General features: G+C 42.5%; 5 protein-coding genes across 11 annotated transcripts; 1 reads left to right on the top strand and 4 right to left on the bottom strand.

Annotated features, from left to right (window-relative positions):
• Window positions 1–11,614: 11,614 nt before the first annotated feature.
• LOC120020684 (desmocollin-3-like) lies at window positions 11,615–15,151 on the bottom strand. The gene is made up of 2 exons (XM_038964387.1): window positions 14,792–15,151; window positions 11,615–14,463 (listed from the first exon to the last, which is right to left on the bottom strand). Exons 1-2 carry the CDS (start codon window positions 15,149–15,151, stop codon window positions 14,266–14,268), a joined length of 558 nt encoding a protein of 185 aa, XP_038820315.1. The 3' UTR covers window positions 11,615–14,265.
• A 2,475-nt stretch (window positions 15,152–17,626) lies between these two features.
• Window positions 17,627–21,926, bottom strand: LOC120020683 (desmocollin-2-like). The gene is made up of 11 exons (XM_038964386.1): window positions 21,854–21,926; window positions 21,458–21,657; window positions 21,229–21,333; window positions 20,190–20,345; window positions 19,892–20,036; window positions 19,538–19,692; window positions 19,277–19,411; window positions 18,944–19,129; window positions 18,475–18,722; window positions 18,014–18,156; window positions 17,627–17,664 (listed from the first exon to the last, which is right to left on the bottom strand). The coding sequence occupies exons 2-11, from the start codon at window positions 21,554–21,556 to the stop codon at window positions 17,627–17,629; spliced, it is 1,410 nt and encodes a 469-aa protein (XP_038820314.1). The 5' UTR covers window positions 21,557–21,657; window positions 21,854–21,926.
• A 40,036-nt stretch (window positions 21,927–61,962) lies between these two features.
• LOC120020304 (desmoglein-1-alpha-like) lies at window positions 61,963–70,825 on the top strand. Its single transcript, XM_038963873.1, has 14 exons — window positions 61,963–62,122; window positions 63,117–63,242; window positions 63,996–64,151; window positions 64,252–64,393; window positions 64,666–64,829; window positions 64,982–65,116; window positions 65,332–65,517; window positions 65,943–66,253; window positions 66,394–66,536; window positions 66,719–66,940; window positions 67,176–67,409; window positions 67,766–67,893; window positions 68,062–68,409; window positions 68,544–70,825. The coding sequence occupies exons 1-14, from the start codon at window positions 62,075–62,077 to the stop codon at window positions 69,735–69,737; spliced, it is 3,537 nt and encodes a 1,178-aa protein (XP_038819801.1). The 5' UTR covers window positions 61,963–62,074; the 3' UTR covers window positions 69,738–70,825.
• Window positions 70,826–74,264: 3,439 nt separating this feature from the next.
• Window positions 74,265–80,254, bottom strand: LOC120020051 (tubulin beta-2A chain-like). 5 transcript variants are annotated; one of them, XM_038963484.1, is made up of 5 exons: window positions 80,198–80,254; window positions 79,622–79,730; window positions 77,957–78,067; window positions 75,251–75,599; window positions 74,265–74,776 (listed from the first exon to the last, which is right to left on the bottom strand). In XM_038963484.1, the coding sequence occupies exons 1-5, from the start codon at window positions 80,252–80,254 to the stop codon at window positions 74,506–74,508; spliced, it is 897 nt and encodes a 298-aa protein (XP_038819412.1). In that variant the 3' UTR covers window positions 74,265–74,505. The 5 variants fall into 5 exon arrangements, with proteins under 5 accessions (XP_038819412.1, XP_038819413.1, XP_038819414.1 ...); XM_038963485.1 differs by having other exon boundaries at window positions 74,265–74,781; window positions 75,283–75,599; XM_038963486.1 differs by having other exon boundaries at window positions 74,265–74,750; window positions 75,477–75,599.
• Window positions 80,255–81,332: 1,078 nt separating this feature from the next.
• LOC120020303 (solute carrier family 22 member 23-like) lies at window positions 81,333–138,763 on the bottom strand. Of its 3 annotated transcripts, none has more exons than XM_038963871.1 (11): window positions 137,711–138,157; window positions 119,113–119,216; window positions 118,740–118,894; window positions 102,518–102,686; window positions 100,106–100,233; window positions 91,720–91,822; window positions 90,482–90,720; window positions 89,743–89,775; window positions 87,724–87,847; window positions 85,693–86,432; window positions 81,333–85,644 (listed from the first exon to the last, which is right to left on the bottom strand). In XM_038963871.1, the coding sequence occupies exons 1-11, from the start codon at window positions 138,155–138,157 to the stop codon at window positions 84,575–84,577; spliced, it is 3,312 nt and encodes a 1,103-aa protein (XP_038819799.1). In that variant the 3' UTR covers window positions 81,333–84,574. The 3 variants fall into 3 exon arrangements, with proteins under 3 accessions (XP_038819799.1, XP_038819800.1, XP_038819798.1); XM_038963872.1 differs by having other exon boundaries at window positions 81,333–85,548; XM_038963870.1 differs by having other exon boundaries at window positions 81,333–86,432; window positions 137,711–138,763.
• Between the last annotated feature and the right edge of the window lie 5,416 nt (window positions 138,764–144,179).

Below are 144,179 nucleotides of genomic sequence, written 5' to 3'. Positions count from 1 at the left end.
CAAAAGCACAAAAAAAGGTGTGAGGGTGATGGGAATTAGGGAACTCCCAGTCTGACTCACCAAAGTACTTGTACCCACCAGAGACAAGGGTTTCCTAACAGGGCAGGTAGGTATGTAATGTCCTGCCCCGCCACAGTAAAGACACAGTAAAGACAGTAAAGTTAGAATTCAGCCTAAGTGAGCGTTCCGCAAACGATAACCTAGCTCTTCTGAATAGCATAGACTCAGGAGAATCCAACTCACTCGTCATTGATAATTCACGAGGGCGCTCGGGTGGCTTCGGATCCTCTTGGGAAAACTGCCTTCGGTAACTTCCTGATTTCTTCGAAGATGAGCGAGCCATAGCGGGTGAACGAGTGTGCCTGAGGCCAGACCTACTCTCACTCCTGCGTTCCCTTAAGCGTCCATCAATTTTAATGGTTAGGGCAATGAGGGAGTCAAGATCCACTGGCAATTCCCGAGCAGCTAGCTCACCTTTTATCCACCTCAGATAATCCGTGAAGAAAGGTATCGAAGAGAGACTACGGATTCCAACCAATCTCGGCAGCCAATGTGCGAAAATCAAGAGGTTTACTGGCTGCCTCTCTCCCGGATACCGGAGACTCTAATAGATTCCTCACCTTCGCCATGAATTCCTCCAGATTACAACAAAGGGTGGCTTATTTCACCCAAACAGCCGTGGCCCAGGAGAGCGCCCTTCCCGACATTAGCGTAAATAATATATGCTATCTTCGATCGGTCCGAAGGGAACGAAGATGGCTGTAGCTCAAAAATAAGCGAGCACTGAGAAAGAAATCCCCGACAGGTACCCAAATCTCTAGAATATCGCGCCGGAGTAGGTAAGCAGGGCTCTCGGGGAACCGGGGTAGGCTGTACCAACTCACCACTAAAAGGAAAAAATGTACCGGGAGGTTAGGGTCTCTCAGGGATGGCAAACAGCCTATGAGTTAACTCCTTAATTTGCTCCATAGTAGCCTTAAACCCTTGGATGTGGCGTTCTGTCAGAGAACGGAGCGCTTCCAGAAGGTCCTGTAACAGCTCCTTATGTCTCCCAATTGTGGCTCCCTGCAGGGAGACAGCGTGACGAAGCTGGTCCAAGTCTGCTGGGTCTGTCAAAGCCAGTTTGTACTATCAAAACTCAATGCAAGACCCAGATGCAGACACAGGAGGCAGATGGTTGGAGTCTTAGATGTTTAATAATCCAAAAAAGGAGTAGGAAAGAGAATGGTCTTGGACAGGCAAAAGGTCAAAACAAGATCAGAGTCCAGGAGGTACAGAGTGGCAGGCAGACTCAAGGTCAAGGCAGGCAGGATGGGCAGGCAGGATGGTCAGGCAGGCAGGTACAGAGTCCAGAAACAGGCATGGGTAAAAACCGGGAGGACTAGAAAAATGAGAAATAGCAAAAGCAGGAGAACGGGGAAAAAAAATCAAACTGAGAGCACCAGCAAGACTGATGACTGGAATTGTAAAGGAAGGGTATAAAACTTATACCAGAAAAACTACCACAATTACCAGAAACTACCGGAATTGTATCACATCACATCTAGTGACATTTCTGTGTACTTCATATTATCACAGTTACAGTTGAAGTCGGAAGGTTACATACACTTAGGTTGGAGTCATTAAAATCCGTTTTTCAACCAATCCACAAATGTTTTGTTAACAAACTATAGTTTTGGAAAGTCGGTTAGGACATCTACTTTGTGCATGACACAAGTAATTTTTCCAACAATTGTTTACAGACAGATTATGTCACTTATAATTCCCTGTATCACAATTCCAGTGTGTCAGATATTTACATACCCTAAGTTGACTGTGCCTTTAAACAGATTGTAAAATTCCAGAAAATTATGTCATAGCTTCAGAAGCTTCTGATAGGCTAATTGACATCATTTGAGTCAATTGGAGGTGTACCTGTGGATGTATTTCAAGGCCTACTTTCAAACGATGTGCCTCTTTGCTTGACATCATGGGAAAATCAAAAGAAATCAGCCAAGACCTCAGAAAAAAAATTGTAGACCTCCACAAGTCTGGTTCATCCTTGGGAGCAATTTCCAAATGCCTGAAGGTACCACGTTAATCTGTATTAACAATAGTACGCAAGTATAAACACCATAGGACTACGCAGCCATCATACCGCTCAAGAAGGAGACGCGTTCTGTCTTCTAGAGATGAACGTACTTTGGTGTGAAAAGTGCAAATCAATCCCAGAACAACAGCAAAGGACCTTGTGAAGATGCTGGAGGAAACCGGTACAAAAGTATCTATATTCACAGAAAAACTAATCCTATATCGACATAACCTGAAAGGCCGCTCAGAAAGGAGAAGCCACTGCTCCAGTACCGCCATAAAAACCAGACTACGGTTTGCAACTGCACATGGGGACAAAGATCTTACTTTTTGGAGAAATGTCTTCTGGTCTGATGAAACAAAAATAGAACTGTTTGGCCATAATGACCATCGTTATGTTTGGAGGAAAAAGAGGGAGGCTTGCAAGCCGAAGAACACCATCCCAACCGTGAAGCACGGGGGTGGCAGCATCATGTTGTGGGGGTGCTTTGCTGCAGGAGGGACTGGTGCACTTCACAAAATAGATGGCATCATGAGAAAGGACAATTATGTGGATATATTGAAGCAACATCTAAGACATCAGTCAGGAAGGTAAAGCTTGGTCGCAAATGGGTCTTCCAATTGGACAATGACCCCAAGCATACATCCAAAGTTGTGGCAAAATGGCTTAAGGACAACAAAGTCAAGGTATTGGAGTGGCCATCACAAAGCCCTGACCTCAATCGCATAGAACATTTGTGGGCAGAACTGAAAAAGCGTGTGCTAGCAAAGAGGCCTACAAACATGACTCAGTTTCACCAGCTCTGTCAGGAGGAATGGGCCAAAACTCACCCAATTTATTGTGGGAAGCTTGTGGAAGGCTACCTGAAATGTTTGACTTGGATTAAATGTCAGGAATTGTTAAAAACTGAGTTTAAATGTATTTGGCTAAGGTGTATGCAAACTTCCGACTTCAACTGTATCTGAAATTATCTATGGCCCTTTGTGTGGTCTTATGGCTTCGTTTACACAGGCAGCCCAATTCTGATATTTTGCCCAGTTATTGACTGAAGCTGATCTGATCTGATTGGTCAACAGACCAATTAGTGGGGGAAAAACATCAGATTTGGGCTGCCTGTTAAACGCAGCCTATCACATATCAAATATTTAAAATAATCAAATAAGATCATTTTAAAATATGAAATAGAATGACAAAGTTGTAAAACATTATCAATGTCAACTTAGTGAACGCCATTTGTGTATAATATGAGGGTTTAAGCATGAAATATCCTTTATATTTTTTTACTCACTTATTAATTTTACTATGTCAGTATGTTGTAAATGTTTTGGCGCCAAACCGGTGGCAGTTGTGAAAAAAGTCAATAGTTGGAAGAGTTTTAGAGTTAATTGAAAATATTGCTATTGTTGATTAGATGCTTTTTTCATTAATTAGGCTATGTTCTCTTTAACCATATGGTCTATCCACTAGAAACTTGTGTACAACATGGTCTATATATTAATATTTTGGGGTTGTTGTATTTGTTCTTCAGGTATAAATTACCAAAGTGTTTATAGATTGCCATAGTTTACTGGTAACTTTGGTAAATTACTGGTAGTTTTGCAACCCTAACTGAACTCATCAGCCACCAGCCACCAGACTACAGCCCACAGAAGGGGTAAGAGTGACACCTAGCGGTTGTAAGAAATTCCAATTTGCATTATAATAAGACATTTCCAATGGCCAGGTCCTTCATATTGTAAATGTAAATGTCCTTACAGTGAACTAAACATCATTTTGAAGTCCATCAATGGTTAGGTCACTGTGGTAAGGGACAATTTTATTTAAAATCCACTAATATCAGAGTATACTGTTTATGGAAATTATACTGACTTGAATTATTTTCATAGAAGCAAAAATGTAAAGTCAACAATCAAATTTCAATAGTCTATTGACTTTGATATAGATTTGGAAACATCTTTCACAGTGACAAGAAAAAAAACAATTTTGGAGCGTACAGTAGGCCTTTATGTTTAAATAATAGGACTGTAGGGTAACAGCCACCAGAGGTTTAAGAGGCCACAGAGAGAGCCCCTGCAGTGCATTGTGTCTCCCTGTCAGCCAGTCCATGGTGGACTGAGATGCAGCAGCCAAGTGCCCTCAGAGTGTCCCGTGGAGGACGAAAACGAACATCTAGAGAGACTGGTTTCAGAGTATGCAGAAAACTAATTACAAGCAATAAATTAATTTCACGCTGTCGCTTTAGAATTAATTGCATCTTTAAAGAACTGACTGGAAGAGATGGCTTGAGTGGTGATAACAGTGGACAAAGTGTTGTATTCATTTATGTACCAATGGCTGAAGGTTGCACTTCATGCTTCTTAAAGGAATGCGCTAAACCTCATTTAATTGCTGCTTCAGTATTTTCGTCATACATCTTATGTGGTCTATCTACAGGCTATAAATGGCCATAAGTGCTTAGATTGCCTCAGCCTGTCTCCACTTTTTTCGACTGTTTGGTGTGGAATAAAACCAGGGAAAGAATGAAACAACTGACATCTCCCAGTCATCTTGACTGGCAGTCTGCTAGCCTCGCTTCAACTTCTCACCTATGAGACAGCCATTTTGAGGTGAGGTGATACATTTTACACCATGCAGCTGAGGCTAATAATAACAACTGTTACCAGGTAACCCTGACTACCAGGCTTCCAACAGGTCTACGTGACACGGGTGCACGTCACAAGTCCTCAACTGGCAGCTTCATTAAATAGTACCCGCAAAACACCAGTCTCAACGTCAACAGTGAAGAGGCGACTCCGGGATGCTGGCCTTCTAGGGATGCTGGCCTTCTAGCATCCCGGAGTCGCCTTTTCACTGTTGATGTTGAGATTGGTGTTTTGCTGGTACTATTTAATGAACCTGCCAGTTGAGGACTTGTGAGGCGTCTGTTTCTCAAACTAGACACTCTAATGTACTTGTCCTCTTGCTCAGTTGTGCACCGGGTCCTCCCACTCCTCTTCATATTCTGGTTAGAGCCAGTTTGCGCTGTTCTGTGAAGGGAGTAGTACACAGCGTTGTACGAGATCTTCAGTTTCTTGGCAAATTCACGCATGGAATAGCCATCATTTCTCAGAATAAGAATAGACTGACGAGTTTCAGAAGAAAGTTATTTGTTTCTGGCCATTTTGAGCCAGTAATCGAACCCACAAATGCTGATGCTCCAGATACTCAACTAGTCTAAAGAAGGCCAGTTGTATTGCTTCTTTAATCAACACAACAGTTTTCAGCTGTGCTAACCTAATTGCAAAAGGATTTTCTAATGATCAATTTGCCTTTTAAAATTATGAACTAGGGTTAGCTGACACAACGTGTCATTTGAACACAGGAGTGATGGTTGCTGATAATGGGCCTCTGTACGCCTATGTAGATATTCCATAAAAATCTGCAGTTTCCAGCTACAATAGTCATTTACAACATTAACAATGTCTAAACTGTATTTCTGATCAATTTGATGTTATTTTAATGGACAAAAAATTTGCTTTTCTTTCAAAAACAAGGACATTTCTAAGTGACCCCAAACTTTTGAACAGTAGTGTATATGTGTTTATATATATATACTGTATATATATATATATACTGTATATATATATATATATATATATATATTATCAGGGGTGCTGCAGCACCCTCAACATCCCTGCATCCCGCAGCTATGTTTAGGTGCCAAGGATTCAGACATGATGAAGCAGTGTGTAGAAGGGATATCCCACAATGTGAGAAATGTGCAGGAGGGTATAGTCAGAGGGAGTGTAAAGTTGGGATAGAGAAAGCATTGTGTGTCAACTGTGGGGGCGCCCACAGCTGGGGATCTGAAGTGCCCTGTGAGACAGAGACAGGTTGAGATTGCCAGAGTTGGAGTATCCACTTTGTTAGATTTGTTGAATATACTCCAATCCGGCATCCTTCTTCTAACTAGGTTCAAAATATATCCTCTTCAACCTCGTCTTCTATCCCGCACGGTCTGCGTTCCAGTAACCTCTTTACAGCATGAGCAATAAGCATGACGCATTTTGAATATTAAGTAGCTCTGTGTACAAAGGGGAATGCTTATTTGGACCATGCCGGCCAGGCTTTGGCTTCTGTAAAATACTAGTAATTCTAAGAAAAAGAAGAATAAAAAAAATATATTATTTAATAATAAAAAGTATTAGGTCATTCATTGCCTTATCCGAGCACAGTATTAATGTCACAGGGGAACATTTTGAAAAGTACATATATCTGGTTTGAGGTTATTTGTAAGTCTGTTCTTAGAATGCCTTCTTATTAAATTTGGGTCAACTGGTCTTTTCTGTTATTTTTAAATACAGAAGAACTGCTGAAGTCATTTTTGTGGATTAAAAAAGAAAAATAGAGAGTCTTTTAAGATAAAACTAATTGGCTCCTGTGGGAATTTGTGCAGAAATCTTTGATGTGGCTGCTCTGCTCCCAACTCTCTAGCAATGCTCCTTTACATGAAATAAAAACTATATGTTATTGTGTAATCCTCTCATAATTATGACAGTAATTGTAATCTTACCAGATAACATTGTATTTTTTAAAGCACTTCACTGTTTGATCATTGTAAGGTATTTCAGACTTTGAACATTAATTTCCATTCCCATTTTACTGTCCACTGTCATCTTTGATATTCATCACCCACAATTGATTGACAGATGTTCCAATCTGGACATTCTGTGTTATATGTTTCTAAGACATCTTCAGAGTTATTTTAATTAAATTGAGAAATGATAACTTCAAATCTCCTATGCTGAAACACTGTACACTTCCAACATTGGAATGTAGCACTATTTTCTTTCAATATGCCTATAGGCCTACTCTGTATAACAATTTTAATCACTGTTAGATTGAAACCACCCTCTGTCAAAACAGTTTTGGTAAGATAACCACTTTTTTATTTGTAGGGTTTAGACTATTTTTATTCAGCTGTGTTTAGACAGTCAACACAATTCAGTTCCTTTTTTGACCAATCAGATTAGCTCTGAAAAAGATCTGATGTGAAAAGATCTGATGCAACTGGTCAATAGTCCAATTAAGGGGGGGGGGTATCAGAATTGGGCTGCCTGTGTGAACGCAGCCTAACACAGATCAGCATATGTATCTGGTTTGGGTGTGCTCCCTGTGTTATTAAAACTTCTTACGGCTGAGATCCCGTTAACGGGATCGACTTGACAACAGCCAGTGAAAGTGCAGGGCGCCAAATTCAAACAACAGAAATCTCATAATTAAAATTCCTCAAACATACAAGTATTTTACACAATTCTAAAGATAAACTTGTTGTTAATCCCACCACAGTGTCCGATTTCAAAAAAGGCTTTACGACGAAAGCACACCATCTGATTATGTTAGGTCAGTACCTAGTCACAGAAAAACACAGCCATTTTTCCAGCCAAAGAGAGGAGTCACAAAAAGCAGAAATAGAGATAAAATGAATCACTAACCTTTGATGATCTTCATCAAATGACACTCATAGGACTTCATACAAAATACATGTATGTTTTGTTCGATAAAGTTCATATTTATATCCAAAAATCTTAGTTTACATTGGCGCGTTATGTTCAGAAATGTTTTGCCTCCAAAACATCCGGTGATTTTGCAGACAGCCACATCAATTTACAGAAATACTCATAATAAACATTGATAAAAGATACAAGTATTACACATGGAACTTTAGATAAACTTCTCCTTAATGCAACCGCTGTGTCAGATTTCCAAAAAACTTTACGGAAAAAGCACACAATGCAATAATCTGAGTACGGCACTCAGACACAAAAACAAGCCATACAGGTACCCGCCATGTTGTGGAGTCAACAGAAGTCAGAAATAGCATTATAAATATTAACTTACCTTTGATGATCTTCATCAGAATGCACCCCCAGGAATTCCATTACAGTTCGTAGAAACATGTCAAACGATGTACAGAATCAATCTTTAGAATGTTTTTAACATAAATCTTCAATAATGTTTCAACCGGAGAATTCCTTTGTCTTTAGAAAGGAGAAGGAACGCGGGGGCGTGCCTGAGTGAGCTTGTGGCACTGCCAGACCCCTGACTCAATCAGCTCTTATTCCCCCCTCCTTCACAGTAGTAGCATCAAACAAGGTTCTGAAGACTGTTGACTTCTAGTGGAAGCCTTAGGAAGTGCAATATGACCCCATAGACACTGTATATTGGATAGGCAAACCTACAAACCTCAGATTTCCCACTTCCGGGTTGGATTTTTTTCTCAGGTTTTTGCCTGCCATATGAGTTCTGTTATACTCACAGACATCAAACAGTTTTAGAAACTTCAGAGTGTGTTCTATCCAAATCTACTAATAATATGCATATCTTAGCTTCTGGGTCTGAGTAGCAGGCAGTTTACTCTGGGCACCTTATTCATCCAAGCTACTCAATACTGCCCCCAGCCATAGTCTGGCTTTTTATGGTGGTTTTGGAGCAGTGACTTCCTCCTTTCTGAGCGGCCTTTCAGGTTATGTTGATGTAGGACTCGTTTTACTGTGGATATAGATACTTTTGTACCGGTTTCCTCCAGCATCTTCACAAGGTTCTTTGCTGTTGTTTTGGGATTGATTTGCACTTTTCGCACAAGTATGTTCATCTCTAGGAGACAGAACGTATCTCCTTCCTGAGCGGTATGACGGCTGCATGGTCCCATGGTGTTTATACTTGCGTACTATTGTTTGTACAGATGAACGTGGTACCTTCAGGCGTTTGGAAATTGAGGGATTGTGCGTTCCTGGTGTAACTCGGGCAGTTGTTGTTGTCATCCTGTATCTGTCCCGCAGGTGTGATGTTCGGATGTACCGATCCTGTGCAGGTGTTGTTACACGTGGTCTGTCACTGCGAGGACGATCAGCTGTTTGTCCTGTCTCCCTGTAGCACTGTATAGGCGTCTCACAAACGGACATTGCAATTTATTGCCCTGGCCACATCTACAGTCCTCATGCCTCCTTGCAGCATGCCTAAGGCACGTTCACGTACATGAGCAGGGACCCTGGGCATCTTTCTTTTGGTGTTTTTCAGAGTCAGTAGAAAGGCCTCTTTAGTGTCCTAAGTTTTCATAACTGTAACCTTAATTGCCTACCGTCTGTAAGCTGTTAGTGTCTTAACGACCGTTCCACAGGTGCATGTTCATATGCATGTTCATTTACATGAGTTTTCACACCCCTGAGTCAATACTTAGTAGAAGCACCTTTTGCAACAATTACAGCTGTGTGTCTTTCTGGGTACGCCTCCAAGAGCTTTCCACACCTGGATTGAGCAACATTTGTTTGTTTTATTTTCAAAATTCTTCAAGCTCTGTCAAATTGGTTATCATTGCTAGACCATTTTCAGGTCTTGTCATAGATTTTTAAGCAGATTTAAATCAAAACTGTAACTTGGCCACTCAGGAATATTCACTGTCTTCTTGGTAAGCAACTCCAGTGTAGATTTGGCATTATGTTTTAGGTTATTGTCCTGCTGAAAGGTGAATTCATATCCCAGTTTCTGGTGGAAAGCAGACTGAACCAGTTTTTCCTCTATGATTTTGCCTGTGCTTAGCTCCATTCCATACCCATAACATGATGCAGCCACCACTATGCATGGAGAGTGATACTCAGTAATGTGTTGGATTGGATTTGCCACAAACATAACACTTAGTTTTCAGGAAAAAATGTAATTGCTTTGCCAATTTATTTGCAGTATTAATTTAGTGCCTTGTTGCGAACATGATGCATGTTTTGGAATATTTCTATTCTGTACAGGCTTTCTTCTTTTCACTCTATTAATTAGGTTAGGGTTGTGGAGTAACTACAATGTTGTTCATCCATGTTTAGATCTCTTATCACAGCCATTAAACTATACCTGTTTTAAAGTCACAATTGGCCTCATGGTGAAATCACTGAGTGGTTTCTGTAAGGGGTGCGTACTGGCGGCAGAGAAGTCAGACGCAGGAGAGCAAAAACTGTTTCCAACGGCGCAATTTAAAAACAAAAACCCACCGGAAAACAGAACAATCAATAAATGGGTACATAACCCGACGCACACCAGGACAGACGTGCACAAGCACTTACAATAAACAATCCCCGACAAGGACATGAGAGGGAACAGAGGGTTAAATACACAACATGTAATGAATGGGATTGAAACCAGGTGTGATACAAGACAAGACAAAACCAAAGGAAAATGAAAAGAGGATCAGCGATGGCTAGAAGGTCGGCGACTTCGAACGCCGCCCGAACAAGGAGAGGGACCAACTTCGGTGGAAGTCGTGACAGTTTCCTTACTTTCCGGCAACTGAGTCAGGAAGGAAGCCTGTGTCTTTGTAGTAAATGGGTGTATTGATAAACCATCCAAAGTTTAATTAATAACTTCCCCATGCTCAAAAGAAATATTCACTGTCTGTTTTTTGTATTCATTTTTACCCATGTAACACTAGGTGCCCTTCTTTGCGAGACATTGGAAAATCTCCCTGGTCTTTGTGGTTAAAGCTGTGTTTGAAATTCACTGCTCGTCTGAGGGACCTTACAGATAATTGTATGTGTGAGGTACAGAGATGAGTTAGTCATTCAAAAATCTAGTTAAACACTATTATTGCACAGAGTGAGTCCATACAATTTATTATGTTAAGCACATTTTTACACCAGAACTTATTTAAGCTTGCCATAACAAAGGTGTTGAATAATTATTGACTCAAGACATTTTAGCTTTTCATTTTTAACTAATTAGTAAACATTTTGAAAACATAATTCCACTTTGAAATTATGAGGTATTGTGTGTAGGTTAGTGACCAAAAAATCTAAATGTAATCCATTCTAAATCAAGCTGTAACACAACAAAGTCAAGGGGTGTGAATACTTTCTGAAGGCACTGTACAGATTACTACTTGGAAATAATATGTTTTTGCATGGACATTCCATTGAGGACCACCATTTTAAAGTAGTCAACTGGGTGGGACTTCCTATAGATTAAGGAAGGATCAGATCCTGATAATAATCCAGATCCAGATTATACTAGTGAGCAAACATTTCATAACTGCAGGTGTTCAAACCTGTTCAAACACACTCCAGTTGGAAGTATGCAACCATTCAGTTTGTTTACCAAGTCATAGTAGTAGAAGAAAATTCATTACTTCAAAATGTAGATGGCCTCAATGGCGCTGCCCATTCCCTCACAGACGCCATAATAGGACAGATACAATTATTTGTTGTCTACGTCTATGGTTCAAGGGTGAATAAAGTGTCCTTAGTTACAGTACCTTGTGATGTTACAGTTATTTTGCAAGGCTATATGTACTGTACTGAACAATGAACCACACCCTCTTAACCATTCACCAGGCTTATCTAGGCATGAGTAACAATATTTCAACGCTAATCCACTCTCTCTCTCTCTCACTCACATCCTCACTCTCTCTCTCTACTTAAAATGAAGTATTTACACTAAAACAGCATGACCAAAGTGAATAACACAACAAGTGTATTTTATATTATTTACTTTAAAAAAACATATTAGCAAAATTTGACACTTACGAAATAGGCAATACGATTAATTTACAAAATGGGTCAGTTTGGTAATTGAATTCCAAATGAATAATATGAACATAGAACAATGCTGTTGAATCCATAGAATTAGGAATTAGAATACTAGAATGGAAATGAACCTTCTAATAAATGGCCAAAGGTCAGCCATGTTGGTCAGGGAGTTTGCCAGAGTTGTGATAAGATACTGTGTAAAACAATGAATGTGAAGAATTTATCTGCACTGTATGTGTGTCAGCTAGCTAGCCAAACAGTTTTAGATGAATGATTCCAAATTAACTCCCAATATGCCAACAATCCATTCAAACAATGCAGTCAATTCACAGCCACTACACTGGTTCAAATCAGTTGATGATAGGACATAGACAAGTTGTAAATGCAACAAGTACTGAAATTGTATCATATAATAGCACGCACTGCTTTCCAATAAAACTAAATCTGAGACATTTAGGGGCTATTTACATATAACATTTGTATAAAACCCATATACATTGTATTTATATAACAATATTTGAGGTTGACTATAATTTCATTACACAATTTCTGATACATCACATGCCTTACTTTTATTTTTCTGCATAAGTAAAATCAGGAAATGCATCACCTATGCCTCTACTGCCATTCATTCCAACTAGACTAGTTTTGGATTTCTCCCTGACCAAAATGGCTGCCATTTTCGCCCCATTATGGAACGAACTTTGAGGGTTTATGACATAGCCCCTCTAGTAATGTCATAGGGGGCAGCAGGTAGCCTAGTGGTTAGAATGTTGGGCCAGTAACCGAAAGGTTTCTGGATTGAATCCCCGAGCTGACAAGGTAAAAATATGTCATTCTGCCCCTGAGAAAGTTAACCTACTGTTCCCTGTGCGCTGTGGATGTTGATAAAGGCAGCCTCCCGCACCTCTCTGACACGTTTCAGTTAGACACATTTCAGTTGAAAGCATTCAGTTGTACAACTGACTAGGTATCTCCCTTTCTATGGATCAATCAATCACATGTCGCTATGAATACTCACAGGCTGTCTGTCTGGTTCAAACCCCTCCCTGTTCACACACTCAGCCTCATGCTGAGTGTGTGAACTGACTCACTGTCAGACACTGTCTCATCAACCCCATGGGCCGTATCAGCACCTGTCTCTTCAGAACCTTCTATTCTAAAAATAATCACCCAGAACCTTCTATTCTAAACAGAAGCAGGCAGAACATTATATTCTAAAAAGAAGCACCCAGAACCTTTTATTTTAAACAGAAGCACCTATAACATTCTGTTCTAGTCTAAACACAAGACTCTCTGCAGCCAATCAATCATAGGAATCGAATGGATTAGAGGGACGATCGTAGTGTGACCAATTAAACATAGAAGCCCCAATGTAGTCTAATCAACACCCATATAGAATAGTGTGTAATGTTTGTACCCCATCCACCTAAATTCATAGGTTATTTAAAAAATCTAATAATCTAGTCAAATATTCATGTATTCTTCAAGGCACCTGTTTTTAGCGTCACATGAATAAACATTTGATTCTATGATACTAAACTTCATGGGGCTTTACCATAATATACAAATAAAATAACATGACCAATGCCAACAAACAAAAAAAAATCACATAATGTACACAATTTACACACAGGAAATTGGTCAGTGTTACCTAGTGTTGATTTTTCTGTGGAACATTTCTAGTGTTGATTCAGGATTTAAACGAACACTCAGTGGTGCAAAATAACTCCATTGTTGGTGTTAATAACCAGATTTGAGTGTGATTAAAACACTTAAAACCACGGCCATCATTATCATATTTCCCAGCATGCTCTATTACAGTTTTTTATTTTTATTATTGTTTGTTTCAATATCTGTGTTTTTGCATGTACATTGACTGATCAATGAATATTATGCTACACAAAGATAAATAACATAATTCTTTCTAAACTAATTCTATCTGTTAGTTAGATTTATTGCAATGGTTGTTTCAGTTTAGATGGTTTAGGTAGTCTCATCTATCAATTTTCCAAACTCTGACAGTCATTCTGAATGCAGGCTACGGGAGATCAAAAATGTAAACTCTTGGATATCCACACTCTGGCTAGATTCCAATAGGAATGACATCACCTTGCAAGCCAGCATAATGTGAATGCAAGCCTGATGTGGCCTGTAAACTAGGAGTTTCAGGCCACTGTTTATCATTTTATTTGATGAAAGCCACAGGACTGAAAATGAACGAATGCAATGACCATGTCTTTGTCACTAACAATTCTACAATTCACTCGAAAAGGTAAGGCACACTGGGAAATATGCAAATAAGGCTTTACACCATACCCCAAATACAAGTTACCTTAACACTACAGGTGTTCATTAAAATGTTAATATCACTGAAAAAAGTGTGGACCCGTATAGACTCTGAAAAAGTGTTACATTTAACAAATCGCAGAGTTGATTCAACACTGGAGAATTTGCTGTACAAGTAAATACATGGTACTTTCCAGTGCAAAATGTCTCTAACCAACAAACAGTTAGAGTAATTCAGTGTGATTACTCTGAATGATAGCATTGCAACCCTCTTAACAGATTCCTAAAATTCATGGTATTATCAGAAAAAGAGTACACTTACAGTAATAAAAACATAATGCATTACATTCTCTTTGTTCATTTCTTGTTACAGACCTCAGCTAATATCTTGAACTTTGGCCCCAATGTGTTTAGGAAGTCCAGGTCTTCCTGGTTGCCTTGGTCACTGCAGCAGCCCACTGAGCCGGCTGGAGACCCCACCCCCTCGAAGCCGTACGCGTGGATGATGTCATCGGCATATCGCCCCTCCTCCCTCGTCCCTAGGTAAGCCAACTTCTGCAAAGACCAGGTAGACAATGTAAGAAATGAGGTGAAGAAAGGAGAATGCATTTTGTTATTAGTCCATAGAGAGCAGCCAAGGACTAGTCCGATGTTAGGGAAAATATTACAGTAGGTGATATTGCATCCTTGCATAGGATATTACTGGCAGGTATTACACTGAAAACAGACCAACATTTTACCAACCAGACAAGATATATGAAAGCTAACACAGGATTTAGCAAGTAAGCAAGCATTTCAGATGGGAATTGTCTAGGCTTTTACCAATAGGAAGAACGATTTACATTGTTTGAGTTGTTTCTCGAGTCCTTTACAACTACTTTACCTGTTGTAAAAACAGCCCGTTGGTTTGCCAGGTGTGCCAAGCTGCAGAGTTGTTGAATTTCATGAAACGTGTGTTGTCAAAAGTCATGTTTCCACTGCCATATTGACCTCCACCACATTGTCCACTGGCATATTGTCCACTGCCATATTGTCCAACGTATTGGCTGCCTTCGTATTGGCCAGAGAAGCCGGTCTCCATATCGGTCACTATGACGCCGCCGGACTGCTGAGCGCCCAGGCCTCCTCCAATCATACCAGAGTTCTTAGCTCCCACCCACCCCACGTCAATCATGGATCCCTTCACTGATGAGTCGATCCCAGATGCAGGAACGATGATGAGATTTGAATCCTGAGGAGCCATATTTCATAGAGGAAAAAAATATATATATCCAAAAACAAATTAGGATATAACAGTGAAATTTGCTAAGATTCCATGAACATGAGAAATCATTTAGAATGTCATTGTATGCTGTAGCCTTAAGATTTCCCTTCACTGGAACTAAGGGGCCTAGCCTGAACTAGAGGTCGACCGATTAATCTGAATGGCCGATTAATTAGGGCTGAATTCAAGTTTTCATAACAATCGGTGATCGGCATTTTTGGACATCGATCATGGCCGATTACATTGCACTCCACGAGGAGACTGCGTGGCAGGCTGACTACCTGTTATGCGAGTGCAGCAAGGAGCCAAGGTAAGGTGCTAGCTAGCATTAAACTTATTTTATAAAAAACAATCAAACTTAACATAATCACTAGTTAACTACACATGGTTGATGATATTACTAGTTTATCTAGCTTGTCCTGCGTTGCATATAATCGATGCGGTACCTGTTAATTTATCATTGAATCAATGCTTACTACGCCAAACGGGTGATTTAACATGCGCAATCGCGAAAAAAGCGCCGTTCTTAAAATCAATACACAAGTATATATTTTTAAACCTGCATATTTAGTTAATATTGCCTGCTAACATGAATTTATTTTAACTAGGGAAATTGTGTCACTTCTCTTGCGTTCTGTGCAACAGAGTCAGGGTATATGCAGCAGTTTGGGCCGCCTGGCTCGTTGCGAACTGTGAAGACTATTTCTTCCTAACAAAGACAGCCAACTTCGCCAAACGAGGGATGATTCAACAAAAGCGTATTTGCGAAAAAAGTACAATCGTTGCACGAATGTACCTAACCATAAACATCAATGCCTTTCTTAAAATCAATACACAGAAGTATATTTTTTTAAACCTGCATATTTAGTTAAAGAAATTCATGTTAGCAGGCAATATTAAACTAGAGAAATTGTGTCACTTCTCTTGCGTTCATTGTACGCAGAGTCAGGGTATATGCAACAGTTTGGGCCGCCTGGCTCGTTGCAAACTAATTTGCCAGAATTTTACGTAATTATGACATAACATTGAAGGTTGTGCAATGTAACAGGAATATTTAGATTTATGGATGCCACCCGTTATACGGAACAGTTCCGTATTTCACTGAAAGAATAAACGTTTTGTTTTCGAAATGATAGTTTCCGGATTTGACCGTATTAATGACCTAAGGCTCGTATTTCTGTGTGTTATTATGTTATAATTAAGTCTATGATTTGATATTTGATAGAGCAGTCTGACTGAGCAATGGTAGGCAGCAGCAGGCTCGTAATCATTCATTCAAACAGCACTTTAGTGCGTTTGCCAGCAGCTGTTTATGACTTCAAGCCTATCAACTCCCGAGATTAGGCTGGTGTAACCGATGTGAAATGGCTAGCTAGTTAGCGGGGTGCGCGCTAATAGCGTTTCAAATGTCACTCGCTCTGAGACTTGGGAGTAGTTGTTCCCCTTGCTCTGCAAGGGCCGCGGCTTTTGTGGCGCGATGGGTAACGCTGCTTCGAGGGTGGCTATTGTCGATGTGTTCCTGGTTCGAGCCCAGGTAGGGGCGAGGAGAGGGACGGAAGCTATACTGTTACACTGGCAATACTATAGTGCCTATAAGAACATCCAATAGTCAAAGGTATATGAAATACAAATGGTATAGAGAGAAATAGTCCTATAATTCCTATAATAACCTCAACCTAAAACTTCTTACCTGGGAATATTGAAGATTCATGTTAAAAGGAACCACCAGCTTTCATATGTTCTGAGCAAGGAACTTAAACGTTAGCTTTTTTACATGGCACATATTGCACTTTTACTTTCTTCTCCAACCCTTTGTTTTTGCATTATTTAAACCAAATTAAACATGTTTCATTATTTATTTGAGGCTAAATTGATTTGATTGATGTATTATATTAAGTTAAAATAAAAGTGTTAATTCAGTATTGTTGTAATTGTCATTATTACAAATAAAAAAAAATAAAAAATGTTTTATATAAATCGTCCGATTAATCGGTATCGCCTTTTTTGGCCCTCCAATAATCGGTATCGGCATTGAAAAATCATAATCGGTCGACCTCTAGCCTGAACCATGGAAAACAGCCCCAGACCATTATTCCTCCTCCACCGTACTTTAAAAGTTGGCAATATGCATTGGGGCAGGTAGCGTTCTCCTGGCATCCGCCAAACCCAGATTCATCAGTCGGACTGCCAGATGGGGAAGCGTGATTCATCAAGCCAGAAAAACTTGTTTCCACTGCTCCAGAGTCCAATGGCGGCGAGCTTTACACCACTCCAGCCAACTCTTGGCATTGTGCCTGGTGATCTTAGGTTTGTGTGCAGCTGCTCGGCCATGGAGACCCATTTCCTGAAGCTCCCGACAAACAGTTATTGTACTGACGTTGCTTCCAAAGGCAGTTTGGAACACAGTAGTGAGTGTTGCAACCGAGGACAGACCATTTTTAAGTGCTAGGCTCTTTAGCACTCGGTGGTCCCGTTCTGTGAGCTTGCGTGGCCTACCACATCGCGGCCGAGCCATTGTTGCTCCTAGATATTTCCACTTCAAAATAACAGCACTTACAGTTGACCGAAGAAGCTCTAGCAGGGCAGAAATTTGATGAACTGACTTGTTGCAAAGGTGGCATCCTATGACAATACCACGTTTAAAGTCACTGAGTTCTTCAGTAAGGCCACTACACTGCCAATGTTTGTCTATGGAGATGGCATGGCTGTGTGCTCGATGTTATACACCTGTCAGCAACAAGTGTGGCTGAAATAGCCAAATCCACTAATTTGAAGGAGTTTCCACATAGTTAAATACACAATATATACAAAAGTAAGACACTGTAAACAATATATACTTACTGGCATCAACAGCTTTCATAGTGACGTTGTACACGCCATTCGTTACAAAGTGGGACTCCCTGTCGATATTATTGGCGATCTTCAGCTGTCCGGTGCTTTCATCTACCTTGATCCATGAAGCAGGGTCTGAGACCTTGTAATACCTGAGAGGGAACAGAGAGAGAGAAGGAACTTTTACAGCATTCTCATCTATAACGGTACAATTCTGCTGGAGTGAGAAAAAACATGGCATTTCTCTATCTTCTATTGAAACACAATCTGACCTTACTTGTTATAACATCATATTATTATTATTATGATTATTATCAACATGGTCACACAATGGGCCAATACTACCCTGGTTTCAGATCTGTTTGTGCAGTCTTGCCATCTCCTGTAATTATGGCAAGACAGTACAAATAGATCTGGGACCTGGCTAGGTCAATTATTGGTGAGATCAATAAGGTAAACTAGGGTCTTACTTGATGCCGGCGCTGCTCTTGGTCTCTGGGTCTACGGCTATGTAGGTCCCAATCAGGGTGTCGTTAGGAGTGTTCTCCTTGACTGTGAAGAGTACGGTGGGGGCGGTGAACTCTGGTCCCTCGTCCTCGTCCACTACAGAGACGTCTACAGGGATGGACATCCACTGGGCCGTGGTCCCACTCAGTTCAGCCTGGTTACGGGCCAACACCTCCAGCTTTAGGTTCTTGGTCTTCTCGTAGTCTAGAGGCTGGAGACACAGCAAGGACATAGAGTGTTATTTTACTGTATTATCATCCGTCAATGACAATGCCCAAAGAAGCCTTTTGGCTCAATATTTTGACTGTCTTTATGTTATGGGATAGTTCACCAAATGTATAGATTAGCCTAATTTTATAAATAACTAGCAAGACATCTATGGAAAGTCATGATCAGATCAAAAATAGACGTTCGTTGTGAGTACCAGCTCACCTTTATTAGGTAAATTAGTCCTTCATTCGTTTTGGGGTCTCTTTCGATCCTGAAGTTCCCGTTTTCATTCCCCTTTTGGATGACAAACTCAGTGTTCCAGTTTGGTGTCTTCACCAAGTCCTTATCTTCAATGGGGATTCTGAGGATGAGTCCCTCTCCTTGGTTCTCTTTAACTTTTACATCGTACTGCAAAAGGAAGTAACATATAGATATTTGGCCAAAGCAAACAGAGTATTCAAACAAACTGGGACATCCATGCCTTTTTTGTTACATTGCGGGAAAAACTGCAATACACAAACTCCACCACTGTCAAAGTTGTCAAAGAAAACGTACAGATGTCTTTGTGAATGTGGGAGGGTTGTCGTTGATATCACCCAACACAATGGTGGCTGTGGCTGTGTTGAATAGACCATTCAGAGCTCCATTCATGTCTCTGATTTCCACTGTCACCAAATACTTATCATTCACCTGAAAAACAAATACAAACATACATTTAGATCAATCATTTAAGCAATGATAGCCATGATCAACAACGTGGAACCCTGGAAAACTGTAAGTGAGATATTTTTTAAAAGGTACAACGATGGGACTGACCTCTCTGTCGAGGGTGTCTGTTTTGGTGCTGATGACTCCTGTCTCTGGGTTAATGTAGAACAGGTTAGTCCCAGAGAGGAGAGAGTACCTGATCTTAGTGTGGTCTGTACCACGCTCGTCTATGTCTGTGGCATTCACCATCCCCACCATCGTCCCTGCAATAGAACGTATCACAACACACCGGCTATTAGTTCACATCCACAAGTTCCTGTTACAAAGGTCAATGTCTGGATGTGTGCACAAATTGCTCAGAAAATTGACTAACTTGTGAAACGTATGTCAATTTTTCCATGTACTGTATTGCAGAGGCTAGGGGCACTCTGGTATTTCTTATTTCAGCTGTGTGTTTCTCACCTGCTTTGCTTTGCTCCAGCACAGTAAACTGCAGTAGGCCAGTGAAAGTTGGTGCATTGTCGTTCACATCGTCTACATTCACTGTGATGGGTAATGGTAGATCTGTCTCCTGGTTGGTGTATCTGTCAAACACTCTGGCTTGAAACTGGAGGAAGATGGACTCAGTTTAGAAATGGCTTACACTGTTTGTGTTGTCTGTGCTACGCATCAAGAGTACAATTGTCATGTTTTAACATCACAGATAAAGAATCAATCAATTATTCAAGCAAGCAATCAATAATTGTTGTTTACTACTCACTACAAACTGAGGGGTTCTCTCGCGGTCGACAGCTTTGTTGACCTTCAACATCCCAGTCTTCATCTCCACACTGAACACACCCACAGGCTCCTCTGTCACTCCGGGCCCACTGATGGTGTAGTACACACTGCGAGTGGCTGACGAATCAGACGCAATCTGGACCAGGAAACAATCAAGTATTATCTGCGGTCAAGCTTCAACAAGCGGTGGGATAATAACATCACCCTGGTTCAAGGCCGTGCACAGACCTTTCAGGGGGCAGGTGCTCAAAATGACAATTTTAACATATTTGAGCATAAGCCTATTTATTTCTGCAGCAACACTCTCACTCATTATCACAAATTGTGAACTTGACGACGACTTGCGGGCAGTGGGTTACGAACCACAATGACAAAAAAATGAATACAAAATTATACCACCACCCAAAAGGGCACTTTAGAGACTAGAAGGACAAAGGGGCATGTGCTCTACACAGGTAAAGCCCTATCTGTGCGCGTGCCTGCTCTGGTTAAGAAATTGCACAATTAAGAATGTGAAGCATTGAGCTATGCAAAACAGAAATGCTCATATGCCTTACAGGTAATAGGCCTAAAGCACTATACTTGTCGACTACTATTAAAAAAAGTTATTTTGTATGAATATGTATTCCTTAGACAGGTTACAACAGATTCAATTACAGTGCACATCCAGCCTTGTAGTTAGAAAGGAAGGGGAAGGGTTAAAAAGAAGGAGAAAAAACAACTAAGTAAATGTTCCAACTGATCCCTCTGTGTGTGTGTGGTTCGGTGTGTCTGGGTAATGTGAACCCCCAGGTGAGGGCGTGGACCATACAGATACAGAATGTGCATTAGCTGCAGGTGAGAAAGAATGAGAAATAGAGTGGAACATGGGGGTGGGAGAAAGGCAAGGACATGTAGAGGATAAATTGGGGTTTGTTACATGACACAAAATATGTACATGGCTTAGGTTTAATATCAATATTCAAACACAAAATGTGCTGAAATGTGATGCAAGTTGTAACTTATTTTAAGGACATTACCAGCTCAACGTCCTTTGGAAATGGCTGAACGTCATTTTCTATGATGTTGAAGGGCAGAGGACTCCAACGTCTTTTGGAGCGCTTCAGTAGGCCGTCTTTCAATACCTGAAAAAGCAGAAAAAAGACCACACAAAGTCACAAGTCAACAATGTGATATAGATAATTTCACAAAAACAATACTTTGAAAAATGGGACTTTGTACTATAAGCCCATGCAGAATCCACCTTACCTTTCTAGAGTCCTGGACAAGGTAAACATTAATTTCTCTCTTCTGAGCATTGGGGTCCTGAAACTGCACTGAGAATGTTCTGCCATTGGCTGGTACCATGGTGATGGCGTCTGTTACTATAGTGCCATCAGGTCGTACTGTGAAGACGGGGTCACTAGTTGTAAAGTGCAATGTGATGGTGTCACATTGGTCCACATCAACTGAACGACGAGAGAAAGAAACGTTATCAACTATACAATGACTAAAAAACAACATGGATCATCCACAACACAATAACTTGATTATGATTAAGGATGTCAACTGGTTATAAACAGTTCATGACTATATTGATTGTTTCATTCAGTATTAAGTACATTCAAAGTTAGACAGGATGGAAACATTTGTGAATGGCAGGACCTTTTGCAATAACATGTCCAACTTGTACTGTCCGAGGTACTGTTGCTTGTATGGAGACAGGGATAAAGCAGGAATCCACACATGAGAGGATCTGGAATTGCATGCAAGAGAGATATTGTTCATACATTCTAACAGGTGGCATATCATACAAAAGCTGTGTTACAAATATGGTACTGCATTCATGGACATTCTGTCTCGTCAGTTCTTTGTACTAGATGAACCAAAAGAATATACATTTAAATGTGTGCATGGACGTTTTCAAGGAGTGCATAGGCTGCACAGGTACAGTGCCTTCAAAAAGTGTTGACACCCTTTAACTTGTTCAACATTTGGTTGTGTTACAGCATGGATTTAATATTGATTACATTGAGATGTTGTGTCACTGGCCTACACACAATACTCCATAATGTCAAAGTGGAACTATGTTTTTCAAAATGTTTACAAATTAATTAATTCAATTAAAAGCTAAAATATCTTGAGTCAATAAGTATTCAACCTCTGTTATGGCAAGCCTAAATTAGTTCAGGAGTAAAAATGTGCTTAACAAGTCACATAATAAGTTGCATGGACTCACTCTGTGTGCAATAATAGTGTTTAACATAATTTTGGAATGACTACCTAATCTCTATACCCCATACATACAATTATCTGTAAGGTCTCTCAGTCGAGCAGTGAATTTCAAACACAGATTCAACCACAGAGACTTGGGTGGTTTTCCAATGCCTCGCAATGAAGGGCACCTATTGGTAGATGGGTAAAAGCAGATATTGAATATCCCGTAGAGCATGGTAAAGTTATTAATTACACTTCGGATGGTGTATCAATACACCCAGTCACTACAAAGATACCGGCGTCCTGCCGAACTTAGTTGCCGGAGAGGAAGGAAACCGCTCAGGGATTTCACCATGAGGCCAATTGTGTCTTTAAAACAGTTACAGAGTTTAATGGATGTAATAGGAGAAAACTGAGGACGGACCAACAACATTGTACTGTAGTTGCTCAACAATACTAACCTAATCGACACAGTCAAAAGAAGGAAGCCTGTACAGAAAAAAAATATTCAAAGAGATGCATCCTGTTTGCAATAAGGCACTAAAGTAAAACTGCAAGAAAATGTGGCAAAGAAATTAACTTTGCCTTGAATACAAAGCATTATGTTTGGGGCAAATCCAACACAACATCACTGAGTACCACTTAATATTTTTCAAACATGGTGGTGGCTTCATCATGTTATGAGTATGCTTGTCATCGGCAAGGACTAGGGAGTTTTTGGGATAAAAATGAACTGAATAGAGCTAAGCACAGGCAAAATCTTAGAGGATAAGCTGGTTCAGTCTGCTTTCCAACAGACACTAGTAGACAAATTCACCTTCAGCAGGACAATAACCTAAAACACAAGGCCAAATATACACTGGAATTGCTTATCAAGACGACACTGAACGTTCCTAAGTGGCCTAGCTACAGATTTGAGTGAAATCGGCTTGAAAATCTATGGCAAGACTTGAAAATGTCTGTCTAGTCTAAGGGACATTTTTGTTAAACCTTGCTGATGCTTGTGTACTAGAAGATCTTTCCTGAAGCTTAGTTGCTTAGGCATTAAGGTTGAGATTGTTAAAGTAACGAGATCATATAAGATAGAAGAATTGTACGTGCATTAGTATAGGCCTGTTTTAACTTGTCTTGTGAGTGTGTAGCATATAAACCTAACTAGGAAATGAGGTCCCCATGATGTTCTGGGCACACAGTCAGGAGCTGACTGGGACAACCTATGGTTTCCTGTTAGTCAGAAGGGAATGAACTGGTTCCTTTTAATATACTGAAAACAGAGCAAAGTGTTGTATCCTGCGCACCAGTCATAGAGCCTGTTGCTGGGCGACAGGTTCATGCTTGTGAATGTGTGTAAGTGAAACCATACATCATCCGGGCAGACAGTAAAAGGCTCTTGCTGGCTACTTTATGAGGAACTATGTCTGGAGTGATTTCCTGTTGCTTTGACACCTATTGTCCTCACTAGAAGATTAGAATAACCAGCAGTTGCTCCAGAACGAGACGACCAAATTCACAGTTTGTCTGTAACTTTCACTTCAGTTTCGTCCTGTTCTCCACACATGTACACATAACAAGATCATGTGTTTTGTACACGCTTGCATAAGACGGTGGGACTATATAAGGTTTCTGCACTCCTTGTTTCATTTGAGCTCTCGGCCTTCCACCTCAGAGTGTAGGGCTGACCAGCTACATTATTGCAAATCTTATCAAATAAAGGTTGATGTTTGAAGAAATGACAAGTATCTCCTTATTGGTTAGAGTTTCGACGACACTAGCAATGAGCAACAACCAACTTGACAGTGCTTGAATATTTTTTTTTAAAGAATAATGGGCAGAAATCGTACAATCCAGGTGTGCAAAGCTCTTAGAGACTTACCCAGAAAGACTCACAGCTGTAATCACTACCAAAGGTGATTCTAATATGTATTGACTCAGGGATGTGAATACTTGTGTAAATTAGATATTTCCGTATTCAATTTTGAATAAACGTGACTACATTTCTAAAAACATGTTTTCACGTTGACATTATGGGCTATTGTGTGTAAATGGGTGAGAAAAATAAATATATTTAATAAATTTTGAATTCAGGCTGTAACACAACAAAATGTGGAATAAGTCATGGGGTATGAATACTTCCTGAAGGCACTGTCGATGTATCAACAAGCTGCACCTTGCCAGTGATCTTTTTAGCTGAATGTTAGACCACTGCATAGCCGTGGAAAGTAGGGGTGCTGAGAGTTCTGCAGCACCCCCTGAAAATTCTGAATAAAAAAACTAGAAGCAGAAATAGGCCTATATACACTATATATACAAACGCATGTGGACCAAACCCATATTAATGCCCATTATTTTGGAATGAAATGTTCAACGAGTAGGTGTCCACATACTTTTGGTCATGTAGTGTATATATACAGTACCAGTAAAAAGTTTGGACACACTGATTCATTCAAGGGTTTTTCTTTATTTTTTACTATTTTCTACATTGTGGAATAATAGTGAAGACATCAAAACTATGAAATAACACATATGGAATCATGTAGTAACCAAAAAAGTGTTAAACAAATCAAAATATATTTTAAATTTGATATTCTTCAAAGTGGCCACCCTTTGCCTTGATGACAGCTTTGCACACACGTGGCATTCTCTCAACCAGCTTCACCTGGAATGCTTTTCCAACCGTCTTGAAGGAGTTCCCACATATGCTGAGCACTTGTTGGCTGATTTTCCTTCACTCTGCTGTCCAACTCATCCCAAACCATCTCAATTGGGATGAGGTTGTGTGATTGTGGAGGCCAGGTCAACTGATGCAGCACTCCATCACTCTCCTTCTTGTTCAAATAGCCCTTACACAGCCTGAAGGTGTGTCGGGTCATTGTCCTGTTGAAAAACAAATGATAGTCCCACTAAGCTAAAACCAGATGAGATGACGTATCGCTGCAGAATGCTGTAGTAGCCATGCTGGTTAAGTGTGGTTTGAATTCTAAATAAATCACTGATAGCGTCACCAGCAAAGCACCCCCACACCATCACCTCCTCCTTCATGCTTCACGGTGGGAACCACACATGCAAAGATAATCCGTTCACCTACTCTGCGTCTCACAAAGACACGGTGGTTGGGACCAAAAATCTCAAATTTGGACTCATCAGACCAAAGGACAGATTTCCAACGGTCTAATGTCCATTGCTCATGTTTCTTGGCCCAAGCAAGTCTCTTCTTCTCATTGGTGTCCTTTAGTAGAGGTTTCTTTGTAGCAATTTGACCATGAAGGCCTGATTAACGCAGTCTCCTCTGAACAGTTGATGTTGAGATGTGTCTGTAACTTGAACTCTGTGAAGCATTTATTTGGGTTGCAATTTCTGAGGCTGGTAACTCTAATGAACTTATCCTCTGCAGCAGAGGTAACTCTGGGTCTTCCTTTCCTGTGGCGGTCCTCATGAGAGCCAGTTTCATCATAGTGCTTGATGGACTACACTTGAAGAAACTTTCAAAGTTCTTGAAATGTTCCGTATTGACTGACCATGTCTTAAGGTAATGATGGACTGTCGTTTCTCTTTGCTTATTTTAGCTGTTCTGTCCAAAATATGGACTTGGTCTTTTACCAAATAGGGCTATCTTCTGTATAAAAAACCCTAGTTTGTCACAACACATCTGATTGGCTCAAATGCACTAAAAGCATTAAGGAAAGAAATTCCACAAATTAACAAGGCACACCTGTTAATTGAAATGCATTCCAGGTGAATACCTCATTAAGCTGGTTGAGAGAATGCCAAGAGTGTGTAAAGCTGTCATCAAGGCAAAGGGTGGCCACTTTGAAGAATCTCAAATCTAATATATTTAGATTTGTTTAACACTTTTTTGGTTACTACATGTTTCCATATCCGTTATTTCATAGTTTTGATGTCTTCACTATTATTCTACAATGTAGGAAATAGTAAAAATAAAGAAAACCCCTTGAATGAGTAGGTGTGTCCAAACTTTTGACTGGTACTGTATATATATTTATTTTTTCCTCACAGAAGTAGAGCACTGGGGCTTTACTAGTCCTGTATAAGTGGACCAATGCCATCTGTAACACGGGAAAAAGTATACATTTTTTGAAAGTGTTATTTTTTCACAAACGTACTGCACTGGGCCTTTAGTAGTCCTGTATTAACTGACCTATGAAAACCCCCCAAAACCCCCCCAAACATCTTCCCCCGGCTATGCAACACTGTGAAGTCAAAGTTTGGCTACACATTTGCAAAGTCAATTACATTAATAGAAACTTGAGCAGGTGATATGTCAAAATCAAATGTGAAAAATACAGAAACACTTTAATTTAATAGAATCGACTTACTTACCAAAAATATGCATAAATGTACAGGTAAATTCGGTGCCATTTTTGTTGCCGCAATTCGAAACACTGTATCCGACTAGACACGATTACACACGCAAGAACAATAAGTAAACTTTGTTCTGTCAAGGGCGGGATTGAAATGATGGATATTCTTTACATCAATCAATTACAGTACCCTCATTTTGTCCATATGGCGACTGGCATTGCCGGTAGCGGAATAACGATTTCGTTTTTGTTCTAATATGACCCTAGAAATGTAGGCATGCTACCACGCCCGCGATTACTCACTAACCTGCATGTCCGTGACGCATTCGTAGTCTAGGGGTGAGATACTCCCCCCTAACAATAGTCAGTAGGAATTAGATCGAAGTCATGCCCAGCCTTCCTGTGGGGAAAACAACCTGTGGTTACCTAGGTTATTCCATTGGCTCACAGCAAAAACTTCACCCTTTTCAAACGCAATTTTGTTGTTGTCTGCTTGTTTTAGTCAATTACACAACTACATTTAAGAAAATCACAACATGTCTAATGATTACTTTTCAACATTGCCTGCTCCAGCGTTCTCACTACTTAGAAAAACCATCATGCCCCTTTTCATGATGGTGCAAGCAGGCAGGTGAGTGAGTTCGTGCTAGCTGACGACCGGAACATTAAACTAGCCAAGACCAACAACACAAACAAAGAGCTACAAAGTAGTGACTGGAGTTATAAACTGACTATACTAAACAAGTTAAATGTCTTACCTGTGATGAAATGTTTTCAACACACATAGCTACATGTAGTCTACTTGGACACCGGGTGAAATAAAATATTATTTGTCACATGCGCCGAATACAACAAGTGTAGAGACCTTACCGTGAAACGCTTTCAAGCCCTTAACCAACAATGCGGTTCAAGACTATCCCACTCCCCTTACTAAAACAGATTGCAGTCAGAGTGCAGTTGAATTCAGCAATTACTGCGTCTAAAATACCACAGTCGACTGCAGTTATTGCACTTTTACTGCAGTTTCAAAACTGCAATCTTTTTTTTGCAGGGGCCAAACAGGCTCTAGAGAAGTTAGTTATACTTATCAACGAATAAGTAATATACTATGCATTATTAAGGTGTCTAGTATGATTCAGAGAAGTTTCATGTGATTCTTCAAAATGGTCACAAGACCACAAGCATACATATCTAAGGTGTACTTTTACAGACGAATTTGACACCAATAGTCTGTATTTAAAAGTTTAAAAAACAAATACATTGTTGCATTTTTTAAATATTTTTTTGTAGTTTACATATGTACCTTCATTTTCAATACATTGAATCCATGATGCACGTGGTATATGAACATATCTTAGCGGTCACATTTGTGACCAATGGGAAAATATACGGGCACTAATTTATTATATACTGTATATTTGATCATAGGAGATTATACTTTTTTCAGTAGATTGAAGTTGAGTTGGGTTCAAATGAAATAAAATCCCAATTTATTTGTCACATGCTTCGTAGACAACAGGTGTAGACCAACACTGAAGTACTTACCTACGTGTCCTTTTCCAACAATGCAGAGTTAAGGATATGATTTTTTTAAATAACAAAAACATTGAAATGGTGACACAGTGAATAACATAAAAAAATAAAGAGTAAAAATAACATGGCTACATATAGGGAGTAGAAAATGACCTCTCTATGTACAGGAAGTACAAGTACCGAGTCGATGTGCAGGGGTATGAGACTACGTCTTGACAAAATGTATAAATAAATAAACATTTATAAAAAAGTATGCTATTCGAATGGTTGTTACAGTGACCATGGTCATTTGGCTGGCCAATTACCATCATACCAAAATTCCATGACTGTCACAGCCCTACTCCCCATGGGGCATGGGGCAAGATGCCTCATGAAGATTAGTGTTTTAAAATCCATTTTAAACATTTTATTTAAAAATGTAATGTAATTGACTCTTAAAAACTAAATTCTACGTATCTTATTTTTATTTATTAAATCAAATATCGAAAGAAAATGGCATTGCACCTCTCACTAAAAATATCGTCACTATGATGAAGTTTTTCATTTTCAAGCTTCATGTCCAAATCAAATTGTATCTACAAATTGATTGTGAAACGAAATGAAGTTGCTTATACATGATTTGGACATGATCGGACATGATTTGGACATGATTTGGACATGATCGGACATGATTTGGACATGATCGGACATGATTTGGACATGATCGGACATGATTTGGACATGATTTGAACATGATCGGACATGATTTGAACATGATCGGACATGATTTGGACATGATCGGACATGATTTGGACATGATTTGGACATGATCGGACATGATTTGGACATGATCGGACATGATTTAGACATGATTTGGACATGATCGGACATGATTTGGACATGATCGGACATGATTTGGACATGATCGGACATGATTTGGACATGATTTGGACATGATTTGGACATGATTTGGACATGATTTGGACATGATCGGACATGATTTGGACATGATCGGACATGATTTGGACATGATTTGGACATGATCGGACATGATTTGGACATGATCGGACATGATTTGGACATGATCGGACATGATCGGACATGATTTGGAAAATGATAATATACAGTAGGTACCGTTGACCCGCTGGAGGGGGGGTGCCCAAACATCACTTAAAATATTACTACTTTATTAAAAACTGATTAAAATTTTTCTTTCTTAACAAGTGAATTACGTATCTTTAGTCTGCCCTACTGGTATATATAAAACGTTTATAGATGTAACTTTTTGTACATTTTTTTTTTTTTTGATCAATTGATCTCAAAATCGTTTTGTTGGTTTAACTTAGATGAGATAATACAGATTACATTTTTAGTTAAGCAAGAGTAGTGGCAGCCAGGGAAGGTGTTGGGAAATAAAATGGATGACATAAAGTGGTTTTTGTGAGAATTACAGGCAGGAGGCGCCTTACACCGGGGTTCGCTTTACCCCAAGTTACCCTACTGTAGTCCACCCTTTGGTCTGTAAAAAATAATATATACAAGTGTGATTGATGCTCTATTCACATGTGATCATAAGCTGCTCAAAACATGCTAAGTAAATTGTGTTACATTGTAACATGAGAAAGCACTGTGAAGAAATGTTACCGACAGGGGGAAACGTATCGGCAAAGGGTCATTTTCTGAAATGGAATGCCCCTTAGCGCTTCAACTGTCCCACTATGTAATGGATTTACAGTGCCTTGCAAAAGTATTCAAGCCTCTTGGATTTCTTCACATTTATTGTGTTACAAAGTGGGATTGAAATGGATTTAATTGTCAGCAATCTAAACAAAAAAAATATAACAGTTTTAATATAAATGCAATAACAAAAAAATATAGTTGTTGCATAATTATTCAGCTTATTCGGTAAGTCCCTAAGAGCTTTGCACACCAGGATTGTGCAATATTTGCCCATTATTCTTTTCAAAAGTCTTCAAGCTCTGTCAAGATGTTAGGGATCATGGCTATACTGTTACTCAGTGAGGTGTTATGTTGGATTTGCACCAAACATAAGGCTTTGCATTTAGGGCAAAAAGTGTATTCCTTTGCTGTGTTTTTTTTGCAGTATTACCTTAGTGCCTTGTTGCATACAACATGCATCTATTGGAATATTTGTATTCTGTATATTTGTATTCTTATTTTCACTCTGTCATTTAGGTCATTATTGTGAGTAACTACAGTGTTGTTGATCCATCCTCAGTTTTCTACCATTACAGTCATTGAACTTTGTAGCTGTTTTAAAATCACCAATGGCCTCATAATAACATCCCTGAGCAGTTTCATTCCTGTCTTGCGGTTCAGTTCAGAAGGATGACTGTATCTTTGATGTGTCTGGGTGGTTTAATACATAATCCACAGCATAATTATTAACTTGACTATGCTTTAAAAGATGTTCAATGTCTGATTTGTTATTGTTACCCATCTACCAATCACTGCCCTTCTTTAATGAGGCTTTCGAAAAGTTCCCATGTCTTTTTAGTTGAATTTGTTCTTGAAATTCAATACTTGATTAAGGGACCTTACAGATACAGTATATGTATGGGGGACAGAGGAATGGTTAGTCATTCAAAAATCATGTAAACCCCTATTATTTCACACAGTTAGCCCATGTAAATTATTGTTAAGCCAAATTTTACTACTGAACTAGTTATTATATTTGATAGATTGTACATTTGGTTTTATATTATTGTTTTATGTCTTTACTCTTTTATATAATTATATCCTCCTAGTATTAATATCTCATTTTTATGTATCCTTAGAGATTGAACATAGTGTTAGGTTTAAGCTCTTTGTGTATAGAAGTGTAATTATACTGAACAAAAATATAAACGCCACATGCAACAATTTCAAAGATTTTACTGAGTTACAGTTCATACAGTTTAAGGAAATCAGTCAATTGAAATAAATTCAGTGGGCCCTAATCTATGGATTTCACATGACTGAGCAAGGGCACAGCCATGGATGGGCCTGGGAGGTTATAGGCCCACCCATTGGCGAGTGAGGCCCAGCCAATCAGAATGAGTTTTTCCTCACCAAAAGGGCTTTATTATAGACAGAAATACTCCTCAGCACCCCTCATGCTTTTAATCAGCTTCTTGATATGCCTCACCTGCCAGGTGGATGGATTATATTGGCAAACCAGGGATGTAAACACATTTGTGAACAAAATTTGATAGAAATAAGCTTTTTGTGCTTATGGAAAATGTTGGTGATCTTTTATTTCAGCTCATGAAACATGGGACCAACACTTTACATGTTGCGTTTTATATTTTTGATCAGTGTATTTAGTGGACTGAAGTGAACTGTAGGAATGTGTACTCCCAATAACTCAAGGCTTCTCGTGACTGATGAGAAGTCCTGTGATATGCACAGAAGAGCATGGAGAAATCCTGGGTGATGGAAAATTACACATTTGTAGTAGGGAGGGTTTGAGTGCTAAGGGTATGGATCAAATGTATGCATTCAGCTGGTACATCTTCCCTGAGTAAACATTTGAAATGTCACTCAGAGTTTGGCCTCTTTTGTATGATAAATATGTTTATTGTATATTGAGATAGTGGTCTTCTTATCACTAGAGCTTTTGTAACTCTTTTGTAATTCCGTGGAAATAGGGTCAGATACATTTAATCACATCCACATCTAAGCCCCTACCATTTTGATTTGTTCTGAAGAGAAGGGGAGAGATTAAAATATTTTGAATTGTTAATGTAATCCTTAATGCAGTTATCGTGTAAAGTATCTTTCCATTCAACAAACCTATGATGAGCATTTTCTACAGCTGCTGTGACTGTTCCAGGGAAGTGAAGATGACATACATGACATGTTCCTATTTTTTTCTCTCATAATACCGGGCTGCCAACGTTTGAATATAGCTTGGAGTGAGATTTCCTAACGTGAATGGCATTGGCTCAACTAGTCTTAAAGCTCATTTCCTGCTATTCAACATAACTTCACATGGCTCAGGCCCATGAACAGGGTGGAATAAAAAATAAACATGTATTCATGATTCTTTTAAAGTTGAATACACACAAACCATTTGACCACTTGTTTTGAAGGTACTTTGAAATAATTTGGGCCTGAAAATTGGAGTATGCTAACTGGGGGACATTGAATTACATTGGATTTTGGTTAGAAATTGCTAATATTAACAGTTGGTAGCAGTGGCTAACCATAGGATGGATTGCAGTTTCTCCTTGTCCATAAGAAACAAACGTAAATATGTAATTCATTTTGGTGAACTATCGCTTTAAAATAGGACCATAGAAAATCCTGCCTAGAGGTGCATGTATAGCTCTCCAAGAGCGTTGGCCACCGCTGATCTGTTTCCCAAGTCCTGTGGGTTTGAATATGTTCATGTTACATTAGATTTATACAAATTACCTGACAGGTGGTTGAGGCTGATTTGCAGAACCTTGACATCATCTTTCTCTATATAGGCAAGATTTGTTGCATTTCTGCCTGCCAGTTCTGCCTAGCAGCTTGTGCACAATACTAAAATGACAAAACAGGATATTTGAGGCAAGGGGCATTTCAATATATACAATGTCCATAAATGCTAACAAAAATGCCTAGGCCTCATTGCATTTCTGTATATATTTTTCTTAAGACATGAGTTGGAATATTATATTTCCAATAGCCTAATTACACCAACAAAATTGGTAAAAGGTGAAATGATAAAATGATGGGAATAACGGTAGTGTTCTTGCTGAGATAAGTACACTAATTAGTCTATATTTTAGCCCATTGTAGGGGATGCGGATGACTTTCGTCAGCTATTGTGAAAGACAAAATAAATTAACACCCAACCCAAATTGTCTTTCAATGTCTTGTCTCCCCACAAGATTGTAACGTTCGTCGTCTGAAGAAGATGAGGAATCATCGGACCAAAGCGCAGCGTTGTAAGTGTTCATGTTAATTTATTAAAAACAGAACACTAAACAAAATAACAAAGAGAATGAAACGAAACAGTCCTGTCTGGTACAGACACAAAGACAGAAAACAAATACCCACAAAACACAGGTGGGAAAAGGCTACCTAAGTATGGTTCTCAATCAGAGACAACGATAGAAAGGAACTAAGGTCAGGGTGTGACAGTACCCCCCCCCCCCCCCCCCAAAGGTGCGGACTCCGGCCGCAAAACCTAAACCCATAGGGGAGGGTCTGGGTGGGCATCTATCCGCTGTGGCGGCTCTGGTGTGGGACGTGGATCCCGCTCCACCTTAGGGTTGGCCCACTTGGACCCTCGCCGCTGACCCCGGACTGGGGACCCTCGCAGCGGGCTCCGGACAGGAAGGAGACTCTGGCAGCTCCGGACAGGAGGGAGACTCTGGCAGCTCCGGACAGGAGGGAGACTCTGGCAGCTCCGGACAGGAGGGAGACTCTGGCAGGGCGGAGCGCAGGCATAGGACGAACAGCACCCTCCCAGCGCCCCGGAGACACAGTACGCAGAGCCGGCGCAGGATACCCTGGGCCGAAACGGCGCACCGGAGACCAAACACGCTGAGCTGGCACAATCCGCCCTGGCTGGATGCCCACTCTCGCATGGCACTTCCGGGGGGCTGGCCTATAGCGCTCCGGGCTATGAGTGCGCACTGGCGACACCGTGCGCTTCACCGCATAACATGGTGCCTGACCAGTACCGCGCTGCTTCCGGGAAAGCACGGGGAGTTGGCTCAGGTCTATCGCCTGACTCCGCCAATCTCCCCGTGTGCCCCCCCAAAAAACATTTTTGGGGCTGCCTCTCGTGCCTGCTGTGCTGCCTTGCCTCATATTGGACGGTAAGGGACCCTGGAGACAGGCTGGGGAATATCGCCGCCCGAAAAAAAAGCTGGAGGCAGCTATAGCTGAGAGGCGGCGATATTCCCCAGCCTGTCTCCAGGGTCCCTTACCGTCCAATATCTCTTCCCAAGTCCAGGAGTCCTGAACCCTCTGCTCCTCGTTACCACGCTGCTTGGTCCGTTGGTGGTGGGTAGTTCTGTAACGTTCGTTGTCTGAAGAAGATGAGGAATCATCGGACCAAAACGCAGCGTGGTAAGTGTTCATGTTAATTTATTAAAAACAGAACACTAAACAAAATAACAAAGAGAATGAAACGAAACGAAACAGTCCTGTCTGGTACAGACACAAAGACAGAAAACAAATACCCACAAAACACAGGTGGGAAAAGGCTACCTAAGTATGGTTCTCAATCAGAGACAATGATAGACAGCTGCCTCGGATTGAGAACCACACCCGGCCAAACACACAGAAATAGAAAACATAGAACACAAAACATAGAATGCCCACCCCAACTCACGCCCTGACCAAACCAAAATAGAGACATAAAAAAGGAACTAAGGTCAGGGCGTGACAAAGATTCAGTTACACATTTGGGTTTACACTCTGTTTGACAAAATAATGTTCACAATACAGTAAGACAAATCATGTCACCCTAACAAAATTCCTGCTGAATTCTGCTGTTACAGCCTAATGAACCTAGTGCTAAATTGCCAATGACAAACTGTAGAAATAGAATGAATAGAAAGGGCATCTCATTTCAAGTCAATGATGGCATAATGTGTGGACTGACAGCCATTTTGAGTGTACCCATTCCTAGGTTGAAGATATTTTCAACCTAGACCCATGCAGGAAGTAAATAGCCTATGGATCTGGGGTCATGCAAGTGGTCGATTAAATCACAAGGACTGTCAAAAAGCATTCTGCGACAGAAACAGGCAGGGCCATAGCTACATATGAGGATACTGAGGTCCGGAATAGTAGAATACACAAGGTGCAATTTCGAAACTTGGTTGTGCATCAGCAGTTTTCCTCTTATTATATGTCACTCACTGACAGTCACTCAATTAGCCCATGTCACATAAAATGTTTAGTTTGTTAAATTAGTCTAGTTAGTCTAATACGTTTTTTCTCTGTACATATTAAATTATAGTTTTTAATCCCAGTTCTGATGAAATAACACATACGGAATCATGTAGCATCCCAAAAAGTGTTAAACAAATCAGAATATATTTTAGATTTTAGATTCTTCAGAGCAGCCACCCTTTGCCTTGATGACAGCTTTGGTCACTCTTTGCATTCTCTCATCCAGCTTCACCTGGAATGCTTTTCCAACAGTCTTGAAGGAGTTCCCACATATGCTGAGCACTTGTTAGCTGCTTTTCCTTAACTCTGCCGTCCGACCCATCCCAAACCATCTCAATTGGGTTGAGGTTGGGTGATTGTGCAGGCCAGGTCATCTGATGCAGCACTCCATCACTCTCCTTCTTGGTCAAATAGCCTTTACACAGCCTGGAGGTGTGTTGGGTTATTGTCCTGTTGAAAAACAAATGATATTCCCACTAAGCGCAAACCAGATGGGATGGCTTATCACTGCAGATAGCTGCGGTAGCCATGCCGGTTAAGTGTGCCTTGGATTCTAAATAAATCACTGACACTGTCACCAGCAAAGCACCCCCACACCAACACCTCCTCCTTCATGCTTCACGGTGGGAACCACACATGCAGAGATCATCCATTCACCTACTCTGCTTCTCACAAAGACACTGCGGGTGGAACCAAAAATCTAAAATTTGGACTCATCAGACCAAAGGACAGATTTACATCGGTCTAATGTCCATTGCTCATGTTTCTTGGCCCAAGCATGTCTCTTCTTATTATTGGTGTCCTTTAGTAGTGGTCTCTTTGCAGCAATTCGACCATGAAGGCCTGATTCACGCAGTCTCCTCTGAACAGTTGATGTTGAGATGTGTCTGTTACTTGAACTCTGTGAAGCATTTATTTGGGCTGCAATCTGAGGTGCAGTTAACTCTAAGGAACTTATCCTCTGCAACAGTGGTTACTCTGGGTCTTCCGTTCCTGTGGCGGTCCTCATGAGAGCCAGTTTCATCATAGTGCTTGATGGTTTTTGCGACTGCGCTTGAAGAAACTTTCAAAGTTCTTGAAATATTCCGTATTGACTGACCTTCATGTAATGATGGACTGTCATTTCTCTTTGCTTATTTGAGCTGTTCTTGCCATAATATGGACTTGGTATTTTACCAAATAGGACTATCTTCTGTATACCACCCCTATCTTGTTACAACACAACTGATTGACTCAAATGCATTAAGAAGGAAAGAAATTCCAGAAATTTACAAGGCACACCTGTTAATTGAAATGCATTTCAGGTGACTACCTCATGAAGCTGGTTGAGAGAATACCAAGAGTGTGCAAAGCTGTCATCAAGGAACACTTTTTTGGTTACTACATGATACCATATGTGTTGTTTCATAGTTTTGATGTCTTTACTATTATTCTACAATGTAGAAAATAGTAACAAATAATCATGTCCAAATCAAATTGTATCTACAAATTGATTGTGAAACGAAATGAAGTTGCTTATACATGATTTGGACATGATCGGACATGATTTGGACATGATCGGACATGATTTGGACATGATCGGACATGATTTGGACATGATCGGACATGATTTGGACATGATTTGGACATGATCGGACATGATTTGGACATGATCGGGCATGATTTGGACATGATCGGACATGATTTAGACATGATTTGGACATGATCGGACATGATTTGGACATGATCGGACATGATTTGGACATGATCGGACATGATTTGGACATGATTTGGACATGATCGGACATGATTTGGACATGATTTGGACATGATTTGGACATGATCGGACATGATTTGGACATGATCGGACATGATTTGGACATGATCGGACATGATCGGACATGATTTGGAAAATGATAATATACAGTAGGTACCGTTGACCCGCTGGAGGGGGGGTGCCCAAACATCACTTAAAATATTACTACTTTATTAAAAACTGATTACAATTTTTCTTTCTTAACAAGTGAATTACGTATCTTTAGTCTGCCCTACTGGTATATATAAAACGTTTATAGATGTAACTTTTTGTACATTTTTTTTTTTTTTGATCAATTGATCTCAAAATCGTTTTGTTGGTTTAACTTAGATGAGATAATACAGATTACATTTTTAGTTAAGCAAGAGTAGTGGCAGCCAGGGAAGGTGTTGGGAAATAAAATGGATGACATAAAGTGGTTTTTGTGAGAATTACAGGCAGGAGGCGCCTTACACCGGGGTTCGCTTTACCCCAAGTTACCCTACTGTAGTCCACCCTTTGGTCTGTAAAAAATAATATATACAAGTGTGATTGATGCTCTATTCACATGTGATCATAAGCTGCTCAAAACATGCTAAGTAAATTGTGTTACATTGTAACATGAGAAAGCACTGTGAAGAAATGTTACCGACAGGGGGAAACGTATCGGCAAAGGGTCATTGTCTGAAATGGAATGCCCCTTAGCGCTTCAACTGTCCCACTATGTAATGGATTTACAGTGCCTTGCAAAAGTATTCAAGCCTCTTGGATTTCTTCACATTTATTGTGTTACAAAGTGGGATTGAAATGGATTTAATTGTCAGCAATCTAAACAAAAAAAATATAACAGTTTTAATATAAATGTAATAACAAAAAAATATAGTTGTTGCATAATTATTCAGCTTATTCGGTAAGTCCCTAAGAGCTTTGCACACCTGGATTGTGCAATATTTGCCCATTATTCTTTTCAAAAGTCTTCAAGCTCTGTCAAGATGTTAGGGATCATGGCTATACTGTTACTCAGTGAGGTGTTATGTTGGATTTGCACCAAACATAAGGCTTTGCATTTAGGGCAAAAAGTGTATTCCTTTGCTGTGTTTTTTTTGCAGTATTACCTTAGTGCCTTGTTGCATACAACATGCATCTATTGGAATATTTGTATTCTGTATATTTGTATTCTTATTTTCACTCTGTCATTTAGGTCATTATTGTGAGTAACTACAGTGTTGTTGATCCATCCTCAGTTTTCTACCATTACAGTCATTGAACTTTGTAGCTGTTTTAAAATCACCAAAGGCCTCATAATAACATCCCTGAGCAGTTTCATTCCTGTCTTGCGGTTCAGTTCAGAAGGATGACTGTATCTTTGATGTGTCTGGGTGGTTTAATACATAATCCACAGCATAATTATTAACTTGACTATGCTTTAAAAGATGTTCAATGTCTGATTTGTTATTGTTACCCATCTACCAATCACTGCCCTTCTTTAATGAGGCTTTCGAAAAGTTCCCATGTCTTTTTAGTTGAATTTGTTCTTGAAATTCAATACTTGATTAAGGGACCTTACAGATACAGTATATGTATGGGGGACAGAGGAATGGTTAGTCATTCAAAAATCATGTAAACCCCTATTATTTCACACAGTTAGCCCATGTAAATTATTGTTAAGCCAAATTTTACTACTGAACTAGTTATTATATTTGATAGATTGTACATTTGGTTTTATATTATTGTTTTATGTCTTTACTCTTTTATATAATTATATCCTCCTAGTATTAATATCTCATTTTTATGTATCCTTAGAGATTGAACATAGTGTTAGGTTTAAGCTCTTTGTGTATAGAAGTGTAATTATACTGAACAAAAATATAAACGCCACATGCAACAATTTCAAAGATTTTACTGAGTTACAGTTCATACAGTTTAAGGAAATCAGTCAATTGAAATAAATTCAGTGGGCCCTAATCTATGGATTTCACATGACTGAGCAAGGGCACAGCCATGGATGGGCCTGGGAGGTTATAGGCCCACCCATTGGCGAGTGAGGCCCAGCCAATCAGAATGAGTTTTTCCTCACCAAAAGGGCTTTATTATAGACAGAAATACTCCTCAGCACCCCTCATGCTTTTAATCAGCTTCTTGATATGCCTCACCTGCCAGGTGGATGGATTATATTGGCAAACCAGGGATGTAAACACATTTGTGAACAAAATTTGATAGAAATAAGCTTTTTGTGCTTATGGAAAATGTTGGTGATCTTTTATTTCAGCTCATGAAACATGGGACCAACACTTTACATGTTGCGTTTTATATTTTTGATCAGTGTATTTAGTGGACTGAAGTGAACTGTAGGAATGTGTACTCCCAATAACTCAAGGCTTCTCGTGACTGATGAGAAGTCCTGTGATATGCACAGAAGAGCATGGAGAAATCCTGGGTGATGGAAAATTACACATTCGTAGTAGGGAGGGTTTGAGTGCTAAGGGTATGGATCAAATGTATGCATTTAGCTGGTACATCTTCCCTGAGTAAACATTTGAAATGTCACTCAGAGTTTGGCCTCTTTTGTATGATAAATATGTTTATTGTATATTGAGATAGTGGTCTTCTTATCACTAGAGCTTTTGTAACTCTTTTGTAATTCCGTGGAAATAGGGTCAGATACATTTAATCACATCCACATCTAAGCCCCTACCATTTTGATTTGTTCTGAAGAGAAGGGGAGAGATTAAAATATTTTGAATTGTTAATGTAATCTTTAATGCAGTTATCGTGTAAAGTATCTTTCCATTCAACAAACCTATGATGAGCATTTTCTACAGCTGCTGTGACTGTTCCAGGGAAGTGAAGATGACATACATGACATGTTCCTATTTTTTTCTCTCATAATACCGGGCTGCCAACGTTTGAATATAGCTTGGAGTGAGATTTCCTAACGTGAATGGCATTGGCTCAACTAGTCTTAAAGCTCATTTCCTGCTATTCAACATAACTTCACATGGCTCAGGCCCATGAACAGGGTGGAATAAAAAATAAACATGTATTCATGATTCTTTTAAAGTTGAATACACACAAACCATTTGACCACTTGTTTTGAAGGTACTTTGAAATAATTTGGGCCTGAAAATTGGAGTATGCTAACTGGGGGACATTGAATTACATTGGATTTTGGTTAGAAATTGCTAATATTAACAGTTGGTAGCAGTGGCTAACCATAGGATGGATTGCAGTTTCTCCTTGTCCATAAGAAACAAACGTAAATATGTAATTCATTTTGGTGAACTATCGCTTTAAAATAGGACCATAGAAAATCCTGCCTAGAGGTGCATGTATAGCTCTCCAAGAGCGTTGGCCACCGCTGATCTGTTTCCCAAGTCCTGTGGGTTTGAATATGTTCATGTTACATTAGATTTATACAAATTACCTGACAGGTGGTTGAGGCTGATTTGCAGAACCTTGACATCATCTTTCTCTATATAGGCAAGATTTGTTGCATTTCTGCCTGCCAGTTCTGCCTAGCAGCTTGTGCACAATACTAAAATGACAAAACAGGATATTTGAGGCAAGGGGCATTTCAATATATACAATGTCCATAAATGCTAACAAAAATGCCTAGGCCTCATTGCATTTCTGTATATATTTTTCTTAAGACATGAGTTGGAATATTATATTTCCAATAGCCTAATTACACCAACAAAATTGGTAAAAGGTGAAATGATAAAATGATGGGAATAACGGTAGTGTTCTTGCTGAGATAAGTACACTAATTAGTCTATATTTTAGCCCATTGTAGGGGATGTGGATGACTTTCGTCAGCTAATGTGAAAGACCAAATAAATTAACACCCAACCCAAATTGTCTTTCAATGTCTTGTCTCCCCACAAGATTGTAACGTTCGTCGTCTGAAGAAGATGAGGAATCATCGGACCAAAGCGCAGCGTTGTAAGTGTTCATGTTAATTTATTAAAAACAGAACACTAAACAAAATAACAAAGAGAATGAAACGAAACAGTCCTGTCTGGTACAGACACAAAGACAGAAAACAAATACCCACAAAACACAGGTGGGAAAAGGCTACCTAAGTATGGTTCTCAATCAGAGACAACGATAGAAAGGAACTAAGGTCAGGGCGTGACAGTACCCCCCCCCCCCCCCCCCCCCCCCCCAAAGGTGCGGACTCCGGCCGCAAAACCTAAACCCATAGGGGAGGGTCTGGGTGGGCATCTATCCGCTGTGGCGGCTGTGGTGTGGGACGTGGACCCCGCTCCACCTTAGGGTTGGCCCACTTGGACCCTCGCCGCTGACCCCGGACTGGGGACCCTCGCAGCGGGCTCCGGACAGGAAGGAGACTCTGGCAGCTCCGGACAGGAGGGAGACTCTGGCAGCTCCGGACAGGAGGGAGACTCTGGCAGGGCGGAGCGCAGGCATAGGACGAACAGCACCCTCCCAGCGCCCCGGAGACACAGTACGCAGAGCCGGCGCAGGATACCCTGGGCCGAAACGGCGCACCGGAGACCAAACACGCTGAGCTGGCACAATCCGCCCTGGCTGGATGCCCACTCTCGCATGGCACTTCCGGGGAGCTGGCCTATAGCGCTCCGGGCTATGAGTGCGCACTGGCGACACCGTGCGCTTCACCGCATAACATGGTGCCTGACCAGTACCGCGCTGCTTCCGGGAAAGCACGGGGAGTTGGCTCAGGTCTATCGCCTGACTCCGCCAATCTCCCCGTGTGCCCCCTCAAAAAACATTTTTGGGGCTGCCTCTCGTGCCTGCTGCGCTGCCTTGCCTCATATTGGACGGTAAGGGACCCTGGAGACAGGCTGGGGAATATCGCCGCCCGAAAAAAGAGCTGGAGGCAGCTATAGCTGAGAGGCGGCGATATTCCCCAGCCTGTCTCCAGGGTCCCTTACCGTCCAATATCTCCTCCCAAGTCCAGGAGTCCTGAACCCTCTGCTCCTCGTTACCACACTGCTTGGTCCGTTGGTGGTGGGTAGTTCTGTAACGTTCGTTGTCTGAAGAAGATGAGGAATCATCGGACCAAAACGCAGCGTGGTAAGTGTTCATGTTAATTTATTAAAAACAGAACACTAAACAAAATAACAAAGAGAATGAAACGAAACGAAACGAAACAGTCCTGTCTGGTACAGACACAAAGACAGAAAACAAATACCCACAAAACACAGGTGGGAAAAGGCTACCTAAGTATGGTTCTCAATCAGAGACAATGATAGACAGCTGCCTCTGATTGAGAACCACACCCGGCCAAACACACAGAAATAGAAAACATAGAACACAAAACATAGAATGCCCACCCCAACTCACGCCCTGACCAAACCAAAATAGAGACATAAAAAAGGAACTAAGGTCAGGGCGTGACAAAGATTCAGTTACACATTTGGGTTTACACTCTGTTTGACAAAATAATGTTCACAATACAGTAAGACAAATCATGTCACCCTAACAAAATTCCTGCTGAATTCTGCTGTTACAGCCTAATGAACCTAGTGCTAAATTGCCAATGACAAACTGTAGAAATAGAATGAATAGAAAGGGCATCTCATTTCAAGTCAATGATGGCATAATGTGTGGACTGACAGCCATTTTGAGTGTACCCATTCCTAGGTTGAAGATATTTTCAACCTAGACCCATGCAGGAAGTAAATAGCCTATGGATCTGGGGTCATGCAAGTGGTCGATTAAATCACAAGGACTGTCAAAAAGCATTCTGCGACAGAAACAGGCAGGGCCATAGCTACATATGAGGATACTGAGGTCCGGAATAGTAGAATACACAAGGTGCAATTTCGAAACTTGGTTGTGCATCAGCAGTTTTCCTCTTATTATATGTCACTCACTGACAGTCACTCAATTAGCCCATGTCACATAAAATGTTTAGTTTGTTAAATTAGTCTAGTTAGTCTAATACGTTTTTTCTCTGTACATATTAAATTATAGTTTTTAATCCCAGTTCTGATGAAATAACACATACGGAATCATGTAGCATCCCAAAAAAGTGTTAAACAAATCAGAATATATTTTAGATTTTAGATTCTTCAGAGCAGCCACCCTTTGCCTTGATGACAGCTTTGGTCACTCTTTGCATTCTCTCATCCAGCTTCACCTGGAATGCTTTTCCAACAGTCTTGAAGGAGTTCCCACATATGCTGAGCACTTGTTAGCTGCTTTTCCTTAACTCTGCCGTCCGACCCATCCCAAACCATCTCAATTGGGTTGAGGTTGGGTGATTGTGCAGGCCAGGTCATCTGATGCAGCACTCCATCACTCTCCTTCTTGGTCAAATAGCCTTTACACAGCCTGGAGGTGTGTTGGGTTATTGTCCTGTTGAAAAACAAATGATAGTCCCACTAAGCGCAAACCAGATGGGATGGCGTATCACTGCAGATAGCTGCGGTAGCCATGCCGGTTAAGTGTGCCTTGGATTCTAAATAAATCACTGACACTGTCACCAGCAAAGCACCCCCACACCAACACCTCCTCCTTCATGCTTCATGGTGGGAACCACACATGCAGAGATCATCCATTCACCTACTCTGCTTCTCACAAAGACACTGCGGGTGGAACCAAAAATCTAAAACTTGGACTCATCAGACCAAAGGACAGATTTACATCGGTCTAATGTCCATTGCTCATGTTTCTTGGCCCAAGCATGTCTCTTATTATTGGTGTCCTTTAGTAGTGGTCTCTTTGCAGCAATTCGACCATGAAGGCCTGATTCACGCAGTCTCCTCTGAACAGTTGATGTTGAGATGTGTCTGTTACTTGAACTCTGTGAAGCATTTATTTGGGCTGCAATCTGAGGTGCAGTTAACTCTAAGGAACTTATCCTCTGCAACAGTGGTTACTCTGGGTCTTCCTTTCCTGTGGCGGTCCTCATGAGAGCTAGTTTCATCATAGCGCTTGATGGTTTTTGCGACTGCGCTTGAAGAAACTTTCAAAGTTCTTGAAATATTCCGTATTGACTGACCTTCATGTAATGATGGACTGTCATTTCTCTTTGCTTATTTGAGCTGTTCTTGCCATAATATGGACTTGGTATTTTACCAAATAGGACTATCTTCTGTATACCACCCCTATCTTGTTACAACACAACTGATTGACTCAAATGCATTAAGAAGGAAAGAAATTCCAGAAATTTACAAGGCACACCTGTTAATTGAAATGCATTTCAGGTGACTACCTCATGAAGCTGGTTGAGAGAATACCAAGAGTGTGCAAAGCTGTCATCAAGGAACACTTTTTTGGTTACTACATGATACCATATGTGTTGTTTCATAGTTTTGATGTCTTTACTATTATTCTATAATGTAGAAAATAGTAACAAATAAAGAATAACCCTTGAATGACTAGGTGTGTCCAAACTTTTGACTGGTACTGTATATAAACCCTGGATTGCTGATGCGATGTTTTGGACGTTGAGAGGCTTTGAAGCCACCAGTAGGGCATATTGGTATTCCCCAGTAGGAGCAGCCCTCCATAGGAATGAATGGCATTTTACAGTATTTCAATTAAACGTAATTAAGTGACACAGGAGAAGAGTGCCTCTTTGGGATGTAGTTAATCCATTTGGTGCTCTTTGATCATGGGATGAAATACTATAAAATAAAAAGAAGTTAGTGCTGGATAATGAACAACGACGAAATATCCTTTGTGCAAAACGAACTTCCAGAAGAAATCAAGGCATTCTCATGTAGTTAATTGTTCCTTATTATTTTTTCACTTCACGCACGTTAGTGCCTTGATAACTTCTAGAAGTTCGCTTTTGCACAAAGGCTATTTTGACATTGTTCATTATCCAGCATCAATTTCTGTTTATTCTAAATGTATGTTGGTGTAGTAGGTACAGTAACATTAGTACTCTGAAGAAAATGTTTTTGTATATTTTTTCATTTTTCCATGTTTAGCTCACATAACATCATTTTAAAATATGCATTAAGGTGTCTGTAACAGAATAAACAACAAATGTCAAAAACAAATGTAGACATTAATAAATGCAATTCTATAGCTTCCAAATCTTTTTTACAATTGAGGAGGAGTACCAACATGGCTGTGCAGTGGCTTCATTACTGCTCCCCCTGTCAGTCATCCAGTGTTTATACACATCATTCGTTTATACACATCCCATATTTATTTTTTAAACTGGGTGGTTCGAGGCCTGAATGCTGATTGGCTGACAGTCGTGGTATATCAGACCGTATACCACGGGTATGACAAAACATTTATTTTTACTGCTCTAATTACGTTGGTAACCAGTTTATAATCACAATATAGCACCTCGGGGGTTTGTTGTGTATGGTCAATATACCAAGGCTAAGGGCTGTGTCCAGGCACTCCGCAATGCACCGTGCTTAAGAACAGCCCTTAGCCGTGGTAATGCCTTATTGCTTAAATATACTCGATTCTTGACATAGCTCACTCTAATATATCTACTGCTGTACATATCATAACATATATGTTATTGGAACTGACCCTGTATATCGCTTCTTATTTTCCCATGTTCTTCTTATTTCTTATTTTTAGTTCTTATGTGTTTTTTGTTCTACCTTTATGTTATTTTTAGTGCTACATTGATATTGATTACTGCAAGAAAGGCATATAACTGTGCTTGTGCCAGGACATATGTAACGGGCTTCCTCCTTCTCTTCATCCGAAGAGGAGTAGCAAGGATTGGACCAAAGTGCAGCGGGGTGTGAATTCATAATGATTTATTAGATAAACGACGAAACACGAAATAACACTTTAGAAATACAAAATAACAAAACGAACTAAACAGACCTAAACTTACGAACTTACATGAAAACGAAGAACACACGAACAGGAACAGACAAACCGAAACAGTCCCGTGTGGTAACATGTACTGACACGGAAGACAACCACCCACAAACAAACAGTGTGAAAACACCTACCTTAATATGGCTCTCAATCAGAGGAAACGCCAAACACCTGCCTCTAATTGAGAGCCATACCAGGCAACCCATTAACCCAACATAGAAAACACATAACATAGACTACCCACCCAAAACTCACGCCCTGACCAATTAAACACATACCAAACAACAGAAAACAGGTCAGGAACGTGACAGAACCCCCCCCTCAAGGTGCGAACTCCGGGCGCACCCCTACAACTCAAGGGGAGGGTCTGGGTGGGCATCTGTCCGCGGTGGCGGCTCCGGCGGTGGACGAGGACACCACTCCACCACTGTCTTTGTCCCTCTCCTTCGCGTCCTTTGAGTGGCGACCCTCGCCCCCGACCATGGTCCAGGAACCTTCACTAAGGCCCCTCCTACATAGAGGAGACAGCTCAGGACAGAGAGGTAGCTCAGGACAGAGAGGTAGCTCAGGACAGAGAGGTAGCTCCGGACAGAGAGGTAGCTCCGGACAGAGAGGTAGCTCCGGACAGAGAGGTAGCTCCGGACAGAGAGGTAGCTCCGGACAGAGAGGTAGCTTAGGACAGAGGGACAACTCTGTACTAGTGGCAGCTCCGGACTGAGTGGCAGCTCCGGACTGGGTGGCAGCTCCGGACTGGGTGGCAGCTCCGGACTGAGTGGCAGCTCCGGACTGAGTGGCAGCTCCGGACTGAGTGGCAGCTCCGGACTGAGTGGCAGCTCATGACTGGAGGGCAGCTCATGACTGTAGGGCAGCTCATGACTGAAGGGCAGCTCATGACTGGAGGGCAGCTCATGACTGGAGGGCAGCTCATGACTGGAGGGCAGCTCATGACTGAAGGGCAGCTCATGACTGTAGGGCAGCTCATGACTGTAGGGCAGCTCATGACTGTAGGGCAGCTCATGACTGTAGGGCAGCTCATGACTGTAGGGCGGTTCTGGCAGCTCCTGACTGGCTGGCGGCTCTGGCAGCTCCTGACTGGCTGCCGGCTCTGGCAGCTCCTGACTGGCTGGCGGCTCTGGCAGCTCCTGACTGACGGACGGCTCTAGCGGCTCCTGACTGACGGGCGGCTCTAATGGCTCGGGACAGACGGGCGGCTCTAATGCCTCGTGGCAGACGGATGACTCAGATGGCGCTGGGCAGACGGATGGCTCAGATGGCGCTGGGCAGACGGATGGCTCAGATGGCGCTGGGCAGACGGATGGCTCAGATGGCGCTGGGCAGACGGATGGCTCAGATGGCGCTGGGCAGACGGATGGCTCAGATGGCGCTGGGCAGACGGATGGCTCAGACGGCGCTGGGCAGACGGATGGCTCAGACGGCGCTGGGCAGACGGATGGCTCAGACGGCGCTGGGCAGGCAGGCAGCTCAGACGGCGCTGGGCAGACGGATGGCTCAGACGGCGCTGGGCAGACAGGCAGTGCAGGCGGCGTTGAGCAGACGGCCGACTCTGACCTGCTGAGGCGCACAGTAGGCCTGGTGCGTGGTGCCGGAACTGGTGGTACCGGACTGGAGACACGCACCTCAAGGCTAGTGCGGGGAGCAGGAACAGGGCACACTGGACTCTCGATGCGCACTATAGGCCTGGTGCGTGGTACCGGAACTGGAGGTACCGGGCTGACGGCACGCACCTCAGGGCGAGTGCGGGGAGAAGGAACAGTGCGTACAGGGCTCTGGAGACGCACAGGAGGCTTGATGCGTGGTACCGAAACTGGAGGCACTGGGCTGGAGACACGCACCACAGGGAGAGTGCGTGGAGGAGGAACAGTGCGTACAGGGCTCTGAGGACGCACATGAGGCTTGGTGCGTGGTGCAGGCACTGGTGGTACTGAGCTGGGGCGGGAAGGTGGCGCCGGATATACCGGACCGTGTAGGCGTACTGGCTCCCTTGAGCACTGAACCTGCCCAACCTTACCTGGTTGTATGCTCCCCGTCGCCTGACCAGTGCGGGGAGGTGGAATAACCTGCACCGGGCTATGTAGGCGAACCGGGGACACCATGCGTAAGGCTGGTGCCATGTAAGCCGGCCCAAGGAGACGTACTGGTGGCCAGATATGTAGAGCCGGCTTCATGGCACTTGGCTCAATGCTCAATCTAGCCCTACCAGTGCGGGGAGGTGGAATAACCCGCACCGGGCTATGCACACGTACAGGAGACACCGTGCGCTCTACTGCGTAACACGGTGTCTGCCCGTACTCCCGCTCTCCACGGTTAGCCTGGGAAGTGGGCGCAGGTCTCCTACCTGCCCTAGACCCACTACCTCTTAGCCTCCCCCCAAGAAATTTTTGGGTTGTACTTGCGGGCTTTTCGGGCTTCCGTGCTAGACGCGTCCCCTCATAACGCCGGTTCCTCTCTCCGGTTTCCTCCGCTCTCCGAGCTGCCTCCAGCTGTTCCCATGGGCGGCGATTCACTCCAACTTTAGCCCATGGTCCTTTTCCTTCCATGATTTCCTCCCAAGACCAGAAATCCTGCTTCGTGCGCTGTCCGTTAACCCGCTGCTTGATCCGGGTTTGGTGGGTGGTTCTGTAACGGGCTTCCTCCTTCTCTTCATCCGAAGAGGAGTAGCAAGGATTGGACCAAAGTGCAGCGGGGTGTGAATTCATAATGATTTATTAGATAAACGACGAAACACGAAATAACACTTTAGAAATACAAAATAACAAAACGAACTAAACAGACCTAAACTTACGAACTTACATGAAAACGAAGAACACACGAACAGGAACAGACAAACCGAAACAGTCCCGTGTGGTAACATGTACTGACACGGAAGACAACCACCCACAAACAAACAGTGTGAAAACACCTACCTTAATATGGCTCTCAATCAGAGGAAACGCCAAACACCTGCCTCTAATTGAGAGCCATACCAGGCAACCCATTAACCCAACATAGAAAACACATAACATAGACTACCCACCCAAAACTCACGCCCTGACCAATTAAACACATACCAAACAACAGAAAACAGGTCAGGAACGTGACAACATAAAAATGCATATCTTGTGTAAATTCTTCTGGTGTATATATGTATAGATTGCATTTTGATTACCGTTACAGTGCTATTTGGGTTGTTAATTGAATTCATCCCAACAATCTTAATTTCTTGTTTTTTTATTGTACTTTTTCAACAATTTAATTATTTGTGTACTTGTTCTGGGAATATGCTTTGTCATTATTAAAATGAGTATGAGATTTTAGTGAGCCAAGTGCACCATACCTGTTGGTCCCAAACTTTTGTTTTGCACTCTAACGGACACGCCCAAGGCCTGTTAACCCATGCATGGTCTGTACTTGAAAGTACATGACCTCCCTCTGCCCCTCTTGCTGCATGTGGTAAATGTGTCTTGGATGGGAGCTGAAGTGGAGGAGGCTGGGATTTGTGTTTAGACCGTTGAGCTCATGCTATCACTATAAACTGCTGATAAGACTGGAGCATTCAGTCAGCTCAGTACATATAGATCTCTGCTGAGAGAGAGAGAGAGAGAGAGAGAGAGAGAGAGAGAGAGAGAATAAGGGAAAGAGAGAGAGAGAGAGAATAAGGGAAAGAGAGAGAGAATAAGGGAAAGAGAGAGAGAGAATAAGGGAAAGAGAGAATAAGGGAAAGAATAAGAGAGAGAGAATAAGGGAAAGAATAAGAGAGAGAGAGAATAAGGGAAAGAATAAGAGAGAGAGAGAATAAGGGAAAGAGAGAGAGAGTGACAGAAGCAGAGATGGAGAGAGATATTTGAATAACATTCTAACAGGCCCAAAATGTAGTTAATAAAATCCGATTTGGATATATTTGGCTGTTTTTGCTGGATATTATTTAGGATTAGAAAAAATGGAGAGACATTATGGTAATCCTAATTGCCGCTATTATTACATTTTCACTATCATTTTATAGCAGATATCAGATGTTTGAATCTCCCACTGATGGGCCAACACAGTATCACACTCCATGGAACATTGTTTTTCTTGGTTTGTTTAATATTTTTTTTGCATTCAGAATACACACAAATAATTAGAACAGGAAAAGAAAAGACAATGAAAGCACTTGTAGTGGAAAAATCTTTCACGTGTGGGTCTGAGTCATGGTTGTGGACATTATGACAGGCCTTGAGAAGGAATGTAACACCATAATGCAAAGCAGATACACACGCACAGAGGCACACACACACACACACACACACACACACACACACACACAAAAACACACTCTGCAAATGCCCCTACAACGACGTCCCTCTCCTCTCTCTCTCTCTCCTCTCTCTCCTATGTCAGTCTCCAAGTGATCAACTTTTATACTGTTTATTTATTTATTTTATTTAACCTTTATTTAACTAGGCATGTCAGTTAAGAACACATTTTATTTACAATGACGGCCTACCAAAAGGCCTCTTGCGGGAATAGAGGCTGGGTTAAAAAATAAAAATGTAGGACAAAACACATCACGACAAGAGAGACACCACAACACGACATAAAGAGAGACCTAAGACAGCACAGCATGGCAGCAACAAATGATAACACAGCATGGTAGCAACACAACATGACAACAACATTGTAGCAACACAAAATGGCAGCAGCACAACATTGTAGCAGCACAAAACATGGTACAAACATGATTGGTCACAGACAACATTACAAACAGTACTGTAGGGGCTGGTCCAATAAAGTTGTGGTGCAAAGCATAAAGGATTATTCACCGTGTGCAGACGTTGATAAGAGTATAGACAGAAAACAAAATCACCTCATCCTGAGTTTCTGTCATTGTGTCTGTGTTGTCGAGGCATAATCTTTCTTCCACATGAGTCATCCATTAACTGATAAATACTTAGTCATTTAGAGCTTAGTGTGAATAGGTGTGTCTACTACAGGCTAGTAGACAACTGCAGGAGTGAACACAATCCCAGTATACCCTATAGCACTGCACAGGTCTGCTAGTGTTAGAATCATTTCACTGTGAAGTTAATTTGAGGTAGTAATGTCTGTTATTGTCAACCAAGGCCCAGCCAAAACTCCAAACAAAAGTACCTTACCTGTGATAGCAATTTCATGTAAGAGTGTTACTTTAAGTAGATATCCATCCCTAACCAGATCTTGCATTAAGCCTCTAAAGCAACTGAAGCTTGAAAACCTACAGCAGGCCTATATATATATTGTCTATTTTTGGTTGAACCCTCGGTTAAATTGAAACAATACCTGTTGATGACTTCGCAAATGCTATATACTAAATAGCATCATTGATTATATATTAATTATAAAGTATGGTTAGATTTAATTTGTTCTGTTAAACCTACCCTTTGGAATGACTTTGGTAGCAACAGTGAATCTATTTAGTTATTAATCATTTTCACGATAACACATTGGTAGTAGTCAGTAACAAATATCAAAGCTAAGCATGACTGGGCTTGGTTAAAACCCTTGATGGGAGACCAAATGCTAGCTGTAGATAGATCAACTCTCTAGTAGGAGGTACTACCGAGCATTTGTTCTGATAGTTGAAGATCTGACGTTGTTTCAAAGTTACAAATTCAAAAAATGTTATACAAGATTCGTCTACCTTGAAAATTGGTTACCATGATGACATAATCCTGTGGTTTAAATTTCAACCTAAAAGCAACAGTTTACATTGATGACTTTTTGCAAATCCAATGTATTTTCCACATAGATTCCGTGCATTAAAAACATAGTGTGATAAAGTTAAGGTAAAGTTATCCTCATGCTGGACAGTTCTGGAGACTTTCTGGAAGAGTTTGATGAGATGCTCTGATGTTACCGTTCTAACCCTCGCCTTCACATGTGCGTAATTTAAATCAGTTAAATGTATGGGCATAGACAAATGACAGATTGGGTTTTGTATTCTCTCTGATTTACGAGTCCTAGTTTTATTTCCCCTAACCAGGATAACCAGGCAAGGATTGATGATTGTTCTTGTTCTTTTAACAAACCACATCATTTCAACCCCCTTTACCGGTAAATCTTATCAAACTGTTGAGAAGTAGAAGAAGAAAAAAGGAACAAAGAGGCTTGAGCAACTCTCCCCTCAACTGTCAGTTAATGCTCTTAGTTAAGCATAAACACAAAACAATACCTTAGTCAGTACTGTTCCAGTAACAGGGAAAGTCTATAAAGGAGGTTGCTCAATGAAACTTTCTTCAGTAGAAAGGCCAGTGACAGACAAAGGTGTGGCTCTGCGTATACCTCAGGCACCCACCTCTCCCCCCCTCCCTTACCCAAACATTAGCCTCACCAACACACCCTCTTCCCTTCCCTTGAAGCCAGAGAGTGAGAGGGAGGGGCACCAATGTTATGTGTGAAAAGGAATCATTGTCTGGGTGAGAGAAGTTGCATTATAGGCTTTAAAAAATCTAGACACCATCTTTGCTACAAAGAGATAAAAAACTATTGCACTGTCAATGGCCATTCTGATTTTAGATTTCAGATTACAAAAAGTCAGAAGGAACATTATAATTTTTCAGTCAAAGGACTGGTCTGAGGCCTTATCTACAAGTCATCTCGGTCTTTATTGGTGTACAATCAATCATACTTTACTTTTGACCAAGACCCAGGTTATGAATGTACAATATCACTAGATAGTTGACTTTGTCAGATAGATAGTGCCTTATCTGATTGGCTGACTGCAGACATTATGTGTCTCACTTACGTGGTTTCCATAGCAGTGTTATCTGCTCTTCTCTCTTCAGAGAGGAATGCCGTTGAAACCTGTTCCCTGCCAAACACGGTGTGGTGAGTCGTCCAGGGTTCTACTCAGGTTAGAGAGAGAGCCATATCACTGGACACACCCTGTGGCCTGCCCTCAGGTGGTATCACACACACACACACACACACACACACACACACACACACACACACACACACACACACACACACACACACACACACACACACACACACACACACACACACACACACACACACACACGTGCGTAATTTAAATCAGTTAAATGTATGGGCATAGACAAATGACAGATTGGGTTTTGTATTCTCTCTGATTTACGAGTCCTAGTTTTATTTCCCCTAACCAGGATAACCAGGCAAGGATTGATGATTGTTCTTGTTCTTTTAACAAACCACATCATTTCAACCCCCTTTACCGGTAAATCTTATCAAACTGTTGAGAAGTAGAAGAAGAAAAAAGGAACAAAGAGGCTTGAGCAACTCTCCCCTCAACTGTCAGTTAATGCTCTTAGTTAAACATAAACACAAAACAATACCTTAGTCAGTACTGTTCCAGTAACAGGGAAAGTCTATAAAGGAGGTTGCTCAATGAAACTTTCTTCAGTAGAAAGGCAGTGCAGTATCTACCAAGAGAGTTCTCATCTGTATTATTCGTAGCCGTCTATTTACCACCACAAAGCGAAGCTGGCACTAAGACCGCTCTCAACCAACTCTATAAGGCCATAAGCAAAGAAGAAAATGCTCCCCCAGAAGCGGCACTCCTAGTGGCCGGAGACTTTAATGCAGGCAAACTTAAATCCGTTTTACCAAATTTTTACCAGCATGTCACATGTGCAACCAGGGGACAAAAACATCCTAGACCACCTTTACTCCACACACAGAGATGCGTACAAAGTTCTTCCCCGCCCTCCATTTGACAAATCTGACCATAATTCTATCCTCCTGATTCCTGCTTACAAGCAATAACTAAAGCAGGAAGTACCAGTGACTCGCTCAATAGAAAATTGGTCAGATGAGGCGGATGCTACACTACATGACAGTTTTGCTAGCACAGACTGGATTATGTTCTGGGATTCATCCAATGGCATTGAGGAATACACCACCTCAGTCATCGGCTTCATCAATACGTGCATCGATGATGCCGTCCCCCACAGTGACTGTACGTACATATCCCAACCAGAAGCCAGGGATTACAGGCAACATTCGCATCAAGCTAAAGGCTAGAGCTGCCGCTTTCAAGGAGCGGGAGACTAATCCGGACTCTTATAAGAAATCCCGTTATGCCCACAGACGAACGATCAAAAAGGCAAAGCGTCAATACAGGATTAAGATTGAATCCTACTACACCGGTTCTGATGCTCGTCAGATGTGGCAGGGCTTGAAAACTATTACAGACTACAAACGAAAACCCAGACGTGAGCTTACCAGTGACGCGAGCCTACCAGACGAGCTAAATGCCTTTAATGCTCGCTTCGAGGCAAGCAACACTGAAGCATGCACGAGAGCACCAGCTGTTCTGGATGACTGTGTGATAACGCTCTCGGTAGCCGATGTGAACAAAACCTTTAAACAGGTCAACATTCACAAAGCCGCTGGGCCAGACGGATTACCAGGGCGTGTACTCAAAGCATGCACAGACCAACTGTCAAGTGTCTTCACTGACATTTTCAACCTCTCCCTGATCGAGTCTGTAATAATTACATGTTTCAAGCAGACCACCATATTCCCTGTGCCCAAGGAAGCGAAGGTAACCTGCCTAAATGATTACCTCCCCGTGGCACTCACGTCGGTAGCCATGAAGGGCTTTGAAAGGCTGGTCATGGCTCACATCAACAGCATCCTCCCGGACACCCTAGACCCACTCCAATTCGCATGCCGCCCCAAAAGATCCACAGATGACGCAATCTCAATCGCACTCCACACTGCCCTTTCTCACCTGGACAAAAGGAACACCTATGTGAGAATGCTGTTCATTGACTACAGCTCAGCGTTCAACACCATAGTGCCCACGAAGCTCATCCCTAAGCTAAGGACTCTGGGACTAAACACCTCCCTCTACATCTGGATCCTGGACTTCCTGACGGGCCGCCCCAGGTGGTAAGAGTAGGCAACAACACGTCTGCCACGCTGATCCTTAACACTGGGGCGTGTGTACTTAGTTCCCTCCTGCATTCCCTGTTCACCCACGACTGCGTGGCCAAACACGACTCAGATCATTAAGTTTGCTGAGTGGTAGGCCTGATCACCGACAAAGATGAGATGGCCTATAGGGAGGAGGTCAGAGAACTGGCAGCGTGGTGCCAGGACAACAACCTCTCCCTTAATGTGAGCAAGACTAAGGAGCTGATCGTGGACTACAGGAAAGGCGGGCCGAACAGGCCCTCGTTAACATCGACGGGGCTGTAGTGGAGCTTCAAGTTCCTTGAAGAGTTTCAAGTTCCTTGATGTCCACATCACCAACGGACTATCATGGTCCAAACACACCAAGACAGTCGTGAAGAGGGCACGACAAAACCTTTTCCCCCTCAGGAGACTGAAAAGATTTAGCATGGGTCCCCAGATCCTCAAAAGGTTCTACAGCTGCACCATCGAGAGCATCCTGACCGGTTACATCACCGCCTGGTATGGCAACTGCTCGGCAAGGCGCTACATAGGGTAGTGCGAACGGCCCAGTACATCACTGGGGCAAGTGTCCTGCCATCCAGGACCTATATAATAGGCGGTGTCAGAGGAAAGCCCATAAAATTGTCAGAGACTCCGGTCACCCAAGTTATATACTGTGTTCTCTGCTACCGCACGGCAAGCGGTACCGGAGCGCCAAGTCTCGGACCAAAAGGCTTCTCAACAGCTTCTACCCCCAAGCCATAAGACTGCTGAACAATTCATAAAATCGCCACCGGACAATTTACATTGACCCCCCCTACCCTTGTACATTGCTGCTACTCGATGTTTGTTTGTTACCTATGCATAGTCACTTCGCCCCCACCTACATGTACAGATTTCCTCAACTAGCCTGTATCCCCGCACACTGACTTGATATCGGTGTCCCCTGTATATAGCCTTGTTATTGTTATTCTTATTGTGTTACTTTTTATTATTACTTTTTATTTTAGTCTACTTGGTAAATATTTTCTTCTTCTTGAACTGCACTCTTGGTTAAGGGCTTGTAAGTAAGCATTTCACGGTAAAGTCTACACTTGCTGTATTCGGCGCATGTGACAAATAAAGTTTGATTTGATTTACATGGACCTTTGGACCATCACAAGAAGGTTCATGACCATTCCAGTGTTCTAATTCCTAAAATGTGATCCTGATTCGATCACCCTCTCAGCTATCCTCCAATGCAAATATTTACACTCTATCAAATACAGACAGCAATTCCAACCACAAAACATCTTAGTTTTGATTTTAAGCTTCAAAACAACCACATGTTGTCATGGAAAACAACCAATTGGCAACTCCACCATAAATCCAGCGCCTATTGAACATTGAGATTGCCTAAAGGGAACATTTTGCCAAAAGGGAACGCCTACTCTGTGAAGTACATGTGCAATAACTCAATTTGCCCTTGCACTCCTTCTAAACAATGCAATTTAAAAAAAACTTTGGCAAGGAGTAAAGTGTACAAAATACAGTCCATTCTGTTTGTTCCAGATTATAGTTTTGGAAACAGAAAAAATCTATGGAGATCAAATGTTTCATTGATGTGCAAAAGGTCGGCCAAAATCCATCTCGCTCTATTTTCTCCCAGACTCCTACTGCCGGCCACTGGGCTTCCTCTCATCACCATTTGGAAACGCCAACTGAATGCTTCACATTTATACATCCGGAAAAATATCTGGCTCCTTGTTCTGTCTGTGCTGGTCCACGAACTAGCACAGAACTATCAGGGGCAGGGGCAGGGACAGGGTCGGCCTGCCCATTAGACATGATTAGGTGGCTGCCTATGGCAGCAGATTGACAAGGGTGACATTTTCCAAGCGAAACTGACCAAGACGCACCTCCAACAACCTCACAGAATTATTCCCAAAAACAATTACAGTTTCTCTCAACCAGTGGCATATGTGCGGTGGCCCAGAAGAACCCATCGGATGTCGCTGCCACCCATAGTTGGCAAAGTGCCCACAAAATGTCCATCGAGTAAAAATAACTTTTTCATGGAAATTGAAATTTGTAATGAATCAGATACTTTGAACCATTTACTTAGTATGTGTTTACAAATCTTAAATTAGTCCATTTAGTTGTTTTGACACTGTTCACGTTCAGTGCCTGGCTAGCCAACTGACAGCTCCCGTGTTGGCTTAGGCTAGTAGCCAGTTCCTTGATGATTTATAGTACAACTAGGCTATGCATCAACAGATCAGAGCGCAGATTGATTCTAATTTTCCATATCATTATAATGTTGATGCGGATGCAGGGAGTTTATCCGAGATTGCTTTCCTAGCCTAACTGAAAGTTAAATCCATTCAGCTGGCCCAAATAAAATGGAGTTGACAGACAGTGATCAAAAGACAAACAGTGATGAATATTTTGTACCCTACTTCATGTTAAACGATAGCCTACCCTATTCTTAAAACATTAGAAGTGAGAGATAGGTCATTCACCCTGTCCTAATTCACATGAAATGATCCTGCATTTGACTGCATCCTCCCAATGATTCAAGCAAAGGCAGTGGATTATATGAAGTCCTTTATCTCAGTTAAACTATAATCTATAAATCTTTTAAATGAAAAGCAATCGCGGAGAAACTGCCCGCTCCTCCACCTTGTGAAGATGGTTAAAGTATTCAGGTCCCACTGCACGTCACCCCCTCCCTCGCGCTTCCCGCTGTGTCCGAAATGAAGACATCAACTTCAAAAATTGACAGCTGTCAATCATCAGGGTGGCACCCTTTGCAGGTAGTGAAGTTGCTCATTGTTTAAGCTAATTGGATCTAATTAATATGAGAATTGTTGATAGTGGTTCTGATTTGCCAGAATTGATAAATTATTATTTTACGAGGGCCCTGCTGCTGCTGAAGATGATGATGATGATGAGAGAGGAAGTCAAAGTGACAGCAGTGAAACTGACAATGATGGTTCTTCTTCCCAAAAACGTTGTTTGACCAATTCAGATGAGGAAAACAATCAGACGGATTATGATGATGAACAAGGTTAACATATTGTGAGGTAAGTGATTGTTCCAACATATGACTGGACAGCATTCCTTAGCAGTTTCTTCAGGAAAGTGGCGGGGGTAAAAAAAGAACCACCATTTTATTTCACACAGGGGTCAGGGTCTGTGAAGAACAGAGTTTGCACAGTGATGTCACACAGCAAAGTCTGCTTAAAGATGAAGAGCCACCTGTGAGAAAAAAAGTGATTGTTCCAAAAAGGACTGGATACAAAATGACCATGGTATCGCTATGATGAGATAAGGCCTTTCACCGCTGAAGAGTGTAGGGACATCACCACCCCTTTCCCATCAGTCCCTAAGCCTGGGAGGAGGGCTTACTGTGAGGATACTGAAAATTATTCATCAGCTTCGCACACACCAACACGCAAGCTCGCACGTATGCACACACACACACACACACACACATACACACATACACACACACACACACACACACACACACACACACACACACACACACACACACACACACACACACACACACACACACACACACACACACACACACAGTCTTGTACAGCTAACCTTGTGGGGACATACAATTCAGTCCCATTCAAAATCCTATTTTCCCTAACCCCTAACCCTAAACCTAACCCTAATCCTAACCCGTACTCTTACCCTTACCCTAACCCTAACCCTAACCTTAACCCTAACCCTAACCCTAACCCAAAAACCTAAACTTTATCCTAACCCTAAACCTAACCCTAGCTCCTAATCCTAACCCTACAACTAACCCTAGCTCCTAACCTTAATATTTAACTTAATTCTAACCCTAACACTAATTCTAACCTTAACCCTAAACCCCCTAGAAATAGCATTTGACCTTGTGGGGACTAACAAAATGTCCCCAGCTGGTCAACTTTTTGTTTGTTTACTATTCTTGTAGGGACTTCTGGTCCCCACAAGAATAGTTAAACACGTCCACACACACACACACACACACACACACACACACACACACACACACACACACACACACACACACACACACACACACACACACACCACAAAAACTTAATCAATAACTAGCCTACTGTAATGTATATCTAGCCTACAGTAATGTTCAGAAGTTACAGTACATAATTTAATATAATAATAGAAATATAATTATTATAATTTGTATATATAGTACTATAACTGGGTGGTTCAAGCCCAGTTGATTGGCTGAAAGAAATGTTTTGTCATACCCGTGGGATACTGTTTGATATACCAAGGGTATGAAAAAACATTTCTTTTTACTGTTCTAATTATGCTGGTAACCAGTTTATAATAGCAATAAGGCACCTCAGGGTTGCGTAACTTGCGTTGTGCCTAAGAACAGCCCTTAGCCATGGTATATTGGCCATATTCCACACCTCCTCGTGCATTATTGCTTAATTATATAATCATCATATTGTAATGATTGTATAATTACATATAGCCTTTAATATAATTATTATAGTTAATTGTTTGTGATATTTTACACTGTATCCAACCTGTTAATCAACTTTTAAATGTAAACTGATGTAAAAAATGTATAAATAATATTGACTCTGAAATGTGTTCATTCTAGTGGTACCAATAATTCAACACTATTGTTGTCAAGATAATTTGTTCTATGTGATATTTTATTGCAAATAATATGAATAAGTGTTGTTTCAAAAGATATAAATACAATATCAATCTTTTTGAAGACAACCCAGTTGAGTGTCTTTAAATCTTTTAATTAATGTTTTTCTCTTTTTAATTTGGGGATGTAGACGACGTTAAAAGGTTCTTACTTTGGTTCTGTTAAAGATAGCTGTGTTAATAAAACAGATTTGTATTCAAGAGAGTTTGTAGTTTTCAGAAATACTGGATATAAACTCAGCCCCAAAAGTTACGTCCTCTCACTGTCTACAGCGTTTATTAAGCAAACTTAACATGTGTAAATATTTGTATGAACATAACAAGATTCAACAACTGAGACATAAACTGAACAAGTTCCACAGACATGGGACTAACAGAAATTGAATAATATCATCCCTGAACAAAGGGGGGGTCAAAAGTAACAGTCAGTATCTGGTGTGGCCACCAGCTGCATTAAGTACTGCAGTGCATCTCCTCCTCATTGACTGCACCAGATTTGCCAGTTCTTGCTGTGAGATGTTACCCACCTCTTCCACCAAGGCACCTGCAAGTTCTCTGATATTTCGGGGGGAATGGCACTAGCTCTCACCCTCCGATCCAACAGGTCCCAGACGTGCTCAATGGGATTGAGATCCAGGCTCTTCGCTGGCCATGGCAGAACACTGACATTCCTGTCTTGCAGGAAATCACGCACAGAACGAGCAGTATGGCTGGTGGCATTGTCATGCTGGAGGGTCATGTCAGGATGAGCCTGCAGGAAGGGTACCACATTAGGGGATGTGAGACAGGATGTCTCACATCATTACAGGATGTCTTCCCAGGATTACAGGATGTCTTCCCTGTAATGCACAGCGTTGAGATTGCCTGCAATGACAATAAGCTCAGTCCGATGATGCTGTGACACACCGTCCCAGACCATTGAGGGACCCTCCACCTCCAAATCGATCCCGCTCCAGAGTACAGGCCTCGGTGTACCGTTCATTCCTTCGACGATAAACGCGAATCCAAACATCACCCCTGGTGAGACAAAACAGTGATTTGTCAGTGAAGAGCACTTTTTGCCAGTTCTGTCTGGTCCAGCGACGGTGGGTTTGTGCCCATAGGCGATGTTGTTGCCGGTGATGTCTGATGAGGACCTGCCTTACAACAGGCCTACAAGCCCTCAGTTCAGCCTCTCTCAACCTATTGCGGACAGTCTGAGCACTGATGGAGGGATTGTGCATTCCTGGTGTAACTCGGGCAGTTGTTGTTGCCATCCTGTACCTGTCCCGCAGGTGTAATGTTCGGATGTACCGATCCTGTGCAGGTGTTGTTACACGAGGTCTGCCACTGCGAGGATGATCAGCTGTCCGTCCTGTCTCCCTGTAGCAATTTAGACGTCTATGTTTGGTTGAGATTTGGTCCGGTCTGGACTGACCTTGATTTGGTAAAAAAATAGACCTATAGATCTATAAAGGACGACTTTTAAACTTTCATTCAGAACCGAAAATGAACCTAATTTCAACATCCTTAAAATACATCTTTCCAATGTCACAAAATAAGTATTTTCAACTTTCATTCAGAACTGAAAATTAACCTGATTTCTACATTTATTTATTTTTTATTTTAAACATCCAGAAAATACCTATTTTCACCTTTCATTCAGAACATAAAATAAACCAAAATTCAACGTCTGGAAAATATGTATTTTAGACCTCTTTTCGACATAATTTTGCTTACTGGGACTTTTCTAAATTTGTGGGGGCAATCCACCCCTTACAAAAAAAGATTGCAATTTTGAAATTGCAGTAAAAGTGCAGTAACTGCAGTTGACTGTATTATTTTGGATGCAGTAATTACAGAATAACTGGAGTGGTTGGTAGTTGAATTGTAGTTATACTGCACTTTAACTACAGTTATACTACAGTGTACTGCAGTTATACTGCACTCTGAATGCAATTTTTTTCATAAAGGGACCTGATGGACTTTTACTGTATGAAGACAGACTGCACCCATAATAAACCCATGGTTTTATCAGTCCAGATGAAAGCTGAAATCTCCCGCCCTACTCCCCAAAAACCATAAGGAGTTCCTTGTAATTTGGCAACATGTGCAAAAGTGGAATTGTTTTCTTTTGTCAGTACACTTTCTCTCTTAGTCTGTCCCTGTCTGTCTGTCTGTCTGTCTCTGTCTCTCTCTCTCACACAGACACACACACACACAGACAGGAACACTGCAATAATATTTAACTAGGTTAATCAATTTATTACCAGGCTAAAGACTGTTGAAAATGTAAACATCAGGAGTGTCTTTCAAGTTCTGAGTGTAGTCCTTCCTAGCAGAAACAGAGGTTTGGGAATCTCACATCCCTGAATGAGGTTTTACACCTGAATGAGAAAGCACTGGACACAAGATGGTGTCCTAAAATTTTATAGAGTATTAATGATTGTGGATGCATTATCTGCAGTTTTGGACTACTAAAGAAATCAAAACAATTTTGGTCAATATGTTGTGATGTGTGTTGTACATGAGATTGTAATAGTTTATATTTCATTTTCAACACAATAATAATAGCTTTCCCTGTCGGGACTGTGCACAAATATTCCCTCCCTAGTTTCGCCTCGATTGGTGTTTCTGTAATCAGCCTATGTGCTGTGGTGAAACTCGTCGAGACGCCGCCTATTGCAGTTGGTATGATCTCAGAAAAGTTGTGCCTACACCTTCGAAGAGGCCAAAGTCCAATGCAGACTAGAAAATACTAACCGCGGATTTAAAGCATTATACTTCAAGAGGGGAACGTTTTACTGAATTGCAATGGCCCGTGTAGAAACTGTTGTTATATTGTTGACGTTCATACTAACGGTAAGTAAAGAATAATACTTTTCATATCGTAACAGGTGTTGATAATGATATACCCTAACATTTATAACAATTCTCTCTTTTGGGGTGTGGCACTGCTCAAGTAGATTTAAGCGTCAATGTCGACAATACATTTTATATCTCGAATTAATTTACCGTTTTCTTTTTGGCATTGTAGCCATTCCTTAAGCCTAAAAGAAGAGAGTGTTTACTCTATATCCCGTTGTTTAATTGCAATTTCTCTGTCATTGTTTGCGTGCAAGTGACAACGACTATGGAAAAAGTGTTTAGCTGCGTAGTGGTTGTCCAGGGAGTCATAGCCTACAGAATGTCAGACCTGGTCAATGTCAGTTTTAGCTCAGATTTTAAAACAAAAAAATGATACCGACACCCACTATCGACAGTGATATCACTATGACAACGTTCTCCTTTAAATGTTGTAAAATTAATTAGTGAGATATTTTCGTTGGTCCTCAGCATAAAGAATATGTTTTCTTCTTCTCATAAATTGAATAGATCCAGCTTCCTTTTGTATGCCTTGTGATAGTGAACGAAAACGAATTGGCCTAATTGCCTAAAGCTATATAATTGTAAATTATAAGTATGCATGTCATATGGTTTTCATTATGAACAGGCCTAAACATGCAATTATAATTTGACTTGTCAAGAAACCACACACATTAATCTGTACAAAGTGGATCAGACACTGAGGAAACAATCATGACATGGATCGGTGTACAGCACACTTAATTACATTAAGCTATAACTACTGTGCTAGATAATATACGTTTTTGTACAACTTGTACAGTGTTGAGTGATTTAGAAGAGATACATTGGTATTACAGTGTCATTACAGTAATATTAAATGAGGAGTCAATGTTATTTGTTGTGTTTTTCTCTGTAGTTTATATGTGTGGTGGCAGTAGAAAACACAGTACAACATGTACAGTAATATTAAATGAGGAGTCAATGTTATTTGTTGTGTTTTTCTCTGTAGTTTATATGTGTGGTGGCAGTAGAAAGCGGCGGGCTGAACCTGAGAAGACAGAAGAGAGAATGGATCATTCCTCCTAAGAAGTTGAAGGAGAATGTAGATTACACAAACAAGGAGTACATCGCAAAGGTATGAGCTCATCTCTTAGTCAAACTCATGGAGTAGCTCAGATGTTTCTGACTACCATAAGTCCATGCCTTTGTCTGAGCATGACATACAGTCAGGTCTGAAATGATTGGCACCCTTGATAAAGATGAGCAAAAAATACTATAAAATGAATAATACAAATACTGAGCTATATTGTATGCTACAAATATATATTGTTTATTATTTTATACTAATACAGTTGCTCAGAGAATGAGATTTTGTTTAACAAGTAATAAAATAAATACAAATAAAGATGTATGTGTTGTGAACAAGCTGCTCAGAGACACAGCCCAATGTGTGGTCACACGTACAGTACAGTCATTCTGGCTGAGGAATGATTCAGGCTAATAACAAAATATGTCTCTCAACAAATATTGTTGTATGCCTGCTTTTCTAGAACTCAAACATACAATTAATTGATCAATAATTTCGTACCTATACCTTGACATGAAAGCTATATTGAAAAAAACAAAAACATTTTGGCAATAAAATAACATTATAGCATTGTAGTGTAGCAACCTAGCTATTCACTGATGCTTATAACACATTGTATCTGCATTTAGGGTCATTCTTGGTGACCATAATCCAGCTGTATAAATATAGACTGTGAAGTGTTCGATAGGGGCTTCCTGTTACTGCATGTTTCTTTGGACAAATAAGGCTGCTATATGAATACTATTACAATAACAATGGTGTTTTACTATCTTGGCTGATTGGAATGTGTGTCTGTGCCAGATTCGTTCTGATGAGCAGTACACGTCAAGAGTGAGGTACTCACTGACCGGGATCGGTGCAAACCAACAACCCATGAACTTATTCACCGTCAACCCAGATAAAGGCCTTGTCAGAATCAACGGCATTCTGGACAGAGAGGAGACCGCTTCCTACCATGTAAGCTACCCACTAAAACCTAATCCAAGGTGTGGAATGCTTGTGCTCAAAATGTAAGAAATGAATACAAAATATGTTGTTCTATGATGGTCTCTTTTAGTTACTTGGAGTAGCGAAGTACAACAATGGAACCCGTGCAGAGAAGGACATTGAACTGAATATTTTCGTTGAGGACCAGAATGACTGCTCACCAGTGTTCGGTTTTGGCCAATCTGGATCCGTCAATGAGTCCAGTGCTACAGGCATGTACAGTAGTTTCCAACTATTGTATATGTTTCTATCAGAGTTAGTAGTCAGAGTAGTGGTAATGGTTGAAGTTGTAGCAGCTGTTGTACTAGTATTGCTGGTACCAGTGTAATCAGTAGAATAGTGACAGTAGTGATACAATAGTAATAGTAGTAGTAGTAGTAGTAGTAGTAGTAGTAGTAGTAGTAGTAGTAAAATGAATAGTAATAATACTACAGTATAGTACTGCTGTACTGCAGAAGTAAACCTTCCCCTTGGTCAATTCCAGAGACCGTTGTCATGAAAGTGACTGCCACAGATGCGGATGAAGTGAACACTCTACACTCTCAGATTTACTACAGCATAGTGGAGAAGAGTGCTTCAAATAAGATGTTCAACATTGACTGCCAGACTGGAGAGATACTGGTTCACAGGACTACACTGGACAGAGAGGTGAGAGAGATGCCTTGGTATACTATTATACAGTACACAGTGCATCTATGTGAGCATAGCACTGCATGCATTGACACTTTCAGAGGCCATTTTGTCAATATTTCAGTAACTGTGAGTGACTGTAAGCTCCATTGTATTTCCTGGTTGTCTAGACTCAAGACACCTACACCCTGACTGTAAAAGGTTCAGACATGAACGGAGCATTCGGAGGAAACACAGGAACAGCAGAAGTTGTGATTAAAATCCTGGACATCAATGACAACATCCCCACCCTGGAGAAAGAATCTGTAAGGACAAAACCGCCACTACTTTTCTATTGTCTATTCAGCATAATAGGGAATTATATTTATTATATTGTAGCAACCTTAACCTAACACCTAACGTCAATAGGTTCAGATCCCTTGGCTAAAGTGTTGGGTTGACAGTTGCTGGACTCCCCGAATTCACTGCAATATGTTTCTGGGCTGTATGACCTTTATGATGTGTGTATGTGTGTTTGCAGTACGAGGGCAGGGTGGAGGAGAACACGGTCGGTGTGGAAGTACTGAGGATCAAAGCCATTGATCTGGATCTGATGTACACTGAGAACTGGCTGTCTGTGTTCACCATCGTCACAGGCAATGAGGCCGGCTACTTCAACATCACTACAGACGCTAAGACCAACGAAGGCATTATATGGATAACGAAGGTAAGGGCTGTGATTGTAGATTGACTCTGAGGCTAGAATTGAACCGAAGCACAGTTAACATTTTCTTTTAGATTGAATTCCAGCCTCAGTGTCCCCACTGGGCAAAAACTAGTTGAATCAATATTGTTTCCACTTCATTTCAACAACAAAAAATGCTATGGCATGACGTTGAATCAACATGGAAAACTGATTGGATTTCCAATTTTTTTTATATAACTTTTAACCTAAATCCAATGGCATGGAGACATTTATTGTTGATTTCACGTTAGTTGACAGCTCAACCAAATGTACTGTACATCAAAACTAGATGTTGAAATTACGTCTGTGCCCAGCGGGTTGTAACTACTAGTGTTCTCACCTTATTGCAACATTGTTTGTATCACTTGACTGATTCTACTGTTTATCCCCGTTGTTTGAATCTAAAGGCACTGGACTATGAGGAGCTGAAAGTGCTCAACCTTGCCATACGTGTTTCCAACAAAGCAGAGTACTACTTTGGCTCCTCCTCTACGAGTGGATCCATAGGAGGAGGGGTTATGGGAGAAGCTATCACGGGCGGTGGTAAGACCTACCCCATCAAGATTAACGTGATCAACCAGAAAGAGGGCCCCAAATTCAAGCCAACGGTTAAAGTGGTGACCATCTCTGAGGACTCCAGCTTGGTCACCATTAACAAGGTTATCACTACCTACACAGCCATCGACAGCGACACATTACAGATCGCTACCAATGTCAGGTGAGGTCCCAGATGTTTTCATATTGTTTTATTGGGGTGAAGATTATGTGGTGTGATGCTATGTTAATCTCCATCACACAGTACTAAAGAATCCATAAATTCATCCTGATCGCGTGCCGTTGTCATGATCATCTTCTCAGGTATGCCAAAATATATGACGAAGACCACTGGCTGATCATCGATGAAAAGACAGCAGAGATCAAGCTGAACAAACTGCCTGATCGGGAGTCCAAATACTTGGTCAATGGAACATACTACGCCAAGATAATAGCCATCACAACGGGCAAGTACCCATAGTAATAATCAATTGGTCGTAATGCCATTCTGTAAGATATGGAATTAAGTCAGGAAATCTACCCAGAACAGTTGTAGTTGGAGATGCACTCTAGGACCTTTGCTCCACAAGAAGCTAAAAGAGAACAAGTCAGGTCTGTATATAATTGTGTATTTTCTTTTGGTGTCCAGATCTGCCATCCAAAACGGCCACAGGGACAATAGCCATCCAGGTGGAAGACTTTAACGACCACTGTCCCACGCTGACAGCTACGACTACGACCATGTGTCTGGGGGATACCGCTGTGTACGTCACGGCTGTGGATGGGGATGCCTTCCCCAACGGAGCTCCCTTCAAGTTCAGAGTGATTCAGGACGACACCAAACAGAAGTGGATGGTGGAGCACCTCAATGGTAAAAGGCCTAGTCGAGGACATTTAGGTTTGGCATGTAGGAAGCAGATAGACAAGCTTCTCACTAAGGGACTGTTTTGGAGTTATTTTGTTGAGCCTGATAGGTGTTTTTAAAAGTGCAGTCTTAAACTGAACATCAATTATATCTTGTTGTATGTTTTCATGGATTTGATTGATACATTTTATTTTACAATTTGTATAATTCATTTTTATTTTCTCTTTCATGTTTCTTTTAGCCACCACTGCCATTTTACGAGACCATGCCCACATGTGGCCAGGTCACTACAAGGTTGCAGTGGAGATCCATGACCAGCAGGGGAAGGCCTGTGCTGACATTCAGATTCTGAACGTGGTTGTGTGCACCTGTGATCAGGTCAATAAGGTCTGCTTCGAACGTAGGACGGGCACGGACGTCACGTTAGGAGCGCCTGCCATCCTGCTGCTCCTCCTGGGCCTCCTGCTGCTGCTGCGTGAGTAGGCTCTCTGTTATCTTCATACTCATTGGCTTCCTCACACTGCCTACCTGATAAGAATCTAGGAAGGAGAGACTGCGTCATCATGCTCATAAAACTACACTTGTTTCAGCATGCTTTGCGTGATTAGTAAGATGGCCAAGACAAGTCATTGATGGGTCATGTCCACAACAGGCCTTTAAGCCAACCCACAGGGCACGCACTGGTTGAATCAACATTGTTTGACGTGGAACCAACGTGGAATAGACGTTGAATTGACGTCTGTGCCCAGAGGGAAGGCATCCAGGCCTCTCACCTAACAACATGCTTTTGTCTTGTGTCCATGAGTTGAAATGTGGAATGTGGGTTCACAGTGGTTCCTCTCCTGCTGCTGTTCTGTCTATGTGGAGGAGCGGCGGCCATTGGAGACTTTAAGCCCATCCCGTTTGACACTAAAGAACACCTGATTGCATATCACACTGAAGGACAAGGAGAAGACAAGGTATTTTATACATAATGGCACTGCCAATGGATGACATGAAAATATTCTAGAGTTAGTGAATAAGAATGATCTTTGGAAATACATGTTATGTTCCATTATGGCTCAAGTTGAAATTTGAATTGCTCTGAAATTCCCTCCTCTGATTGACCCACGCATTCCCCCTCACAGGAAGTTCCTCTCCTGAACGTTCCCGTGGAGATGGAGCATGGCCCCATCAAAACTGGGAATGTAGTGAAGTACGGGGGAAATACGGGATTCATAGGAAGAATAGGGGCGATAGAAGGAGCTGCAGGAGGCGTGTCAGGGGACGGCTTCACCTCATCCTCAATGTTCACAGGAGCGCACCAACATTACCATGGCTTCCACCAGCCCAGTGGCAGATTAGAGGTGGACTACGGCATGGGCGGAGGAATCATGACAGAACATCATGAACACTCAATGTTCTCCAGATTACCTGCTGGTGCTTACGATGGGATGGCACTCTCTGAGGAAGTCCTAGAGGAGTACTACTCTGCAGTGAGTATCTTACATCATCCAACTTCTTGGACTACTCCTTTGACATAGGAGTTGAGGAGCAGTGTTATTGTAGCCATTTTGATTCAATGTGTCATTGTCTTAATATATCTGTCCCTATCAAATTACCTTTGTAGAAGGCCAATCACACTGCGCAGATCGACCAACAGAGAGATGCCCTGCTGATTTACGACTATGAAGGTCAGGGGTCACCGGTTGGGTCTGTGGGCTGCTGCAGCCTACTGGGGGCTGATGATGACTTGGACTTCCTCACCGACCTGGGGCCCAAGTTCAAGACCCTGGCCCAGATCTGCCAGGGGTCGATAGCTATGGAGGCGGAGACTGTCAATGTGTCTGTGTCACCCACTCATCCTAGACCTACCACATCCACTCACACAGAGGTCAGCAGAAATGCTCTCAATGTCAATACCCTGAACACCTCAGTCACCACCTCCACCCCCCTACAGGAGAGCCTGATTACTCGGGACCAGGGATCGGTCACCATCCCCAGGTCTCATATCCAGGAGAACGTGGTGATCCCCAGGCAGACCGTCCTCATCCAGCAGCCCACCATGTACTATGCCGCTGCCCCCACCATGTACATGGTGGAGCCTCAGCCCCAGTTGTTGCTGGTGGAGCAGAGAGGAGGAGGTGGTTATGTCCATTCCCAGCAGGCGGCAGGCCATGTGGGGGTAGGGACCGGTCAGGGGATGGTGCAGGCAGGAGGGCTCCATGGTTCTCGGGGTATGCTGCTAGTAGAGAAGCAGATGGGAGTGGGTGGTGGTGGGGGAGGCCATGGTCATGTCATTATGGGCGGAGGCCAGTTCTTACAGGGAGCCGGCCAAACTATTACTGGGGGAGGTCACGTTATTACAGAGACGAGCCAAACCATTACGCAGGGAGGCCAGATTCTACAGGGGGCAGGGCAGACCATGATTGGAGGAGGCCATCTCTCGCCAGGAGGAAGCTTCTCACAGGGTTCTAGGAAAGTGCTGGTTGTTGAGAGCGGGTCCGGGCCAGCCTCGGCAGTAGGGGGCAGTGCAGGCTTATGGGCACCCCAGGTCACCCTGCAGAGAGGCCAGGGGTCGTCCTCCACCTTTTCCTCAGGTGGTCATAGTGTAGAGGTGAGAGGTCAGAGGGGTGCTTCCACCTTGACCTCCAGCTCCCTGTGTGGCTCGATGGGGTCAAATCAGGCCCCTGCTGCTGCTGTCACAGTCACCACCACACCCATGCCCACGGCTGCACCACGTAGCAGCAGCCACACCACTGTGGTGCAAGAGAAGAAATCTTCTGTCACTGAGAAATACATTGAGACCAGTACTATAGCGTAGAAAAACAACCTCACATTTGCTTGAAAACTTACAGTACAGCCAAGTCACTGTGGGTTTAAAAGAGATGTTTTCTTTTTAGTCAATGAAACAACAGTCAAGGGAGAGACTGAGGGATTGGTGCTCTCTGCTGGTCTGATTGTCTACCGATTGTCAACACTACTGTTTTATAATGCTTTTAGTTTTTACTGGAGCGATGGGCTTTATTACGATCACCAGCGGGTATTTAATCCTTGATATGATGAATTGATACATCTGTGGCTGTGGTGGATGATGTATTAATTGTTCAGGTAACAAAATCTTTCTGTATCTTTGATTTAGCTTTTCTTTCTGGGATGGTCAATTCTTGATCTAATTCATAGTTGAGTAGGCCAATGTTATAGCTGCACAAACGGTACATACAAAATTATTGTGACAGAAGTGTGGGACCCCTCAAACAGCTCCTATTTTTCTATTGTAAATAGTTTACATTTTAAGCCAAATAGTGCCTTGTTTTTGCTGTTTGGCCTCATATGCATTAACTTATCCCATAACTTATCCCATGACTTATCCCATGACTTATCCCATAACTTATCCCATAACTTATCCCATGACTTATCCCATGACTTATCCCATGACTTATCCCATGACTTATCCCATGACTTATCCCATAACTTATCCCATGACTTATCCCATAACTTATCCCATGACTTATCCCATGACTTATCCCATAACTTATCCCATGACTTATCCCATGACTTATCCCATGACGAAAAGTGTGTTCAAGTTATTGATGCCAAGTTAATATCATTTACAGAATACAGAATATGGATTTTAAATTGTTGCGTATATTTTTTACATCTGTTCATGCAATATAAAAATAGAGATTGTGTAGGATATTTACCATGAGGTTGGCTTATTATGCACTGATATGCATTAAAGTATGACACGGATGTTGCTTTTAATGCTACTGATGTTTTTGCCAATTATTTCACATCTAATACTTTGTGGCAATATAAGGAATTTTCCTGCTGTATGTCTTTCACTCTGTATCAAAAAGTTTGATCAAATGTTTTGAGAGTAACAATAAAACTTGAGTGATAACATACACACTCTGTTAGTCATGTGTTATGGTTTAATATTGACCCATATGTTATAGTCGTGTGACTGGAAAAAGATCCTTTCTATCCTGGTACTGTAAGTGGTTCTTCTGGGGATAGAGAGTGGAAAATCCTGTTTTATAGTATCACTCCTGTATCACACCTCGACATGTTTACATACTGTATGGAATCTCAGATGTTGTCACTGCTCATACACAAAAAACAAAAGTGGACTCTACAAGAGAGGACTACAAGTCTTTACCAGTTTTCAGTGAAATATTGACTCACCTCCCGCCCACTCCAAGAATGCAATGGTAGTATCTTTTGATCTTTCAGAGTTGTTTCTGAGTCTTCACACAGAAGTCTGACAGGAACAATATTATCACAGATGAATTACCTGAAGAATGTTAGGTCTATAGTACTATTTGATTCGATACGGATGTTTGAAACCAGTTCTGACTTGCTACTGTGCATGGAACTGAAGTGCATGATATGGTGCTGGACTCACAATACAGAACAATATAATGAGAAGTGGGGAAAGAGCAATCTGAACTGTTGCTGTAAGCATTGGGCAACAAAGGAGCAATGCAAGTAACGTTGCCAGGTTACTTTAGGGAAGGGACAGAATGGGACCATGGAGGAAAATGGGGGAAGCTCATTGTTTTTCAATTTCAGTCAGGTGGAGGGTTTAGTGTTGTTTAAGTCTATTCCAGGGCAGGGTCATGTAATTTGCTATTGATGACACTTCTATTTTTCTCAGTGTTTTAGATTGAGTTGGTTATTATGCTATATATGTCAGTGAAGTAAAACCAGGAATAGAGGGGGCATGAGAGGGTATGGGTATCATGCCATAGCAAAAAGCATAAGCCTGACATATCCTTAATTAGCTTAAGATTTTGAAGAAAATAAAATAGATCTGATTATATAATGTGATCTATAAAAGCACTTTGGTCCATGATGCTCTATGCTAGCAACAAACTGTTAAATACCTGGGAAAGACATGACTCTGAATGCATATGTGGATATCTTCGTTAAGATTCTATGACAATCATTGGCTGAGCTACAACCTTCTATAGCCGAGGAGACAAAAAAATGTGCTTTGCTTGTAAAGTAATCTTATTCTGTCGCTAAAAATTGATTGAGCTATTCCCTTTCTGTAAAATATATGATGTTTTAACACAGACAGTTTTTAAGGAAACACTTGTGACCATCTCCCGTTGGGTTATGCCACAGAATAAGAGTAGCTAGCTGTTAAAGCTTTAAAAAGTTCTGCCTCGGTAGGCCTACTCTGTCTGGGGTGGAAAGGAAGGCCTAACTTTTGGGAAGTACCATGTATAATGATTTGCAAACAGTTTATTTGCAAACAAGACTCACTGATTTGGCATTGGATGAAAGATGATGATAAGATGAATGCATAGGCCTATCTCTCTGTCGATTCTTAGCCTGTAATTTCGGTACTTTGTGTGGTATTAAAAAATATTCTGCTAAGGTCTCTAGCCATGTCAAAGGAAGTAGAAATGCATTTTTTTTTTTACAGACCCGCAAATACAATGATAGATTCATGCAATGCTTTTATTATAAAGCAGATATTTCCACCACTACTCTTGTGCATGGTGGCCTGAGAACCCACAACCTTCTGGCCCGCAGCCCTGTGAGCTATCAAAATTCCTGCAAATGCTTACAGGGCGGAGAACAATTTCTAAAACTGCGTAGGCCTATCTAAGTTTCTGGTTTGTCCTAGAAGTTAGGGTAAATGGTAGGCATGTTCTCTGCTATTCACTGCATGTTTTAATTATTATTTCAGTTATAGGGGAGGGTTTAGTTATAATTTATATTTTGCTGAAGGGAGGGCCATCCATTTTCATTTCAGAGGTCTGACTTTCTCCAGGTAACTCTTATTATTAATGACGTACACTTCCTTAACAAAAAGAACAATGGCAATGGTTTTTCACAGAATAGCTTCAGATGAAGGAGACGATGCACAGGTGCAGAATACAATACAGGTGAAACACAAGCCTGTCGCTGAACCTACGATGACATCTTCAAATCTGTGTACACGACCATGAACTTTGATTTGATTTTGAGTGGTTTTTATCACTGTGTCTCAAAAGACACTGAGAACGTAACGAAATATCTCCATGGAAATGTTGTGAAAAATATACAAGAACAATTTGGTTTATCTCAGGGAATATGTTATTACTTGTTTGGCTACAAAGCTTGAGTCCAGAGCACATACTCAGTTGCGGTAACACTCCACTAGGTGTCATCATTGGCATATCAAACATTAGCCATGATTCTAACCTTAAATTCATGTCCACACCCTGGCTCAATTGTAATTCTAACCATAACCCTGGCCTAACCTGTGGTTTTGGATGATCCTATTGGTTTTTAATTAATATGTTTCTGCTAGGTCCTCCTTGGTAACCACACATTCATTCAATGTATGATGTATTTGACAAGAGCATCTTTCGCCCAGTTGTCTGAATGCGAAAACATGACCTCATTTGAACACTTTGGCAACTTGAACACTGACAGCATTCTTCTTGGTCAGACTTTTTAGACGTTTTCAAAAATGTAACCGTTATTTACTGTACCTCTAACTTAAGTGGAAACTCTTGGCAGTGAGCCTTTCTAGCCTTGCCATTCATGTTTTACCAAGGACCTTGTTGTAAATGATATCAAGCATATTGAACAGGTTGAATAAAGGTGTGTGATATTGTGCTGAACCAATGTGAAGATCTGATTAGGCTTATATGTTCAAAGTTTGGTACTTTGATTTTCTTAATTATTAGCCAAAATATTGAGGCATTGAAAGAGAGCGCACTAATGAGGTCGTCATTGTTTGTGTGAGTCTGTAAGTTGTTGGTCGTATAAGTTTGTATATGGAGAGCGCCCTACTTCTCCACACATTAAACTCTATACTCTAACAGCTGCCAAGTCTGGCCAGCCCTTAATCTGAATTACTAGCTCCCAGATCAAAACATGATAAAGAGGAATAAACAGATGTTCCTTTTTTCTCTGAGTCTTTGAGGAAGTGTTTCCTGTCCCAGACAGACACACAGTCATGATGACTCAGGACACTCACAAGACTATAAAAGTAGTAAGCTTCTTAGGGTATGGTAATAGCATTCAAGTCTTACCTTGCATTTTAAAACCAGAAAACATCTCTTTCATCCAGTATCATCATTACAGCATGGAAAACTGCGTGTTTGTATTTTGGTTACACCTACTGGTTACACCTACTCCCTAAGTCTGGAGTGTTCATTGTATCTAACCTGCTGAATACGATTAGCACTCCCATGAAAAAAAGCCTACAGATACTGATATTCATAGGACAGCACCGTTTTATTTTGCGACAAAGAATGTATTCTGAGGTAAATGTTACAAAACAACGGTTTTTGACAATACTGTATTGTTGTTTTATTGACATTGATACAGCATGAATTGGAAAACCAATGACGTCATTTAAAATACTCACATAATTGTTATGTTTCTAATATCACTTATGGTCTTCAAGACATAATCGAAACACAATGAAAAGCAGTAGTGGTAGTTTTTAGGCTAAACAGCTATAATATATCTTGACGCGACGATAACTCGTCTGCGCCTCTATCCTTCCTTAACTATTGATCATTTAAAATGACTGGTGGATATAACATACAGACTGCTGTGCTGCTTCTGCCCGGCATCCCTCAGTGGCGGACATCATGGTGCTGCTGGACATCCTGCTCCTCATCCTCCAGCTCGTCTTCTTCGTACTCGCCAATCTCGTCAGCGGTGGCGTCCTGGTACTGCTGGTACTCAGACACCAGGTCGTTCATGTTGCTCTCAGCTTCTGTAAACTCCATCTCATCCATACCCTCTCCGGTGTACCAGTGAAGGAAGGCCTTGCGGCGGAACATGGCGGTGAACTGCTCAGAGATCCTCCTGAACAGCTCCTGGATGGCCGTGCTGTTGCCGATGAAGGTGGCGGACATCTTGAGGCCACGGGGCGGGATGTCGCAGACGGCCGTCTTCACGTTGTTGGGGATCCATTCTACGAAGTAGCTGCTGTTCTTGTTCTGCACACTCAGCATCTGCTCGTCCACCTCCTTCATGGACATGCGCCCGCGGAAGATGGCGGCCACGGTGAGGTAGCGGCCGTGGCGAGGGTCGCAGGCGGCCATCATGTTCTTGGCGTCAAACATTTGCTGTGTGAGCTCGGGCACGGAGAGGGCACGGTACTGCTGGCTCCCCCTGCTGGTTAGAGGGGCAAATCCGGGCATGAAGAAATGCAGGCGGGGGAAGGGCACCATGTTGACGGCCAGCTTCCGGAGGTCAGCATTAAGCTGACCGGGGAAGCGCAGGCAGGTGGTAACCCCGCTCATGGTGGCCGACACCAGGTGGTTGAGGTCTCCGTAGGTGGGCGTGGTGAGTTTGAGGGTACGGAAGCAGATGTCGTAGAGAGCCTCGTTGTCAATGCTGAAGGTCTCATCTGTGTTCTCCACCAGCTGGTGGACTGACAGGGTGGCGTTGTAGGGCTCCACCACCGTGTCTGACACCTTGGGTGAGGGCATGACGCTGAAGGTGTTCATGATGCGGTCGGGGTACTCCTCGCGGATCTTGCTGATGAGCAGGGTGCCCATGCCAGAGCCGGTGCCCCCTCCCAGGGAGTGGGTAAGCTGGAAGCCTTGGAGGCAGTCACAGTTCTCAGACTCCTTCCTGACTACGTCCAGAACAGAGTCGACCAGCTCGGCTCCCTCTGTGTAGTGGCCTTTAGCCCAGTTGTTACCAGCTCCGCTCTGACCTGAAAGAACCATGGTGAACCTGTGTTAGAGACATTGCACCTTTGTGTGCTAATACACATCTACAGTTGAAGTCAGAAGTTTACATACACCTTAGCCAAATACATTTAAACTCAGTTTTTCCACAATTCCTGACATTTAATCCTAGTAAAAATTCCCCGTCTTAGGTCAGTTAGGATCACCGCTGTATTTAAGAATGTGAAATGTCAGAATAATAGTAGAGAGAATGATTTATTTCAGCTTTTATTTCTTTCATCACATTCCCAGTGGGTCAGAAGTTTACATACAGTCAATTAGTATTTGGTAGCATTGCCTTTAAATTGCATAACTTGGGTCAAACGTTTCAGGTAGCCTTCCACAAGCTTCCCACAATAAGTTGGGTAAATTTTAGCCCATTCCTCCTGACAGAGCTGGTGTAACTGAGTCAGGTTTGTAGGCCTCCTTGCTCGCACACACTTTTTCAGTTCTGCCCACAAATTTTCTATAGGATTGAAGTCAGGGCTTTGTGATGGCCACTCCAGTACCTTGACTTTGTTGTCCTTAAGCCATTTTGCCACAACTTTGGAAGTATGCTTGGGGTATATTGTCCATTTGGAAGACCCATTTGCGACCAAGCTTTAACTTCCTGACTGATTTCTTGAGATGTTGCTTCAATATATCCACATAGTTTTCCTTTCTCATGAAGCCATTTATTTTGTGAAGTGCACCAGTCCCTCCTGCAGCAAAGCACCCCTACAACATGATGCTGCCACCCCCGTGCTTCACGGTTGGGATGGTGTTCTTCGGCTTGCAAGCCTCCCCCCTTTTCCTCCAAACATAACAATGGTCATTATGGCCAAACAGTTCTATTTTTGTTTCATCAGACCAGAGGACATTTCTCCAAACAGTACAATCTTTGTCCCCATGTGCAGTTGCAAACCGTAGTTCGGCTTTTTTATGGCGGTTTTGTAGCAGTGGCTTCTTCCTTGCTGAGCGGCCTTTCAGGTTATGTCAATATAGGACTCGTTTTACTGTGGATATAGATACTTTTGTACCCGTTTCCTCCAGCATCTTCACAAGGTCCTTTGCTGTTGTTCTGGGATTGATTTGCACTTTTTGCACCAAAGTCCGTTCATCTCTAGGAGACAGAACGCGTCTCCTTCCTGAGCAGTATGATAGCTGCGTGGTCCCATGGTGTTTATACTTGCGTACTATTGTTTGTACAGATGAACGTGGTACCTTCAGGCATTTGGAAATTGCTCCCAAGGATGAACCAGACTTGTAGAGGTCTACATTTTGTTTTCTGAGGTCTTGGCTGATTTATTTTGATTTTCCCATGATGTAAAACAGATAGGCACTGAGTTTGGAGGTAGGCCTTGAAATACATCCACAGGTACACCTCCAATTGACTCAAATGATGTAAATTAGACTATCAGAAGCTTCTAAAGCTATGACATAATTTTCTGGAATTTTCCAAGCTGTTTAAAGGCACAGTCAGCTTGGTGTATGTAAACTTCTGACCCACTGGAATTGTGATACAGTGAATTATACGTGAAATAATCTGTCTGTAAACAATTTTTGGAAAAATTACTTGTGTCATGCACAAAGTAGATGTCCTAACCGACTTGCCAAAACTATAGTTTGTTAACAAGAAATTTGTGGAGTGTTTGAAAAACAAGTTTTAATGACTCCAACCTAAGTGTATGTAAACTTCTGACTTCAACTGTAGCAATACATATCAATTAGAATGAAAAGTCAGTTAACCAGTTAACAAGCAAATGCATCGGGCATATTATTTGTCAGTTTCCACTGAGAGAGACAATTCCATTTTGTTAAGAGTGGATAATTACAGTGGATAGAAACAGCTTAATTGAGCATGATCAAGAGTACCATTACCATGATCTAAAATATTATAGTGTAGAAGTCCGCATATACAATAGGATGTGAATGTAGACATACTATACTTTATGCAGTAGAATTGGCAAGGTGTCGTGGGTGGATTTTATTTAACGCTATATCCCCATCTTGATGAGCACTGCAACAGTAGCAGTCTATGCCCTGTTTTCTGCTGTAAAATGCTAGCTGTCTGTGCCTGACACAACCGCTCGCCGACCATGCATCCCCTTACTGGCACATTGCTGAGCTGTTGCAGAAAAGTTGCACATTGAACACACTGTCTATCTATGTCAAAGTTAAACTAAGCTTGGCTTCAGAGGACATGACAGTGAATGCTGACACAGACATGCTGTGGGTTGAGGATGGAAGTGCTGACAGGACATGATGATGACCCATTGGGCAAGACAGCACAGACAGATCTGGGACCAGGCTGGGCAAGATAGCATAAAACAATCTGGAACCCGGTTAGATAACCACTACTCACCAAAGACAAAGTTGTCTGGTCTGAAGAGCTGGCCGAAAGGCCCTGAGCGGACAGAGTCCATGGTGCCTGGCTCCAGATCCACCAGGATGGCCCGGGGGACAAACTTGTTACCTGTGGGGGAGGAGAGGCAGGGACATCAGGTTAAGGGAGGGAAGGAGGATGGGCTCTCTCTCTCGCTTTCTCTCACTCACTCACTCAGCCTCCCTTGCAGACTGCAGCACAGAAAAACTGCTAGCTCCAGTTCAAGGAGGCTGAGCTAAGCTGAATTCATTCAGACCAAGATGGCATCTCCCAGTAGACATGACACATTTTCTCTCTTATCGTCATATCATCTTATCATGCTGCTATGCGGATTTCTCTATGAGTAGATATTAATCAGAGCCACGTTAACAAGAGAGGTCAATAGTGCTTAGCATTGCACGCACAGGAAATAGGATCGGTGCTAACCACAGGACATGTAGGCCTACTATAGGCCCCAGAATCTGCAGTCTGGCTGGTTTGCCATAGGAGACTGACTGTTCTGTATGAGAGAGACAGAAACAAAGGATGGGATTCTGCATGTCCATGACCTTCAAATGCCTGGGCAATAAAAAAAATCTGACCAACGCACAGACAGCAGGCAAGCGTTAGGGTTGGGTTGGTTTTACAGAGACTGCACTCTGCAGATATATACATGCCACCCCCCCGTGACGGGCTCTTAAGAGATGGAGAGAGAGCCAGAGAGAGAAAGAGAGGGAGAGAGAGATGATGCTGCAGAGAAAGAGGTGATACAGGGAGAGAAAGAGAGAGACCGGGAGGGAGGGAGAGAGATTGACAGGTCCCTGCTGCTGTCCTCATTTCCCCTGCCCTGCCACAGGGCCCACTGCACCCAGACAGATATTATGGTCACAATGTCACATTCTCAATTTAAATTTGGCCTACAGTGCATGAGTTTTGCAAGTCAAGAAAGTTCTGCAGTTTTCATCACCAGGGAATATAGTTTTCATTCTGAGTTTATTTGGGGGAAGGCCAAAGCACACTGAGTGTACAAAACATTAGGAACACCTTCCTAATATTGAGGTGCACCCCCTTTGCCCTCAGAACAGACTACATTTGTCAGGGCATGGACTTTACAAGGTGTCAAAAACGTTCCACAGGGTTGCTGGCCCATGTTGACTCCAATGCTTCCCATAGTTGTGTCAAGTTGGCTGGATGTCCTTTGGGTGGTGGACCATTGTTGATAAACACACGGGAAACTGTTGAGCGTGAAAACCCAGCAGCGCTGCCGTTTTTGACACACTCAAACCAGTGCGCCTGGCACCTACTACCATATCAAAAGGCACTTCAATATTCAAAGGCACTTAAATATTTTGTCTTGCTCATTCACCCTTTGAAAGGCACACATACACAATCAATGTCTCAACTGTCTCAAGACTTCAAAAAATCCTTCTTTAACCTGTCTCCTCCTGTTCATCTACACTGATTGAAGTGGATTTAACAAGTGACATCAATAAGAGACCACAGCTTTCACCTGGTCAGTCATGGAAAGAGATGGTGCTTCTAATGTTTTGTACACTCAGTTTACATTACAGTGCTTATGGTTGATTATTTTCTTAGATCTGTTGTTTAGATGCATGCAGAGATTACTTAAAGACCAATCTAGATAGTAAATATGTATGTATTTACCTGATGCTTCATTGTAGTACACGTTTATCCTCTCCAGCTGCAGGTCACTGTCACCTTGGTAACTGCCGGTGGGGTCGATGCCATGTTCGTCACTTATCACCTCCCAGAACTAAAAATGGGACAGAGAATAGGTCATGCAAACGTGATGCTTCATAGTTTGACCTAAGAGATCTGGCTATAACCTGATCAAGACATGGAAAAGTACTGGACGGTCGTTGTGCGTAGTCTATCGCTATGGCGCAGCTCGTTTGGCGACAGCCTGACGCGCCAGCCCCGCAGGTGCGCGACACCACTGCAGACCCTTTGGCTCCTAGCCCAAGTCCAAAAGCAACACACCCATATCAACCTAATGGCATCTTATATTTGTAAATAAATGAAACACTACATTTCCACGACACATTAGTCCAAAAACATGACCCCAAAATACTGGATGGCTGATTTTGTTCTCTTGGAAAATGTAGTGCGATTCATTTTGGGACAAAAGCATGCAGGTCTCAAAATTGTAAACATCTAACAAAAAAAGGGATTGCTCTATAATAACCTCTGCGTCTAGACAAATACACACATAACACCTACCTTCGCACCAATCTGGTTCCCACATTGCCCGGCCTGGATATGAACAATCTCCCTCATGATGATGCCTTTTGGGTGCACGCAGATAGCAGCCTTTTAACAACAGTGCCCTCAACCTGGTTGCGACCACTGTGTTTCTCGCCTCTCAGCAGTTGTTACATTCTTATGGCGATCGGTAAACCAAGGGAGACTCATCATGTTGATGCTGATTGGGTGACGTCACACCTGTGCTGCATCCCAATTTTGCGCACCAGCCTATCAGCGGGCACCGGTTTGATGCAGTGGACGGGATGAGGATCCTGCTGCATCACTCTCCATGACATCACCCTGTCCCGGGCCAAAATGCGGGTTGTTGCCAAGCACTTTTAATCTAATACCTGGCGCATAGGCCTAGCTGTTAGTTTCCAAATTAAGGAAATGCAGCTTAATTGTCGATAAATACGTCCCCTTTCAATATAACCTAGGCATTGCCCATGTACCTTGCCGTCCTGAATCTGCTTCAGGTGTAGCCTATATTTTGTCCAATAGAGGTCGGTTTGGAGCTTTGCAACTATACCGTCCACAACGTTTCCATCAAAGACAGGTTACTTATTTGTTCTTATTAATCACTTGTTTAGCAGAGACAGGAAAAGCCTTCACCTAGGAGCACGTTCGCCATGTATTGCTTTATTGTATGACATCACACAACAGGAAGTTGTTAAAATCGGAGTATTCCAAGCAGAGAAATCTTTTGGCAGCATGAGTGAGTTATTTTGGTAGGTAGTATGGTCTTAACATTTAAAGATCAAATCAAATTGTATTGCTCACATACACATTTTTTTATCAGATGTTATTGTGGGTGTAGTGAAATGGTAATCAATACAACTATTTACTGAATCAAATTTAGGGGATGACTTTCCAGCACAGCAGTACACCAACATGAATCCACAATTCATTAAGAATGTGAATATTGATAAGTGATTCATTACATACAGAATTGACACACTTTATGCCCTTGTCATTTCATTATCTTGGGTTAGAGAGGACATCAAGTGGTAAAAATAAATAAAACGAGAACCTTGCACACAAACACCTCAAGATTCAAGAGGTGGCTTGAAAATTGTCTGAATACCAATTAACTCAACCAAGACCCAGAATGCATCATTGATCAATAAATAGTGAAGTTTATTACGACACATATGGCTTATATACAAATGCATTATTCAAGTTAAAACAAAAAAGGGAAAATTAAAAACTGGTCAAATCCATGTTTTTACATTCATTCATTCATTCAAATCATGCAAAAACAGAAACTGTTATATCAGGATTATTTCTCATTTCCGCAACATAGTTTGGCTGCAGTGGGGACAATTTAGGATGATGGGAGTCATTTGATCAGTTGAGAACCATTTCCAGACCACTGTATAATAGCAAAACCTATCAATGCACAGCGAATCATAGTCAGTTTACATAACATCAGTCTGCTTTTCCATCTCTAAATGCCTTTTCTTTACAACTGTATACTCAATGTATTATATTGTCCATCTACTTGTACTGTTTTAGTATAGTCACTTTCCAAGCTATCACCCCACTCTACCCATAGAAATAGAATGAATCATTATACTTCTGACTAACCATACACCATTGCTGGTGCGGACGTTGCTATTACATATGAAATCTGAGACTGTAATGTAAGGTTGTAATGTGTTGCATTGTGACATTTTAAGATAAGAGCGGTTGCAGTTCAAGAAATGTGGGGTGAGAAGTATTGCTACAGCTGCAGACAATATACTCCAACATTTGTACGATTGACCTCTTATGTTGTTCCAGTGTCAATAGACTATCGTGCGTTAGTAACACCATCCTCACATCACAGCTAACCAAATGTACTAATCTGACTTGACAGGAGTACAGGAGACATTATGGTTTGAGGCGTGAAGTCTATTAGATATTAAAAGAAGCTAAGAGACTCATACAGGGGTGTAATGAAGTTTTACTTGATTCACATATCCTTTCTCCACCGTGCTTGAATTTTCTGGACAAGGTGTATGTAGTATTAGGAATGAAGACCACAGCAACAAGTATATCTTCTTTAACAGTGTGCTTATTTACCAGGAAATAACCAGAGAATAAACAGAAAGTAGGTTGTTACACTTTTAGTATTTACATAGTTATTTTTATATCCATAGAACTACATGACGGTGTGTGTTGTGATGACTACTGTATGATTAGTGTACAGTAGAGTGATCAGTGGCTGCTATTGCATGATACATAATACTTTGGTCACCTCCAAAGCCATTGTATTTTCCTGTTTAAATATATATTAAACACACTGTAAAAGACTGGACTCCATGGCATTTGAAAGGGAAAAGATGTCAAAGATTAAAAAAAAAAGAAGAAAAAAAAAGCTCTACATCACAACAAGTGATGTTGTATTTGTAAACAGTGGTCTAACAACAACACAGATCTCATCACAATCTGATTCAATTGCCTGACCAGTGAACTGACAGCCACCATTTTGTTTGCCCGGTATGTACTATTGTCAATAGTCAGTCAATCAGTCACAGACGTTGGTAAAACATGACGTTGACACTAGACATTTGGGTTTTTCAAAGAAAAAGAAAGCTCTTCATATATTTTTGTTTTAATTAAAATAATCAGAGACATTTGTTGTAGTTTTTTCCAATAATGACGACAACATTTCGCTATCATGTCTGTATTGATTACAATGAAAGTAATTCAAGTAAATGGTAGTTAAGTTTTGAAGTAAAAAACGAACAAAAACAAAGAGGGATAAGCCTACATTTCAAAACGCAACAGAATTTGAGTCAATATCACAAATATATCAATTTTGCATACTTTGGTGAAGTTTAAATATTTTCTGGTATATTATTTGGGAAATATACTACAAATATTTTTACGGCACCAAATATGCTAATTACATGAAGAAAACACACACAAGATGGTGGCAATGACAGATGCATTTGTAATGAAGACAAAATCCTTTTGTCATTCATGTGTCCATTTCAGAGAGATAGCTCGTGTTTTTTTAGGTAACATTTGAACATCACCTCTTTGTTCCATGGAAAAGTTCACATTTTTGTTTACATGCTGTCCCCGTAGCGAAGATTAAAGTGCCACTTACATTCACACAAATAATGTTAACAGTGTCGCCTATCTTTATACACTAAGGACACACACCCCCCCCCCCGTGAAATAATAGCAATATTTTTTTGTTTTTGTGATCAAGCGCAACATCAGTAGCACAACAACAAACTACGCAATTTGACCTAGAGTATCACATTAACAAGATCCAATTGCATACAGTACAATTCATGAACGTTTTTAAGAGTGGAAACAAATGTCCCATGAAACATTGATATAGTCTGTAAATTCTCAAATGTTTCACTTACAGGACCGCAACGTCAACAAGCACAACAAAGTCCTAAAGTGCCAACAGACCTCTCACTTGTACCACGTCACCGGTACAGCTCTCCTTCTCTCAACAAACAGTCCATTGTCCTTTTAAACGTATGAACATGTCTCTTCAGTTCACGACATTCTCTTTCTCTAGTACCTTTTCATACACCCATGCTTGTATAACACTAAGGACTGAAGTCTTGAGATGTTTTGCTTGTAATTTTTAACTCATTGCATCATACATTAAAACACCTCCAATACTTGGGGCAAAACTTTATTGCCCTTCTTTTGGTTTTTCATATTTGGCAAATTGCTCTTTTCCCTACACAGATTCCATTCAGTTTCTGAGAACTAATTTCAGCGACAACAAAAACAATTGGGTGACACTCTAAACTCGGTTTAGATATCTGGCACTGTTGACATTCAAAATTCTGCATTGTATTCTTAAAGTATTTTTTTTTCTACATAAGGCAAATGTACATCAAACACATTGGGCGTACATCTAAGTCTGCAATTGAGGCAAATGTACAGTCAAATGGTTTTTAGTGGTATGTATAGCATCTCCAACTAAGCATTGGGATAAAGTGTCAGAAGAAGTCAAAGGGAGTTTTGGCTGGTAGTATCTCAGTCTAAAATGACACATACAGATTCCCCCAACAACAGCTATGTAAAACGCTGATGATGTCAGTTATTTACAGTTCCACACTGTGGCAGAGTAACCACTCATTACTGTCACCGCAGCACGGTCCTCCTGTCCTGTTTTCTGGCTGTTCCCAGTAAAAGGTGTCACAGAGATACACTCGTCCCCATATCAAGCTGTTCCCTCTCCTGTCTGTCACCTATATTCTCCCTACAGAGCAGCCAAAATGTCTGAGGCCTGATCAGCCAGTTAATGACTCCATACATGTGACCTGGATGTCCAGGGCTTCTTCCTCCACGAGGGAGGGGCACACCTCCTTGTTCCAGAGGTAGAGCCTTGGATCATGATGACGCCACCCCGTTGATGACGCGGTTTTCTGAGATAGTGCAGTCCATTATAGGGAGGATACCCAAGTCTATGGGGGAGGAGATGGTGCAGTCCATTATTGTGGAAGCGGTGGCCGCCTCTGTGGTCTCAGAGTCTGTTACGTTGGGGTGCTGAGAGTCTATGACAAGCGGAATGGTAGAGTCCAATGAAAGGGGTTGAACAATGTCTGTGATGGGGAGAGTGGTAGAGTCCACAGTGGGCCTGTGAACAGTGTCCATGACAGGGGGCATGGAAGAGTCCACTGTTGTGGGGATATGACCTGAGTCATTGGGTGGTGGTGGTAGTGGGCGGATGGGGGGATGAACAGGGGAATGAGCTATGAAAGGGTAAGCGGGAGAAACAATAACATTATTAACACATGGGGATGAAGAGTCCAACTCTGGAGTATGGACAGAGTCTGTGAGAAGGGGAATGGTACAGTCTGATGTAGGGGGAAGAGGAGCGGGGAGTTTGTCATCTAGAGAGTATATGATCGGGTCTGTGGTTATGTGGTCAGCAGAATCAATAGGAGTCGTACAGTCCACCATGGGGGGAGGGAGAAAAATGTCATTGATGACAGGAGTAGGGGAGGGTGTTGGAGAGGGGGGTAGAAGGTCAAGTACAGGGGGAGTGGTAGAGTCCAATGTAGGGGTGGTTTCTATGACAGGGGGAATGGTAGAGTTCAATGTAGGGGTGGTTTCTATGACAGGGGGAGAGTCCAATGTGGAGGTAGGGGGAGTTTCAATTACTTCTGGAGCATCCAATGAAGTGGGGGCGGATTCTATAACAGGTGGCATGGAAGGATCTACTACGGAACTAGGGGTGGTTTCTATGACAGGTGGAGTGGAAGGATCTACTACGGAACCAGGGGTGGATTCTACGACAGGCGGAGTGGAAGGATCTACTACGGAACTAGGGGTGGATTCTATGACAGGGGGAGTGGAAGGATCTACTACGGAACCCGGGGTGGATTCTATGACAGGGGGAGTGGAAGGATCTACTACGGAACCCGGGGTGGATTCTATGACAGGGGGAGTGGAAGGATCTACTACGGAACTAGGGGTGGATTCTATGACAGGGGGAGTGGAAGGATCTACTACGGAACCCGGGGTGGATTCTATGACAGGGGGAGTGGAAGGGTACAATGCGGAGGTAGGGGTTGAATCAAGTACTGGCGGAATGGTTGATTCCAATAAAGAGATGGGAAGAGTTTCAGTGACAGGGGAAATGGTTTTGACCAAGATGGATGTATGGGTATCTTCTGTGAGGCGGTCAGTGGTAACGTCTTTAGTAGGGGAGGGAGCTGTCTCGTCATCAACAATGAAAGTGGATGAGGGGGAAACAGAATTAATGAGGGGTATATCAGTGGAGTCTTCAGTGGATTTGCCATCAGACTCATGCTGGTGTGACCTTAACGTCCTAGCGGAGGGCGCCGAAATATCAATAGCCGATGGTGCTGTGCGGTCAACAGCGGAGGACGCCGTGAACTCCATTGTGGAGACGGCGGTGGCGGCCGCCTCGTGCAGCGGCGTGTCATGGACCCGGGTGTAGTCCCTGTTGCTCTCCAACTGGGACAGGAGGAGGCGCTGTTCGCCAGGCTTCCTGGGGGGCAGCAGGGGCTGGCGGGTGTAACACTCCCCGTCGGCCAGGGTCTCGGGCAGGGGCTGGTAGCGCGTCTCGGGGAGGAGGAGAATGCAGATGATGCAGATGAGGGTGCAACAGGCGAAGATGATGTGGTGAAGGAAGTAGCCCTTCTGGTTGTGGAGCTCCATGATGGGGGCGGTCAGCATGCCGAAGCCAGCGCTGGCGAGCACCAGGCCCAGACCCCCACCCCTACGGAGAGAGACAAGGACCATCATGTCAGTAATCACTTTTTAAGCCTACACGTCTAAACCAAATCTCAAACCCACCCTTGCCCCCTACTCTCTAAGCTCTCATGTAGATTTGAGAGGATACAGACCACCACCCCATACAGAGATAGTGACTTCCTAACTGATGTTCCTTGTCTATCTCTGAAGAACATGGCTACAACTGATCCCAAACCAACCTCCAAGCCCCACTGTCTTTAAACCATATCCATCCTGTAGAAAACGTGTGCCCTGAAACCTCTGCCATTTCCAGTGCAATGTTCTACTTTGTTACATTCCAAGTCTATTCAATTTCAATGCTTTCTTTTATATTCACAGTCCACATTCAAGCCCCTACTATTCTCATTTCCTTATGCAGACGCACGTGGTCTGTGTTACTGACATGTCCTTGCCATTTTACGCCCACAGCAGCAGAGACTACTGCAATACCATGTAACAGCATCCTGCCAAGGCAGTAACCTCATTTCTCTCCTGTCTGCTCTGTGACTGGCCACCAGGTGGCGATCCACAGTCACTCTTCAGGCAGTACAGTGCACCATACCTTACATAACACAACACAGCATCATGATGATGATGATCCAAAGCTGTGTCAGTTTGTCAAGAGAGGGAAAGGCTAATTCAAAACCAGGCTGATCTGTAAAAGAGACCTCGGTCTCAGCATGACTCCCTGTCAAAATAAAGGTTAAATAAATTAATAATAATATAAAAAATATGGATATTGAACTACACCTTTATTATGGTTGTGCATATAACAAGAGATCCACGATCAAACACTTATTTTAAGTGCTTATAGCAGGGTAGTAATATTCTGGTGATATCCTGGCAGGTCAGAGACACTGAATCATGAACCTCTCTATTGAGATCAAAGCCTGCGACTACATTCTATTAATGATAGTGCTCATCATAAAACACAGGGTATTTTCCCTTCACACTACGTAATGACAGCAACCTTCAAAACTCCACACCTTTACCTTCCTCCAATTCCAGATGTGTATACAGTATGTTTTTCATAGCTTGACAGAGTGAATGTTCTGTAAAATGTTATAAAATTAACCAGACACTGGACCCAACCCATCTCTGAATAAAAGGGGAAGAAAATAGAACCCTGTTTTTGATTTCCATTAAGCTTTCTCCTCAACCCTGGCCTGCACATATCCTGACTGACAGCCCCCTCTGAAACCTATCCCTCACCTCCCCCTCGTCCCCCCTCTGTGGTACGCTCCAGTGGTCCGTTCCGAGCGTGTGGGTGGACTTACCTGATGACGGTGGGAGTGATCTCAGCGCAGAAGAAGATGCTCAAGTTGCTGACAGCGTGGGAGGAGAACATGCCGATGATGGAGAAGGCGATGGAGAAGTTCTTATTCAGCGTATCCGAGCGCTCTGTACAGGCAGACGACAACACACGAGTCAGCCATTAAACACGACTCAGTATTAAGTTGAGATGTGTGTATCCGAGTACTCTGCATAGCAAGAAAACAAACATAACAAATATCCAGCCATCATACAGAGTGAATAAATTCTAATGTACTGTAGAAAGGTGAGATTAACTCAAAAGAAAAATACTATATCTAACCCTGAATGAATGATTCTCATATGAGAAGGCTCAGTGCACTGATGAACAGTACCTAATACATTCTCCTAAGAGCAGGTTGTTATTGAAGTAGTAGGATGATCCTATTAAACGTACTTAGACTGTTACATATTTCCCATGAGGGTATGTTGTTGTGCATCCTGTATGTTGTCCATCACCCTGACCATGTTATCCATTTAACTAAACTAGCCATGAAGGATTACGCTGACGCTTATCTGTCTGATCCTCAGCTAAACAGCAGCAAAACAATCCTAGAACTAACTCACACGGTGCTGCTGAATGAAACATGCTAAAAATTGACAGACGATCATCTGAAAGTGGTCTCAGTTCAGTTTGTTGCTGAATGAGACATGTTTAAGTTGCCAGAAGAGCATCTGAAACTGGTCTCAGATTAGTTTGTTGCTGAATGAGACAAGTTTAAGTTGCCCTAAGTGGATAATCTGAGGCAGAACTCAGATCAGTTTGCTGCTCCTCTCTAATCCTCTGGCTGTCAGACAACAGGCCACGCTAATTTTGCTGCCAGGTGGAGGATTAGGGATAGAGAGAACGGAGAGAAGAGAGGAGCTAGATAAACACACAGGGGAAGAAGAGGGCTAGAGGCTAGTTAGGTTAGCTAGGGTCAATGAGACCGAGCCAAACAGAGAGGATCATCAGAACAAAGCAAGGATCAGGAAGTGAAACACAGACAGGAAGACTTCTAATAGTTGTAAGAAGTTACATGAAGACCAGGCAAGATCAAAAAAAGTTCTGATGAACGATGTCGATAAAACCATTTAACATACTATAATACCATGCAGTAGTGTGTTTATTACACAGTCAACATCAGGTTTATTTGTTATAATGGAGTGTAGTACTACCAAGTTGTACAACTAGCCTACTGCTGGTTCCATGTGTTAGCTGTAATGTTTCACTGTGAAGGACAAGTAGGATGGATCTGAATGTGTGTTTATGCAGTAAACAGAATGCAGCTAGCTTGTCCTTGAGAGATGTATTTATTCCTTGATGCCTACGGGCGTTCTGAGCCACAGTCACATGGTGCCTGTGTTTGAACTGTCACTCATCATAGTCGGCAAACAGAAATGACACGCCATGGTTTGCGCTATCGGGATCTGACTGAACTCTGCAATGAGTTTGAGTTTGTTGTTCTTAGGGAGTGGGTGGGAGAAGGGGAGAGATAGGACAAGTCACAGTATTTAGGTCGCAGTGATAATGAAATATCAACCTCTGCTTTAAACCACCTCTATTGCGCAACAAACACACTGCAAAGCCCCCTTGTTTTTCTGCTACTATGTTGGAACACTGACATTTTCTAAGTGTCCTCCAATCTTACACAAATGTCAGAGTTCCTCCAATCTTTGTCTAATCATATCAAAGAAATCACGTTAAGACATCTGCAGCTAGCCAGCTATCATAATGTGTTTCTAACGGCTTGAACCACATTTAAGACAGTAGATTGGTTAACAATTTATTGTGGAATTCTCTCATCTGCCTAGGACCTTGTTGGTTTTTTATCGAGCAGTTACAGTATTTCCAGTAAGCGGATTATAATGGAGTAAACAGTTCAGATCTAGAATGATGGGCTATTGATTAGTTAAGAGTCTAGTGTAGAGCAACTGCAACCAGGGAAATATGGGCTGAGTTCCCACAAGAATGAATAGGAGAGAAATCGATGGTTGTACTGTACCTATATTCAGATGTACACTGTATTTCCCCAGTACTATAGGAGCCATAGGGAGAGAGAGGAAAACAGAAACAGGTTAATATGTAGTCAAATGATCTCTCTCTCACACACACACACACACTGCCCACAGTGAGATTTCCAGTCACAAAACACACACTGGTTACACCATAGCAATAACAAGACAATATGTTTGCTGTTTGAATGATCTCAAGGTGTATTTGTAGGTCTAGGTTAAATATATGTTCCCTCAACATTTAAGCGACTCTTTAAAAAGGACTAGATTTCGGACAACATCCGTCCTTGTTACACAGTAAAGAGACCACCTCCCACAGACCTACATTCAAACTCAACATCAAAACAACTATACAGTAGCTAACTATAAAGACTATTTCACCTCCACCCCCTGGAGGTCAGAGCCCCTGAGCACATGCCTGCGTGCCCGGATGTCGGTAATTTGGTGATGATTAAGCCTACTAGCTGGCTAGACTACCTTACCTAGCAATGTTAGCTGCCACGGGCTAATTGATTGACTGACATAAGTGGAAAACTGCTGATGCACTACCACATTTCGAAATGAGAGTTAGATAAGTAGAACCCACAACAGAAAAATATATGTTTTTTGATCAGGGGCCCCCTAGTGGCCACGGGGCCTTACACGCAGTGCAGTTTGCTTATAGGAAGAGGCAGCTGTGTGTGTGTGTGTGCACTATACCATATGCGTATTATACTGTAGGCTACTCACAGTTGAGCAGGCCTAGCTGCAGCAGTGATGCCAGTGCAGTGATTATCATGAACATGAGCAGGCCACCCCTCCTCCCCATCAGGGACACTGCCGGGCACAGTGCAATGCATGATGCCACTGCGATGCCCGCCATGGTGTAGTAGTCAGCGTAGAAGTTGTGGAACATGGTGGACTCGTGGGTCTCGTGGTGGTCCATCATACTGCGGGCAAAGCAATGGTGGATCCCATAGCCCGTCAGTCTGGATATAGGGAGAAAGGAGAGCATGAGGAGAGGAGGGAGAGAGAGAGGAAAGGTAGATAATGAAAACAGGGATAATGGGTGTGTGGTAGTGCAAGAGAGGGGGAAAGAAGTAAGGAGATGAGTGTACAGAGGACAAAGAGAAAGAAAGAGGGATATTGGGAGAGAGGACAAAGAAAGACCATATGAGTTCAGAAGAATAAAACAAGAGGAAAGTGAATTTCTATGAAACAAAACTAAAAGCACACAAACCCTCTTGCTCGTCTCCAGTTCTCTCATAAGAACACAGCTCATGAAAAATGTATGGTCAGACTACAGCCAGGGACACTGTGCACTGAAATAGCCAGGGCTGTGTCTAAGTCTGCTGTCTACAAATGACTGGGTTACGTGAGTGAGGTGAAGCTTGTTCTGAAGGCCAATGGACAGAAAGACCGGCGGACAGATGGACAGACAAAAATACAGACAAATGGACAGGACTGCAAACAGCACAGAGACAGGAAGACAGAGGGGAAGACAGAGGGATGGACAGACTGATAGACAGACAGACAGACAGACAGAGACAGGCATGCTAAAAGCACAGACGGCCACTGCTGGTTGATGCTGCATCGAGCTGACAGGTCAATAGTCCCATAATCACGGCACACCGGTTTATAGGTAGTTTCAGGAGCCAATGCTAACGAGTGTTACCACAATGACTGGAAGTCTACAGGAATAGCCAACATGCTAGCTGTTATGCTAGCTGTTCCCATAGACTTCCAGTCATTGCGCTATAGCAATTGCGCAAATGGAAGTGAGAAACCTCCTTCAAACTGAACGCAGAGACAAACATGTTATCCACAAGTTCATCTGACTCTGGGGAAGTAGACAAAGGGCCTCATTACCAAAATCCAGAAGTATCGCTTTAACACCCAGAGTCGTCTGACTGGCAGCTGCGTCATGGACACACGCACACAATACTACATAAACTCACACAGGAACACACACAAACAAAGATACTTACGAGTTCACGCAGAGGACCACAATGTTTTTCCACAGGTTCCTTGTCCCCACCATCTTCACAATACATGTCTTTTTGGGCTTCTTCTGAAGAGCTTTCTGCAACTCTGAAACAACGTAGAGAAATCAGGTAAATATGACCACAATGCACTCATCTACAGGCTGTACACAGCCAACCAAAGAGCTTCATCTAAGTCCACGTGAGGATAAGAGACTAAGGACACTTTCAGATGCAAACTGTGATTCATACCAAGACATTTTATCACTTATCTGTTAGAAAACAGGTATGACAGGGGGAAAGAGTGAGTGGGGAGGGGACAAGTGAGTGAATAAACAATTGAAAGAGGAATGTTTTCAGAAGACAACGCCCCAGGACAGCGCAGATCATAGCATGGGGCATGGATGTTTTGAAGTACGAGGTGTTGCTATGAAAACAAACCTCTGATTTCTTCATGTGCACACACACGTATGCACGTGACGGGCAACATTCCACGTTTTTACTTAATGTTTCGCTCTATACAATCATGGAGCTTTGAAGTCATCCTTTGGCCTAGCGGCATAGCCATAATGCCTTGTGTAAAATTGGCCCTCAAACGGCAGGCCCTTTTCTGGGGTTAGTTATGTTACATTCAGTATGCTACATAATGTGTGTGTCATCTAATCTTTATCTTGACAGGGAAGATATATTGAGACCGAGGTCTCTTTTCAAAACGCGCCCTGTATAATAGAATATAAAACACAGTACCAGTCAAAAGTTTGGACCCACCTACTCATTCAAGGTTTTTCTTTAACTATTTTCTACATCATAGAAAGAAATAACACATATGGAATCATGTAGTAACCAAAAAAGTGTTAAACAAATCAAAATATATTTTAGATTTGATATTCTTCCAAAGTAGCCAGCCTTCGCCTTGATGACAGCTTTGCACACTCTTGACGTTCTCTTAACCAGCTTCATGAGGTAGTCACCTGGAATGCATTTCAATTAACAGGTGTGCCTTAAAAGTTAATTTGTGGAATTCTTTCCTTCCAAATGCATTTGAGCCAATCAGTTGTGCTGTCACAAGATAGGGTTGGTAAAAAGAAGATATCCCCATTTGGTAAAAGACCAAGTCCATATTATGGCAAGAACAGCTCAAATAAGTTAAGAGAAACAACAGTCCATCAATATCTTAAGACATGAAGGTCAGTCAACCTGTAAAATTTTAAGAACTTTGAACGTTTCTTCGAGTGCAGTTGCAAAAACCATCAAGCGCTATGATGAAACTGGCTCTCATGAGGACCACCACAGGAATGGAAGACCGAGTTACCTCTGCTGCAGAGGATAAGTTCATCAGGAGTTACCAGCCTCAGGAATTGCAGCCCAAATAAATGCTTCAGAGTTCAAGTAACAGACATCTGAACATCAACTGTTCAGAGGAGACTGAGTGAATCAGGCCTTCATGGTCAAATTGCTGCAAAGAAACAACTACTAAAGGACACCAATAAGAAGAGACTTGGCTTGGGCCAAGAAACACAAGCAATGGACATTAGACCGGTGGAAATCTGTCCTTTGGTCTGATGAGTCCAAATTTGAGATTTTTGGTTCCAACCACCACCGTGTATTTGTGAGACTCACAGTAGGTGAACGGATGATGTCCGCATGTGGTTCCCACTGTGAAGCATGGAGGAGGTGGTGAAATGGTGGCTACCACAGCATTCTGCAGCGAAACGCCATCCCATCTGGTTTGGGCTTAGTGGGACTATCATTTGTTTTTCAACAGGACAATGATCCGACACACCTCCAGGCTGTGTAAGGGCTATTTGACCAAGAAGGAGAGTGATGGAGTGCTGCATCAGATAACCTGGCTTCCACAATTACCCGACCTCAACCCAATTGAGATGGTTTGGTATAAGTTGGACTGCAGAGTGAAGGAAATGCAGCCAACAAGTGCTCAGCATATGTGGGAACTCCTTCAAGACTGTTGGAAAAGCATTCCAGGTGAAACTGGTTGAGAGAATGCCAAGTGTGTGCAAAGCTTTCATCAAGGCAAAGGCTGGCTACTTTGAAGAACCTCAAATATATTTTCATTACTACATGATTCCATATGTGTTATTTCATAGTTTTGATGTCTTCACTATTATTCTACCATGTAGACAATCGTAAAAATAAAGAATGAGTAGGTGTGTCCAAACTTTTGACTGTTCCTGTACTGTAAACTAATAACTAAATATAAATAAGTAAACAAATACATAATCAGTGCAGGCTCCTCAGAGGAGGAAGGGGAGGACCATCCTCCTCATTGAAATGTAATATCAATAAAAATAGTGAAACAAAGTTAGCGTTTTTAGATAAAACTATACTAAATATATTAATGTGTCACCAAATAATTGATTAAAACACACTGTTTTGCAATGAAAGTCTATGGTAATTTCAACAGCACTCACTGGGGTAACACCATGGTGTAGCCAGAGGACAGCTAGCTTGCTAGCTTGCATTCTCCTCTGGCTACATTGACTTCAATATAAAACCAAGGAGGCTCGTAGGCCTCACCCCCTTTCATAGACCTACATGGTAATTATGACCAGTTCCGTTGGACGATCTCCAACCAATCAAAGCTTTTGCAGTATGAAGTGATATGTTGTCATCCAATCATAGGATCAGGATCAGAGAATGAACCTAGTGCGTTTTATTGGGGTTGTGCTGCAGAGCATGATGGGGGGGGGGGGGGGGGGGGGGGGGGGTTCTATGTGGTGAGAAGCTTAGTGAGCTGGGGATGTTATGTTTGTTCCTTGTATAATGACAAACCAGGGCATAGGTTTAACTTCTTTTAATGAACATATACCACCCCCCCCCCCCGCATAGCCTGCTGGGTGACGTAGTCTAAATGTTATTAACACATCTTCCTTCCTTAAAAAAAAAAAATACTTTTCTCTTTAACTACACATGTCACATCCCATTTGTTTACTCAACCTGCATAACACGCAATTTTCAAATAACACACATTTCTTTCCCCCAATATTTTTACATTGCTCTCATCACTTGAAAGGCAATGAACATATTCTGATGTATTTTTCCCCCCCAACTAAATATAGTCTGTCCAACAATACTCTATTGTGGCTCTATTTCTTTTCACATAAACAAAACATTCAGTCCAGGTGCCCATTTAAAAAGCAATTCTCAATAAGCCTTTCAGGGGCTCTAACAGTCCTTTTTGATCATTCATTACATTACTTCTCATACTCATGGTTCGCATTTTTCTTCACCCAAGTGGCCCTCGTGTATTTTCTGTAGCATTTCTTTGCGTAATGTCATGGAAATGACAATCTTGTTGCCTTTGAACACTATGTCATCCACAACGGTGAGCTCTGCTCTGCACATCCAGTAGTCCTGTATTCTCCTTGGACAGTTGTTTTTCTGTGCAGGCCATCCTATCAGTGTTGTTTCTTTCAACTCTATCATTGTTTGGTCAGCTGCGGTCTCTCTTTTGATCTGCTCCATTCTCTCAGAACACACAGGAAGTGATGCTACAATCATGTCGACGTAGGCCTGAATCTGTGTTTTTCTGTGTGTCGAAGCTCTCTGTCAACTGCTCGAGAAAGAATGTCGGCGGCAAACATGAACTTTCCCGGGGTATGGATCATCTTCACATCATACTTTTGCAGTCTGATCAACATTCTCTGGATTCTCATTGGACAATCATTCAGTGGCTTAGACATGATTGACACCAATGGTTTGTGGTCGGTTTCTACTTCGAAGTGTTGTCCGTAGACGTATTGGTGAAACCTTTCGCATGCGTATGTGCTCGCCAGTAGTTCTTTCTCTATTTGTGCATACCTTGTCTCTGCGCCTGTCAAGGCTCTGGACGCATAAGCGACGGGTTGCCATGTGTCGTTATGCTGTTGCAGAAGAGCTGCTCCCAGGCCAAACTGTGACGCGTCTGCAGAAATCCTTGTGCTTTTCTCTGGATCACAGAACCTGAGCACTGGCTCTTCTGTGATTGTCTTCTTTAGGTTTTTGAAGCAGTTTTCCTGTTCATGGGACCCTTCCCATTCGTTTTTCTGTTCCAGGAGACATCTGAGTGGAGCAGACTGTGCTGACAGTTGAGGTATGAATTTTGCAAGGTAGGTGATCATGCCCATGAAGCGTCTCACGTCGTCCTTGTTCTTCGAGCGCTCCATGTTGTTGATGGCTGATGTTTTCCTTCGGTCTACTTTGACTCCATCCTGTGAAAGTACGTCTCCCACGAAGTAAGTGTTTTCACACCAAACTCACATTTGTCCTTGTTTAGTTTTAGGTTGACTTTCCATGTCAGGTCCAGCACTTGTCTCACACTTGCGTCGTGTTCTTTTGTGGACCCCCAGACGATGAGGTCATCCATCATCGTCTCCACTCCTGGAATGTGCTCGAAGATCATGTGGATTGTCTTGTGGGAGACCTCTGGCTCTGAGAGAATCCCATATGGTAGATGAAGAAATCTGTACCTGCCCTCAGGTGTGTTGAATGTGCATAGCCTTGAGCTTGCATCATCTAGCTTCATTTGCCAGAATCCTGATGAGGCATCAAGCTTACTGAACCACTTTGCTCCAGCAAGCTGCGACATTATCTCTTCTCTGGTTGGCAACTTGAAATGCTCTCTCTTGATTGCTTTGTTGAGATCTCTCGGGTCTAGACATAACCTGAGATCGCCGTTCTTTTTCACCACAATAACCAGTGAGCTTACCCAGTCTGTAGGTTCATCCATTTTTGTGATGATGTCCATCTTTTCCATGCATCAGAGTTCCTACTTGAACTTTTTCCTCAGTGCAAATGGAACTTTTCTGCATGTATGCACAACTGGAGTAATTTTGTCATCAGTACCTTTGTGTTCTCCTGGTAAACATCCAAGACCCTCAAACACATCCTCATACACAGCCAGTAGTGATTCTTGGTCATTTTCAGTCTGTGATGTCACTACATACACTCTTTTCAACAAATTGAGCTTTTCACATGCAATGATTCCTAGAATAGGCTGTACACGCTCTTCCATTATCAGCAACTGTGCTTTGAACTGTTTTCCTTCGTGCTGTAAAGTTACTATGCAGCTTCCTTTGACTGATACTTTCTCCCAAGTAACCTTAATTTTCATCTGTGTATTTTGCTCTTCACTTTGTGTTTTGTAGTCATCCAGAGACAACAGGTTTACCTGTGCTCTAGTATCAAGATTGAATGGTATTATACTTTCATTCACAGTCAATGGCACAATCCACTCAGCTTTTACTGCATGGCATATTTCCACATATTCAACAAATAATTCTTCAATCTCCTCCTTGACTGTGTGAACCTTTTTCTTTGTAGTCTCAGCTTTGCAGCATTTTGAGAAATTATTTTCCCACAGTTGTTACATGATTTGCCATTTGCAGGGCAATTTTTTGGACTTTACACATGTAGTGTTTTGATTTCTCTCTTTTGCTTGTTTTTGTTTTGTAAGGCGTTGTGTGTATTGCTCCTCTCTTTTTATTGCATACACTGACGTCTCATCCCTGCGCAGCTCTTTAGCTTGTGCTCTGGTGGTTTCAGCTGCTCGTCACATACTCACTGCTTTATCCAAAGTTAAATCTTGCTCACGCAGCAATCTCTCCTTGAGTCCATTATCAAGTATGCCACGGACTATCCCATCTTTCATTAGTGAGTCTTTCAGATTTTCAAATTCACACGTTTTGCTCAGTGTGTTCAGCTCAGGCAAATACTGGTCAAAACTGACTCCGTTTCTGATCATGAGAGAAAAACTTCTCAAACGTGACGTTCTGGCTTGGTACAAAGTACTCCTCAAATGTAGCCATTAGCACAGTCAATGTCAAGTTTTCCTCGTCTTGCTGAAAGCTATTGTAAATGTCCAATGCATCCTCTTCAATAACATGCAGAAAAATGGAAGCTTTCAATTTCTCATCATCTCCCCCTGCACCACTGGCTGCTAGGTAGATATTGAATCTGCTTGAAACGTTTCCAATTGTCAGCTAGATTGCCTGTTAACTGCATAGGAGTAGGAGGACTTCAGTATGTTGCTCATCAACAGGTTCCAATGCAGCCTCGCTCTCGCTGCTGTCACTCGTTGTTGCGGCTCGTTGCCCTAGCTCTTGCAAGCTAGCATCTTTGACTACTCATGTCACTTGACTTGTGGTAGAATGAAAATTTCTGGGATGAAAATTGAACAGAGTAACTCCTTTTCTCTGTCTCGTCATAGCGACTACCAATCTGACACCATGTTATGTTTGTGTTCCTTGTATAATGACAAACCGGGGCGTTGGTTTAACTACTTTTAATGAACATAGACTTTAGCTAGAAAGTCCTTGTTTAGCCATGCAAGGCATTCTTCAACCACCTGCCCCCCCCGCATAGCCTGCTGGGTAATGTAGTCTAAATGTTATTAACGCAACACAGGTGGCATTATTGGATAGAGATTGAAAAGTGACAGTTTAGGGGATATTATTAAATTCAAATTAGTTTCTTCAAATTACAGGTGACGGAAGAGGTAGATTATAAAGAGTTTTCTTGGTTTTAGAACTTTATTTGTGTGACCAGTTGGTGCAATTTATTTCAATTTGCCTTGCTAACTTCAGTAGCATTAGCTGGCTAGCTAGCTACCAGCTCGAGTGTGCAGTTGTCGCGGCCAATGCTACCACAAATTTTGTTGAAGAACCCTTCATTCTCTTGGGTACACGGAAAAGGTGCGAATTAAAAGCGAGGGTCGACCTCTGCCTGAGATCATCTTCATGAAGAAGGATGACAAGGTGAGGGCGTTCAATACCACCTTGTATCAAAAGAATAGCTGGTTAAGTGGGAGCCTTTCATCAAGCCGCCTAATCATGTGGACGAAGGTCTGCGTATTCAAACTGCGCAACACAACGAGAAAGGAAGAAGAAACATGGATATTCTTAACTGCTTATCGAATTGGCTTTTAGAGGACACGACGAGATGGAAAGTTCCGCTAACAATGGCAACTACAAGGAGCTTGCAGCGGTAATTGCACGTTACAATGCTTTACTTGCTGAAAATATGGAACTTTCGACTGTCTTTTCTGGGATGTCGAAATCAATAAAGAATGACTTGATAGCTTTCATCGCATCATCCATTAACAGTGAGATTAAAGAGAGAGGCTGAGGCAGCACATTTTTTCCCCGCACGTGCTCAAGTAGGCTTTCCACTTTCTTTCTGTATTTATTTAGCATAGGTGAGAATACAATCACTCCGGACAGACACAAGCGAAAACTAATTTCATAAATGTTGCAGCAGCCTAGGCTACCTAAAAAGAGATTTTACATGCTGTATTGGATGAAAAAGAGACTATATTTCAGTCTGATCAACTGTAGGCTACAAATAATAGCAGCTGCATACAGACTAATGTGCCCTGCCCATCTGGTCAGGGTGAACAAAATTGGTCACGTTACGTATTTATAGTCCATTTGTGTGTCAGGAGAAAATGTGAATGTGATCAAATTTGGTTTATATTCAAACCCGGGCTGGCTATACGTTTTCAATCCCAAATTATTAATTGGAATGAATTAAATCAACATGATAGTGATGACAGACGAGTAAATGTTTCATTAGTTGCATAGGCCTGCATGATGCAAACATGCATAAAACAAGCTCAGCCCTGTGAATTATATTGTCTATCAGTTGTTGTCTCTATGTCTTCACTATTATTCTACAATGTAGAAAATAGTAAAAATAAAAACCCTTGAGTAGGTATGTCCAAACTTTTGACTATTAATGAGGGCACACACACAAAATCACCCAGAAGAACAGTTACATTTAAAGGGGCGTCAATACCATGACCTCTGTCAATACCATAGTTCTCTCTTGTCCACTGCAGGAATATGGCATTGCCTACAGTATGGCACTGCCTATGGTTGTATCTAGTCACTATCCAAAGTGATTGACCTGGCCCCATCTGTTGTCTGTGAGCAATGCCTCTCCCCCTCCACCCTCGAAAGGCCCTAATAAAGTTAATTAAGGGTCCGGAGGGTCCCATCCGGAAGGCCATGGTGTAGGTTTACTACCCTGCCAATTTCCCTCGGCCCCAGGAGAGAGGACTGTTACTATGGGAACCAGGCATAGAGGAAGGAAGGGGATTTCCCCCGTCAGTCAGATCCATTCAGACTGACCAAGCACTTCTGTCTCAGAGACAAGGCAGCTGATCTTGCTGGGGAAATAGTAGATGTAAAGTCCTTTCCCTTCAGAAGAAAAACTCCTCCACTTTCAAATAACCAAAAGCACAGCAAATACACAGAGAAAGAAATTCAAGCCCGAAGACTGACGTCTTGAGCTGAGTAGTTACATAGCATTAATATCACCAGTTCTAAAACTAAGATGAGTGTACCTGTGAGTAGAGCAGTTAAAAAAGGAATGACCTCTCCCCTGTGTACTATACCTGTGAGGATGTGATCAGTGTCCAGCTCGGTGTTAACCTGGTTCTTCTTGGCAATGTGTCCCATGATCCACTTGGAGCGGCCATACTGTTGAGTGGCCAGCAGCCACCGCAGAGACTCGGGGAAGATCCTACATGGAAACAAGAGAACAATCTGCTCAATAAAATAAGAACCGTTGAATCAATTTAGTCCCTTTTTTCCCCCATTGGGATTTAACGAGGCTGAAAGGAACCTCAATATATTATCCTCCTTCCTCAGGCTCTGTGGGAATCCCCGGGTACTGGAAAGTGTGTGTGTGTGTGTGCATTCATGCTTTCTTTCTAGCTGATAATAACTGCAATACTGTACTCTCGCTCTTAACCACTATGCTACCTGCCGCTCATCAGGTATACAGTGTGAATACAAGGTAAATGGTGGTTAATGAATGAGTATTTATTGCCCAGGCCTTAGAGACACCAGCTGTAGTAACATGTACATTAGAGGTCCTTTGAATGGATGTTAAGCTATTAATTATCATACGCTATTATGGCTGTTACTACTGTGGGGAAGCACCCCTGGAAGATTCCCTTGGGTCCAAGAAGCTTCCCTCTGATTCTACACAGATAATGTCCAATTCTATGTTCTCCCATGCCTCGCTATTCCCACTTTCATTTCATACATACACTTCCGGTCAAAAGTTTTAGAACACCTACTCATTCAAGGGTTTTTCTTTATTTTAACTATTTTCTACATTGTAAAACAAAATTATGAAATAACACATATGGAATCATGTAGTAACCAACAAAAAGTGTTAAACAAATCAAAACATATTTATATTTGAGATTCTTCAAATAGCCACCCTTTGCCTTGATGACAGCTTTGCACACTCTTTTCATTCTCTCAACCAGCTTCATGAGGTAGTCACCTGGAATGCATTTCAATGAACAGGTTTACCTTGTTAAAAAGTTCATTTGTGGAATTTCTTTCCTTCTTAGTGAGTTGAGCCAATCAGTTGTGTAGTGACAAGGTAAGGGGGTATACAGAAGATAACCTTATTTGGTAAAAAATTATGTAAAGAACAGCTCAAATAAGCAAAGAGAAACAGTCGATCATTACTTTAAGACGTGGTCAGTCAATACAGAACATTGAGAACTTTGAACGTTTCTTTAAGTGCAGTCGCAAAACCCATCATGCACTATGATGAAACTGGCTCTCATGAGGACCGTCACAGGAAAGGAAGACCCAGAGTTACCTCCGCTATAAAGGACAAGTTCATTAGAGTTACATGCCTCAAATTGCAGCCCAAATAAATGCTTTGCAGTGTTCAAGTAACAGACACATCTCAACAACAACTGTTCAGAGGAGACTGTGTGAATCAGGCCTTCATGGTCAAATTGCTGCAAAGAAACCACTACTAAAGGACACCAATAAGAAGAGCTTACTTGGGCCAAGAAAATCGAGAAATGGACAGACCGGTGGAAATCTATCCTTTGGTCTGATGAGTCCAAAATTGAGATTTTTGGTTCCAACCGCTGTGTCTTTGTGAGAGACGCAGTGTGGGTGAATGGATGATCTCTGCATGTGTATTTCCCACCGTAAAGAATGGAGACACTGATTTATTTCCAATTCAAGGCACACTTAACCAGCAGGGCTACCACAGCATTCTGCAGCGATACGCCATCCCATCTGGTTTGGGCTTAGTGGGACTATCATTTATTTTTCAACAGGACAATGACCCAAAACACATCTCCAGGCTGTATAAGGGCTATTTGACCAAGAAGGAAAGTGATGGAGTGCTGCATCAGATGACTTGGCCTCCACAATCACCCGACCTCAACCCAATTGAGATGGTTTGGGATGAGTTGGACCGCAGAGTGAAGGAAAAGCAGCCAACAAGTGCTCAGCATATGTGGGAACTCCTTCAAGACTGTTGGAAAAGCATTCCAAGTGAAGCTGGTTGAGAGAATGCCAAGAGTGTGCAATGCTGTCATGAAGGCAAAGGGTGGCTATTTTAAAAATCTGTTTAACACTTTTTTGGGTACTACATGATTCCATATGTGTTACTTAATAGTTATTTCATAGTTCTACAATGTAGAAAATAGTAAAAATAAAGAAAAGCCCTTGAATGAGTAGGTGTCCTAAAACTTTTGACCGGTAGTGTACATAATATAAGCATTGGATAAATAGAACCCACATTAGCCTACAATATAACCCAATCACGACCTGTAGTGTGTGATAATTGGGAGTGGTAGGCTATAGCAACTAACCAAGTAAATTAAATCAGTAGTATCAATCTCAATGGGATCACCCGTATAATAAACAGCTAAATATATCAATACTAAGATGCCAAATTATAGCAGGTGGTGGGTATAGCCTGTCCCAGAACTGTTTTGTGCTTTGCCTGAGATGGGGAGTAAAGTAGGTGTTGTCCGCACCAGATATAAGAGACCATGAGGATCAGCGGGCAGATGATGACGGCCTGCAGAACCTGCCAGTCTCGACAGAGGTATGCCATCCCTGGCATAAGGAGCTGCCCGCCCAGCACCACAAAGCTGGCAACCATGGTCATGGAGAAACGCCAGGCTGGTAGGCACAGCTCAATCCCTGGAAGAGAGAGCGAGAGAGACATGAGTCAGTAATATTACAATACAGACATAGGCACAGTCACAGTTCCAGACAGAGCTCGACCGCAGGGGGGGAGGGGAGGAGAAAGAGAGAGGAGAGAGGTTAGCCTACGAGTCAAACTAAAATACAGATAGACACAGATTCTGATCACAGACACAGCTCCATCTATGATAGACACAATTCTACTAGATACAGACATAGACAGTTTTATCTATGATATAGATGGTGCAGAGGCAACAAAAGGTCAACAATGTCACCCCCACATATACACAACTTGACATAGAGAGTGGACAGAGGGGAGAGTGGTGGCACTAGCTCCACTACACAGCTCCATCCATGGGAAGGAGAGGAGGTATCCTGATACCGATGCCACTATCGTGAACATTGTCTAATTACCTTGTCTGGAACTGATGCAATACCGAGGTAAGATCAGGGACATTGTATGACTGACGCCACGGCATAAATCGGCAATTATCATGCAGAGAATATGACGTCAAATATTTGCTTATTTTGTCTTAAGAGCACTGAAGAGTCACTGCCCTGAGCCCATTGCAGTGAACTAATGATGACCAACTTGTACTTACTTCTCCCCAGCTACGATAAGAAAGATCCTGGTTTATTCATAGTCATTAGCATGCATGCCACCACCTCGCTAGCCGGCAGAAACACACACAACTCAGCCCCTTAGCTAGCTAGACGCTGCAGCAGCACACATTATACAATATATTAAAAGCAGGCAAGGTGTCTAATACTGTAACAGTTGCTCTGCCTCTTTCCTCCCCTTTCTCTCCCTCAGCCTTTTGTCCTCCATTAATTCCTTCCTCTACATCTCCTGTCTTTTTTGACTTGTGTTTTCTGGTGGCCGCATTCTGCAGCCGGAGCACGCGGCCCAGCTCCAGATGGGTCTTTCAAGGTGACAGGGCCGGGATAATACAGTGTCTGCAGGCTGTAGCTCCGCTCCACTCCCAAAGAAAAGCCTGGAATTTCAATTAGGATCTGCCCCCCTCCTAGCTAGTATGAATAATGCTCTGTGTTCGTGGAACAGTAACACAGCTGGAACGACCAAGCTAAGAGGGGGAGAGCGGAGACGGGGGAGGAGGGGGGGAAGAAAAGAGGGAGTGTTGGGTTTGGTGTAACTTCAAACTGACACTAACAGTAACACAGCTGGAACGACCACGCTAAGACTGAAGAGGAGTGAGGAGAGGGGGGGGGAGAGGGAATGTTGGGTTTTGGAGTAACCTCATCCTGTAGCTCAGTGGGAGTTTTGTGAGTAAAGTCATGGGTCAATGGGAATAGCATTGGTTTGGTGTTATTTGGTTGTGAGGATCACACATACGGACGCACTAACAGAACATTCTGTACAGAATTACTACGTATGAAAACATGTAAGACACTCATGCAGAAACACACACATCCCCTGACACACACACAAACAAACTCCTGAAGGGGCAGAATGGGGGTTGAGGGGTGAAGGTGGGGGCCACCTGAGCACCTTACTCCAGCTGACCCTAATCCTCCCCACCCCTCCTAAATCAGCAGTCCCACAATTCCCTGCTCCAGACCCGAACCGCCAACCATTAGCTCGGGCCGTTCCCTGCCTGCTGACACAAAGAAGCGCTCAGCTGATGTCAAAAGCAAAACACTCACAGAAAGCCAGGGTGACAGGAGTGACCAAATGCACTAATAAAGGGCTTTGGTGACAAGGTGCTCATTGAACGCCAGGGTGATATCATCGAAGGTTGACTAGGGGTAGCCTTACCAACAAAAGCGATAATCTTCTCATTTTGCTGCCTCTACCAATACAAGCAGTTGAGTAACACAGTGTGGGATCCTAATAGAGCATGCAACTTCAAGAACTGAATGTCCAGTGAGCCAAAGAAGGCCCATTGTTCTGAGAACACTACAATATCTGACCACTGACTTTTCCCCAGCAATCACATGATCTCCTCATGTCCTCCCCCCCTTGCCTCACTGACCCCGGCTACTGGGTTTGTGTGTGTGTGTGTGTGTGTAACACACTTGTGTTCCCAGGGCCCGCTCCTTCTAAATACAGTACACACGGACATTCAGTTGAAGTCGGAAGTTTACTTACACCTTAGCCAAATATATTTAAACTCAGTTTTTCACAATTCCTAACATTTAATCCTAGTAAAAATTCCCTGTCTTAGGGAATTGCCTTTAAATTGTTTAACTTGGGTCAAACATTTTGGGTAGCCTTCCACAAACTTCCCACAATAAGTTGGGTGAATTTTGACCCATTCCTCCCATGTCTCTATGTGCAGTTGCAAACCGTAGTCTGGCTTTTTTAATGGCGGTATTGGAGCAGTGGCTTCTTCCTTACTGAAGAGCCTTTCAGGTTGTCGATATCGGACTCGTTTTACTGTGGATATAAATACTTTTGTACCTGTTTCCTCCAGCATCTTCACAAGGTCCTTTGCTGTTGTTCTCGGATTGATTTGCACTTTTCGCACCAAAGTACGATCATCTCTAGGAGAGGGAACGCGTCTCCTTCCTGAGCGGAATGACGGCTGCGTGGTCCCATGGTGTTTATACTTGCATACTATTGTTTTACTGATGAACGTGGTACCTTCAGGCGTTTGGAAATTGCTCTCAAGGATGAACCAGACTTGTGGAGGTCTACAATGTTTTTTCTGAGGTGATTGGCTGATTTCTTTTGATTTTCCCATGATGGCAAGCAAAGAGGCACTGAGTTTGAAGGTAGGCCTTAATCCATCCACAGATACACCTCCAATTGACTCAAATGATGTCAATTAGCCTAATCAGAAGCTTTTAAAGCCATGATATAATTTTCTGGAATTTTCCAAGCTGTTTAAAGGCTTAGTGTGTGCAAACTTCTGACTCTGAATTGTGATACAGTGAATTATAAGTGAAATAACCTGTCTGTAAACAATTGCCCTAGTTGCCCTAACTGACTTGCCACAACTTTGGTTTGTTAACAAGAAATTTGTGGAGTGGTAGAAAATTGTGTTTTAATGACTCCAACCTAAGTGCATGTAAACTTCCGACTTCAACTGTATACTGAACAAAAATATAAATGCAACATGCAACAATTTCAAAGTTTTTACTGAGTTACTGTTCATAAGGAAATCAGTAAAATTAAATAAATTCATTAGGCCCGAATCTACAGATTTCACATGACTGGGAATAAGGATATACTTTTTTTTTTTTAAAAGGTAGGGGCGAGGATCAGAAAACCAGTCAGTATCAGGTGTGACCACCATTTGCCTCATGCAGCATGACACATCTCCTTTGCATAGAGTTGATCAGGCTGTTGATTGTGGCCTGCAGAATATTGTCCCAATCCTCTTCAATGGCTGTGCGAAGTTGCTGAATATTGGTGGGAACTGGAATACGCTGTCGTACACGTCGATCCAGAGCATCACAAACACGCTCAATGGGTGCCATGTTTGGTGAGAATGCAGGCCATGGGAGAACTGGAATATGTTCAGCTTCCAGGAATTGTGTAGAGATTCATGCGACATGGGGCTGTGTATTATCACTCTGTTCACAACGTTAACATCAGCAAACACAATGCCATACATGTGGTTTATGGTTGTGAGACCGGTTGGACGAACTGCCAAATTCTCTAAAACAACGTTGGAGGCAGCTTATGCTAAAGAATTGAAAATGTAATTCTCTGGCAACAGCTCTGGTGGACATTCCTGCAGTCAGCATGCCAATTGCACGCTCCCTCCAGACATCTGTGGCATTGGGTTGTGTGACAAAACTGCACATTTGTCCCCAGCACAAGGTGCACCTGTGTAATGACCGTGCCGTTTAAATCAGCTGCTTGATATACCACACCTGTCAGGTGGATGGCTTACCTTAGCAAAGGAGAAATGCTCAGTAACAGGGATGTAAACAACTTTGTGCACAACATTTGAGAGAAATAAGCTTTTTGTGCTTATGGAACATTGGACGGTACTGGGCAAATGTTACGTATCATGAAAGTGTGAGTCATGTCTCTGTACATTGAATAAAACTGAGTCAGCAATATGGGCCTACTACAGTATCAAGCTATGGGATAGAAAGTCCACATCCATCCATGACTCTGGGACTTCTGATAGGGAGGGATATCGCCCCAGGGGAGAGGAAGGGGGCTAGGGGTGAGAGATAAGAATGAAGAGAAGGAGGGAAGGAAGTTTGCAGATCAGCCAGTGGGAATGTACACCCAGCACAAAAGTGAACTTTACCCTGCTCAGAGGAAGCACTGAGTCTGCACCTTAACTCATCTAGAGCAGAGAGAGAGGGGAGGAAGGGAGAGGGGTAAGAGGAAGACGTGAAGAGAAGGACGGAGGGGGTTCCGTGGTAGCCCTCGCTGTGAATCTCCCAGCCAGTCACAGACTTCCTCCTCTCTTCTGGCTGAGAAAATCCACCATTTATCCTGCCTAGACATCCTTATCTGTCTCTCTGAGAAATAGGGCTGATCTCAGCGCTCATTAATGTCTAGTGGGCCAGGTCTATACATCACTAACTGATCCATGTTCAGTTAAGCCTTTATAAAGCCTTTATTCCTTTGTACCTCCATCATTCAGCACAAACTGATCCTAGTTTAGTTAGATAGTTAAACCTGTGTCCTCCATGGCCCCTTCATTCTGCTTCAACTGATCCTAGTGCAACCCTAACTCATCCTAGTATAGTCAAAATCAAATCAAATTTTATTTGTCACACACATGGTTAGCAGATGTTAATGCGAGTAGCGAAATGCTTGTGCTTCTAGTTCCGACAATGCAGTAATAACCAACGAGTAATCTAACCTAACAATTCCACAACTACTACCTTATACACACACAAGTGTAAAGGGATAAAGAATATGTACATAAAGATATATGAATGAGTGATGTTACAGAACGGCATAGGCAAGATGCAGTAGATGGTATAGAGTACAGTATATACATATGAGATGAGTAATGTAGGGTATATAAACATAATGGCATAGTTTAAAGTGGCTAGTGATACATGTATTACATAAAGATGGCAAGATGCAGTAGATGATATAGAGTACAGTATATACATATGAGATGAGTAATGTAGGGTATGTAAACATTATATTAAGTGGCATTGTTTAAAGTGGCTAGTGATACATTTTTTTACATACATTTCCATCAATTCCCATTATTAAAGTGGCTGGAGTTGAGTCAGTATGTTGGCAGTGGCCACTAAATGTTAGTGGTGGCTGTTTAACAGTCTGATGGCCTTGAGATAGAAGCTGTTTTTCAGTCTCTCGGTCCCTGCTTTGATGCACCTGTACTGACCTCGCCTTCTGGATGATAGCGGGGTGAACAGGCAGTGGCTCGGGTGGTTGTTGTCCTTGATGATCTTTATGGCCTTCCTGTGACATCGGGTGGTGAGGTGTCCTGGAGGGCAGGTAGTTTGCCCCCGGTGATGCGTTGTGCAGACCTCACTACCCTCTGGAGAGCCTTACGGTTGTGGGCGGAGCAGTTGCCGTACCAGGCAATGATACAGCCCGACAGGATGCTCTCGATTGTGCATCTGTAGAAGTTTGTGAGTGCTTTTGGTGGCAAGCCGAATTTCTTCAGCCTCCTGAGGTTGAAGAGGCGCTGCTGCGCCTTCTTCACAACGCTGTCTGTGTGGGTGGACCAATTCAGTTTGTCCGTGATGTGTACACCGAGGAACTTAAAACTTACTACCCTCTCCACTACTGTTCCGTCAATGTGGATAGGGGGGTGCTCCCTCTGTTTCCTGAAGTCCACAATCATCTCCTTTGTTTTGTTGACGTTGAGTGTGAGGTTATTTTCCTGACACCACACTCGAGGGCCCTCACCTCTTCCCTGTAGGCCGTCTCGTCTTTGTTGGTAATCAAGCCTACCACTGTAGTGTCGTCCGCAAACGCAGTCGTGGGTGAACAGGGAGTACAGGAGAGGGCTCAGAATGCACCCTTGTGGGGCCCCAGTGTTGAGGATCAGCAGGGTGGAGATGTTACCTTCCCTCACCACCTGGGGGCGGCCCGTCAGGAAGTCCAGTACCCAGTTGCACAGGGCGGGGTCGAGACCCAGGGTCTCGAGCTTGATGACGAGTTTGGATATTACTATGGTGTTAAATGCTGAGCTGTAGTCAATGAACAGCATTCTCACATAGGTATTCCTCTTGTCCAGATGGGTTAGGGCAGTGTGGTTGCGATTGCGTCGTCCGTGGACCTATTGGGTCGGTAAGCAAATTGGAGTGGGTCTAGGGTGTCAGGTAGGTTGGAGGTGATATGGTCCTTGACTAGTCTCTCAAAGCACTTCATGATGACGGAAGTGAGTGCTACGGGGCGGTAGTCGTTTAGCTCAGTTACCTTAGCTTTCTTGGGAACAGGAACAATGGTGGCCCTCTTGAAGCATGTGGGAACAGCAGACTGGGATAAGGATTGATTGAATATGTCCGTAAACACACCAGCCAGCTGGTCTGCGCATGCTCTGAGGACGCGGCTGGGAATGCCGTCTGGGCCTGCAGCCTTGCGAGGGTTAACATGTTTAAATGTTTTACTCACCTCGGCTGCAGTGAAGGAGAGCCCGCAGGTTTTGGTAACGGGCCGTGTCAGTGGCACTGTATTGTCCTCAAAGCGAGCAAAAAAGTTATTTAGTCTGTCTGGGAGCAAGACATCCTGGTCCGCGACGGGGCTGGTTTTCTTTTTGTAATCCGTGATTGACTGTAGACCCTGCCACATACCTCTTGTGTCTGAGCTGTTGAATTGCGACTCTACTTTGTCTCTATACTGGCACTTAGCTTGTTTGATTGACTTGCGGAGGGAATAGCTACACTGTTTGTATTCGGTCATGTTTCCGGTCACCTTTCCCTGGTTAAAAGCAGTAGTTCGCGCTTTCAGTTTCACACGAATGCTGCCATCAATCCACGGTTTCTGGTTTGGGAATGTTTTAATCGTTGCTGTGGGTATTACGTCGCCGATGCACTTTCAGCTAGCTAAGTCAGGGTCCTCCATCATTCAGCTTTAACTCATCCCGTTACATTTTTGGGGGATAGTCTGGATAATCCATCTGTAAATGCTCTACAGATGGTCACACCATCAACATACTATCTGTTGATAAGAAACTGCTTGCTAAGACCCATAGACAATCAATTAATGAAAAATATAAAATGACATGGAAGCTACAGTATACGGATCCCAGACTCGTACATTCTGCACCATGGGAGCTCCTACATTCACATAGGGTCACCGACATGAACTCAGTCTCAGCATTACCACAGACACATTCACTCACTCAAACCCACCCCCCTCCATGTCTGTCTGCACTTCAGTCTCTTCTCTCCCTCTGTACTGGGAGATTAATCATCTGGATACGGACGGATGCACACACACACACACACACACACACACTAATTACCGACAGTCAATCTGTCCGAGCAGCAGAACCCAGCCATACATACTGCAGCAGGAAGGGGAACAGAGCTGGCCCAAATCCTGTCTGAATAAACCAGCTTTACTATCCCATCACCAGAGGGGAAACAGACCAGGATAGAGCATGGCAAACAGGGGATACGCCGTCATCCATCTACTTTTTAGAGTAGATAAGTGTTTTCCTGTGCATCTTCTCAGTTTCTCTGTGCAATGCTAAATGTATAGCAATGTGGATGTACAGCAGATTATTATCTGTACATTAGAGCTAGGAGTAGGACTATGTATGTAATTAAGTTGAAGTGAGTGCAGACTCTAGTGTCTCTAAGTTGTAACTACACAGAATAATCGATACAGTCCAGTAAGGGTTGTAAGCATAAAGACTACAACACGTCAGACTGGAATGAATGGACTGATCAGATAGTCAATAGTACATTTCATTTAATGTCACTGCTTCACAGTGATCAAGATACAACTCTGCTCCTTTAGCACAAAAAGAGCAAGAACGTGATGAAGTCACCTCCTGATGAAGTCACAAGACTAGATTTCCCGGTGAGAATATCACATGACTTTCATCTGGAGGTGTTGAATTCTGAAAAGATGAACAAATATGGTCACGTAGAGGACGCAGTGATTCAAAGTAACTGCCTTAACTCATTCCATCTTTATAAACATGAGGAGAGTATAGACGAGTTAAATCAATCAAATAATCACAATTATTTTTAAGTTATTTCTTAATGAGTGTAAAAGTTGACTAACTTAACCCTTTGTGAAATACAACCCAAGTGTTCAATAATAAGGAAGTGTTAGGCATTTGGCAGCAACATGTAGTCAAATCTGGATAATTCTACACACACAAACTTGTGATTCCTACTAGTACACAGGGCTGGGGCACTCCTAGCTAGCTGTTTGGTGACATCATCAGCTCTACCAGCTCATCTCTCAACAAGATGCCAGAGTCCTGAGACAACACGAGTATGTCGTGAGCGTGGCAGGCGGGGGCAAGCCTGGGGAATACACTGCAGCCAGAGAGTGATATCATCAAGTATCGTCTGCTTAGACACTGTTCAACATCCCAGGACCACATGTGCTCTGGAATGATACAGTATATGAAGCAACAATCTGAGACCTATGTTCAGGGTTGATATGATTTCTATGTGCTGTAGATATACAAAATACTGAGATCTCCCTAATACACTGTATACTTTTGTGATTAGCCTAATGAATAAGAGTATGGTCGTCAACATTTACGATTCATTAAGTTAAAAGAATAAATTGGCAATATAGGCAACTAAATGTATCCAATGACCTAGCTAAAACAATAAAAATTAAGACTAGTTAAATAGTTGAATTCAAATCGCAACACAGGCTGGGAAAGAAGTAAAGTGACCTACATAGCTGGGGCAAGACATGAGCTAACAATAACACACAGAGAAAGAAACAAATCTAGCTTGCTAAGTCTACCCACAGCACCTGAGCACAATAACCCTAGCAAAAATGCTAACATACTGTATGCCTACTGATGCTACAGCGCAAAAATGCTAACATACTGTATGCCTCGTCAGTGATGGAACTCTGAGGTAGAAATAGCACTGCATTTGATTAGTGATTCTGCTATGTTTTAAAAATAGGGTGGATATGGATGTGCTAGTCTTAATATGGCCCACTGCTTTGGAGTGCACACAACCTGGCCTTTGCAGATAAATGCACACATTAGCACAGCAAACATTCACACGTGCCAGCATTAAAAAAAATTGATTGATAACATCAAATCCTCACCAAAAGAGTAATAATGAGTCAACACATAGATAGTGAGCTATATTCCTATCCCTCGCTCCATTTTCCCCACCCTCAGTCTCTCTAGAGCGCTGCCTTTCTGTCTCTCCCACTGCTCTCCCTCTCCCTCGTCTGGATTGTGATAGAGGTTGTGTCAGGAGCCTCACATCAGCCTTGTCCGCCCCTGCAGTATGGCTGAATCTGACAGGCCAGTGCAGCGGAGCGAACAAAGGCATTTACACAAACCTCTCCCCTACCGGGGCTTACCGCCCACCGTACAGCTCACTGAATGGCTGGCTGGCAGGCACTGGGGATATAGTTAAGGGAGGGAAACAGAGGAGGTTGGTTATGTTCTCTTAGTAACCATACCCTCAGTATTTCCCCATACAGGTACAGTAAGGCCCCTAAGCAGCATCCAGTGCCCAAACATACCATGTCCAACACTTTCAGGCGGGGAATAACAGATGGAAGCTAGGTGGAAAGGAGCACCTTTCCTACGTAATTAAAGGGGAATTACTGTCATACACACTCCAGAGCCTTGAGTCACAAGCGGAAATCACAAGTCACAGAGAGAGTATGTCAATCAGCTCTATATCGTGCAGCACTGCGTCCTGTCTCTAGGTAAGATGAAACCACACTGACAAGACAGTAGCTTACATGGTGGTTTCCATGGGGAAATATCATTGTTGACAGTGAACCCTGCAGGGTTTTACCTGGATTACAGTCCCTCTTTAGATCGACGTTTGTGTACGATTAACAAAGCAAAAATCAGACTACCAGGATTATGACTATGCACTCACAGCCACACTTTAGGAGAAGGAAGAAGAAAGAATTCCATTGATGTGGGAAATCTTGGAGTGCAAGGCAAGGTGACATAACCACGGTGAAATACCTTTAGTGTATGGTCACTCCCTTGGTCCAATCATGGTACCCTTGACCCAGCACATTCATAGACGGTAACGCTAGCGCGTTAGAGTCTATTCACTTACATATCTGCCATATACACCGATGCTCCAACACTGCCCCGAAGCTCTGTCTAAACATTAATAGGCTATGCCTCGCTTGCGATACGGTTTTGTAAACATTTGGAACTTAACCATCATATCAGCAAGAAAGAATTGTCAAAACTAAAAGAAAAGGTTACATTACTACACAGCTTCATAGGGTTAGGTTCCCACACAGCCATATTTCCATGTTAGAGCACTTGTTTACGGAAGACAGAGGTGACCATCTGTTCTAATTAGCCATCTAGCATCTCCGAATACCTGTGTGTAACGAAAGAAGGATCCCAGAAGTGTTGTAACTGACATATTTTAATACTGTCGGCTGCAACTGTGTTAAACAGGTTAAAACAGTGTACACTGTGTGTGGAAAACATTACGGACACCTGCTCTTTCCATGACATGGACTGACAAGGTGAACGCAGATGAAAGCTATGATCCTTTATTGATGTCACTTGTTAAGTACTTGAAATGAAATTATGGGCAGAAAGACAAATTCAACTCCATCTTTCATCGAATCAGATGGCTTATTCATCACGAATCCATTTGATGTTGCCAATTATTTTTATGATTATTTCATTGGCAAAGTGGGCAAACTTAGGCAGGAAATGCCAACAACGAACAGTGAGCAATTGTATTAATGCATTAAAAAAATTTAATAATGAAAGCATTGCAATTTTGAAAAGTTAGTGTGGGAGAGTTGGAAAAATTATCAATCAATAATGACAAACCTCCTGGCATTGCCAATTTAGATGGAAAGCAACTGAGGATGGTAGCTGTCTCAATAGCCCCTCCTATCTGTCATATTTTTAATCTGAGCCTAGAGGAAAGTCATTGTCCTCAGGCCTGGAGGGAAGCCAAAGTAATTCCGCTACCCAAGAGCGGTAAAGCGGCCTTTACTGGTTCTAACAGCAGACCTATAAGCTTGCTGCCAGCTCTTAGCAAACTGTTGGAAAAAAATTGTGTTTGAACAAATACAATGTTAATTTGTTTACAGATAAATAGCAACAGACTTTCAGCATGCTTATGGAGAAGGGCACTCAACATGTACTGCACTGACACAAATGACTGATTGGTTGAAAGAAATTGATAATAAGAAGATTGTGGGAGCTGTACTGTTAGATTTCAGTGCAGCCTTTGATATTATTGACCGTAACCTGTTGTTGAAAAAAAACTTGTGTTATGGCTTTTCAACCTCAGCTCTGAATCCACGATATGGCAATCTAATAGAACTCAAAGGGTTCTCTTTAATGGAAGCTTCTCTAATGTCAAACATGTAACGTGTGGTGTACCACTCTCTAGGCCCTCTACTATTTTCACCAATGATCTGCCACTGGCATTAAACAAAGCATGTGTGTCTATGTATGCTGGTGATTCAACCATATACACATCAGTAACCACAAGCACAGCTAATGAAGTCACTGAAACCCTTAACAAAGAGTTGCAGTCTGTTCTGGAATGGGTGGCCAGTAATAAACTGGTCCTGAACATCTCTAAAACTAAGAGCATTGTATTTGGTACAAATCATTCCTTAAGTTCTAGACCTCAGCTGAATCTGGTAATGAATGGTGAGACTGTTGAAGTTGAGGAGGCTAAATTACTTGGCGTTACTTTAGATTGTAAACTGTCATGGTCAAAACATATAGATTCAATGGTTGTAAAGATGGGGAGAAGTCTGGCCGTAATAAAGAGATGCTCTGCTTTTGAGACACCACAAGCCAAAAAGCAAGTTCTGTCGGCTCTAGTTTTGTCTAGTCTTGATTATTGTCCAGCTGTGTGGTCCAGTGCTGCAAGGAAAGACCTAGTTAAGCTGCAGCTGGCCCAGAACAAAGGCGACACATTTTGCTCTTAATTGTAATCAGAGGGCTGATATAAATACTATGCATGCCAGTCTCTCTTGTCTAAGAGTTGAGGAGAGACTGACTGCATCACTTCTTTTTATAAGAAACATTAATGTGTTGAAAATCCCAAATTGTTTGCATAGTCAATTTACACACAGCTCTGACACACACACTTATCCCACGAGACATGCCACCAGGGGTCTTTTCACAGTCCCCAAATCCAGAACAAATTCAAGAAAGTGTACAGTATTATATAGAACCCTAATTGCATGTAACTTCCATCTCATATTGCTCAATTAAACAGCAAACCTGGTTTTAAAAAAACTGATAAAGCAACACCTCTCCCCTATTTAACCTAGATAGTTTGTGTGTATGCATTGATATATAGGTTACGTGTGCCTTTAATATTTTTTTTTATATAGTTCTGTCTTTGAGCTGTTCTTGTCTATTGATGTTCTGTATTATGTTTCATGTTTTGTGTGGACCCCAGGAAGAGTAGTTGCTGCTTTTGCAACAGCTAATGGGATCCTAATAAAAAAAATAAAAAAAATACACTGAAAAAAAAAATATGAAGGGGAGGATACAGGATTTTTAAGCCTTGAGAAAATTGAAACATGGATTGTGTATGTGTGCCATTCAGAGGGTGAATGGGCAAGACAAGATTTAAGTGCCTTTGAACGGGGTATGGTAGCAGGTGCCAGGCGCAACGGATCGGGTCAAGAACTGCAATGCTGCTGCGTTTTTCATGCTCAACAGTTTCCTGTGTGTATCAAGAATGGTCCACCACCCAAAGGACATCCAGCCAATGTGACAACTGTGGGAAGCATTGGAGTCAACATGAGCCAGCATGTCTGTGGAAAGGTTTTGACACGTTGAAGAGTCCATGCCCAGACAAATTGAGGCTTTTCTGGTGGGGGGACTACATATTAGGAAAGTGTCCTTAATGTTTTGTACACTCAGTGTATTTAGCAAATTTGAAATTATATTGATGTGATATGAAAGTAGAGGGATTTATGTTTCTTCAACCGTATGGCAATTGAGAATCGATTCACGTTTAGATTGAGTATTTGACTGTTGGTTGCCAGAGCCAGTTACCTCAGAACAGAACATAAAGTCCTTGGACGTTAAAGGAGTAGCCTCGCCTACACTCCTTAACAGTACATCTTGAACTATCCTTGACCCAAATACTACATGGTTCTTCCCAGGTTTTCCCACACCCCAAGTCTCAGCTGTGTTGATATGAGAGCCTAGATGCCTTGCATCCCCAATTCTTCCATTTGCCTTGAAAAATGTAGATGTTTTGTGAATAGAACTTTTTTGGAAAGTCTAAATATGCCTATCCTGTACATAGCATTATTATGTATTTAGTGATATAGAGGGTTTGGATAACAGTGCCAATATCTGAAGAGAACCCGCATTAGTAGTTGTGGCAATACAGAGGGGAGACGCAGAATGTGACGTATACCGCCTCCACATTAAGAACAACAATATAGGCAACGGTATAGCTAAATGACTTGACTAGCTGGTAGAAAATTAAGAAAACTCCACCCATTCCATAGAGTAATTATTCCAAACTGTATTGGTTGGCATTTGCACAACTTGAATGGCGAGTTCAGACATAATCTAGACAAATCTGTAAAGCAAATATAGTACAGCCAAACCATGGGTATGCTACAAATCAATTATACCAATCATTCTAAATGCGTGATGACCGTGTGAAAGTGTTAACAAGTAGACAGCCAATGTAGTCCCGACATAATGAATCCTCTCAGCACATAACCTTCATGGAAAATCCCCATATCCTTGCTCTGCCTTTCTGCTGTGTGTTCCTCAACAACACTGATGGAGAATGAAATGCAGTCGGTTTGAACTCCAGGTTCGTACATAGTCTTTTACCACCGTTGCCGGAGTGATTCAGTGGCACTCCTTAAAGCGTACGTACACTCTACAGTATTTACTCAGCAATCACTGATGGCAGTTGATAATGAGTGGAAAAACAGGATAGAGAAAGACAGGGCGGAGAGGTGGAGACTAGAGAGAGAGCGAGAGAAAAAGAGGGTGGAGAGGGACAAAAGAGTTGGCGAGACAGACAAAAAGAGGGTGGGCCTTAATTTAATTGTGTCCATACATACACAGTATCTAGTCAGCATACAGTGAGACGACTTTGCGAAAGCTATGTAAACAACCAACCATTGAATGCAATTATCAAACACAAAACAAACTGACAGAAGGTCCCAGCCATCTATTTTGGGAACGCTGTGAGGCTTTTCAAGGTAGACAGTGTGGAGTAAATTAGAATGACAAGAAGGGGCCCTCTGGCTCTGCCCCGCTTCCGTTCCGTCCCCCCACGCATCAACCACAAGACTAGTTATCAGGACGCTATCATCTCCTCCTCCTCACCCCATCCCCCCCCACCCTCTCCTCGCTAGCTGGGTAAATGCATTTCAATGGGAATGAGCACCAGGACCGACTGGAACGGCTTTCTAGGGCAGATTATCACTCATCAAACCTTTACTGTGGAGAGAAAAGGTCACAAGGATTCATCTCTCTGGCTGTTATGAGTGTACAGTACACACAGTTCCAGTGAAGCACTGCAGTGGGCAAGGCCAGCGAGTACAGTGGAGCGGACAGATGATCAACTTGCCACCTCCTCTGTTTCTATCTCAGTATCTGTCACTCAGTCTATTGGTTAACAGTAATGAGAGGACAAACCAAGGAAGTGAGCTTGATTTAGAAAAACTGCACTCATTTCAAAGCTGTTCTGCACTTGTTGGGAGTGCTTCGGAGGGACTTCCAAAAAGTGGAAAGTCAGCAATTCTCTGTCAGTTGATACCTCCTCAGAAGGAGGTCACACCCTCTAAAATAGAAGCTGTATGCTATCAGAGGCTACATTTACACTGAAAGGCACTTTGATCAAGGGTATTTGCCTCCACAGGAACACAGGCAAAGTCAAGCTGGGATGACCTTTTTTTAAAAACCTTTTGATAACTTTCCACACCAGTAATGCGATGTCGTCTTTCCTAGAACTATAACCCAGACCAAAACAAACCTAGTGTAACTGACCCCATCAAAAGTGTGAGCCTGACACAGCTCTGACAGTGTTCCATGTAATAGACCAGACAGGCTGCTGGAACCTTATTGCTGCTTTGCCTCCCTCTGTGTTTAGTACATATTCAACAGCCTCTGACCCTCTGCTGACCCTCCACAAACATGACCCACATTGGAAAAGCTAGGGCTGCGTCTGAAGTGGTACTCTATTCCCTATATAGTGCACTACTATTGACACAGAGCCCCGGTTCAAAGTAGGGTACTACATAGAGAATAGGGTGCCATTTTAGACACAACCTAGGTTTCCACACAGGTACATATACTTGCAGTCATCTCTATCAACGCAGAGGCCTGGTGGAAATGGGGATGAGTGACAACACAGATCGATAGCTAGGACCTATGGAAGCTGCTGCAACAGCATCTACATAACCCACATCGGAAAGGCAGTGTCTCTCTCTCTATGGGGCGATATGTTTCCACAGCTCCTTCTGAAACGCTTGCAGTCATCTCCAGTGATAGAGGCCTGTCCTAACAGTTTACAGGCAACTAGAACGAACAGCAGCTGTTGGAAAGAACACCCCTCACACCATATTTACACCTCGTCACTAGGATTTTCCCTAGTCTGTGTCCCAAATGGCACTCTATTCCCTACTGTACATAGTACACCACTTTCAACAAGAGCCCTAGAGAATAGGGTGCCATTTGGGATGTAGCCCCTAGTCAGGTAATATGGCCCTACTCATAGTCATAACACCATCTGTTGATATATAGAATCCCAACGCCAACTCAAGACATGGGGGTCTGTTTAATATAACACACTCCACAAAGACAAGGCTATGGAAACCAACTGCCCACACTGCAGCACATCCATTACCACAACACTAATTGAAATACTCACTAAACAGATAAATCAATTGACTGTGCAGCATAGCAAAGGCATGGAGAAAAGCATGGTGTACTAGGCCTGCAGGACTTACTGAAGACTTACTGAGGATGTAGAGGGAGAGGATGATGCCTGCCAGGCAGAAGCCCTCGAAGAAGCGCAAGGTGCTGAACATGGGAACGTTGACCGAGAATGCCACGGTCAAACCGAACACCAGCATGAACAGAACCGAGATGATCAGGACCGGGTGGCGACCAAACCTGAGGATGGAGGGAGGATGGGGGGGTGGGGAGAGAGACAAGGGGGGGAGATGTCCCATATTTAAACAATACAAGCTAAAGACTTCGAGTCTGCCCCTTAAGGTATTTTATTGTTTCAGTGCATTAGCAAGAAACACACTGAACACTCCTGAACTGAATGTCTATTCAAATATATTATGTAATAACTTTATTATGAAGTAGTTAGAAATAAAACTCACCAGTCTGCCAGGACCCCAAAGACCAGGTATCCGAATATGGAGCCCACAAGCAGAGAGAACTTAGCGATGTGGACCTTCCATGCCGAGTCACACACCAGACTCCACTGTAAAGGAAGATCAAGAACATATGAAGGTTAGGCTACTATTGGCCATCCAATGTAAAGAACAGATGTTTTCTGCTTTATCCGGACCCCTCTGAAACACACACACACACACAGAGGGCAGCCATAATACGGTGTAGGGAGAAAGAACACATTAACATCAGTCATTTCGTATTCAGACTGGAACATGTACATTAATTATCTCAGCCAGGGTGAAAAAAAGCACCACCTGATGGTTGGTGAACTCAGAAAGGTGCTGGTTTAAACTACAGACAATCGCCTCGGGTCCCCGGTCACAGGGGCAATGACGCAGCAGGAGACATACTCAAGTCATTCATTTATTGCCACAAACACACAGCATTGAATTGTTAGTACTAGTGTTGATAATGGAGGAAGTTTTTATTTTTTGTTGCATTGATGCACTAGCACCCCACCCATGTTAGGAGAAGTGTCCAGAGTTTGCAGTCCAGTATGCACTCTTCTGCTAAAGTGTACTCCACTTGACTGAAGGTATCCACATCTCTCTTGGAAGAACTAAGACCCGTTAGGGTGGAACTATGTTTTTGAAATTGTCCCTGCCTCACTCGCCCATTGACCTGGGATCAGGTGGGCTGGGTCAACAGTTGGGAGAAATGTCCTAGCATGTTCTTAGAGCAGAGGGCAGCCGATCCTCCCTCCAGCAGGCCTTACAACACAAAATAATAAACAAGTCCTGACTATTAATTTTGTATTTTACCTTTATTTAAATTAGGCAAGTCAGTTAAGAACAAATTATTATTTACAATGACGGCCTACCAGAAGGCAAAAGGGATGACTAGGAGGATTTTCTACAGCCACCCCAAGTTTTTAATTCTGACACAGTAAATCCACCATTGTCACTTGAGAAGACAAAGAAGATGATTGTGGACTACAGGAAATGGAGGGCCGAACACACTCCCATTCACAGACAGGGCTGTAGTGGAGCGGGTTTGAGAGCTTCAAGTTCCTTGGTGTCCACATCACCAACAAGCTTCAAATGGTCCAAACACACCAAGACAGTCGTGAAGAGGGCATGACAATGCCTATTCCCCCTCAGGTGACTGAAAATGTTTGGCATGGATCCCCAGATCCTCAAACAGTTCTACAGCTGCACCATCGAGAGCATCCTGATCGGTTGCATCACCGCCTGGTATGGCAACCTACCGTAAGGCGCTACAGAGGGTAGTGAGTACAGCCCAGTACATCACTGTGGCCAAGCTTCCTGCCATCCAGGACCTCTATACTAGATGGTGTCAGAAGAAGGCCTCCAAAAAAATAGTCAAAGACTCCAGTCACCCAAGTCATAAGCTTTGTTCGAATACTCATACTAACAGCACTATTTGTGACGTGATTGAGTACATAGTATGTTTATTGGTCATAGTATGGATATAGTTAGTATGACAAAAGTTTCCGGATGTCGTACTAAATTCGCCAAAATAAGAAGCATACACGCAAAGGACACTAATTCTGTAGTTTAGAACCATAATTCAATTCTTCATGAAAGGACATGGCTTCACATCGTTTCCAGATTTGAAGAAAATGGCGGAAAATATGCAGTCGAAGTACAATGAGAGCGGATACAAATTCATTGCTTTAACTAATTATGACAAATGTTATGAAAATGTTGAGGAATGTAATAAAGTAATGACTTTTCAAATAAGTTACCTTACATGTTAAATGGACTAACAATTTGTTAGCTACAATGTCCTTACGAACCACATAGCGTATCAGTATAGCAGTATGTACTGGTATGTTGTAGCTAGCTCCCTAATGTTAGTTGGCTACTTAAACATCAAACTTGCCAGTATATTAACTATAGGCTCACTACCTACCCAAATTTTATTGGTATAGTCATTGTGCCTTCTCAATGGACATTCGGGTGCTTTCATAAATTCGCTCTGGCTATTTACTCCGATTTCGGAGCACTCTCGTTTGAGTGTACCACAGCGCAGAATAAAGAATTTAAAAGCGCTCAACACCTGTTGAATATGGCCAGTGTCAGTAAACGTCGGCAAAAAAAACGAATTCAATTGTTGCCAGCAGCACAGTTAGTCACCAACACTCTGGAAAACATGAAAACTGCCTAACCAAATCAAATTTTATTTGTCACACACACATGGTTAGCAGATGTTAATGCGAGTGTAGCGAAATGCTTGTGCTTCTAGTTCCGACAATGCAGTAATAACCAACGAGTAATCTAACCTAACAATTTCACAACAGCTACCTTATACACACACAAGTGTAAAGGGATGAAGAATATGTACATAAAGATATATGAATGAGTGATGGTACAGAACGGCATAGGCAAGATGCAGTAGATGGTATAGAGTACAGTATATACATATGAGATGAGTAATGTAGGGTATGTAAACATTATATTAAGTGGCATTGTTTAAAGTGGCTAGTGATACATTTTTACATACATTTCCATCAATTCCCATTATTAAAGTGGCTGGAGTTGAGTCAGTATGTTGGCAGTGGCCACTAAATGTTAGTGGTGGCTGTTTAACAGTCTGATGGCCTTGAGATAGAAGCTGTTTCTGTGAGCAGGTTCATTTCTTAAAACTGCATTGTTGGCTAAGGGATTATAAGTAAGCATTTCATGGTTAGGTCTACACCGGTTGTATTCGGGGCATGTGACAAATACAATTTGATTGTCTCTAGAAGCGCTGCGCCGCCCTGTGTGATCAGGGTGATTGCAGGCTGGTGTCCATTGCCTGGATAGGTGCCCTGTGAGCACAGCAGGGGGCATTTGCTGCATTTGCTGTGGGGAATCTCGTCTGGTGGTGGTGGTGTTGCCTTTGAGCCTTAGCAGGGCATGACGGGACAGGTTTGCCAGGCTTAGCTCCTTTGCATTGAATGTGTGTCTGATGGAGAGGGGCCTGGAGAAGGCCCTCCTGGGTCCCTCCAAGGGACGGCACCTGAAGCTGAGAGATGAGCCTTGTAGGGAGCTCTCATCTTGTTGCACTGTCCAGACGGTGAGGGACTCTTCCTCCCCGTCATGACCAAGCTTGAGGCTTCAGGGAACGGCATTGTGCATTCCAACCCCGTCTTCCAACACTTCATAGGTCTCCAAGGTTCCCGTCCTTGTTTTGCAGGAGAACCTTGAACACTTTGAGCAGTGTCCGGCCTGACGAGCTCACCTGACTCATCTGAACAACCGCTGGATATGAAGAGGTGTCGGGATATTTGGACCTACACTTCTACGTGTGCACTTAAATGGGGTACAACGAGGTGCTATCCACCACAGATATCAGTCTCCTGAAGTCACACCAAGCCTCACGGTGAGCTTGGCTGCACCGCCGACAGTGGCTCTTGTCCTTCAGCCACTTGAGGCTCTGCTCGACAGTCATTGAGTTGAATCTAACACCTGATGAGGTAGTGGTCCCTGATTTTGCACAGGGGCAATATGCGTTGGCCTCTGCTGTGGGCTGTGTAAGTGGTAGTTCCTGTGCAGGTGTCTTTGTTGCCCCATAGTATAGCGGCACCGGAGCGTTTCTGCTCAAAGGCTGCAGGCTTGTCCCATTGTGTAAGGGCACTGGATGCTCTGTCGTGGCTCTGGCACTCTGCTTCCATCTTCAGTCATTGTGTTAGGTACAAAAGGGTATGGGGAGCATGTATGTATGTATGTATGTATGTATGTATGTATGTATGTATGTATGTATGTATGTATGTATGTATGTATGTATGTATGCATGCATGTGCCTGAAGTGGGCCCGGTATTCAGAGCTTCCCCAGAAGACACTCAACTTTGGAGCCACAGGACTCGATTACCCCTGGGCCCGAGTGAACAGTGCATGCTCACTAAGGTCTGGATGCGAAAAGAGAACTGACAGAAGCCTTGTGTCCCCTGGCCGGATGTCTTGCAACTTCATGATGACAGATATCCAGGGCAAGGTAATGTGGATGGCCCCATTGCTGCTCAAGGTCTGCCACGGCAGCGGTGTATGGCACTGGGTCATGGAGTGAGATGGCCATGATACGGGGATCAGGCAGCTTGAGGTGGTCGAGAAAGTGGTGGAACTTGACCAATGCGTCCTCATCTGGGAGCAACAGGTTTTCGAGGGCCATCTTGAAGAGAGCAAAAATAGTGGGTACGTGTAGGCGGTAGCACCTAGATACAGCTACTGGCTCAGGGGTTGTGCTGGCCATCTCTGCTTTGGCAGCTGCTGGCTCAGGGGCTGTACTAGCTGCTGAGGTGGGTACGTGGAAGCCACAGCGGCTGCATCCGGGTGGTAAGAGTAAGCTTCTCCAACTCCTTCAGCGTCTCCAGGAGACCTTGGTTGCCTGAGGCCTGTGACTAAGGATTGGGCCGGTCGAAAGCTTCAATGAGCACGTCAAAAGATCTCTCCAGGTAGGTGAGCCTCCTGAGCAGGCCGCTGTCATTCCCGCCATCCTCTTCTCGCCGGTGTGTGCTTGCATAACTCTGGTCAGGACCGCCCTGATCCAAGACCAAGAGTTGGCTGGGGAGCTGACAGGACGGTGACTTGCCCCTGCTGGTACTTTTCTCCAGGTTAATCGTCTCTAATCCGTCTCGAATCAGGATGCCGGTGAGCAGACACGCGAAGGCAGACCCGTGAGTCCCTAGACTAACCAGCCTAGCTTTGTCTTAACAGCTACAGGACTGTCTGCAATACATGATCGAACAAGCTGGACTGGGGTGATGAGGTGCGAGTAATCAGCACTGATGAGAAGCAGAGGTGTCACTTGGTTCAGCTCCTGGAGTGGCAGTCACCTGAAGTGGTGGTGTTGCCTTTGAGCCTCAGCAAGGCAGGCAGGGTTAATCGTCTCTAATCCGTCTCGAATGACCATGAAAAAAAAGAGTGCCACCTGTTGGTCGGTGAACTCAGAAAGGTGCAGATTTAAACTAGAGACAATCGCCCCGGGTCCCCGATCACAGGGACAATGATGCAGCAGGACACATACACAAGTCACTCATTTATTGCCACACACACAGCATTGAATTGTTAATACTAGTGTTGATAATGGTGGAAGTGGAAGTAAAAGTGAAAGTATAATTATACTTTTTTTCGCATTGACACACTAGCACCCCACCATGTTAGGAGAAGTGTCCAGAGTTTGCAGTCAATTATGCACTCTTCAGTTATGGTGTAAGAGCAGTGGGCAGCCCATCCGCCCTCTAGCAGGCATTGCACCTCAAAATAATAAAACAACCCTGACTATTACTAGAAGGAGGATTTTCTGCACAGAGTGTGTTACTCAATACATCCAATAACTAAATGAAGCACATACATTATTTGTCAGACAGTATGGGGACCAAACACATTAGCTACCTTGCTATAGGGATTTGAAACGGGCAACAAAACCCCTGATCGCAATCCAGTTTCCCCTAACCAAACTCTCACTTTGCTAACACTGCCTTAACCAGAGAGACTCTGGTTCTGCAAAACACAGAAACGTTGCTTTAAAGCCTCCATTAAAATTGTTCAGCCATGTAAATGTACTATAGCCTATTATGCAGCATTTCCTCTTCCAGCGCCTAGATCTCCCTCTGTGTGTAGGCTATAATTACATATACCCTCTGTCTGTGTGCTCTCCCTCCGGCTGTGTACTGTAGTGCACTACCCCAGCAACAGTGGGATTCCCAGAATGCAAAGCATACTGTTCCACTCTACATGATTTACATTAGCATTGTATTTATAGATATAGTAGGTGCATACATACGTATATGAACAGAACAAATCAACTTTGAACAAATCTCACACAACATTGATGAAGTAGATAGTTGTACATCATGTCTAATAAATCAAATCGTATACTGAGTCATAGCTCCTGTACAAGTACTGTATGTGTACAGTACATAAAGTAGATGAATAAACCCACTTTTGAGAAAACTGATGATAATTTCACCCCAAATCCGTTTGACTTATCCATTCCACTATCACCCGACAATTTGAGTCCAATGTAGCAGTGAATGAACTGAGAAGCAGGCTATTGGGGACGGTTACTAGGTTCCTGGTACTCTGGTCTGGAGGCCCCTCTGTGCATACAAATATTATGAGGAAGGAATATAACAATGGATATGAAATGGGGACTGGGTTTGCACTTCTCCTTTGAAACTCAATGTCTTTAGGCTATCAGGGTGTATAACCTCTTATAACCTCTGGCATAGTGACCTGTTGTGTTCAGAGTGGAAACTTCTGGAGGATTACTCATTGCCACCATGCAGTGATCATGAGACACACATGCATGCCATGCCATTCATACCTTCAGTATCGATGTCACTATGGATCAAGACCAAGACAGGAGGCAAACAAGTTACATAATGTTGCGCAATACCACATAAAAAAGCCAAGGAAGTCTGCTCTGTCTTGGTCTGTGTCAAACTAGCGTGTTGAAAGTGTGGTGTGTGTGTTTGCGCTTCAGAGCTGGGACTGAAGAAGACCATGGGATATGGAGAACTCATGACTGTGCAGAATGGGGACCAACCAGACCACGCGGTCGAGGTGACCGACTAAGCATGACCGATTAATGCGGTTCAAAGCAGTTGATGACTGCAAGGTTGAAAGTAACCTTAACCATTAAATCAGAAAAGAAAGAGATGACTGGGCAAGATGCCTGACCACATCTTAGTTAGAGGAACAGCATGTCTTAATGCTAATCTTAAATGTTAACCATGATAAAAAGCCTAACCATGCTTCCTTTCGTGCACTCATTCACTCACACACTATTGTAATGGTCATTGCAGAGAGCTGAATTGAAGGCTCTGTGTTAGACAGAAGGCAATGCCTTATTAATCCATTAGTTTGACAGGCAAGTGGAAGGACAAAAGGCCTATTTGTGCTCTGGGTCTGTGTGTGGCAGCAGGGGAGGGCATCAGGGCCTGAACACTGGCCCCGAGTGACAGCCCCAGTTCAGGGAGGAGACAGAGGGGGACAGGAGCCTCCCTGTATAAACCCCACTGCTGTGTCTGTCGTTTAACCCCAATGGTCACTCTGCATCAGTGATTCGGACTGGCACTGACAAGGACGCTATGCACCAACTACAGCTACATGTACAGTACATCTCTAACTAAAGAGAGGGAGGGAGGGAGTAGAACGAGGGAGGTGGGGGAGGTAATCAAATGCTTGACATTGAATGAGGATTGGAAAGAGAAAGAATGAGAAAGAGAATAAGGAACTATATTAAGGGAAAGAGCGAGAAATTATATGCCTGACAGGGACTGTGAAGAGAGGGAGTGGAGTAAAGATACCACCTAGCAACAAAATCACCTTGGTTATCAGTTTTCTTTCCTAATTAGCAGTATAAGTTTAGAAGGATTCTTTCATCTCTGGGATCAGGGAGAGTAGGAGAGTAGGTGGAGGTGTGAGTGACAGAGAGAGAGAGAGACACGTCAAAGACATTCCATTATCGGCACATCTGTCATAGAAAGAATATCCAAAAATATAAACCCACAACCGTACCATCAGTGAGATCATTTTGATAATTAATATTCAACTCATTGAGAAATCCCCTAGGTTAGAAATGCCATATTCTAGAGCTATTATGTGAAGGTTTTGATGATATATCCCAGATAAATATCATACCAGAATCAATTCTCTAGTTACACAAAAGTTAAACAAATTACAGAAATGTTCAACGGGACTGTCTGGGACATACAATTTACATGCTGAGCAGACAATGGTGACATCCATTCAAAAACCAACTCAGGTCAAGTCTCTACTGTTAACATTCATGGAAATAAAAATGGGGCACCTTTTCTCTCGGGGGCACAAATAAATGAACAGTCTGAAGAAAAGTACCATTATTCCGCTACTGAAATGAATGGTTTTAGCCTTGGAGAACAGTGGCACGCTCAGTGACAGCGGAAGGACAACAGTCTTCCACCACACCACAATCTCCTTATGAAGGCCTGCTGTGTGTGTGTTTCCATGACAGAGCACACAGTGAAAAATGGTACCAGTGTCCATCAGACCACTTTCTGAGAGAGAGAGACTTGATCAGATCAAACTAAAGAGTTGTCTTTGAGTTCTGCAGGAAGCATGACGACACTCTTACCGTATCCTGAAAGTGTACACACAGACATACTCAAAACACATCAAGGATCAGAAGACATTCTTCAGTTTGGGTGTGTGTACACTGTAAGGTAATAGCATATTGGGTATGAGTCACCTTGTACTGTGTGGAGAGAGAGACTAGACAATATTATTGGGCGGATAGTGGGTGAAACGAGAGGCTTTTGTCCTTGTAGTGTGTCAGCATGCAGTGAACGATTACTGTACTGCCTGACTCTCATAGCTCCTTCTCTCTGTCTCTTACACACAAAGTGCTCCAGTCTATCCAGTTCCAGTAATATAGCTGATGAACCATATAATTCAATGTTATTTTTAAAAATAAATCTCACTGTTTGTCATCCTGCAGAGGGGTTGAGAGAATGGGCGTGATTAGCTACTTCCCTCTGATCCTTGCATTACATCAATGAATCCTAAAACCACTGTGACCAGGGCCAAAGGTTGAGCCGGGTCACATATTTAGTTGCATGTTTACTGCTTCTCTGCTCAAAAACACCTCTTATCAGAATCTAACTCCCGCCAGCACACACATACAACGCCTGTACAAAGCTTTATCTTTCAGTGCCACAGGCAGGCCTGTTTTCCTCCCACCTGACGTGTGTGCGTGCGTCTATCCAAACAGATGTGTCGGTCTCCTGCTGTTCCACCCTGATCCTGGGTCTGTGGATAAGACAGGGCAGGCCAGTATATGGAAGATAGAGAATCTCTAAGGCTAGGTGTTCCTGTATTCACTCACAGGGCATTGTGGGGGCCATTATCCAGTCCTGCTACTCTATCACTACAGTGGAATTGGGTCCAAACCTTATCTCGCCGTACTTGTATGAAAGTGAGGTGTCATGACATACAGTTAATCTTTTTCTACAGGTAAAGAATACAGACTTTCGTAAAAAACGAAAAAGATATCTGCTTGGACATATACACATAACAGGTAACGTGTATGAGAGAATAGGGGTGCAAGCTTGGGGAGCTGTATATTCTAACATTTCTTATTTAAATTTGAGGAATTACTGCATGTTGTTATACTAAACAAAAATATAAAAACGAAACAACAATTTCAAAGATTTTACTGAGTTACAGTTCATAAGGAAATAAGTCAACTTAAATAAATAAATTAGGCCGTAATCAATGGATTTCACGACTTGGAATACAGATCTGCCTCTGTTGGTCACAAATACCTTTCAAAAAAAAAAAAAGTAGGGGTGTGGAACAGAAACCCAGTCAGTATCTGGTGTGATCACCAATTGCCTCATGTAGCACAACATCTCCATCGCATAGAGTTGATCAGGCTGTTGATTGTGGCCTGTGGAATGTTGTCTCACTTCTCTTCAATGGCTGTACTAAACTGCTGGATATTGGCGGGAAATGGAACAGGCTGACATACAGAGCATCACAAACATGCTCAATGGGCCTCAGGATCTCATCACAGTCTCTCTGTGCATTCAAATTGCCACTGATCAAATGAAATTGCATTTGTTGTCTGTAGCTAATGCCTATCCATACCATAACCCCACCGTCACCATGGGGCACTCTGTTTACATCAGCAAATCACTTGCCCACACGCCGCCATACACGTGGTCTGCGGATGTGAGGCCGGTTGGACGTACTGCCAAATTCTCTAAAACGATGGCTTATGCTAGAGAAATTAACATTTTCTTGCACCACAATACAAGTCCCACCTAGATACTTCTACAGCTACATTTTAAGAAGTGCTGTTCCCCCTTCTCCAACCACTAACTCTGCAATTAATATGGACAACCACAACATTCCTTGAACACACTGGGGGTTTTAGTCAGTATAGTCTAGATCAGTGGCCACCAACATTTTCTAAGTCAAGATCATTATCACAGTCAAAAAGCAAGCTGAGATCTAACCCTCAGATTTTATTTTTTACATGACTTAAAAAAACATGAACTTAATAAAACAGTTCTGTAGAAATGGGGTTTGGGCAGTAGGCTTAATTCATGATCACAGCATATTGGCTATATGCCTGGCCTGCCAATGTTGTTATTCTCAGACCATATTATATTTAAAAACTTGTGCTTTGATAACAAAATAAATCAGTTAGTGTAGCATTTGCAAGGAACTGCAGAGGATGAATTGAAATAACTAGCTTTTTTTATTTTACTGGACTGATGTTACATGCTTCTGATGGGCATGGTGCTTTCAAGATGTCTGGTGATCAACTAGGAATGTCTTGAAGATAGACCAGTCTATCGTGATTGACCGGTGGACGACCATTGGTCTAGATAGAATGTGATGAGAGTTTTATGGCTCTACTCCTGGCTGTGTGATGCTGCTGCCATCTGAATATAATGTAGAGTATATGAGCGGCGTGAGATTAAGCAGGGAGAGTGCGAGACCCTCTGTAATGATCCAGGCTCGTTTTATTTTATTCAGCTCAGTCCAATTAACCGAGTCCCCGAGGAGCCCAAGGTCTCAATTAGGATGGGCCTCCACATCCACACCAGCCAGTCTGGATCCCCCATCAGCCCCTATCCGCTCCTCCTCTGAGCCTAGCGTTATCAAATCCTTCTCTGAACATAGCTATGAGGGGAGAGTTGCACTGAGGAGCACAGTTACTATGCCATGACTATTCAAGGAGACGCTACCGTGGAAATCCATTCTGTTGCTCTACTATTAATATTTAAAGACGATATAGCCAAAGCTCTCATTGCATTATTACTATGTTGTACTATTACTATTCAAGGCGATATCCTCTTACTGTATTGCTATGCTATGCCAAGGCCTACTCCAAGAGACGTAGCAAAAGTAATTCCTTTGATTTCTCTTAGAAAGCGTTAACAGTCTGAGATAAGACGTTAACAGTGTGTTCCGGTACATTGTGACAGGAAAACGACACCACCTTTCCATGGCGTCGGCACTCTGCTCCACTCCTGAAGGATAGGGAGACACAGAATTTCAACAGACAGAATCATGTGCCGTTATGCCTATGTAATCTAAACACACCAAGGACTGTGGTGTCATCACTTTATGTCATTGTGTGTGTTACTTCCTGGTTATCGCATGTCAGACCAGGAGTCTAGGGAAAGGGAGTGGGCTTATAATGAAGTCCTTTAGTGGGATTGGATTCGTCCATTAGCCTGAGAATCAATTCCTTCTGGGGACGACCTTGTTGGTTTGTGGAATGCTTGCTTGGGAAAAAGGACACTTCTAGTTTTTGTCACCAACTGCTTGGCCGTGTCAAGAACTGCCTTGCCCTGGTGCCAGTGTCAACAGGAAAACCAACACAAATATCAGTAGCTATACTACTTAGTCCAAGAGAGGATATGGAATGATGCAACATTTTGTTAGATATTGTAAAAAAAAAAAATCCAATGCAAACATTTGTATCTCAATATCAAATAATTTATAGGCCACAATTAAGTACCTTACTGTGATTGTTTTCAAAAAATGTTTGTCGTCAAAAATGGCTTCTTAGCAAAGAGCAATTTCCCAAACAAGAATTCTGAGTGGCGAGCAGAAAACTAGCTGTTATTTATTGTCAGAGAGGTTTGGAATGTGCTTTCTTAATTGTCTATTAAATAATGTACCTTCTGGTGATGTCCACATGCAAGCCAAAACTCCATCCCACCAAAACAGGCTGAAATTTCAGGCGGTCTTTTCAAATAGCTCTTACACTAAAAGGGCATTATCATAATTTTCACAATATTCCTCCATATTTTGCAAAAAACACAGGGAAATCATGTTTTTGACTGCACTGGGACTTTAATATTGTGGTAATACTACTTTTAGCTGCTGTTATACCTGTGTAGTAAAGCTGTAATTACTTTGGTAAAAGAACTTAGCAATAGCCATGTAATTAATGACTTAGCGATGCTTTAAAAAGTTTCAATACCAACTCTACCAATCAAAGTGGTATCAAAAAGCTATGCAGACAGCCTGCTGTCCTCTTAGCATACAGGCATTCCCCATCAGCCTCCCTTGAGACACCACAGTAAAATGTGGTGTCTCAAAGTCTCCCTTGGCTTGTTGTGGAATGAAACGCTGTGCATGCAAGGGTGCTGCATTTTTATCTGCTGCTCATTTAAACAGGGGACATTATCTGTGATTTTAAGATGTCCGAGAATGTGGAGAGCGTGCGGTTGCTCGTAGTCATATCACACTGGGCACAATAAATCCATTATTTATTTCAGACAGGTCTAAAGAAGCATGATTTGAAGAAAATGTTGTCTATTTCAGAAGAAAAGAATAGCATACTCTGAGTTGTCCTTATGCTAGGTCCTGATCTGGCTATGCCATATGGCTGTGGGCTACACTAGTTCATTTAGCAGACAAGATTTGCTTAGAATTCCGTGGCATTATTTTATAGTATGAAGAAGAATTGAACAAAGCTGAATAAATATAAATATTTTCTCCAAAGGATTTGAGGGAGTGCGCATATGCGGCTATTGTGTTGAGCGGTTAACAAAAAAATAGGTACTCATATATGCTTAATTTATAGTTAATGTAACTTGTTGTTCTACAAACATTGGGCTATATGTTTTGATTTTTAATACATTCTAAGGATGCATGATGAGACTAATGAGGATTTCAAAATTCGCTTGAAAGGCACGAGCTCTGCTTTGTTTTTTTGCGCAGGCTATACACACTCCAATGGTCTCTAATTCACAATTTGACAAGCACTTGATAATGCCTCAAATTTCACAGCGGCATCCCCTTTGTGGCCGTAATGCACCCTAAAAAAATTCCATGCCTTTTGCGATCCGGAGTTCTGCATTGTGCCCTCCCTGAGTGTGCTGCGAATTCCGAAGTGTCTCTCACTCGCATGGCTCTCCGTCACGCGATGGGATCTTTCTCACAGGCTACAAGTGAAGACAGACTCATTGGGGACGCAACTGCAGGCGTCCTTATCCAATTCCGAGGTACATAATTGAAGAGATTGGAAGAACTGTCCACATTTACTTTTCGTCAGCCAACAAGACGAATAGGCCTAACGAACAGAAAAGGCACTAGCTTATGTCAATGTATCCCCCACAGTACAAAAGCCAACCTACTCTATTCTGTGTGAGAAATAAATATTCCAAACATATTGTGGGATGCGGTAGATCCCAAATTAATATAGATCAGAACGTTTAGCTTAAAATGTTGATCAACTATTAGGCTATTTCTTCACATTATAAGCGCAGCATTGCGCACATGGTAGTAGGCTATAAGTTCGAATGTTCCATTAGTTGAAAACACCATTATCAAAAGTGACCGGAAATGCAATTATAAATGTACAGCTTTTATTATAAAGGTGCATTTATGGTGAAAAATGATCTTCCTCAAACTTGAAACTCACGCACTGCTTATATATGCCAGTTAGACTCTACACCCCTTATAAAGTAGATTATTATGCTTAATTTTAAGAATTAATTTGGCCACTTTAGTTATACAAACCGTATTAAAACATATAGACCTATGGGCTAGGCAACATGAGGTGTGTGACTGATTTTAAAAATTCACCAAAAAAAAACTGCATTGTTTCTTATGCAGGGCATCATTCAAGTGATAATATATAACTCACAAGTGATAGGCTAATGTTGGCACCGATCAGACTATTCGTGATTTAATCTTGTATTTACATATACTAAAGAATATATGTGTGACATTTGTTTAGATGTAGAATGGACCATTATCATGCACCTGTATCGAAACGGGCAGCGGGACAAATGCATGTAATCTATGCACTTAAATAGCGAATGGAGGACGCTTTCCCCATGGTTCATTTTCATGCCAGCCAGGTAAGCTATTCTCCTGTTGTAAATATAAGCAATGTGCTTAATATTAGGAAAGTTGATAAATATAGTAGGCCTATAGAAAGCTGATGGGATCCTCTTTTTAATAGCGGCCATCAAGTCGGTTTCCTTCCGCAATTGCATAGCCTATAGAAATGTTGCACAACATGAGTTCATGGGCTCTCATGAAGTGTTTGAATAGATTTTCAAATGCAATTGCATTGATGTCAGAGTGCTGAGTACCAGGCAGTGATCAAGTTTGGTAGGCTACTAATTACCAGCAGCAGCATCAGAGCTTGGAGAAGTCTTATTACAGTGACTAAACGGTCATGTGGAATTTGACTGCCTTCATGACTCGTGACCACCGGTGTGGCGGTAATACGGTCACTGCAACAGCCATAGGTACAACCACTTTGTATAGTACTGAGAGGCTTCAAACCCAGCCTCTTTATCAAGCTGGTCCTCTTATGCCTTTGAGAAGCATAATGTCAGGTCTAGGTCAATATAGAGCAGACTACAGTGTTTCCCAACTCCAGTCCTCAAGTACCAACAGTAAAAAAAAAAATTGTAAGCCTCAACAAGCACACCTGATTCAACATGTGAACTAATCATTAAGCATGTAATGAGTTGAATTAGGTCTGTTTGTCCCCGGGGTAACAACAAAAATGTGTACTTATGGACTTGAGTTGAGAAACACTGGACTGGATGACGCATCTGTGGGTAAACGGGTGTATTTGAAGTACAGTGTGTGATTACGAATGTCTACCTTCAACAGAAACCTATCAAACTCTACTGCCCCTTCCTTCCCTGCCCCCATGGAGATAGATATACTAGGCTACTTTTTTTAAAGTTTGCTATCGACAGGTGTACACACACACACACACACACACACCTTTGACTCACATAAAACACAAATGACAGGGACACAGGACATAGCATTTAGAATGTAGAAATACGTGACCTTAAAGTTCAGTTACCAACCTTTTTGATAAAAATATAAATCATTAACTCAGTCCAGAGGATATTTAGTTTATCTATGTAGAACTTACTACACATCAAAAAGGAATCACTGGGACAAAGTGTAACTACAAAGCCCAACAAACAATTAGAGGGTGTCCAACATTGGCCTACAGTCGTAGTTTTGTTGCTGATGTGCAGCCCTCCAAAAACGACAGAAATGGCCACATGACTGGCATCTCTGCTATGGATGTACTTTTATACCGCTAGGGGTCCATGAGAAGAATGCCAAATAATTTCTCAATATCTTCTCACAGAAAGACAACCTTTTGGCCTCATAGGCCTTATGAGGTCTATTTTGAAAGTCCAAAATCATGTTTTTTGTCACTATTTGGGTTAAAAAGGTATATCTAAGCCTATTATATAATAATAATAAGAAATAAATACATTTTATTTGGTGGGCACCTTCCAGGGCACTCAATGACATCTTATATTAAAAGTAGGGCTACATAAAATCAAGTGCAGTTAATACATAAGATCATCAAATCAAGTGCAATTTAAAATTAATGGACCAGACAAAACAGGACAGATAAAAAGAGGGGTTGGGTAGAGGATACAGTTTAGACTAGAGGGTAAGGGTTTAGGTTTAGGGGGTTGGGAATAGGTTACAGACTGGGTTTAGTGTAAGGGTGTGGGCTGGGGGTACACATAGGTATACAGAGAAGACACAGCAGGGGGGGGGGGGGGCAGAATCAATCCTAAACTATAGGCCAGGGGTAGGCAACCCTTAGCTCTGTTGGTCAGGTGTGGTGACTAGTTGGAACAAATTCACGCAGTCTACAGCACTCCATGAACAGGGTTGCCTACCCCTGCTATAGGCTTCATGTTATCAACATCCTTGAAGAGGTGTGTTCTTAGGAGGATGTTGAATGAGATGACTATCTCTGCATGTTGTATGTGTGTGGGGGAGTGCATTCCAGAACCTGGGTGCCTTTCAGCTGAAAGGCCGAGCACCCATGTTGGAGAGGGGGGTGACAAGGAGACCAGCAGAGGAGGAGTGGAGGTAGTGGGAGGCATAGACTGGGAGGAGGTCAGAGAGGTAGGTGGGTGCCAGGTTGTGGACAGTTTTGTAGGGGAGGAGTGTCTTAAAGTTAATACGGGATTGCACAGGGAGCCAGAGTAGATTGATTAGGATTGGTGTGATGTGTTCGGTTGGCCTGATGCGGGTGAGGATTCTGGCAGCAGAGTTCAGTTGAAGTCTTTTGGTGAGTTTGGTGGGGATACCAGTGAGGAGTGTTGCAATACTCCAAACAGGAAGTTCCGGAGTCATGGATGATGGTTTCGGTGCTGGAGGCTTAGATCTAGGCCTGTCTGGATCGATAAACACCAGAGGCAGAGGAACTGAACTACAACAGCAAATGAACTAAGCGGTATACCATATTTTATGATATACCGGTATTGATGCAGGGACCGGTATGGGTTTTACTTTACCTTCTATACCGGTATTTGAATGTTTGGTTTGTTAAATGTGATACGCCATGTGTAATGTCAATTTTTATAGTTTACTTCGCTACTTGAGTCATCTCTCTCCGTACCACTTTCCACAGACCTAGCCACGCCCCCTGTCACTCAAGGAGCGCATTTCATGTTCCTCAACCACGAGACACTTGCGTTCAGTCTGCATGGTCAATGAAGCACATGTAACAATGTTGATAACGATGCTTTTTTCACTTTGCTTCTTAATATAAATCCACTAGCGTTCTATAATGACAGTATTAGTTTGTGTTTCTTACATAAGCAAACAGCTAGTTTGTCTTTTCTTAGCAAGTTGCCCTAAATCTTCTGAGATGCTAATAGCCACTAATGCTAATAGCTAGCTAGCTAATAAATGTATATATTTCCACGATTCCAACTGTTTTTCTCTAATTCACAAGTCAAATCGCATTTGCAACATTTGGTTAAAAATAATTCCTAGTTTAATTGCCCATATCGTGCAGCCCTACGTGGCAGTGGGGAAATTATCTCAATTGAGCAGTGGTGTAAAGTACTTAAGTAAAAATACTTTCAAGTACTACTTAAGTCATTTCTTTTGGTATCTGTACTTTACTATTTTTGACAACTTATACTTTACTACATTCCTGAAAATGTACTTTTTACTCCATACATTTCCCCTGGCACCTAAAAGTACTCGTTACATTTTGAATGCTTAGCAGCACAGGAAAATGGTTCAATTCACACACTTGTCAAGAGAACATCCCTGGTCAACTACTGCCTCTGATCTGGAGGACTCACTAAACACAAATGCTTTGTTTGTAAATTATGTCTGAGTGTTGGAGTGTGCCCCTGGATATCCGTATATATTAAAAAATATTTTTTTAAATGATGCCATCTGGTTTGCTTGATATAAGGAATTTGAAATTATTTAAAGTTTCACTTTTGATACTTATGTACATTTTATAAATTACATTTACTTTTGAAACTTAAGTATATTTTAAACAAAATACTTTTAGACTTTTACTCAAGTAGTATTTTACTGGGTGACTCACTTTTACTTGAGTCATTTTTTATTAGCGTATCTTTACTTTAATCAAGTATGACAATTGGGTGCAGGAACTGCAGAAATGATAAGTGCTGACATTTGTTTTTGTTGAAGTTGAATTGAACAGTATAAAACAATCAGAATGGAGAAAGACTCATTGAAATCACTTAGAATGTATGTGTTACCACCCTAGGATCACTAACTACTCAAAGCAAATGTAGACCTTTCATTATTCAAAAACTGAAAATACCGTCCTACCTTGCTTTTTTTTTTTTATACCATGATATTATATTTGGGCCATATCGCCCAGCCCTAATCTGAACTATCAACAACTAAAAATAAAATGGAACTGGGCAGAAATTCCATTACCTGATGACTACAGTCCTTGATACAGTAGTTTAGTGTATACTTTTCAGATATAAGTTCAGAAAGCCAGACTAGTGTTGGCGTGTTAAATTAGATATATGGCAGGTGACAATAGCAAAATCGTTATTCTCGGGAGGCGCGCGCGGAGGAGCACTAATGAGCGTGATAGTACATGCCCTTTGCTCTAAATCAAAGCTCGAGTATCACTTTGGTCTGGGTCTTTATGACCACAGGCACATTCCGCCGTGGTCAGAGATCTCTCCACTATAGCTCACACCTCGTCAGCTGCTCCGAGAGTAATGTCATGCAATCTCGTTAAGAATACTGTTGGCATGTTAAAATTAAGATCACACAACTGCCCACATAGTGCTAGTTATTGACCATTATTATTCTTAGCCCCGTGAACAGGTTATTAATGCACTCAGTGCAGCAGCTAATTTTATTATACGGGGATAGCCCATTGTGGAAAAATCCTTTCCTGGGCTTGTTGCGACAGTAGGATATTGGAGGCTGCAATGCATGAACCAGCCATATGTTTTGACTCGTATGAAGGTGTGACGGTTAAGCCAGGTGCTGGTCTGTATCAAAACAATATTATATTATGAGACCACAACACATGGAATAGGTCTATAGTCCTACAATAAAACAATGTGAAAACGACAAAAGCCCTTGTCTGGTAACAGCCTTTACTTATGGCTGTGGGTAACCCGCCACAATATGCTGATAGCCTACTATAAATCAATTGGCCCAATGTACCTCATCTGAAAAGAGGGAGGAATGTATATGACATAATATAAACTATGGAAATGCAGTCCTAATTGTTCAATGTCAGGCCACGAAACTTACCTTGGTAACCACATTCTGAATGAGTCCGGTATGCAGCTCAAACGTCCACTCTTTGCACATACAATGTTGCAGATGCCTAGCCGTATAATTGTGGGTGCCATTGGTATAAACGTACGCCGCTGTTCGCGGAAAACTATTATTTGCACCATGAAATAAAGGACTTCTAGTCAAATTAGTCGTGTTTGCCATAGGCGGAACACATGTGTTGTTCGGTTGGGCAAGAAGGAATTCATCAGAGTACTGGCTGAATCCAATAAATAACGCCGGAATCCATGTCAGCACGATTAGCTGTCTCTGGTACTTCCCAAATCCCCCAAGAAAAGGCAAGACACAACTGTCAATGCGTGTGAGCAATCCCGGCGACTCTGTTTCGAGGGACACAAAGCCGTTCTCCGATTGATGGTCTTCGGTATCTAGCTGTACCACGGCCATCGCGGTTTTGCTCATGGATGCGTCTGTAGTGCAGCCGAGTTGGCAATGCTGCTGGGAGACTCCACACTGCGTCAATAACCCCGCTCTGGTGGTGACTGCGGTGCGTAGGCAATCACTGAAATTGAAGCAAGACACACTTCTTTATGACCAGGAAGCTGCTCACTCCCTGTGATCCTGTTTAGGTGGACTCCGCGCACTATTATCACTGAAGGAAGAGCGCTTATTTGGCCGACTGCAAGCAGGTTTAAATGCAGACTAGCAAATGTCCTATATTAGAACAGACAAGCGCGACAACATGCGGCGAGGGAAGTTTTTAATCACCAGTATTTCCCATCTCCTGGATACATCTCATTTGCATAGAATTTGATCAACCTATCTGTGTGAGCTGTGCCGGAAGAAGTAGTAAACAAAGGGAGGGAATACAACCTTGCCCCTTACACGGTTGCACTTACAGGTAACACACCTGCCCAAATACAGTCCGTTAGAGTAGCCTATAGCGTTTAGAGTTAAATAGTCACATGTACAAGGTTGCAGATGTAATTACAGAGTACAGTACACTCATTGAGCTCTGACTTCTTGTAAACACAAGCCTATTCCCTCTTTCCTGTCAAGTCATCCGCTATATCGAAAGTTGATGCTTTTTAAATCATTTACACAGCGGTGGAGTACCACGGATTCTGTTTGCAGTATAAAATAGGCGGAACTTTGAGCAACCCTCCACCCTTGTCCGTCGCATACACCTACAGGGTGCATAATAATAGACTAGTGGTGGGTCGTTTGCGAAGAACGTCACTTTTTTTAACAGCTGTTTTTGGTGAACGTCGGGAACAGAATCACATCTGTGAAAGAGCCTTTCATTTGGCTTCCGATTTGCATATTGTTACTATTTCTTTTTGAGCTCCAGATATCGATTATCCGCAGATAAATTAGTCTATATAAAAAACATTGATTGTAAATTCCTCAGCTCAGGAAAAATAGTGAGGAGAGCGTCATTCTGGTCTGCACAAATTATTTCAGTAGGCTACCTTAAAAACAAATCTCTTTTTTGCAGGCCATCTAATAATTTGGTCAGGTAAACATGTATTTATCTCACGATGTGACATCATGGTCGGCAACCTTTTATACTTTAAATTAGAGATTGCCATTTCTTTAAGAATAGTCTACTGAAGGAAGAGCGGTTTGGGAGCAAAATGAAGGTCTATTTTAGGGGAATGGAGCCAAATGATCCGGCTCACAGAAAAGACCCAGAATGCCCACCACTACATAATAGAGGTCTCCAATTTGTAGTCCTAAAACACGGAAATGAGTTACCTCTGTTTCGCTCGGCCGTTCCTATTGGGTAAATGAATGGGGATAAATGCTGAAAATAAGGTCGGAGGTTAACACAGGCTTAGGAGATCATACGTTTTTTTTTCTAAGAGGTAATATTAGTCAGTTAACATGACCTTTATGAATTATGAGTCTTTTATGTGCTTTATGTGCTTGTTTTGATTACATACATTGTTCAAAATTCAAAAAAGTGACGTTAACTGATGAAAATGATCTCATAGAACAAAACGTATAAGATTTCCTAAACCTCTGTTTGCCACAGACCTTATTTTGGGCTTCAATCAAATCCCCCCCAAAAACATACATTTCCCCATAGGCTTTGGCCAACGAACCATGACGGAGTGAGTGTCCACAAAAATACACCATTACTATTGCTCTTACTGCTCTCACCATTACTAGGCTTTGGCACTAGATAGCAACAAAGGTCCCCATTGTATGTGTGTAGGAGACGTTTAAAAGGCCATACGCCTGCCCTTTATTGTTCTGTGACAATAGGACTGTCATAGTGGAGGGAAAGGAGAAGAGAGTATGCAATTGAGAGTTGAGAAGAAAAATGTAGGGGTATAGACCTACTATCACACACACACACACACACACACACACACACAGGGGGTATTTTATTATTACCACAGATATACAGAGAGAGTGATTAATATCACCTGTGCAATACAGTCAGTCAACCACATTATTTTATGATCTTATCACATTATTATTTCAGTAATGATTAACTGTAACTCTCAGCTACACTGTCTTGTGTGGTCAGATAAAATACTGTAATCTATGAGGAAATTACTTAATTGAAATCAACACAACAAAATCAATATGAAGTACAGTACCAGTCAAAAGTTTGGACACACCTACTCAATCCAGGGTTTTTCTTTATTTTTACTATTTTCTACATTGTAGAATAATAGCGAACACATCAAAACTATGAAATAACAGCTTTGCACACTCTTGGCATTCTCTCAACCAGCTTCATGAGGTAGTCACCTGTAATGCATTTCAATTAACAGGTGTGCCTTGTTAAAAATGTATTTGTGGAATTTCTTTCCGTCTTAATGCGTTTGAGCCAATCAGTTGTGTTGTGACAAGGTAGGGATGGTATAAAAAAGATAACCATATTTGGTAAAAGACAAGGCAAGAACAGCTCAAATAAGCACAGAAAACAGTCCATCATTACTTTAAGACATGAAGGTCAGTCAATCCGGAAAATGTCAAGTACTTTCAAAGTTTCTTCAAGTGCAGTCTCAAAAACCATCAAGTGCTATGATGAAACTGGCACTCATGAGGACCGCCACAGGAATGGAAGACCCAGAGTTACCTCTGCTGCAGAGGATAAGTTCATTAGAGTTATCAGCCTCAGAAATTGCGCCCCAAATAAATGCTTCACGGAGTACAAGTAACAGACACATCTCAACATCAACTGTTCAGAGGAGACTGTGTGAATCAGGCCTTCATGGTCGAATTGCTGCAAAGAAACCACTACTAAAGGACACCAATAAGAACAAGAGACTTGCTTGGGCCAAGAATGTTATGCAGATGAATGAGGACCCAAAAGCGACTTAACAAAAACAGAGTCTTTATTCCAAACTTAAACAAAACGGTACTCCTGGATATATCTTAGATGACACCTGCTCACACGCAGCATCTGATGAAGGCAAAAACACGACAGGGCGGAACCAGGACGCCTGCTCACACGCAGCATCTGATGAAGGCAAAAACACGACAGGGCGGAACCAGGACACGGAACAGCAAACATCAAACAAAGATCCGACAAGGACAGAAGCGGAAAACAGAGGGAGAAATAGGAACTCTAATCAGAGGGCAAAATAGGGGACAGGTGTGAAAGATTAAATGAGGTAGTTAGGAGAATGAGGAACAGCTGGGAGCAGGAACGGAACGATAGAGAGAGAGCGAGAGAGGAAGAGAGGGAGGGGAAGAGAGAGGGAAAGAACCTACTAAGACCAGCAGAGGGAGACAAATGGAAGGGAAGCACAGGGACAAGACATGATAATCAAAAGACAAAACATGACAGTACCCCCCCACTCACCGAGCGCCTCCTGGCGCACTCGAGGAGGAACCCTGGCGGCAACGGAGGAAATCATTAATCAAAGAACGGTCCAGCACGTCCCGAGATGGAACCCAACTCCTCTCCTCAGGACCGTAACCCTCCCAATCCACTAAGTACTGGTGACCACGTCCCCGAGAACGCATGTCCATGATCTTCCGTACCTTGTAAATAGGTGCGCCCTCGACAAGGACGGGAGGGGGGGAGGGAAGACGAACGGGAGCGCGAAGAAAAGGCTTGACACAAGAGACATGGAAGACAGGGTGGACGCGACGAAGATGTCGCGGAAGAAGCAGTCGCACAGCGACAGGATTGACGACCTGAGAGACACGGAACGGACCAATGAACCGCGGAGTCAACTTGCGAGAAGCTGTCGTAAGGGGAAGGTTACGAGTGGAAAGCCACACTCTCTGACCGCGACAATACCTAGGACTCTTAATCCTACGTTTATTGGCGGCTCTCACAGTCTGCGCCCTGTAACGGCAAAGTGCAGACCTGACCCTCCTCCAAGTGCGCTCACAACGTTGGACAAAAGCCTGAGCGGAGGGAACGCTGGACTCGGCGAGCTGGGACGAGAACAGAGGAGGCTGGTAACCAAGACTACTCTGAAACGGAGATAGCCCTGTAGCAGACGAAGGAAGCGAGTTGTGAGCGTACTCAGCCCAGGGGAGCTGTTCTGCCCAAGACGCAGGGTTTCGAAACGAAAGGCTGCGTAAAATGCGACCAATCGACTGATTGGCCCTTTCTGCTTGACCGTTAGACTGGGGATGAAACCCGGAAGAGAGACTGACGGAAGCACCGATCAAACGACAGAACTCCCTCCAAAACTGTGACGTGAATTGCGGACCTCTGTCTGAAACGGCGTCTAACGGGAGGCCATGAATTCTGAACACATTCTCAATGATGATTTGTGCCGTCTCCTTAGCGGAAGGAAGCTTAGCGAGGGGAATGAAATGTGCCGCCTTAGAGAACCTATCGATAACCGTAAGAATCACAGTCTTCCCCGCAGACGAAGGCAGACCGGTAATAAAGTCTAAGGCGATGTGAGACCATGGTCGAGAAGGAATGGGAAGCGGTCTGAGACGACCGGCAGGAGGAGAGTTACCTGACTTAGTCTGCGCGCAGTCCGAACAAGCAGCCACGAAACGGCGCGTGTCCCGCTCCTGAGTAGGCCACCAAAACCGCTGGCGAATAGAAGCAAGCGTACCCCGAACACCGGGGTGGCCAGCTAACTTGGCAGAATGAGCCCACTGAAGAACAGCCAGACGAGTAGGGACAGGAACAAACAGAAGGTTACTAGGACAAGCGCGCGGCGACGCAGTGTGAGTGAGCGCTTGCTTTACCTGTCTCTCAATTCCCCAGACAGTCAACCCGACAACACGCCCTTCAGGGAGAATCCCCTCGGGGTCGGTAGAAACCACAGAAGAACTAAAGAGACGGGATAAGGCATCAGGCTTGGTGTTCTTATTCCCCGGGCGATAGGAAATCACGAACTCGAAACGAGCGAAAAACAACGCCCAACGAGCTTGACGTGCATTAAGTCGTTTGGCAGAACGGATGTACTCAAGGTTCTTATGGTCAGTCCAAACGACAAAAGGAACGGTCGCCCCCTCCAACCACTGTCGCCATTCGCCTATGGCTAAGCGGATAGCGAGCAGTTCGCGGTTACCCACATCATAGTTGCGTTCCGATGGCGACAGGCGATGAGAAAAGTAAGCGCAAGGATGAACCTTATCGTCAGACTGGAAGCGCTGGGACAGAATGGCTCCCACGCCCACCTCTGAAGCGTCAACCTCGACAATAAATTGTTTAGTGACGTCAGGAGTAACAAGGATAGGAGCGGATGTAAAACGCTTCTTGAGGAGATCAAAAGCTCCCTGGGCGGAACCGGACCACTTAAAGCAAGTCTTGACAGAAGTCAGAGCTGTGAGAGGGGCAGCCACTTGACCGAAATTACGAATGAAACGCCGATAGAAATTAGCGAAACCGAGAAAGCGCTGCAACTCGACACGTGACTTAGGGACGGGCCAATCGCTGACAGCCTGGACCTTAGCGGGATCCATCTGAATGCCTTCAGCGGAAATAACAGAACCAAGAAAAGTGACAGAGGAGACATGAAAGGCGCACTTCTCAGCCTTCACGTAGAGACAATTCTCTAAAAGGCGCTGGAGTACACGTCGAACGTGCTGAACATGAATCTCGAGTGACGGTGAAAAAATCAGGATATCGTCAAGGTAAACGAAAACAAAGATGTTCAGCATGTCTCTCAGTACATCATTGACTAATGCCTGAAAGACCGCTGGAGCATTAGAGAGACCGAACGGCAGAACCCGGTATTCAAAATGCCCTAACGGAGTGTTAAACGCCGTTTTCCACTCGTCCCCCTCTCTGATGCGTACGAGATGGTAAGCGTTACGAAGGTCCAACTTAGTAAAGAACCTGGCTCCCTGCAGCATCTCGAAGGCTGACGACATAAGGGGAAGCGGATAACGATTCTTAACCGTTATGTCATTCAGCCCTCGATAATCCACACAGGGGCGCAGAGTACCGTCCTTCTTCTTAACAAAGAAAAACCCCGCTCCGGCGGGAGAGGAAGAAGGCACCACGGTACCGGCGTTGAGAGAAACAGACAGATAATCC

This window comes from Salvelinus namaycush, chromosome 25 (assembly GCF_016432855.1).
Source record: "Salvelinus namaycush isolate Seneca chromosome 25, SaNama_1.0, whole genome shotgun sequence".
Classification (NCBI taxonomy): Eukaryota; Metazoa; Chordata; class Actinopteri; order Salmoniformes; family Salmonidae; genus Salvelinus; species Salvelinus namaycush.
Note: the sequence above shows the minus strand (reverse complement) of the source record. Positions and strands in the feature narration are given on the sequence as shown.

Excerpts from the sequence above, each read along its gene's own strand:
- LOC120020684 (XM_038964387.1), bottom strand. The coding sequence starts at position 15,151 with ATGGCTCCTCAGGATTCAAATCTCATCATCGTTCCTGCATCTGGGATC. Across the intron at positions 14,464-14,791 it reads ACGGGCTGTTTTTACAACAG|AAGTTGGCTTACCTAGGGAC; the intron begins GTAAAGTAGTTG and ends TGGTCTTTGCAG.
- LOC120020683 (XM_038964386.1), bottom strand. The coding sequence starts at position 21,556 with ATGGTACCAGCCAATGGCAGAACATTCTCAGTGCAGTTTCAGGACCCC. Across the intron at positions 21,334-21,457 it reads TTGTCCAGGACTCTAGAAAG|GTATTGAAAGACGGCCTACT; the intron begins GTAAGGTGGATT and ends CTGCTTTTTCAG. Across the intron at positions 19,130-19,276 it reads CCACATTCACAAAGACATCT|TACGATGTAAAAGTTAAAGA; the intron begins GTACGTTTTCTT and ends TTCCTTTTGCAG.
- LOC120020304 (XM_038963873.1), top strand. The coding sequence starts at position 62,075 with ATGGCCCGTGTAGAAACTGTTGTTATATTGTTGACGTTCATACTAACG. Across the intron at positions 64,394-64,665 it reads CAATGAGTCCAGTGCTACAG|AGACCGTTGTCATGAAAGTG; the intron begins GCATGTACAGTA and ends GGTCAATTCCAG. Across the intron at positions 65,518-65,942 it reads GCATTATATGGATAACGAAG|GCACTGGACTATGAGGAGCT; the intron begins GTAAGGGCTGTG and ends TTGAATCTAAAG.
- LOC120020051 (XM_038963483.1), bottom strand. The coding sequence starts at position 80,254 with ATGAGGGAGATTGTTCATATCCAGGCCGGGCAATGTGGGAACCAGATT. Across the intron at positions 78,068-79,621 it reads GTACTACAATGAAGCATCAG|GTAACAAGTTTGTCCCCCGG; the intron begins GTAAATACATAC and ends CCTCCCCCACAG. Across the intron at positions 75,600-77,956 it reads ACCAGACAACTTTGTCTTTG|GTCAGAGCGGAGCTGGTAAC; the intron begins GTGAGTAGTGGT and ends TGGTTCTTTCAG.
- LOC120020303 (XM_038963870.1), bottom strand. The coding sequence starts at position 138,157 with ATGAGCAAAACCGCGATGGCCGTGGTACAGCTAGATACCGAAGACCAT. Across the intron at positions 89,776-90,481 it reads GCAGCTAGGCCTGCTCAACT|TACTGGGGAAATACAGTGTA; the intron begins GTGAGTAGCCTA and ends TGGCTCCTATAG. Across the intron at positions 86,433-87,723 it reads ATCACTCCCACCGTCATCAG|GGGTGGGGGTCTGGGCCTGG; the intron begins GTAAGTCCACCC and ends CTCTCTCCGTAG.